This window comes from Coregonus lavaretus (assembly GCF_964263955.1).
Source record: "Coregonus lavaretus genome assembly, chromosome: 4".
Classification (NCBI taxonomy): Eukaryota; Metazoa; Chordata; class Actinopteri; order Salmoniformes; family Salmonidae; genus Coregonus; species Coregonus lavaretus.
Window position 1 is genome coordinate 14,061,066 of NC_139991.1, and position 124,450 is coordinate 14,185,515.

At 41.3% G+C, this 124,450-nt stretch overlaps 1 protein-coding gene across 1 annotated transcript; it reads left to right on the top strand.

The window, feature by feature from the left end:
* Positions 1 to 39,184: 39,184 nt before the first annotated feature.
* LOC311128634 (cadherin-8-like) lies at positions 39,185 to 111,767 on the top strand (the record flags this gene model as incomplete). Its single annotated transcript, XM_084160819.1, has 11 exons — positions 39,185 to 39,439; positions 63,940 to 64,243; positions 82,081 to 82,191; positions 86,229 to 86,396; positions 88,161 to 88,348; positions 91,897 to 92,144; positions 105,196 to 105,332; positions 107,223 to 107,344; positions 107,967 to 108,084; positions 110,901 to 111,152; positions 111,280 to 111,767. The coding sequence occupies 11 exons, from the start codon at positions 39,185 to 39,187 to the stop codon at positions 111,765 to 111,767; spliced, it is 2,391 nt and encodes a 796-aa protein (XP_084016945.1).
* Between the last annotated feature and the right edge of the window lie 12,683 nt (positions 111,768 to 124,450).

Genomic DNA, 124,450 nt, shown 5'->3' on the forward strand with positions numbered 1-124,450 from the left:
GCAAACTGAGCAATACATTTCAAAGTCTGAATGACTGCTGAGGTCCGATCCAGTCTGTTGACAGCTGCAGTTATTGTTTTTAAGTTACAGTAGATTGATCTCAGTAAAGCCATGCCCTAAAACCGCTCATGTGTGATTTAATATACTCTGTGTCTTTGATCTGTCAACCTTCGAGGGCTACAACATTTTACAAAGACCTCAAATGAGAAATTGATCTGACAACCATTCAAGGATAAATTATTTCCACATGTTCATTACATTGAACAATTTACATGCATGAAACTCTGAAGCATCTGTGCAGTGTGGTGGAGCCAGGTTTCTAAAGATCAAAGAGCTCGGTGAGAGTAAATGTTTCTCTATTTACGTCTGTTAAAGTATGGAATCATGTTTCAAACAATCCTCATGTTAACCACATAGTAAAACATAGCTAATATAATTTGGATGACAGAGAGACAAACCAACTAACCAATTATTTTATTTTTTTGTCCAATTCTGCAATCTTGGTGGAACAATTTACAGTCCATTTTTCATTTGATTTGTGTGGTTTAATTACACTGAAGATAAATATGGAAATATCCTGTAAGTGGCTTTAATCTGGTCAGATTTTCAATTTGTGCCATCCTTGAGAATAATACAGAGAGAGGTATGAGTTTTTATGGATAGCTAGTCAATAACATCAGCATGCGCTCCTCTTCTTGGCTGGGATCCAACCTGTTAATACCATTAAAACAATATTGGTAAAAGGCTCTGTGCTGGCAGTGGAGAAAATCTATCAACTCTGTGTGATCAGATTGGATTCCCTGTGTATATGGGAACATGTGTTTCCACACTCCCCTGGAGTAGCTGTCACTTTCCAGACATGATGGTTCTCCCTGGGTGAAGAGCACCCATGGCTGCTTACAAAACATTTATTGTTTTTTAGTGGAAGGCAGTCAGAACCCCCTCCCTCTATCCTCCAACCCCCATTAATCAGTGACAAAGCTTTATTTAAGTGCTTCTAGTTGTGACCTATTCATGACTGACACTGGCATTTAAGAAATACAATGAAATGTGCACAGTATCGTCAGGGTGGACTGGAAGAGTGGCACCTAGCATTTTAGTCTGAGAGTGCCACTAATATTTCCTCCCAGAACATGCTGTCACCCACATGCCATCCCCCATCTCAACGTCATCAGTCGTGGGTGAAATGGTTAATTCATGGTTGATGAGCATGTGGGTGGTCACCTGGTCCAATGAGAGAGACTGATAATGAGAATCAGAGGTCCTATAGCAGAATGCTCCAACAGAGGCTGGCAGAGCAGTGCTGTGATAAAGGTCATCCATTCACGACTTGGCCTCATGACATTTATATCAGTGCACATCAGTCAATGTGGGTCTATCATTAACACATCGCTGCCAGGCCTTTATCAAGGGGTCAAGTCCAATGATGTTGTCGCAAACAAAAGCACAACATCACTCACCAGTTGGTAAGAACAGTGATGGAAAGCAAAATTGAAGCATTGACTCAGAGGAGGGAGAGAGAGAGAGAGAGAGAGAGAGAGAGTGTGAGAGAGAGAGAGAGAGAGAGAGAGAGAGAGAGAGAAAAGAGAGAGAAAAAAGAGAGATAGAGAGTTATACCTAAAGTAAAATACTAGTGTTCTTGTTCATTTTATTAACATTCTTTAGAAAAAAGTTCCAAGTCAACATTCATAGTTGAGAATCATTCCCTGTGAGTGATGAAGCCCACAGGCATTTGTAGGTTTGCGTATCTAACCAATATTCTACTCCCCACGTAAATCCCCTTTTTCTACCCTAAACCAATAATCCCTCCCTTTCCCGCTGGGTTCGCTTCCCCCTCTTTCTCACGGATCAGTACATCCCACATGTTAATATTTGGAAACCTTTTTTGTCATCTAAGACCTATAAGAGCAAGTTGAGTCTTCTAGCAAGAAATTAATATTAAAAAGACATATGCAGGGGAGAAAGTGGAAGAAACAGTCACTGTGCAATGAAAAACACAGGGGAGGGGTGAATAAGGGGAGACAATAGTTGTGTTGATGCTGCTTGTGTCAGATTCAAAGGGGATTTTCACATTATGATTCTACAACAGTGTGTTGCATACTTCAAAGACCTTATTACAGCGCCATATTTACATTCATGTGCCATTCAAAATGTAAGTCCAACACCTGCATGGGTAACAGGACAGAATTTGCAATGAGGGGAGTAGCAGCCGTTCACAAAACAAAGGTAGACTTCTTTGGAAAGGAATTTGGGGCCCCAGAAGACTAGATTATAATTAATACCGCTGAAGCTTTCCACTCGTATGTACCGTCAGTTAAAGAGAGCGTCACAAAAACAAGACTGTGTGTCTGTGTTATAAAATGTTTATTATAAAATGATACAGATTAAGCATACAAATAAGTATTGGAGAAGCTTGGCTCTGATTAGAGATTTTTCTGAACAGATCATGTATCACTACTTGGATGGTGTATGTATTTTATGGTATCCTGTTTTCTTTACTTATTTTTTTGTTATTTCTACTCTTTGACTCATATTCATAGCAGTAGATGTTGTCTATTTTCACCCTCAGGATGTAGTTTGTTCACTTAAGCATGCGGCAGTTTCCGATGGAGGGCTTTGATGCAACTGTGCTTGCCTGGTACGCCCCACAAGCTGTTTGTGGTGCTTCATTAGCTTTTTGTTGAGTTCACAGTTACGAGTTCATATTGTTGCGGGCTGTGCATTCCACCCATCTTCATGTGCTGCCGATGGCTGAACACAGTCAGAGCCAGCTGGCTATGGTGACAAGCACGTACCACTCAACTCTGGATGGTGAAATCGGCAGTCCTGAGCTGTGCATGTCTACTTACCTGCAGCAACTGTCCTCAAAATAAGACAAAATGTCTGTGTCCTTGTGTACATTTGTGTGAGTGAAAAATAAAATGTGTCAGAAAGAGAAAGAGAGAGAGAATCAACTTGCGATGTTAGAGCAAATTACTTCTGTAATTACGATGTACAGTACAGTACATTATGCAGCATGTTATCTGAGGAATTAATGATATACAAACCATGCATTCGGATTTAAAAAACAATCCAGCCACCTTGTAAGGGGTAACCACAGACCTGGATTTCCATAGCAACCAGCACCATCCATCAGTAACATATATTTAGTCTGGCACCAGGAACAAACAGAGGGAGGATGCCGACAGTTGGCTGGATCAATAAGGCAGGTAAGAAGTAGTGGGTATAATACAGATTGCATTCCTAAATGGATGTGAGCTGCTTCTGCTCCAATCCCTTTCAGTGATAGTCAGTTTGGCTGAGATTGGGGCAAGAGTCTCTCATTATGTCATTCATATTAAATCCCACCACTAAGTCTTGGGGGCAAACTATGCAATATAGAGAAAATTGGTCTATTTATCTACAGTTTACTCCATTGATGAACACGCTTGTCTTATTGCAAAATAAGGGCTATTTGTAAAGCTCATTAGTTGTTTAGCGTTACCTTGCCGATAAAGATACAATACGTCCTTAAGACTTTTTTCTGAAATATTGCAGAAAATGTCCTTTAGGCTACTTGAGTGTCATTACACAGTTGAATAACAAACCAGGATAATGTACCACTGCTGTTGTTGAACTGTCTATTCTGAACCCGACAAATACACTGAACAAAAATATAAATGCAAGATTTAATGTTTCGTCCCATGTTTCATGAGCTAAAATAAAAGATCCCAGAAATGTTCCATACACACAAAAAGCTTATGTCTCCACAATGTTGTAAACAAATTTGTTTACATCCCTGTTAGTGAGCATTTCTCCTTTGCCAAGATAATCCATCCACCTGACAGGTGTGGCATATCAGGAAGCTGATTATTAAACAGCATGATCATTACACAGGTGCACCTTGTGTTGGGGACAATAAAAGGCCACTCTAAAATGTGCAGTTTTGTCACACAACACAGTGCCACAGATGTCTCACGTTTTGAGGGAGCATGCAATTGGCATTCTGACTGCAAAAAAGTCCACCAGAGCTGTTGCCAAATAATTGAATGTTCATTTCTCTACCATAAGCCGCCTCCAACGTCATTTTAGAGAATTTGGCAGTACCACGTGTAACCACGCCAGCCCAGGACCTCCACATCCGGCTTCTTCACCTGCAGGATTGTCTGAGACGAGCCACCCGGACAGCTGATGAAACTGTGGGTTTGCAAAACCGAAGAATTTCTGCACAAACTGTCAGAAACCGTCTCAGGGAAGCTCATCTGCGTGCTCGTTGTCCTCACCATGGTCTTGACCTGACTGCAGTTTGAAGTCATAACTGACTCCAGTGGGCAAATGCTCACCTTCAGAGACACTGGCATGCTGGAGAAGTGTGCTTTTCACGGATGAATCCCGGTTTCAACTGTGCCGGGCAGATGGCAGCCAGCGTATGACGTTGTGTGGGTGAGCGGTTTGCTGATGTCAAAGTTGTGAACAGAATGCCCCATGGTGGTGGTGGGGTTATGGTATGGGCAGGCATAAGCTATGGACAACGAACATAATTGCATTTTATCAACGGCAATTTGAATGCACAGAGATACCGTGACGAGATACTGAGGCCCATTTTCGTGCCATTCATCCGGCGCCTTCACCTCATGTTTCAGCATGATAATGCACAGCCCCATGTCACAAGGATCTGTACACAATTCCAGGAAGCTAAAAATGTCCCAGTTCTTCCATGGCCTGCATACTAACCAGACATTTCACCCATTGAGCATGATTGGGATGCTCTGGATCGACGTGTACACCAGTGTGTTCCAGTTCCCGCCAATATCCAGCAACTTCACACAGCCATTGAAGAGGAGTGGGACAACATTCCACAGGCCAAAATCAACAGCCTGATCAACTCTATGCGAAGGAGATGTGTCGCGGTGCATAAGGCAAATGGTGGTCACACCAGATACTGACTGGTTTTCTGATCCATGCCCCTACCTTTTTTTAAAGGTATCTGTGACCAACAGATGCATATCTGTATTCCCAGTCATGTGAAATCTGTAGATTAGGGCCTACTGCATTTATTTCAATTGACTGATTTCCTTATATGAACTGTAACTCAGTAAAATCTTTGAAATTGTTGCATGTTGCGTTTATATTTTATTTAGTGTAAATAATGTCAATAGGAAAATCAAACAGTATTGGTTGTCCTAAAAAACATGGGGCCCCATTTCCCAATACAAAAGTATGGCAAGTGTAGCAAGATAATGTATGTTTTGCCAGTACATGTAGCAGCATTTACTGAAGTGACAAGGTCTGTTTTGTCAGTGTTTAGCAGCTACATTATGCATCAAACAGTGTTTTGTCCTGTCAAGATACAACACATATTGCAAAATGCCACCCATATTGTAACCAGTGGAGGCTCCTCAGAGGAGGAAGGGGAGGACCATCCTCCTCAGTGAATTTCATACAAATAAAAAATAGGACAGATAGTTTTCAATCCTCCTCTGGGTACATTGACTTCTGTACAAAACATAGGTGGCTCCTGGTTCTCACCCCCTTCCATAGACTTACACAGTAATTATGACAACTTCCGGAGGACGTCCTCCAACCTATCAGAGCTCTTGCAGCATGAACTGACATGTTGTCCACCCAATCAAAGGAACAGAGAATTGGTCTAGTACTGAAGGAATAAGCTACAGCTAGCTAGCACTGTAGTGCATAAAGTATGGTGAGTAGTTGACTCAAAGATAAAGAAAGGCAATAGTTGGACAGTTTTGAACAAAGTTAATTTCTTCAAAAATGAAGGAGAAACAAGAGCAGGTGTCACGATCGTCTAATGAGGAGGACCAATGCGCAGCGTTGAAGGTGAACACTGACAGTTTAAATATGGCTCCCAATCAGAGATAACGAGCCGACAGCTGACACTCGTTACCACTGATTGGGAGTCACACGACCAAACAATGAAACACAACCAAATACAACACAACCAAATGAACACACCCTGGCTCAAAATACACAGTCCCGGAGCCAGAGCGTGACAGTACCCCCCCCTAAAGGCGCGGACTCCGACCGCGCCTACACCCCAAATAGGGAAGGGCTGGGTGGGTATTGCTCCTCGGAGGCGGCTCCGGCTCCGGGCTTGACCACCACCCTACTACAATCCCCCCGCAGTGTCCCCAGTCCGATCTGACCCAGTTAGCTGGATCAGGACTGCCGACGCGCACCCCTGGCTTGGCGCGTGAGGCAGGAATGGACCGGACCTGGCAGACGATACGCACCCTTTGCATGGTGCGTGGAGCCGGAACAGGCCTCACCAGGCTGAAGACTCGCATCCCTGGCTTGGTGCGAGTAGCAGGAATGGGCTGAATCCGGCTGACGACTCGCACCCTTGGCTTGGTGCGAGTAGCAGGAATGGGCTGAATCCGGCTGACGACTCGTACCCTTGGCTTGGTGCGAGTAGCAGGAATGGGCTGAATCCGGCTGACGACTCGCACCCTTGGCTTGGTGCGAGTAGCAGGAATGGGCTGAATCCGGCTGACGACTCGCACCCTTGGCTTGGTGCGAGTAGCAGGAATGGGCTGAATCCGGCTGACGACTCGCACCCTTGGCTTGTTGCGAGTAGCAGGAATGGGCCGGACTGGGCTGGCGACGTGCACCACAGACCTGGTGCGGAGAGCAGGAACGGGCAGAGCCGGGCTGACGAGACGCACCCCAGGCTTGATGCGGAGAGCAGGCACGGGCAGAGCCGGGCTGACGACGCACACCACTGGCTTGGTGCGGGAAGCTTGGATGGGCCGGACTGTACTGGGGACACACACCACTGGTCCTACACCGGGATCTGGAACGGGCCGGACCGGACTGGCAACACACGCCAGTACCTCTCGCCGTGCCTCTACTTCCTCCATCCCCTCTTCGACCAGTGGCCCCCGTAACCCGGCGGCCTTCTCCGGCAACCCACTGGGCCGCTCTATCGCGGCCTCCTGCTGGTCCGACGTCGTGAGCCCCCCCCTAAAAAATTTCGGGGCGTCTCTCCTACCCGTGGACCAGGTCTCCATATTGCTCGCCAGCCTCTCGCCCTTCTGCCATAGTGTCAAGCCCTTCTCCTCCTCACTCGGCTTGACCCAGTCCAGGAGGCGAAGGAGATCTGTGAGGGATCTCCCTGGCGACGGCTCCTGGACACGCTGCTTGGTCCCATCTTGGTGGGTTTTTCTGTCACGATCGTCTAATGAGGAGGACCAATGCGCAGCGTTGAAGGTGAACACTGACAGTTTAAATATGGCTCCCAATCAGAGATAACGAGCCGACAGCTGACACTCGTTACCACTGATTGGGAGTCACACGACCAAACAATGAAACACAACCAAATACAACACAACCAAATGAACACACCCTGGCTCAAAATACACAGTCCCGGAGCCAGAGCGTGACAGCAGGAGAGAGAGAGAGAGCTATATTTTGTAGTATTTTTTCACTTTCACTTTCACTTACTTAGCTAGCTTGAATGCAGCTAGCTAGTTTAGCCTACTCAAACACCTGGCTCAAACAGAGAGGGATGCTATGTTAGCTAGCTGGCTCAGACTATGCAACACTGGAACTCTTCCAAGTCACGGTAAGCTTTTGATTTTATTAATTTATTGCCACCGGGGTCAGCCGGTGTAACTGCTAAACTGCTTGCTGCTGACTGTACACTGTACTGCATGATTGTAGGGGGTTTACTAACGTGTTGGTAGTAGCAATGTTGACTATGACGTTAATATGGTGACAACTATGTAGGCTGTGTGTAGTGGTTACAATATGAAGGTTTGACTTGGAAGTTTTTCTTTCACCTGGTCACAGAAAGCTGATGTGTTGTGCACTGAAGTCCACAAACGAAGGAAAAAGGTGAGAGCGGAGAACGTAGATGCGAGAAGTTATACAACAAACAAAGGGATCATGCTTTTTTATGTGGCTGCTATGAAAGTGAACTGTGTTTGCGTGTGATCAGGGGTGTATTCATTCTGCCGATTCTGTTGAAAAAACGTTTCTTAAACGGAAGCAAACGGAACGAAACGGGGATAAACATACCTGAATTTGTCCAATAGATACTCTCATTTGCAACTGTTGGACTAACAATTACACCCTAGATCAGCTAGATGCAGGCAAGACTGTGCAAAGCGGTATTGAATGTGTCAATGTCTATCACCTTGATTACTCAAATTTCTCTCGACCTGTGCACCTATGTTGTAAACTTTCATTCATAGGCTAAGTTGTAGCAAACCTCATGATGGGTATGGGGAAAATTTGAGTATCATGTAGTAGCCTAAACCTATCGATGTTACATTGAGCTGGGTGAATGGAATATGAATGTTACGAATTACAATTCTTATAATATGTTACTAATTTGCAAAATGTACATACCTGTGTGTGTGTAGGGGTGTGTGTGTATGTGTGTGCATGTGCATGTGTGTGTGTGTGTGTATGCCTGTCTGTGCACTTGTGTGTGTGTCGCTCTGGTACCTATTAAAAACAGCTGTAACCAAGGTTCCATGGTTCCTTGAGCTGTAGGCTTTGCCTCAGTCACTCCTTGGCCACATCTACAGTGCACTTCCTGGTCAGTGAAAAAGGGAGTACTGTAGGTGTGTAAGGAAGAGAGAAGCAACCTTTACTGCATGTTTTGGTCAGAAATATATGGTAACTAGGAAATAGTTTATTGTTGAAAAACTTAGTTCTCATTCCATACAAGTTTACATTTTCAAACGTCAACGTTTATTTGTCACATGCACAGGATAAAGTGGGTGTAAAACAGTATAGTGAAATGCTTACTTGCAGCTCTTTCTCTACAATGCAGAATTCAATATCAAGGTGAGAGGAAAAATATAAACAAAATAATATGAAGTAATAATATAAAGTAAGAAAATACAAAAATACAAAGAAAGAAAGCATGCAAATGCAAGCTATATACAGGGTCAGTGCCAGTACCATAATTACAATGTGCAGTGGTACTGGAGTAATTGAAGTAGATTTATAAATGTAAACAGGGATAAAAAGTGACTGGTAGCAGGATAAATAATAATGGTATAATAATCCATTATAATCAATATAGCAGCAGCGGAAGTGGTGAGTGGGTGTGTTAGTATAAAGAAATCTGAGGGATGAGGCTGGAGAAATGTAAACACTCTCAAATTCATAGACAAAGTTATGGATGCAACGACTGACCGTCCTTGATATCAAAAGTTTAGCTCAATCGTGTACAGGCTTAACTGAATGAACAACAGAGACAGAATGCAATATGGAATTTTATTAAATAGTTTGGGGTATGGCCTTGCCTCTGAGGAATACTTCTCGGAGTCAGAAGCCAATGACAGGTAGCCTTTTGATTGGCAGCTGGCATTTATTGTATTGTTAATCAGAAGAAGTTTCCTTTTTTCTCCTAATGCAGGAATGCAGAAATGCCCATGCATTGGATATGTAAAACTTCAAAAGGGAACAGAGCTTAAATGTAGACCATTGTCTCCCAAATCCACAGCTGCTTAGAACGCGTTACATACATCACTAATTTAGACTCCATGGCATGTTTAATGTTTAATCTCCTACTTTGAACTTTAACATAAAACATTGATCTCAAAAAAAGGAAGAGTAATTGCTTTACCTGAGGCAACCCTAGGGTTAATTATTATTGACTATTAGCCATTGTAAGGGGATGTTACCGTCTTAGGTGAGAGTGATACATTTTATATGTTTTGAGTTTTCAGATTTTTCACTTGACACAATTGCAAGGGGGTTAGCAGGAATGTGTTTTATTCTAAGCAATATGGGGTCCATGCAGTAGAATAACCCACCTTCTTTGTTACATTATGTCACGCATTAAGGTTTTAGATTGGGATTGGAAGAGTGAGAAATCAGCATTCGGTTAAAGCATTTAAAGTCACTGTAACAATGTCACATTCTTATTTTGGCAATGGTAAACTGGAGATCAAATTGAATTTCATTAAAGCAGTCTTTGAAAAGAAATCAGTAGACATGCTTTAGTAGTTATTTTTACTGTATGACATTTGAAACAGCTGAATTTATTGTAGACTGAATCTGTCTGTTTGGATGTGATCATTTTTACTCGCTAGTGCTTGATGGAACATGAGTTTCAGAGGGGACAAGCCCTCTGACTTTGATGGACTTTATTTATCAGAGAGCATGTATACTTATAAGCTGTGGTGGAACTGATCGAGGTTGACCAAATAATCTGCCAATTCCCTCCACAGAAATGCGGAGCCAACAAAAAAAGCTAAGTCTCCCAACCTCTCATCCCCAAGAGCTGGATCAGCAGTTAACAGTAAAACTGTTGGAGAGGAAGATGAAAAGTTTAAGAGGTAGCAAGTTAAATGGTTATGGTAGAACACTGAGTTACTGCAAAACCATTCAGAGGTCATTAATTTTAGATAATTTTGTAGCAGGTAGAACTATGGGAGGTCCATCACTGTATGGCAATATTCCATATGCTGTATCCTTTCCATGCCAACCATACAGTATGAACAATTCTGTTGTTAAAAGCATTGGAGTTGTTTCCAGTTCAACTCAATTTATGGATTGCTTTCCTGCTTTGGAAGCAGCCATACTGACAATTGTGGTTGTCTGTCAGGAAAAAAATAGAGTTAATCAATGAGCTCCCCTGGTCATCCAAGTGCAGGACTTGAATGTCAACAACACATTCGTCTCTACTTCACACACAAGCTGTCCTTTCCAACAGTGTGGAAAAATATGCTGCTCATTGCCGCTCTACTCACATCTAAACTCTACACTTCTAATTAGCACAAGCTTTTCCCTTTCCCCCACCTGGCGTCAATGACTCACAGTCATGGCCAATGTGTCGTTCTGGACACTAACAGCACATGGAAGGACATACATCTCTGAACACAGATTTCAGATTATCTCCCCTTTTTATTATTTTCATAGTTTCCCTTCTCTCCACTCTATCGCAACTCCAATGAGACATCACCCATCTAACTTATTTTGAATAGAAGGTGGGGTACTTGGGCTGATCTCTCATCAAGCACAGAGCATTCGTTGGTTTGTGAACGAGGTGTGTGTGTGTGTGTGTGTTGATGTGCATGCAAGCATGTCTGCTACCTTTATTTCCCGATTCTAACCCTCCCCTCATCCTGCTGCCAATTTGACTGAGACACCAAGTGCAGGCTGGGAAGTGTTCCAGGAACCTTTCTAAAGCACCTGAATATTAATCTTCATTAAGGCATCATCACCCCAGCACACTGCTTATTCCTTTTAACACAGAGCAAGTAGTCCAAACGTAGGAGGTCAGACACAGAGAGGACAGGGAGAGGTTAAGGTGCATATTTCCAACCTGGTCTCAGAGCATTTCATTTTATTATGTACGTAAAAACTAAAGAGTAACAGATAGGGTGGTGTGTTATATGGATAATAAGTGTTGTCTCTGTTATAATGAACAACAAAGACCCCACTCTTCTCATTGAGAGAGAGGGGTGGCTGAAGGGTTGATGTAACTTAGTAGGTGAGGAGAAGTAACGGTCAGAGAGAAGAGGGTGAGAGGTCAATATGAACATAGATGTGATCTCATTGTGGCGAGAGCCAGGTTCTCTCTTTTTTAATTCATTGTATTACTGAATGAACAACTTAGAAGATATAATTGGTGTTCAGGACAGAACATATGGAGATCTTGCATGTATCTCTACATGTTGGTTAAGCTTAGATGAGTGAAGAAGAAGGGATGAGGAGGAAGTTAAATATTTATGTGCATGTGTTTGGTCTACCTTTTCCTCTAGATGCCGAATCTAAATGTATTTTCAGTTTACAGGCGCTCGTAGGATGTAAATAAATCATGATCAGGAATTAAATAGACAGCTGAAAACAGTCAGATAATGGCATCTCATCAAATTGAGATGTCAACGATTATTACATTTTTATTAATTTCCACAATCAACACATCTGTAAAAAGGAGAGTGTATAACTAAGTTGAGAACATGTTGGGAGGTGGAAACAGATGGTTTAAGGGGTGAAAACAGTCTATCTTAAGGCATACAGTACATGCACCTATGGGTGAAAATGTTGCATGAGCAAGAGATAATTCTGTGCAATATTTCCTGACTCAAAGCAGGCTATTCTAAAGTTGGCGCCCAATGTGAGCAGTACATTAACAACCTCCACAGAAACAGGGCCTCGGAAGTGAAACACTTACAGCCAATTACAGCATCCATTTCTTCTGTATTATGTCTAGGAGGCATTGGCATGGTGAGCTCAAATTCAGTGATGTCTGTCAGATTGTATGTAGGGTGCTTAATCAAATGTTCTAGCGGGTTATTGTGATTTGTTTACAATTAGTTTTCGCTGTATTTTCCATTATACAGGAATAATAAAATAAAATAAATAATGTTAGGCTAAATATTTTATAATAACTATTATTAGCATAGTGTGCACATTTCATAATGTGTGGGAGTAGCCATCTGCATATGAATATGTGACCGACCGGCTCGAATTTGGTCTTATGTAGCAACATTTTAAATGGTGTTGTTTACATTGGATAAAAGTACAGACTTAGAGATATAAAATTGTATATCATACACTACAGTTGAGGAACAATGGGAAAGTAATTCTGCTTTGAAAGTTGATAAACGTGTAACCCTACTTTTGAGAAAATGGCACTTGAATGTTTTGGAACACCTACTGGAGAGCCCCACGCATATCTTTAGGGATTCACATGTGAGGCCATGTACTAAACAGAGTGAGTACGGTAGTGTACTAAACAATCAAAGATTTCAAGACTAAAGGCTGGTTTATACTACGTCTATCGACATATCTGTAGACAGTTGTCTCAGTGACATCATGAACATTCTATTGTAATCCGACATCACATTTGTCGTTGTCGTTATGAAAAAGTATAAACACAAAAACGGTGGTCCAAAATAGCATAACTGGTATATTTTAACACCAATTAACTCTTTCCTTTATAACTGAAATGTATTATATGTCAATCTAGCAAACCAGGCAACTAAAAGCAACTTTCTAAACAATGTTTTGGTTAGTTTCTAGCTCATTAGCTAGCTAACTAACGATAAGTTAGCTGGCTAGCCAGTTCAAATAATGACCATACCATATAGCTGACAACGTCTTAACTTTTGCTAATTTGTATTCATTATTACAGGAAAATAACAAGATCATTATTTACAAGTTAATGGCGAGCAAATTACAGAAAATAGCTTACGGTTGTGAGTGTGATTAAATAAAAGCAGGGCATTCTACTGGAGAATTTTAGAACTTGGACACTGTCTCATTGGCCTAATGTTATATCCTAATTTGACTTTGGTGCAGGTCATGTTGTTCTTCACATTAATGTCTCTGGCAAACATACACTATATAAAATACAATATACATGTATTTGTCACATGCACAGGATACAGAAGGTGTAAACAATACAGTAAAATGGTTACTTGCATAGTGGGGTCTTTAGCTAGCTAAACAATGAGCCATAATCCCAATTTATAACGTTACTACCCTGCATGAATCTGCAGGTAGCTAAAGCTAACCAACTAGGTTCAACGTTAGTTATCTAGGTAACATTAGGCTATAACTAGCAATGCAAATGGCTCTGAGATACAAATAATATTACTACACAGATCATACACATAACATTAGCAAGCGAGCCAGCCAGCTAATGTTAGCTAGCTAGCAGTGGTGTAAAGTACTTAAGTAAAAATACTTTAAAGTACTACCTATGTAACTTTTTGGGGTATCTGTACTTTACTTTACTATTTATATTTTTGACAACTTTTACTTTTACTTCACTACATTCCTACAGAAAATGGTGTACTCTTTATCCATACATTTTCCCTGACACCCAAAAGTACTCGTTACATTTTGAATGCTTAGCAGGACAGGGAAATGGTCCAATTCACACACTTGCAGTTGAAGTCGGAAGTTTACATACACTTAGGTTGGAGTCATTAAAACTCATTTTTCAAACACTCCACACATTTCTTGATAACAAACTATAGTTTTGGCGAGTCGGTTAGGACATCTACTTTGTGCATGACACAAGTAATTTTTCCAACAATTGTTTACAGACAATTTGTTTCACTTATAATTCACTGTATCACAATTCCAGTGGATCAGAAATGTACATACACTAAGTTGACTGTGCCTTTAAACAGCTTGGAAAATTCCAGAAAATTATGTCATGGCTTTAGAAGCTTCTGATAGGCTAATTGACATCATTTGAGTCAAGTGGAGGTGTACCTGTGGATGTATTTCAAGGCCTACCTTCAAACTCAGTGCCTCTTTGCTTGACATCATGGGAAAATCAAAAGAAATCAGCCAAGACCTCAGAAGAAAATTGTAGACCTGCACAAGTCTGGTTCATCCTTGGGAGCAATTTCCAAATGCTTGAAGGTACCACGTTCATCTGTAAAAACAATAGTACGCAAGTATAAACACCATGGGACCATGCAGCCGTCATACCGCTCAGGAAGGAAACGCATTCTGTCTCCTAGAGATGAACATACTTTGGTGTGAAAAGTGGCAATCAATCCCAGAACAACAGCAAAGGACCTTGTGAGGATGCTGGAGGAAACAGGTACAAAAGTATCTATATCCACAGTAAAACGAGTCCTATATCAACATAACCTGAAAGGCAGCTCAGCAAGGAAGAAGCTACTGCTCCAAAACCGCCATAAAAAAGCCAGACTACGGTTTGCAACTGCACATGGGGACAAAGATCGTACTTTTTGGAGAAATGTCCTCTGGTCTGATGAAACAAAAATAGAACTGTTTGGCCATAATGACCATCATTATGTTTGGAGGAAAAGGAGGGGACTTGCAAGCCGAAGAACACCATCCCAGCCGTGAAGCACGGGGGTGGCAGCATCATGCTGTGGGGGTGCTTTGCTGCAGGAGGGACTGGTGCACTTCTCAAAATTGATGGCATCATGAGGAAGGAAAATTATGTGGATATATTAAAGCAACATCTCAACTCAGGAAGTTAAAGCTTGGTCGCAAATTGGTCTTCCAAATGGACAATGACCCCAAGCATACCTCCAAAGTTGTGGCAAAATGGCTTAAGGACAACAAAGTCAAGGTATTGGAGTGGCCATCACAAAGCCCTGCCCTCAATCCTATAGAACATTTGTGGGCAGAACTGAAAAAGCGTACACGAGCAAGGAGGCCTACAAACCTGACTCAGTTACACCAGCTCTGTCAGGAGGAATGGGCCAAAATTCACCCAACTTATTGTGGGAAGCTTGTGGAAGGCTACCCGAAACATTTGACACAAGTTAAACAATTTGAAGGCAATGCTACCAAATACTAATTGAGTGCATGTCAACGTCTGACCCACTGGGAATGTGATGAAAGAAATCAAAGCTGAAATAAATCATTCTCTCTACTATTATTCTGACATTTCACGTTCTTAAAATAAAGTGGTGATCCTAACTGACCTAAGACAGGGAATCTTTACTAGGATTAAATGTCAAGAATTGTGAAAAACTGAGTTTAAATGTATTTGGCTAAGGTGTATGTAAACTTTCGACTTCAACTGCATCAAGAGAACATCCCTGGTCATCTCTACTGCCACTGATCTGGCGGACTCACTAAACACAAATGCTTCATTTGTAAATAATAAAAACATGAACATGGTGCTGTTTGGTTTGCTTAATATAAAGGTTTTGAAATAATATATACTTTTACCTTTGACAATTAAGTATATTTTAGCAATTACATTTACTTTTGATACTTAAGTATATTTAAAACCAAATTATTTTAGACTTTTACTCAAGTAGTATTTTACTTGAGTCATTTTCTATTAAGGTATCTTTACTTTTACTCAAGTATGACAATTGCGTACTTGTTCCACCACTGCTAGCTAGTGAACAGTACACTTTAACTTGCAATGACAAAATTAGAAACGTATAATATCTGAAAATGTAGGTAGCTAGACACTCTTACCCATATACATGGATGAACGCTTCTCCCTCTCTCTCATGGATGCCATGGTTGCCCTTAGTTTGAAGATGTCATTTCGGAGACAGGTGTTTATACAACAGCCTTCTGTGTGTTCTTTTTTCGACTCCCTCCGCATATTTGCAATCAAACGCCAGAATTTTCTCCATTTCCTTAGCTATCATACTCTGCTTCCACCAAGTATTCCACTGATTTCAAAACTCGGTCCTCCAGAAAGTGGACAGCGTTAGCAACACTTTTGCAGTTCTTCGTGATATATTTCAAAAAAGCCACGTTAGAGAGGATTACCTACACATACTGAGCAGCTCATGTTATAGACAGAAGCGTGCTACATGGCAGACCAATCCGAACTCATCTCACGGCATGTCCAGCCCAGCCATTATCTCAGCCAATCACGGGAAGGTTCCTGTCTTTTTCCGTGGCTAAGCTAACTATGCTCATAATTTAATTTGTATTTACAGATGGCATACGAGTTTGTTATTAAGGTACATGGAATTTCACATGTTCCAGCAGGCATTTCTGCTAAGAAATGCATTTTGATAAAAAATTGATGTTTACTTTCAAATGCCTCTCTTGTGAAGTAGTGATGTGCGACATACGCCTAGTTTCCTGAAACGAGTCACATATGTTAGCTGTGGTTGTATCCTACGTTAAATGTTGTATGTGGGTATCGCAGACTGTCGCACAGTCATGAAACTTTAAATCCCTGACTTTAAATTAACGCAGAAGCAAGGAAGCATGAGGAATATATAAAACAGGATTTTACAATATTAACTTGGTGTGGCAGGAGGAATTAGGAATTATACATCCATATGGATTACAGTTGCTATTCTAAATGTTCCTCCAACAAAAGCATTGTCCCCTCAAAGTATCTTTCTGTTGCTTTTCTTTTTCCTTTTTATTTTTATAAAAGTATGATATAAATTGTCTGTGACAACCGCCACTCAAACTGAGCAGGCCATGAACTTGGACAAAGAGACAAGAGCCAAGTCCAGATTTAACACTATTTATAAACCTCAGAAATGGCCAGATTTGCAGTAAAGTGTGAAGGAATAAGGGAGAGTGGATTTTACCCCAAAGCCTCTTATGACCTCAATGTCCATCCATTCTAAACATAGCCTGACTCCAAATGTAACAACATCCTCCATATCCTAAACAAGCATGTATTTCAATCATTGTCACAAACAATCTCAAGAAACATACATTTGGATGGTAGTATTACCAATTCTTTGAAAACAGTACCCTATGGCACATTTTTACTTTTACGTTTTAGTTATTTAGCAGATGCCCTTATCCAGAGCAACTTACTAATTAGTGCATTCATCTTAAGGTAGCTAAGAGAGACAACCACAAATCACAGTCATAGTAAGCAAAAAATCTTCCTCAATAAGTATCAGCGATGTCAGTGCTAGAAAGACAAGAAAGGCAAGATTTTATTTTAAATTGTGATTATGTGGGTGGTTGAACTAGCCACAAATGTATTTCTCATGGTTGTTTGTACAGTAATTAAAATTCTACAAAATTATTACTACTGTTTGTGGTCTCCATTCTTCAGGTGATGGAATTTGTTCTTCAGAAATGTAACCCCATGCTGTACTGACTATTTGAAGCAAACATTTTAGTTTAAATAGCCCTGTTCTAAAATCCCAAATGATTAACAAGATTATTGAATACAGATAGCTAAATGACAGTTTACTAAAGAAAATGATGCAAGATGTAATAACTGTGCATTATAGTCGGTACGTTGGTCAACAATAATTGCACCATTTACTCTCAAATGACCAGATTGAGGAACAGTTTAACAGCTGTCAAGGATGATCAGCATGACAGTGTGGCCTGCAGTGTGAGCTGTGTTATTATTGGATCTGATATGGCCTTGACACCCAGATAACATGTCATGTAAGGAATCCAATGAATAAATGCCCACATCACAATGCCCATGTCATTCTCCTCCTCTTTCTTTTAAAAAGTTTGATATAAAAAACAAACTAATATTTTTGCTTATCTTACACTGTACCTCACAATTTAAAGGGCTCAATTTAAATTTAAACAGCTCACACTTACCTTAGAAGAATATAGATATAGGAGGAGTATAGATTTGCAGTGATAGTTCTTAGGAGCCTCACTGTACTGTACTTGATCAGCAATGAGTTTTTGACAATTGTAAGACATAAAACTTTGAAACACTTGTTCTTCAAAACTCCTTAGCAACCAGGTGTTAACAGTATAATTAGTAACATCAAAGGGTTTGATTATTAGTTGAATCAGGTGCGACATTGATTTAACAAACAATAACTGCTACAGTGCATTCGGAAAGTATTCAGACCCCTTGACTAATTCCACATTTTGTTACGTTGCAGCCTTATTCTAAAATGGATTAAACTTAAATATTACATTTACATAAGTATTCAGACCCTTTACTCAGTACTTTGTTGAAGCACCTTTGGCAGTGATTACAACCTCGAGTCTTCTTGGGTGTGACGCTTGGCACACCTGTATTTGGGGAATTTCTCCCATTCTTCTCTACAGATCCTCTCAAGCTCTGTCAGGTTGGATGAGAAGCGTCGCTGCACAGCTATTTTCAGGTCTCTCCAGAGAATTTAGATCGGTTTGAAGTCCGGGCTCTGGCTGGGCCACTCAAGGACATTCAGAGAATTGTCCCGAAGCCTCCTGCGTTGTCTTGGCTGTGTGCTTAGGGTCGTTGTCCTGTTGGAAGGTGAACCTTTGCCCCAGTCTGAGGTCCTGAGCTCTCCAGAGCAGGTTTTCATCAAGGATCTCTCTGTACTTTGCTCCGTTCATCTTTCCCTCGATCCTGACTAGTCTCCAAGTCCCTGCCTCTGAAAAACATCCCCACAGCATGATGCTGCCACCACCATGCTTCACCGTAGGGATGGTGCCAGGTTTCCTCCAGACGTGACGCTTGGCATTCAGGCCAAATAGTTCAATCTTGGTTTCATTAGACCAGAGAATCTTGTTTCTTATGGTCAGAGTCCATTGGGTGCCTTTTGGCAAACTCCAAGCGGGCTGTAATGTGCCTTTTACTGAGGAGTGGCTTCCGTCTGGCAACTCTACCATAAAGGCCTGATTGGTTGAGTGCTGCAGAGATGGTTGTCCTTCTGGAAGGACCATTAGGTTCTTGGTCACTTCCCTGACCAAGGCCCTCCTCCCCTGATTGCTCAGTTTGGCCGTAGAGCTCTAGGAAGAGTCTTGGTGGTTCCAAACTTCTTCCATCTAAGAATGATGGAGGCCACTGTGTTATTGGGGACCTTCAATGCTGCAGAAATGTTTTGGTATCCTTCCTCAAATCTGTGCCTCGACACAATCCTGTTTATGAGCTCTACGGATAATCCCTTCGACATCATGGCTTGGTTTTTGCTCTGACATGCACTGTCAACAGTGGGATTTTTATATAGACAGGTGTGTGCCTTTCAAAATCATGTCCAATCAATTGGATTTACCACAGGTGGACTCCAATCAAGTTGTAGAAACATCTCAAGGATGATCAATGTAAACAGGATGCACCTGAGCTCAATTTCGAGTCTCATAGAAAAGGGTCTGAATACTTATGTAAATACGTTTATATAAAAAAAAATATATACATTTACAAAAATGTCTAAAAACCTGTTTTACCTTCGTAATTATGGGGTATTGTGTCTAGATTGATGAGGAAAACATTTAATTTAATCCATTTTAGAATAAGGCTGTAAGGTCACAAAATGTGGAAAAAGTCAAGAGGTCTGAATACATACATGGATCAAGATAAAGGATCACAAAAAAACACTACTAAATATTTGGACAAGATTAAACACATTAACTAGTCATCTAACTACAGTTGAAGTCAGACGTTTACATACACTTAGGTTGGAGTCATTAAAACTTGTTTTCAACCACTCCACAAATTTCTTGTTAACAAATTATAGTTTTGGCAAGTCGGTTAGGAAATCTACTTTATGCATGACACAAGTAATTTTTCCAACAATTGTTTACAGACAGATTATTTCACTTATAATTCACTGTATCACAATTACAGTGGGTCAGAAGTTTACATACACTAAGTTGACGGTGCCTTTAAACAGCTTGGAAACTTCCAGAAAATGATGTCATGGCTTTAGAAGCTTCTGTTAGGCTAATTGACATCATTTGAGTCAATTGGAGGTGTACCTGTGGATGTATTTCAAGGCCTACCTTCAAACTCAGTGCCTCTTTGCTTGACATCATGGGAAAATCAAAAGAAATCAGCCAAGACCTCAGAAAATGTCACGATCGTCTGAAGGATGAGACCAACGCGCAGCGCGTGTACCGATAAACATGCTTACTTTATTAAATGAAAGCAACCACAGAAAACAACAAAATACGATACGTGAAGTTCCACTACTGATACAGACAGCAACACGGAAACAAAAACCCACAAACAAAGGTGAAACCACACAGATTAAATATGGCTCCCAATCAGAGATAACGAGCCGAACAGCTGACACTCGTTACCTCCGATTGGGAGTCATATGCCCAATAAACAACAAAACCAAACATAGAAAATGAACAACCAGATCCCACATAGAAATACACCCAAAAGAAAATGACAACCCTGGCTCACAACAAAGAGTCCCGGAGCCAGAACGTCACAGTACCCCCCCCTAAAGGCGCGGACTGCGACCGCGCCTCACAACCCCACAATAGGGGAGGGCTGGGTGGGTGTTGCTCCCCGGAGGCGGTTCCGGCTCCGGGCTTGACCACCACCCCACTATAGTTCCTACCCGCTTTCTTGACCTCCTCCCAATGACCACCCTCCACTTAAACCCACCTGGATAAATGGGCAGCACCGGACTAAGAGGCAGCACAAGGCTAAGGGACAGCACCGGACTAAGGGGCAGCACAGGACTACGTGGCGGATCCTGGCTGGCTGGCTCTGACGGATCTGGCTGCTCATGGCTGGCTGACGGATCTGGCGGCTCATGGCTGGCTGACGGATCTGGCGGCTCATGGCTGGCTGACGGATCTGGCCACTCATGGCTGGCGGAAGGCTCTGGCTGATCCCGTCTGGCGGAAGGATCTGGCTGCTCCTGTCTGGCGGAAGGCTCTGGCTGATCCGGTCTGACGGAAGGCTCAGGCTGCTCCTGTCTGGCGGAGAGCTCTAGCGGCTCCGGTCTGGCGGACGGCTCTGTAGGCTCATGGCAGACGGGCGGCTTAGCAGGCTCATGGCAGACGGGCAGCTCCTGCGGCGCTTGGCAGACGGACAGTTCAGACGGCGTTGGGCAGACGGGCAGTTCAGGCGCCGTTGGGCAGACGGGCAGTTCAGACGGCGTTGGGCAGACGGACAGTTCAGGCCCCGTTGGGCAGACGGCAGACTCTGGCCGTCTGAGGCGCATCGTAGGCCTGGTGCGTGGTGCCGGAACAGGAGGTACCGGGCTGAGGATACGCATCTCAGGGCTAGTGCGGGGAGAAGCAACAGGGCATGCAGGACCCTGGGGACGCACATAAGTCCTAGTGCGTGGTGCCGGAACTGGTGGTCCCGGGCTGAGGACACGCATCTCAGGGCTAGTGCGGGGAGCAGCAACAGGGCATGCAGGACCCTGGGGACGCACATAAGTCCTAGTGCGTGGTGCCGGAACTGGTGGTCCCGGGCTGAGGACACGCATCTCAGGGCTAGTGCGGGGAGCAGCAACAGGACGCACAGGACTCTGGGAACACACAGGAGGCTCGGTGCGTGGTGTAGGCACTGGTGGTACTGGGCTGGAGCGGGGAGGTGGCGCCGGAAATACCGGACCGTGCAGGCGTACTGGCTCCCTTGAGCACTGAGCCTGCCCAACCCTACCTGGTTGTATGCTCCCCGTCGCCCAACCAGTACGGGAAGGAGGAATAACCCGCACCGGGCTATGTGGGCGAACCGGGGAAACCATACGTAGGGCTGGTGCCATGTAAGCCGGCCCGAGGAGACGCATTGGTGGCCTGCTGCGTGGGGCCGGCCTCATGACATCCGGCTCAACACTCAATCTAGCCCGGCCGATACGAGGAGCTGGAACGTACCGCACCGGGCTATGCCTGCGTACAGGAGACACCATGCGCTCTACTGCGTAACATGGTGTCTGCCCGTACTCCCGCTCTCCACGGTCAGTCCAGGGAGTAGGCGCAGGTCTCCTACCTGCCTTCGCCACACTCCCTTTTAGCCCCCCCCCAAGAAATTTTTGGGGAGTAACCACGGGCTTCCAGCCTCGACTCCGCGCTGCCTCCTCATACCACCTCCTCTCGGCTGCAGCTGCCTCCAGCTCTTCACGAGGGCGGTGGTACTCCTCTGGTTGTGCCCAAGGACCCTTACCAGCCCTTATCTCCTCCCATGTCCAAAAGTCCTTAGGAGGCTCCCATAAATCCTGCGTAGGTAGGTCCTGTTGCCGCTTGTTACGCCGCTTGGTCCTCTTGTGGTGGGTTTTTCTGTCACGATCGTCTGAAGGATGAGACCAACGCGCAGCGCGTGTACCGATAAACATGCTTACTTTATTAAATGAAAGCAACCACAGAAAACAACAAAATACGATACGTGAAGTTCCACTACTGATACAGACAGCAACACGGAAACAAAAACCCACAAACAAAGGTGAAACCACACAGATTAAATATGGCTCCCAATCAGAGATAACGAGCCGAACAGCTGACACTCGTTACCTCCGATTGGGAGTCATATGCCCAATAAACAACAAAACCAAACATAGAAAATGAACAACCAGATCCCACATAGAAATACACCCAAAAGAAAATGACAACCCTGGCTCACAACAAAGAGTCCCGGAGCCAGAACGTCACAGAAAAAACATGGTAGACCTCCACAAGTCTGGTTCATCCTTGGGAGCAATTTCCAAACGCCTGAAGGTACCACGTTCATCTGTATAAAACAATAGTACGCAAGTATAAACACCATGGGACCACGCAGCCGTCATACCGCTCAGGAAAGAGACACGTTCTGTCTCCTAGAGATGAACATACTTTGGTGCGAAAAGTGCAAATCAATCCCAGAACAACAGCAAAGGACCTTGTGAAGATGCTGGAGGAAACAGGTACAAGATTATCTATATCCACAGTAAAACAAGTCCTATATCGACATAACCTGAACGGCAGCTCAGCAAGGAAGAAGCCACTGCTCCAAAACCACCATATAAAAGCCAGACTATGGTTTGCAACTGCACATGGGGACAAAGATCATACTTTTTGGATAAATGTCCTCTGGTCTGATGAAGCAAAAAGAGAACTGTTTGGCCATAATGACCATCATTATGTTTGGAGGAAAAAGGGGGTCGCTTGCAAGCCGAAGACCACCATCCCAACCGTGAAGCACGGGGGTGGCAGCACATGCTGTGGGGGTGCTTTGGTGCAGGAGGGACTGGTGCACTTCACAAAATAGATGGCATCATGAGGAAGTAAAATTATGTGGATATATTGAAGCAACATCTCAATACATCAGTCAGGAAGTTAAAGCTTGGTCGCAAATGGGTCTTCCAAATGAACAATGACCCCAAGCATACTTCCAAAGTTGTGGCAAAATGGCTTAAGGACAACAAAGTCAAGGTATTGGAGTGGCCATCACAAAGCCCTGACCTCAAGCCTATAGAACATTTGTGGGCAGAACTGAAAAAGCATGTGCGAGCAAGGAGGCCTACAAACCATCCTCAGTTACACCAGCTCTGTCAGGAGGAATGGGCCAAAATTCACCCAACTTATTGTGGGAAGCTTGTGGAAGGCTACCCAAGACGTTTGACCCAAGTTAAACAATTTATAGGCAATGCTACCAAATACTAATTGAGTGTATGTAAATGTCTGACCCACTGGGAATGTGATGAAAGAAATAAAAGCTGAAATAAATAATTATCTCTACTATTATTCTGACATTTCACATTCTTAAAATAAAGTGGGGATCCTAACTGACCTAAGACAGGGAATTCTTACTAGGATTAAATGTCAGGAATTGTGAAAAACTGAGTTTAAATGTATTTGGCTAAGGTGTATGTAAACTTCCGACTTCAACTGTAGCGTCCATTCTTCTTTTTGAGCAATACTATGAGTTTCCACTGGCACTGCAGTTAAATCCCTGAATAAAAGAATGATAGAAAATGTAAGAAAATTATTAAGGATAATTTATGTTTGTTATATGTTATGCTCAATCAGTGAAATGCCTCTAGAGTGCATCCCCTTAGTATCACACTTCACCTGAAAACCTGCTGCCTCCTCAATTACTTTATGCCGTTACAATAAAAGATTAATGGATGAAGTAGATTTTGGTTCACAGGGATTAATTATGTCTCATTTTACTGCTCCCCCTAACAGATGAGATATTCACAGCCGTAAACCTGGTGGCAATTTTTGTCAACACACACAGAGGGAAATTAATAGACTTTCAACAAGCATTCTCCCCGGAGAAGATGTCTCTGGACTTCGGAGGAGGAAGGAGATGGTCAGAATCTGGTCTGTTTTAGCTCTGAGATATTCATTGTTTTCCTTTCACATTTTTGTTACTGTGGTGACAGTGTCAGTGTGTATATGGACATATATGCTAGTTGTCTGACACTGCCCCAAAGCAATACATTCCCCCTGATGCCTTATGCATGGTCTACTGTTTATAAAGGAGTTTTCTGAGGAGATGTAGCTACCACAGCTAGCATGTAAATTCATATTAGGCATTAATGTAAATATACATTAGCATGTACTGTATATTCATATTATTCATACTTCCTAGCATAATATAATTAGGTAAATATCATGCTATTTGTATTATTTAACCTTTACATGGTTAGAGAGAACAGGCAGAGAGGTCACTAGATTTGCAATGACAACTTCGCCAAGAGGCAAAAACACAACAAAGATAAAATATACAAAATACAAATCCATGTGCCTCTATCTCAGCAAATATGCTGTACACATGTATGTGAAGTTATTGATATGTTGAATCACAAAATCATGTCGTTTTGAGTGCATGTTTCTCTTTTATAATAAAATGTGTTTTGTGATAAAGCAGTACACTATCAAAGGCACACAAGGTTGAATGGACAGTGTCCTTGGTATAACTCAATCTCGCTCCTGTGAAGGATACCATATTGTGTTGGTTACAGCCTTTGGGTGTAAATCTGCCTGTGCCTGTAGTTGAGACCATCAGGTTCCCACCTCTTTATATGCCCACTACTTGTTCATTAGTGTGGTGGAATGTCAAGGGCCATTTTGAATTTTCAGTGATGGATATTGGCAAACAGCTTGCCTCTGTGAGTAAGGATAACCTTCCATTTGATCAATCTTGCACCCGTCACTAAGACTATACCCCCCAATAAATCAATATCTAGGATGTGTTTGTCCTAGCGCTTTCTATTCTCTCAAGCTATCTGAATGTGTTCACATACTAAACGCCTGTCTCTTCCCATCCATCTGTAGCTATAATTATTAGTTAACGTATCAAACATTGCACAGGCCTAGATGTGATATAATGGCCACAGTAGAGATTATCGCTAGAGCAATTATTTCCATTTGTTTATAAAGGAATATATTACTTGGACACACTGGGATTTCATGTCCAAAATGTATAATGACGGGATGAATACATATTGTTAGTTAAACAGTTATTGTTTTAGCATAAGCTACATGCGTTCCTCAAGGAATTCCATTATATGTATGTGTACTGTGTACAGACACTTATTCATTATATTCCTAAATTATTTCATCAATTTTGGCTGCATGGTTCCTCTTGGAAATGTTTGTGTCTATGATTCTTGCTACTAAAACTACAATGCAAGTTCAGATGTAGGCAAGGATGGATAGCATTTCAAAAGTGAACACTCACAGAAAGCAAAAAGGTGGTACTGATGGCATTTGAGTGAAAGTGAAGACTAGTGGCGTTTTTTCATCAAACAATTTATATAAGGCTCAAAGTAAAGCAGGACTATGAGCTTTATAATGTTGTTCCATTAAGATTATCTCAACTCAAAGAAAAGCTTTTTCCTTTTAATTTCATGTTAGAACCGAATCATTATATTGTAATACTCACAGGAACAAGTTTGTAGATGGTGCAATTACATTTCCAGAACAAAACACTTTTGGTGCGGTTGTGCAATCCCCCTGGACCCTTGGGCTCCTTCATACTAGCTGTATATGAGATGGAGGGGGTATTTTCTAATGACTTTTCAAATAATCTTATGGGGTGTCAGCCACATACACCAATTATTAATTAGAGTGGTGGAATCCCATTGGGATAACTTCTTGGTAAGAATGTAAGATATGCAATCCCCCAGGTACCAAGCAAAATTACGTTTAATCTTCAAATGCAGGATTTGGTTTAAGCACCACCATGAGATCGCCATACAGACATTTTGTGGTTTAATACATCATAAGTATAGTGTGTTGTTGAGTGCAACCTTGACCTATCTTTGAACTTGTCTTTAACTAAATGTTGATTGGAGATCAAGCATGCACTTCTACAGTGTCATAGACATGGATGTTGTCTACCAAGTGCTTATGTTTATTTGAGCTAGTAGGTAGCTAGCTTGTTTAGTTTAGCTGGTAAATAATTTCAATGTTACAGAATTTCAACCAAATTGGATATTATACATTTGAGGTTTTTTTGTTAACATCTGTGTCACATTTTGTCACTGTTCATATTGCTTTGAAAAAAAAGCCTAACCTTTTTCCACACCTTTCATTTTCAGCTTTTGTCCACAAAATCAATTGACAATAATCTCTCATTTTGCCTGAAGACAGATGACACGTCCCATCCTCCATAACCGAGTGACTGTCTCTCTTAATGAGTGCTATTAAAGGTAACGCAAGCCATTATTACAGTACTTCTTCTATTTATTACAACCACCGATGTCTACTTTTAGAACAGATCTCAACACTCAGTGTCACATAAAACTCCATTAACATATAGGAATGTCCAATTACTTCCTTAGTACTAAATCTGACTTCTGTAACTGTAGGCTGTACAGTAGGCTGTCATATTCATCAAAGGCCAGAATTTAATATGGATATGTACCTCTAAGGCCCACTTTAACTAGTCTTTTATCTGATTCAAACCAAAGCACAGCGTGTTTCGGATTTAGGTGTGGTCTAATACAGCTCATACACTGTACCCAGATAGAAACCCTTTGACAGATAACAGTTTGCGTGCATAATAGTATGCAACTACATATTAGTGAATGTGCAACACACTATCACAGATTATCATGAATTAGACACAGAAAAGTCAATTGTTTCATGTCCACCACACAATTTTATTCATAACGCATTCGTGTCCAGTAAACAATTTTTCGTGTCCACCACACAATCTTCTTCTGAACGCATTCGTGTCCAGGACACAATTTTCTTGTTGTGGCTAACGTTAGCTATTTTAGCTAGGTGGCTAACGTTAGCTAGGCTAGGGATTAAGGTTAGAGTTAGGGGTTAGGGGTTATGGTTAGTGTTTGGGGTTAAGGTTAGGTATGAGGGTTAGGGGAAGAGTTTAGGGGTAGGGCTAGGTAAAATGCTAGCTAAATAGTTTAAGGTTTAAGGTTAGGGTTAGCTAACATGCTAGCTAAGTAGTTAAAAAGTAGTAAGTAGTTGCTAATTAGCTAAAATGCTAAAGTTGTCCATCATGTGATTCGAACACATAACGTTTTAATTGCTACACCTTCTCGTTATACACCCACCCGTCATCCCCGACCAACCTACCTCCTATTGTTTCTGTCTTAAGTAACCTACTGCCTTCATTTGTCATTGAAATGCGCTGTATACAAAATCGTGTGGTGGATGTTCATTATTATATTTTTTTGTATGTCTGTCACGAATTTCGCATAAGTAATGTTTCTATTTCATGATAATTTGTGACAGTGGGTTGTTAATGTTATGACAGTGGGTACACATGTCACCTCATTGCCACAATAGTGTACACTCACTGATGAGACAGATAGGAAAGTCAATGTTGGCCACATAATTGGGAAATAAGTGAATAGATATGTGGATATGAATAAATAAGGGACATGTAATTAATATGGGGACCAATCTAAAACCCATGATAATTAAATCTGCTGTGTTTTTCAATTTGCATGATTAAGATGTTAGTTATGTTGTTCATTTACATTACAGGTAGTTCATTCTCAAAATGTCAACTTATCAAAAGTCTCAACACTGCACTTAATTATCTGTGGGCCTTTACAACCATCAACGCAAAAGCAATTAACTTTAATTTGCTATCAATTAAAATGTGACTTTTAAGAATGTTAATATGCCAGGCATTATGCAATACCAATGCAGCTTTTTTAACCACATGTCACCCAAAGCCCTCTGTGTGAGTATGCAGATATGTGTGTAGGAGGGAGGCGCTTCAACTAGCATACATATTACTCTCATGCAGTGTTTCCTTTCTCTATTGTGTTTTTTGTATCTTGTTTTTGGTCAGGTGGAATAGAGAGTACATTTGGCACTATGCACTGGTGGGTTGATGGGTAAAATGATGTGTGTGATTTGAGTGGGACTTGTTGAAAACGTTGTGACATGTTTACTAATAAGAGTTTCAAGAGCGGTTTCACATTTCACACTCAATATTTAAAGTTGCAGTGCTGGGCACTGAAAAGTATGTTGACAACTAAGTAGAAAATATCTAAAGAACCAGGGTAAGGAAGGTAGGAAACATACATGGTTTATCAACAATCTGCAAGCAACATGTTGGAGCAACACATTAGTTAGCACTGCAATGGATAGCAGCCGTTTTACGGGCTGCTTTTTAATCGCTAATCTTAAAGTTTTTTGTACATAATGATTCCAGTGGTGTAAAGTACTTAAGTAAAAATATTTTTTTGGGGTATCTGTACTTTACACCTACACCCAAACGAGGGCATTGCGTTCATCCACCTCTGGCCTGCTGGCTCCCCTTCCTCTGCGGAAGCATAGTTCCCGCTCAGCCCAGTCAAAACTGTTCGCTGCTCTGGCACCCCAATGGTGGAGTAGACAGGTGGTGGTGTACATTGGACGATATCCTGATCTACTCGGCTACGTTCGAGGAGCACGTCAGGGACGTCCGAGCTGTCCTACTCCGCTTCCGGGAACACAGCCTGTTGGTGAAGGGGGAGAAATGCGAATTCCACCAACAGGCGATCTCCTTCCTGGGATACCGGATCAGTCCTCAGAATTGTTCATGTAAGAAGTGAAGACAGACGCCGTCAGGTCATGGCCAGTTCCCACCACCTTCAAGGGCCTACAGAGCTTCCTGGGCTTCGCTAATTTCTACCGGCGTTTCATCAGGTCCTTCAGCTCCATAGCCACCCCGCTCACCTCTCTCCTTAAGGGTGGTCCTCAGAAGCTAGCCTGGAATCCTGAGACTGACGCTGCCTTCAAGAGGCTGAAGGAGAGGTTCACCACAGCGCCGATCCTAAAACACCCAGATTTATCCTGGAGGTGGACGCATCGGAGGGCGTGGGTGCGGTCCTCTCCCAGCGGCACGGTAAGCCAGAGAAAATGTATCACTGTGCCTTTTTCTCGAAAAAGCTTATCCACGTAGAGAGAAACTATCGAGTTGGAGACAGGGAGCTGTTAGCGGTGGTCCTCTTCCTGGAGGAATGGAGACACTGGCTGGAAGGCGCAGTACATCCTTTCCGGATTCTTACTGACCACCGGAATTTGGAGCACATACGGGCAGTGACACGGATGAACTCTCGTTAGGCCAGGTGGGCCCAATTTCTCGCTCGCTTCCAATTCATTCTGTCCTACCGCCCAGGATCCCAGAATGTGAAGGCCGATGCACTCTCCAGGATGCACCATATCGGAGAAAGGACGGATCTGGGGGGTCATATCCTGCCCTCGTCTCTCATCGTTGCTCCTGTCATTTGGGATGTGGACGAAAACATCCGCCTGGCGGCTCAGGAGGACCCAGCGCCTGCCAACGCCACTCCGGGGCGTGTGTATGTACCCACCAGTGTCCGTGACCACCTGCTGATCTGGGCGCACACCACCCTTACGGCAGAGCACTCTGGTATTACGCACACCCTGCATTCTCTAGCCCAAAAATACTGGTGGCCCACCTTGGCTTCTGATGTCTCCCGCTATGTCAACTCCTGTTCCGTATGTGCCCAAACGAAGACACCTCGGAACGACCGGCAGGCAAACTAGTTCCTCTCCCAGTGCCTCAGCAACCTTGGTCACACCTGTCCATAGACTTTGTCACCAACCTTCCACGTTCTGACGTCTTCACCACAGTCATGGTGGTCGTAGATCGGTTCTCCAAATCAATCAATGTTTTTTGGCACTAACTGGTGTTCCTTCTGCTATCCAGGTCGCTGAGGTCCTGTTCCAACAGGTCTTCCGGCATTATGTACTTCCGGAGGACATCGTCTCGGTCCGTGTCCCCCAATTCACCTCCTGAGTGTGGAAGGCTTTCCTGGAGAAGATCGGGGCCACGGCCAGCCTCATTTCCGGGTATAGGCCTCAGTCGAATGGGCAGGTGGAGCTCATGAATCAGGAGCTGGGGAGGTTTCTTTGTTGCCACTGTCAGGACCGGCAGGGTGAGTGGGCGAGGTTTCATCCCTGGGCAGAATATGCCCAGAACTCCCTCGTTCACTCCTCCACGGGGCTCACTCCCTTCCAGTGCATCCTGGGGCACCAGCCGGCCCTGGCCCCTTGGACACCCAGCCAGACCGATGCGCCCGCTGTCGACGAGTGGTTCCACAGGGCCGGACAGGTCTTGGACGCAACCCATGTCCATCTCCAGAAGGCCATTTGTCGGCAGAAGGACCAAGCCGACCTCCACCGCAGTGAGGCCCCTTTATTCCAGCCTGGATATCGTGTCTGGCTGTCGACAAAAAACCTTCCTCTCCACCTGCCCTGCAAGAAACTGAGCCCCCGGTTTGTGGGGTCATTTAAGGTCCTCCGGCGGATAAATTCAAGTTCCTCGGTGTCCCGAGTGGCTCCCGAGTGGCACAGCGGTCTAAGGCACTGCATCTCAGTGCTTGAGGCATCACTACAGACCCCCTTGTTCGATTCCAGGCTGTTTCACAACCGGCCGTGATTGGGAGTCCCATAGGGCGGCGCAGAATTGGCCCAGCGTCGTCCGGGTTTGTCCGTCATTGTAAATAAGAATTTGTATTTAACTGACTTGCCTAGTTAAAAAAGGTTTAAAAAATAATAATTGTCCTGCTGGAAGGTGAACCTCCGTCCCAGTCTCAAATCTCTGGAAGACTGAAACAGATTTCCCTTAAGAATTTCCCTGTATGTAATGCCATCCATCATTCCTTCAATTTTGACCAGTTTCCCAGTCCCTGCTGATGCAAAGCATCCCCACAGCATGATGCTGACACCACCATGCTTCACTGTGGGGATGGTGTTCTCGGGGTGATGAGAGGTGTTGGGTTTGCGCCAGACATAGCGTTTTCCTTGATGGCCAAAAAGCTAAATTTTAGTCTCATCTGATCAGAGTACCTTCTTCCATATGTTTAGGGAGTCTCCCACATGCCTTTTGGCGAACACCAAACGTGTTTGCTTATTTTTTTCTTTAAGCAATGGCTTTTTTGTGGCCACTCTTCCGTAAAGCCCAGCTCTGTGGAGTGTATGGCTTAAAGTGGTCCTATGGACAGATACTCCAATCTCTGCTGTGGAGCTTTGCAGCTCCTTCAGGGTTATCTTTGGGCTCTCTGATTAATGCCCTCCTTGCCTGGTCCGTGAGTTTTGGTGGGCGGCCTTCTCTTGGCAGGTTTGTTGTGGTGTCATATTCTTTAAATGTTTTAATAATGGATTTAATGGTGCTCCGTGGGATGTTCAACGTTTCTGATATGTTTTTATAACCCAACCCTGATCTGTACTTCTCCACTACTTTGTCCCTGACCTGTTTGGAGAGCTCCTTGGTCTTCATGATGCCGCTTGCTTGGTGGTGCCCCTTGCTTAGTGGTTTTGCAGACTCTGGGGCCTTTCAGAACAGGTGTATATATACTGAGATCATGTGACACTTAGATTGCACACAGGTGGTCTTTATTTAACTAATTATGTGACTTCTGAAGGTAATTGGTTGCACCAGATGTTATTTAGGGACTTCATAGCAAAGGGGGTGAATACATATGCACGCACCACTTTTCCGTTATTTATTTTTACATACTTTTTTTAAAAAAATTATTTTTTTAATTTCACTTCACCAATTTTGACTATTTTGTGTATTTCCATTACATGAAATCCAAATAAAAATCTATTTAAATTACAGGTTTTAATGCAACAAAATAGGAAAAACACCAAGGGGTATGAATACTTTTGCAAGGCACAGTATATAGGCAAGTTATCGTTACTAATTGTGTATTTATTATTACTTTATTATTACGTGTTATTACTTTTCTATTATTTCTCCTATTTCTTTCTCTCTGCATTGTTGGGAAGGGCCATGTAAGTAAGCATTTCAATGTTAGTCTACACCTGTAGTTTACAAAGCATGTGACAAATAAAAATTGATTTGATTTCCTGTGTGCTAATGGAGCCTCCCAATTAAGGCCTGCAGTGGTGACATGCGGAAGTCCCAGGCTAGGATGCCAGTAGTACACAGAGCAATGGCTTTGTGATTAATTCCTCTGACAAAGCAGTAACTAATGATCGATTGAGGATTCCCGAGCACTAAATACCATTTCCCCTTCACTTACTTTGCCTTTTTCAAAGCCATCTGATATTTTGATCACCAGTTAGGGCCATGTCAGTGCAATTAATCACATATTTAGAGCCAAGCAAAAGCCTGTCCTCATTTAGATAGTATACAGCATTTTAGTGGTTTCTGAGATCATATTCAATTATTATTAAAAACCATCATGACCTTCACTCAAAGTGTGGAGAAAAATATTGGGTAAATGCCAGTGGTGTAAAGTACTTAAGTAGAAATACTTTAAAATATTACTGAAGTTGTTTTTTGGGGGGTGTATGTACTTTACTTTTCTATTTCTATTTTTGACAACTTTTACTTTTACTTCACTACATTCCTAAAGAAAATATTCTACATGTACTTTTTATTCCATACATTTACCCCAACACCGAAAAGTATTCGTCATATTTTAAATGCTTAGCAGGACAGGAAAATGATCCAATTCACGTGCTTATCAAGAGAACATCCCTGGTCATCCCTACTGCCTCTGATCTGGCGGACTCACTAAACACACATGCTTCATTTGTAAATTATGTCTGAGTGTTGGAGTGTGGCCCTGGCTATCCGTAAATAAAATTTACAAAACAGAAAATGGTGCCGTCTGGTTTGCTTAATATAAGGAATTTGAAATGATTTATACTTTAACTTTTGATACTTAAGTATATTTAAAAACAAATACTTTTAGACTTTTACTCAAGTAGTATTTAACTGGGTGACTTTAACTTTTACTTGGGTCATATTCTATTAAGGTGTCTTTACTTTTACTCAAGTATGACAATTGGGTACTTTTCCCACCACTGGTATATGCACAAACATCCTTATCAAGATTATTTAAGAAGATGGAGTGTAAACACGGAAACTTCATCCTCTCACTGGTCCCAAACAAGTTACATCAGTCTAAAGTTCTGCCAAGTAAGAAAATACAGATGAGATTCCATGAAGTAATAACTTTGGATAAGCATAAAGATGTTTTACTCTTAATTTTAAATAGACACTCCAATGTTAAATTACATACTGTAGCATAAGCAAATGCAAATGGTTTGAGCAAAAATAAGAAAAACTTTCATACATAGCAGAGGCTCTTAAAAATATAATTTTTGAATTCCCATCTGAAATATGTTGCAACATCAAAGTGTGAGTGGGTAGGAAATTAAATGGCTCAGAAAAAATAATAGTAGAGTTGATATCTTTGCTAATTGGGATCTATGGCATCTCAGTCAAAGGCCCTAAGTAGTGAGTCAGGGGAAACATTTTTAGTAGATAAGGAGAAATTATGTAGTGTAAAACATTTTGAGTTTCCCGGAAATTAATATCTGGTAAAATATAGATTGACTTCTACCACTATTACTGCTACTATTACAACTACTATTACTATTAAGTATGAACCAATAATATTGATAAATGGTATTGAATGAGACTGGGAAATAGTGTTAATGTAATCCCAGTCCTGACACGAATATCAGAGGAACAGTAGGGCCTATGCACCATTATTGCATTATGTGGAGCACATATTTCTAATAAGGAGGTCTCACAATTGAAAAACACAGATGTGTCCCTGAGAGTTTATTGAACCTGATCATCCTCTCTGACTAATAAAGCCCATTCCCTGAAGGCCTGAAGGACTGACCAGTCTGTGTCTCTCTGTCAAGGCTGTCGTTTAATAGGCTGCTGAACACTAGAGGGCTCTCGCCTTACCAGCACTGCACTCACTGTTACTGTGTTTCACGGAGACACTACACTGCAGACCTATTCTGCTAGTGCACAGGCCTATATCTCACATTAAACATGGAGCGTTCATATATATTATCATCTACAGAATTACCACCACCAGTAATCATGGAAGTTGTGTTTAAGTTAGCAGTGGTAGTAGTTTATCGGTTGTTTTACCCTTCAGCTATTGTCTCCATGCGACAATAGCTTTGCATGAAACAAGAATGCAATACTATCCCTTGTGTGTTGCATTGTGTGAGTACAGCGGCTACTGTGTATTGCTTCCCATTTCAGACAAACCTTTCTATTTCATCCTTAGTCAAGTAAATAGAGGGCCCTTTCAGTGAAAACATACTCTATGACAATTATGCATATACCTCTTATTATAGCCTGCTCACATGACCTAGATCTAGGTTTTTCAAAGAACACAATTTTTCTTTTGATAATCATTGTTTATGTTATTTTGATGAAGGACTTTTTGCAACACAATACAATAAATCTTGTTTTCTCTCCATAATTTCAGCACCTCTGGCTACAAATAATTGAGTGAGTAACCTCTCTTCTGAAGCAAATAGTGTTTTTAGTCAAAGGAAAGTGTTGCTTAGACATGAATAAGCATTTTAAGGAAATTGTCTGTATAAACACATTTCTATATAGTCAGCTTTAACTGAGGCAAAACAAAGCAGTAAGCCCACATTATGGAACATTCAAATGTGTCCCTGGACATGGTTTCCATTAAATTAAAAAGTATAAGTATTTGGCTAAATGCCTTTCACCATACACGTTGCAAATTTGCCAAGTGCGTTTCTCACAGAGTTTCTCGATGTAATTGTTTGGGTATCAGGTGACCGTGCAGGCCTGCCTGAATGAGTAGCCAGGTTAATTTTTATATTTAATTTCACAAATGACATGGATGGGGGAAGGAAAACCCAACAACAAATGCTTCATGAGCTCATATAACTGGAGTAAAGCAACTAATTGAAGTTCATTTGTTTGTATTAATTTGTTCGACTGAAGACAGTGTATGATACAGATACACTATATATACACAAGTATGTGGACACCCCTTCAAATGAGTGGATTCGGCTATTTCCGCCACACCCGTTGCTGACAGTTGTATAAAAACGAGCACACAGCCATGCAATCTCCATAGACAAACATTGGCAGTAGAATGGCCTTACTGAAGTGCTCAGTGCCTTTCAACGTGGCACCGTCATAGGATGTCACCATTCCAATAAGTCAGTTCGTCAAATCTCTGCCCTGCTAGAGCTGCCCTGGTCAACTGTAAGTGCTGTTATTTTGAAGTGGAAACGTTTAGAAGCAACAATGGCTCAGCTGCGATGTGGTAGGCCACACAAGCTCACAGAAATCGTCTGTCCTCGGTTGCAACACTCACTACCGAATTTCAAACTGCCTCTGGAAGCAAGTCAGCACAAGAACTGTTCGTCGGGAGCTTCATGAAATGGGTTTCCATGGCCAAGCAGCCGCACACAAGCCTAAGATCACCATGCGCAATGCCAAGCTTTGGCTGGAGTTGTGTAAAGCGTGCCGCCATTGGACTCTGGAGCAGTGGAAAACGCGTTCTCTGGAATGATGAATCACGGTTCAACATCTGGCAGTCCCGACGGACGAATCTGGGTTTGGCGGATGCCAGGAGAACGCTACCTGCCCCAATGCATATGCCAACTGTAAAGTTTGGTGGAGGAGGAATAATGGTCTGGGGCTGTTTTTCATGGTTTGGGCTAGGCCCCTTAGTTCCAGTGAAGGGAAATCTAAACCCTACAGCATACAGTGGCATTCTAGACGATTCTGTGCTTCCAACTTTGTGGCAATGAATTGGAACTCTGACTGCGAGCCAGGCATAATCGCCCAACATCAGTGCCCCACCTCACTAATGCTCTTGTGGCTGAATGGAAGCAAGTCCCCACAGCAATGTTTCAACTAGTGGAAAGCCTTCCCAGAAGAGTGGATGCTGTTATAGCAGCAAAGGGGGGGACCAACTCCATATTAATTCCTATGATTTTTAAATTACATTTTCGACGAGCAGGTGTCCACATACTTTTGGTAATGTAGTGTAATCTTTGAAACAATACTCTACCACCGGCCCGACCATTAAAGTTGTGTAGTGTCTGAGCGCATGCATTAATTTCCGAGGCTGTTGACCTGCCTCTTCATCAGTCCAATGAGCGCGGCAAAATGGGAGGCTCTTCCCACTGAACATTTCTCCTCCATCTCCTCACTTTTCTAGTCAGCAAGCCAGCCTGTCGGAGCTACAATAAGTAGTGCCGCTGCGGGGTTACTAAAATGTAAGGATTTCCACCGCGTCTTCACACTTTTTGTTCTATTTTTTCATTTGTAAACGTCTGTCCTCGATTGAAAAGAGAAACTCAATTGCAATGCATTTAATCCATTTTTGAAAGGGTGAAATGGTGCAAGCAAAAGGATGCGAGATACTGTAGTAAGTAACACGGAAATGTATTAACAGGTGCATGAAAATGTTTGGGAGAGAACAGGGCTTTTGTTTGATCTTCTGTTGCATGTTTACATCTCGTTCTGCATATCACAACCACTCAGAGATTAGCTTGTGCACGAGGACTGCACAATGAGTCGAAAGAAAGGTTGCAACTGACCTGGTAACTATCTATGTGAAAACTATTTAGGAAGTGCAGCTTTCCAGTGTCGTAGCCTATTTTCAGCTCCGTGTATTTTTCTCTCGCTTCGATGGATAGAAAAGGAAACTACATTTGTTGAATGCTTAACTTCCTACCAGGCAGTGCAATTGAGACGACGTGCTGTCCATTTTCAGTGAAGCCATAGCATGTAAGTAGTGTAACTTAGCAACTTGTCTTCGTTTTTTTTGTGGTTGCCAACCATTTTAAATGAATGAGAAAATCATACATTGTTGACCAGGCGTTATGTTGTCGCTTTAGACATTTATTCTGAATTGCTTATTGCCTACGTGTTGTAGCCTATTCTGTTTCTCGAAGATGCAAGCTACAAATAGGCTAGTAGTTGTAGCCCAACGATACCTCATGTGGAGCTGTCCACTCCGAGTGGTGCTGAAACCAGCCGGCACCAAGCTAATACGGAACCGGTCTCCATGTAATTCAACGCAGTTTTCAGTCATCATTAAGCATAATTACAATGTTTGGATGTTTCTGATGTTTCTATTCCTTTATTCCTTTATTCCAATAACAGTAAGTGAACGTGATTAGGCAGCAGTCATACAGATGCATTGTTAGGCTTCTCGGGTGAATAATGAACATAGCCATAGCATGTGTCAATGTAGACGACATGGCAAGTTTGTTTATGCAATATATATATATATATATATATATATTCAACTGTATAGGGGGGCCAGTATGAAAAAAAATTAAAACAAATATGTATGCGCTCTGGATAAGAGCGTCTGCTAAATGACTAAAATGTAAAAATGTAAATAACCACGGTTGACTATTTTCAATGATTATTTGGCACTGGGTATGTTGTCATGTTTTGCTTGCCACCAACAGTAGGTATACGAAATCCATCCAGTTCATAGAGCGATTATGTCTGTCTACTGTCTGCTTTTATGCCTGACTTGTTTATCACCGTTTATTTTACTAATATCTAATAGCTTTGTCGTACATAGACATTTATCAAGAAATCCTCATGAACTCCAATGCTGTCACTGCTTTCTTTTTACTTGACCAACTTTGATAAATGGAGAGACCGTTTTTGAGGGTGTGCATTTGCCCGTGGGATTTTTAAAATTATTTTATTAATGAGGAGAACGATTGGTCTTTTCCCATTTCATATAGTTTAATTTCAATTGACATAATGTGGAAGAGTCCCTCATTGGTCTGTATATGCTATTTAAAATCCTATGAATCCTATGATTGCAGGACTAAAATTGCCATCTGTGCCATCCAACATGCCACTATGAATGGTATATTTGTAAAACAGTTTGTGTACCACAATATTAACACTGATTTCTCTCCTTACAGTCAGAATAATAGTTGATTTTCATTCAATCACTGGTTGTATAGAAGTAGTAGTTGAGTTGATAAACAAGTTTATATCATATTACTCCAAGCATGATCTCATCAGGGATATAAGTACTTGCAGCATTGCTGAAATAGAATACCTGGTCTGTGGGATCTTTCCAAGCCTCAATTACAGTGACATGTGGGACATTTGATTCATATGGCTAGGGTATTTGCTGAAAGCATATTAGTAAATACATTTTATTCAAAGTAATATGAAAACAATAATCGTAACCAACATGTAATTGCTCAAAATCTTTCTAGGATAATCTCCAGAACATCAGATTAAAGATAGGCAATCTCATGTATCAGACTTCACCAGATGTATTAGACCAGAGACACAATCATTTACCCAACATTGTAGCAGTCTGATATGAGCACAGGATCACACAGGGTAATGCTTGCTGCTGCTTTATACCATTTGTAATGAAGAGGACTGACTCTTTAGCTCTTCCTGCTCCTGTCAAAATCACATAGAGATGACAGACAGCAATGGATTTGTTTTCCTTGATTGATAAACGGTTGATATCATCGTTATCGTCCATTGATTATCATCAACTAACTCTAGTGATTGTTTGTATGAGTCTCCTTAAATATTGCTTTAAAAGTCAGGTACCACTGATCTAAAGTGAGGACCTTGATTTGCTCACTCATGTTCCTTCCTTTGAATTCTGGAGTTGCCTTGTAATTTATACGATTAAAACAGATCACCTCTGTTTGCTCCCTTTTAGATCTTTCACACTGCTGGAACACCAAATGGATGGTGTATTGAGTACTACATCCCCTCACCATCTGCAATGGAGGCAAATGAAGCCATGTGAGTGACCTTTATCGCACAATGAATGCAAGCTCTGACGCTCAAAGAAGGAAGAAGTAACCTTTGTTTATCATCTAAGGGAGAGCTGTTGATCTTGGGTAAATAAGTGTCATAACAATGCCCAAACGGTCCGAGGAGATGCTGACAGACGTGTGGACTTCCTTGTTGCTTGTGTGGATTACGTGTGTTCCTTATACATCCATGACCCCCATCATCAGCCAGTCCAAAAGTTTACAAACTGGTTCCACTGCGCTCCTACGTGGCCTCGCCGAAGGACAAAGAATACTTAGTCGAGCGAAGAGAGGATGGGTTTGGAATCAAATGTTTGTGTTGGAGGAGTTCTCTGGACCAGATCCAATTCTAGTTGGCAGGGTGAGTACTGTAATTGTCAACTGTATATTAAGCTTGCTTATCGTGTGGAAACATTAATTCAGCCATTTGAATGCTCCACAATTTATTTTTACATTTCTGTGGGATAGTTTTAGTGCTGGAGAGAGAGACAGACACTGGCCTGATCTCATGCAGGGTTTTGGAGAGAAAAAACTAAATCCACAGCAACCAAATTCTGCGCTGAGGCGTTTTGTGTAGTGTCCCTGAAATATGGAATAACAGAGTGAAAATGAATAACTAATGATGCGTTACATTGCAGTGGAATGACCTACAGTACAACCATATACAGTGGGGAGAACAAGTATTTGATACACTGCCGTTTTTGCAGGTTTTCCTACTTACAAAGCATGTAGAGGTCTGTAATTTGTATCATAGGTACACTTCAACTGTGAGAGACGGAATCTAAAACAAAAATCCAGAAAATCACATTGTATGATTTTTAAGTAATTAATTTTCATTTTATTGCATGACATAAGTATTTGATACATCAGAAAAGCAGTACTTAATATTTGGTACAGAAACCTTTGTTTGCAATTACAGAGATCATATGTTTCCTGTAGGTCTTGACTAGGTTTGCACACACTGCAGCAGGGATTTTGGTCCACTCCTCCATACAGACTTTCTCCAGATCCTTCAGGTTTCGGGGCTGTCGCTGGGCAATATGGACTTTCAGCTCCAAAGATTTTCTATTGGGTTCAGGTCTGGAGACTGGCTAGGCCACTCCAGGACCTTGAGATGCTTCTTACGGAGCCACTCCTTAGTTGCCCTGGCTGTGTGTTTCAGGTCGTTGTCATGCTGGAAGACCCAGCCACGACCCATCTTCAATGCTCTTACTGAGGGAAGGAGGTTGTTGGCCAAGATCTCACGATACATGGCCCCATCCATCCTCCCCTCAATACGGTGCAGTCGTTCTTTCCCCTTTGCAGAAAAGCATCCCCAAAGAATTATGTTTCCACCTCCATGCTTCACGGTTGGGATGGTGTTCTTGGGGTTGTACTCATCCTTCTTCTTCCTCCAAACATGGCGAGTGGAGTTTAGACCAAAAAGCTCATCAGACCACATGACCTTCTCCCATTCCTCCTCTGGATCATCCAGATGGTCATTGGCAAACTTCAGATGGGCCTGGACATGCGCTGGCTTGAGCAGGGGGACCTTGCGTGCGCTGCAGGATTTTAATCCATGACGGCCTAGTGTGTTACTAATGGTTTTCTTTGAGACTGTGGTCCCAGCTCTCTTCAGGTCATTGACCAGGTCCTGCCGTGTAGTTCTGGGCTGATCCCTCACCTTCCTCATGATCATTGATGCCCCACGAGGTGAGATCTTGCATGGAGCCCCAGACCGAGGGTGATTGACCGTCATCTTGAACTTCTTCCATTTTCTAATAATTGCGCCAACAGTTGTTGCCTTCTCACCAAGCTGCTTGCCTATTGTCCTGTAGCCCATCCCAGCCTTGTGCAGGTCTACAATTATCCCTGATGTCCTTACACAGCTCTCTGGTCTTGGCCATTGTGGAGAGGTTGGAGTCTGTTTGATTGAGTGTGTGGACAGGTGTCTTTTATAAAGTTAACGAGTTCAAACAGGTGCAGTAAATACAGGTAATGAGTGGAGAACAGGAGGGCTTCTTAAAGAAAAAGTAACAGGTCTGTGAGAGCCGGAATTCTTACTGGTTGGTAGGTGATCAAATACTTATGTCATGCAATAAAATGAAAATTAATTATTTAAAAATCATACAATGTGATTTTCTGGATTTTTGTTTTAGATTCCGTCTCTCACAGTTGAAGTGTACCTATGATAAAAATTACAGACCTCTACATGCTTTGTAAGTAGGAAAACCTGCAAAATCGGCAGTGTATCAAATACTTGTTCTCCCCACTGTATACAGTAGAAATATCTACGCATTGTTTTATTCTATCTTTTTCTTTTCTATTTTTTGTTTTCTTTCTTTTGTTGGCCAGGGTATTGGGTGTGGTTTTCCTTTGAAGTATTTGTCATAGGAACTCAAGGATGAAAAGGGGTATTTTTGCTACGTTTCATTGTTGAGCATTTGATAGAGCCCTATAATCCAAATGATGAGGGACACCTGGTACCTGGCCTGTGTAGACGTGGCAGGGCCAAGGCCCAGAGCCCAGGGCCCAGTGAGGGTTGTTGACGAGGCAGGCCAAAGCAGCTTGTTCACAGCTCATTGCAAGAACGCACCTGGGGAGTCTCAACCTGGCAGCTACCACCTCTGACCATTACCCAACCACTCTGGCACATGCAACAGAATATGCCATCAAGGATAATATTTGACCCCATTGTAGCAGGATTTACACATACCATACAGCAGTTGTTTATCTATTTATTGATGAGGTTATTTCTTGCTGTATATTTTGTAGCTTAATGCTGTCCTGATATTTACTGCTAGTAGTTGGAGGCAAGCTGAAATGACAAGACAGCTATTATATTATTTGAATGATTGTTGCACCTATATCTCAATCCCTATCCCACCATTGCAATATTAGAAACACATCATTTTATGTTCAATCATTGCCAAACATAACAGTGATAAAGAAGGAATTCATGCTGATCTTAATTTATAGCACAATGGTACTATAAAGCAAGGGCTTCATGGTTAGGTAGAAGTCTCTAAATATTCATGAGGTGGAAAATGGAGCCCTACAGTACTGTCTGAAAGCCCAAAGTTTGGCAGGATGTCACCTAATTTAGCACTCTAACTTGATTTCTTTGGGGGATTATTGTCACATTGGTATATCAATAAATCACGTGCTCTCATGCGATGTTTACGCCTGTGTTTTCCAAATCCCATACGAACACAAAAATGTTGTTAAGTGTAGCATTCATATTTCACAAGTCTCAATTAAACAGCCTCTGTCGTATCCTCCAATGGCTCTTCGTCAGAGAGACTAAATAAACAAACACACTGGATCCCTGTAATGATCTCCTAGGTGTATCTTTGAATTAGACTGATGCAGCTTTTGGCATGCATATAGAGTTGGTCTCACTGATGGAGAAAAATTGCCAGGAGGGTTCATAGCAAATAAGGATAGTACTCAAATCTGTTTGGTTTTAGGTGTACATGAAGCCTCTGTTCTTGGTCGGGGATTGCTTTAAGGATATTTAGCCATTGTCACTCAAAATAATTAGCATGTGTAGGTTGAAGGACATTGCAAGGATTGTAGGAGTTAGTTTGGTTGAGGATGGATTTGTCTCGCATTTGAGAGACAGTGTCAATGAGTTGCATTATTATTCACAAGGTTAAGTACTCATGAGCATGTCTGGCAGAGCAAAGATAAATTCAATGTTGCAGTAAAATACAGGTGTAGGATCTTAATTTGATCACCCTGTTGTTGCAGGAAATGTCCTGCATAGCAGGAAATGCCAACTTGTAGTGTATTCAAGGTTTAAAAAGGCTTCTATTTTTATTTTTTTTTTCCAACGAAAAGATGTATGAACCTCCACAAAAATGTCAATTAATTTTAATCCACACAATAATTCACATTAAAACCTGTTGCTGCAGGAATATTTTCCTTCTGTGAGAAACTGGTCAAATTAAGATCCTACACCTGTATGATCTCTCTCTCTCTCTCTCTCTCCCTCTCTCTCTCTCTCTCTCTCTCTCTCTCTCTCTCTCTCTCTCTCTCTCTCTCTCTCTCTCTCTCTCTCTCTCTCTCTCTCTCTCTCTCTCTCTCTCTCTTTCACTCTCACTCTGTCTCTCTCTTTCTCACACTTAATAAAAAAATGAATCAAATGGAAGTGGGAGGTGTGATTCAAATGGGTCATACAGATCTCAGTTTTTCAGTGCAGCCTGTGGTTGTGGGTTGATTATCGAGGAACCTCAGGCCAAGATTAGACTCATTCCATCCTTTAGATTTTATTGTGCGGCACTCTGATGTTTAATTATACATAGATCTCCTGTCTTGTCAGCGACCGAGCTCCCCTTGAGTTCCTGCTGGCATTGGAAGGAGTCTATTAGCATAAATGTAAAAGTGAGAATGGCGGTGTGGGAGTGTGAGATGGTCACAATGCGTGACAACGTCATCCTTGCTGTTCTTTACAGCACCGCCATTCTGACATTGTGATTCACTGAGCTGGATCTGCATCACCCTGTGTAACTCCCATTTGAAGGGAATGCAGTACCTGTAAAACTGAAGCTGACGAGACAGCTGTGAAAGCTTGTTGCTCCAATGTAGAAGTGGTGTGCGGGGGATTTTAAAATTAACCGTGACTGAGCAATGTCTCCAAAATAACGACTCATTAAGAGCAATGTGAGTGCAGGTGTGAGATTAGATTTAGAATTGTAGAACGTCATATTAATGCCATAAAGTGTATATTCTGGCATGACGTTGTATTTATTTAATTTTTGTGTCAAATTCCTGTATCTTCCTCGGACTACTGTGTGAACTTCTCACTAATCCTAGTCTAAGCCAGGATAGTACGTTTTCATGATTACTTCTTCTACTTTTCATCCTTAGCTTTAACTCTCTGTCATTTTAATAATTGAATGTTACAAAGTGCACACTCATTTTCAACCACGAAACAAAACATTACATTGAAAGGAGAGATACATATCAGCAAATCACATTTTTTTCCCAACCAAAGCGAAATTAGATTCTGTTTGTAAAGTGTCAAATTGATTATGGTCTTGTGTCACAGTGTGCTGTATCTCACTTAGCACTGATGCAACTTTCATTTTCCTTTTCTTTTGATCTAATTTATTGTAACGTTTTTAAGAATGGACTCCATTCTTCCCATTGTGGTGCAAATGTATCCAAATGAAACAAATCCTGACTGATCCTGTTTCTTATTGTCCAATGCTTTTATCCCTGATACAATTGTATGTGTTTTGCACAAATAGAATTGATAATAAGCCATTCATATTCAACAATTCAAACTGAACTACAAGATTGTGAGGACTGACAGTAATAAAGAGAGAAATTGGCTTTGATTATTTATGCAGCAAAGAAAATGAAATATATTTTTGTCGGCAGAAAACATTTCCTTTTTCTGTTCCAAACAAGCTATCTGACACCAGAAGATGGATAGCATGCAAGGCCTGCAGTAGTGAGGGCCTGGATATAGATCCTGTTCCTTTCACATCCCTGCTACCCTTTCTTTCGTTAGATGGACACTGATCTTTATCACCAATAAACAATAAAACAACAACTGATTTGATTAATATCACCCATATATTGATGCTAACCGTTTTATCAACAGCTTCTCAGCATCACTTTAATTTTGAAATATTGTCATAGAATATATTTTCACCTAGAGCAACAACTCTTAGTGCTCTGCTCCTCACAGGTGAAAAGACACTCATCAGGTATCCAGTCAAGTCCCACATGTTTGTTTATTCCATAAGAGTACCAAGGAGCTGACTGAAGTTATACTCCTATATGCCTGTCAGTGCTGGGGGATTGGCTCTCTCCTTCTGTATGATATGGTTAGTAAAGTGAGAGGGACTCTTGAGTCCTGGAAAGCTTGTGCTCAGGGGCGATGGAGTGGGGGTGACGGTGTAAAGTTTCGTCGTATTCCACTTCAATAATGCGTGGCGCAAGCTCTCTCTGGGTGTTGGCGCTGCTGCAGACAACCTCATTTTTGGAGCTTCCTGACAAGTGGTTTTTAGTAGATCAAAGGTCCTCCTCCTGATCCCCCCTCGATTTAGCCCTGCCAAAGTGCACTGTGATCTGAGAAGACCTCACGTGTTAATCTGCATTTGCTTAGGTTAGGACGGAGTCAGTGCAGGTTCTAGTGGATATCGAGCTTCGCTCTTGATTGAAGGCTTCGGAGTGGGAGTTAACAAGAGTATTACTCCTCATTAATGAAATATAATGTTGAGACCGAAATGATAGGTATTGGCTGCAGAATCAGTCTAAGTATAACATTTAGAACTAATGTAGGTACAGTGTTTTAAGCATCAAACATTTGAAAATGAGTCACTTGAGGTTAATGGTTTGAGTTCCAATCCACCTCACAGCGTCTCCTGGGCTCTCCCTGGTGTTTTCTCCTTGTATGTCTCTCTACTGTGTGTTATCTTACTCTATTACTGCTAGTGTATATCATGGAGGCCTTTATATCATTGGAACATGAGCACAGTCCGCCATTCCCTTTCTACAGTGACTGTAATAAAACACCAGGCCCAAGCAGTGAGTCTGATTGAGCTGTGGGATCACATTATTGCTTTCTTGGAAGAGGCTGACAGGTTGTCTATTGCTCTGTGTAGTCGTCTTGCTCCCCATTAACACGGTGTATGTGTGGTGTGGAGGGGTACAGGGATAAAACCAAAAATGAGGAGGAAGTATAATCTAAAACACCACGGTCATGATTATGAGTGCAATTGCAAAAGTCCCACTGCAATTGCTTTTGACCAGGTGTTGTATCATTAAAAATGCATACAATGAAGGATTTAAATAAATAAATGCTGGTGTTCTATTTCTCTTTATGCTCTCTCTCTCTCTCTCTCTCTCTCTCTCTCTCTCTCTCTCTCTCTCTCTCTCTCTCTCTCTCTCTCTCTCTCTCTCGCTCTTTGACTGTCTCTCGCTCTCTCTCTTTCTCTCTCTCTCTCTCTCGCTCTCTGTCTCTCTCTGTCTCTCTCTCTCTGTCTGTCTGTCTCTCTCTCTCTCTCTCTCTCTCTCTCTCTCTGTCTGTCTGTCTGTCTGTCTGTCTGTCTGTCTGTCTGTCTGTCTGTCTGTCTGTCTGTCTGTCTGTCTGTCTGTCTGTCTGTCTGTCTGTCTGTCTGTCTGTCTGTCTGTCTCTGTCTGTCTCTCTCTCTCTCTCTCTCTCTCTCTCTCTCTTCTCTCTCTCTCTCTCTCGTCTCTCTCTCTCTCTCTCTCTCTCTCTCTCTCATCTCTCTCTCTCTCTCTCTCTCAGACACACCAGCATGCACACCTACACCTTGTCTTATGACAATAACACTGAGATGGTGCCTGTGTAAATCCTCTATCCTTACATAATGATCAAATTTACATTGAGTATGTGCACATACACACAAATACTCTATTTCCTCTCTCCAGTCATTGTTACCTATTGGCCGACTGTGAGACTGCACAATGAACGGCGTGCATATATCATCAGGCAAGACGTAGGAGGCAGGAGATGGCACAATCCCTCAGACGCAGTGATACAGATGCTTATGATATATACTCTTAAGGTAATGTATTATATAGAGTGAGGCAACTGTTCCCTATACACGCATACAGTATATGCATCCAGTGTCCAAGTCTGTTGCCTCAGAAACCCTGAGGATATGACATGGTTGCCATTGTTCACACCAAGGTGCTGGGTTAGTGAGTGCATGATCAGATTCATACAGCTACTCATGGGTATTTTCAGAGTTTAGTGCAGATTCATAATAAATGGGTATTTGTGATATAACCTTGAAAGGGTTGCAGTGATTAGCGCTCCCATGTCAGTGTTTGCGAGCTGATATGTGGTGTTAACCTCTCCTCTAGCGCCTGCCGGCTCTGCTTCCTGCGTCCTGGCCTTGGCTGGATCTGTAGATGTGGTGCTGGTGCATTGAGCGGCTGAACGGAGTCGGCTGGCAAAGTGCCGTGAACTCTGCTCAAAGTAATAATTGGAATTAAGCAGTTCACCTCTAATGCTTTGCTTGTGCATTGCTTTGGCTAAATCATCAATTTTTGGGGTTGCTCGCTTTTCCCCAACCAAAAAAGCCATTTGTTTAATCCTAACAGGCTTAATGCTTTCAGTCTCACAGTCTTTTATTGACATTCCATCATTCATTGTCTTCTAGATATGCCAGTTAACTAACCCCAATTATTCTGGGGATATTATACAAGCACCGTATGTGTACCACTATAGAGAGCTCATTATGGAGACATGTTGGGATGTGACCTTTATGTCACCCTCTATGGGTGAATGTAATGTAGGCCTATATTCATTCAAGACATGCACCAAACATTGGGCAGACAGGATCAATTTGCCATAATTGAGGTTACAAATTATTCAAATCTGATTATTCAAATCTATGATTATAATTATCTAAAACCTACTAATTGGCCTCTTGCAGTGATCGTGGGCAGCTAAGATACCCTTTGAGCCAGTAGATGTTTGGCTCAGTTCTCCATCCCTCTCCTATGGATGACATCCTCAGCATGAGTAGCTGCAGGCAGCACAGCTTATCCCTGTGCCCCTACTCCCATACATGGCCCAGGAGCAAAACTGGGACTACAAAGTAATCTTGTTAAGAATGGATGTTGTTATTGTGCATTTGGCTTCATGGTTAGCTAGGAGCACACGTGGGCTGCCGGAAGAAGACAATGGGAAGTGGTGGGAGGAAAGCTTATTTCTGGAATTTTTAAAGATGACAGCAACCACCCCCCTCCCCCTCGCACCTCACCCTCATGTACCAAAATAACAACAAAGAGGAAATCAACAATGGCGGTGACATTTGCTATTTCTTTACCAATCTCCACTAGTGAAGATGATGATAATCATAGCAGAGTGAAAGGAAAAGGGTGCTAACCTTAATCACTGTTTTGTAGCTATTATGGTGAGTTGAGCAGGAAAAATTGTGAAAGAAAGTATCCATGGAGAATCAATGGCCCAGGCGTTTCTCAGTGACACTGCCTCAGCCAACAGACTATGCCTCTGACCTTTATCACACATTAATTATTTCTGTTTAATGATCCTTTTGCAAAAATAAAGAAATTGTTGAAATAATTGCTGAAAGAATAAAACTCCTTAAAAGGGCAACCTAGCAGACTTTCTCAACAACCCAGTGCACGCACAAACTCATATCCTCTGAAAATGTGTTTTGCTGTATTAGCATTTCCATGGTGTCCATGATTCAACAAAGCCTTACAAATGAAGATTAAGCCCAACAAATAGAAAGGATATACTGGCAGGTAGTAGTGGCAATGCAGGCTTTATGTGTGAAACCTATGGATATACAATATTTGCAGATATTTGAGTTCTTTCTCGCTTTTCTTTTGGATGGGTGTGGGGGGGGCATGAAAAATTCAGAACGTTGTAATATAAAATCCAGATGAGTCATGAATCCTTAATGGAAATCAAGACTGAACATGTAGGGTATTGGAATTGTGCTGAAACAATGATTACTTTCTTTGTTAGCTGCCAATTGTGTTGGTTATGGGCTTCTGATTTAGACTCAGACACACACGTCGTTATACAGCATCTCTTCTCTGTATTGTGTTGTTCAGACATGTGCCCTTGGCTGATAGTAAGCAAGAGGGATGGGAGGAATAAGAGTAAGCCAAAAATGGTGTGAAAAGCTATGACTTACAGTACAGTGAAATGCATTATTCTTGGGGCGTAGCTATAATGGTATATCATCAGTTTGGTTATGCAACTGAAAAGGACATGTATGATAGTGTTCATAGAGATTCACAAGATAAGTCTGAAAATCTTTTTTTTATTTTTTCTCGCTCTTCATACAATGGACAGTTACTGTATGCATTTTTTGTTTGTTATCAATAGTAAAGAGTCCAATGATAAAATGGACATATGTTTAAAGTCTGTTGACATTATTCTACATCACTGTCCATGTGGACTGATGTTTAACTTGAGCCCCATATCCTGAGCTCATCTGGTTACCCTGGAACTGAGAACAAACATCAAGGAGTTCACCTGCTCCACCACATAGTGAGAAATGGCACAACCTCATGTGCATGATCATTTAAACAGCGCGACCAATGTCAATTACAGATACATATTGTAGATGTATGATGTTTATTGATCATTGACCTATGAGGAACAGGTACCTGGGGATACAGTACCTATATTTACAGTTGCTGTGACAGTTTCATCACTTCATATCTTCATTGATCTTAAAATGTATCACACTCACTCATAGGGGATGACCTAGCAAACCGATTGCAACCTCTGGATCGATGCTAACACACAGCACCATATTTCTCACTATTTGTATATTCCCCTGCCTGGTGATGTTTGCTGAATTACAGTAGCCTGTATCCCCACTGCTAAAATGTGCCATGTTTATCTATGTTTTCTTGCACACAAAAAAGGAATGTCATGTTTCCTTATCTCCCATTTATAGAGATACACAGTGTGTGCTGTGTAAATGCTAATGCTAGTGGGGTATCCATGTTGATGACCTTTTCTTTTTGTTGATGCACAATGTTTTCATAAATAGCATACTGATATCGCAGGCTGTGTAATTACTGCACTACAACACATGGAGCCTCTTTATTAGTTTTCTGACAATGGCCAGCCTCATCACAGCCGGCGGGTAGGAAACTCACTCCTGTTGTCTTGTATATACAAAGATGATTCCCCGTATGCCGTCTTCTCTTCACACAGTTTCTAGGCTTTTGAGTAAGCTAATGTTTAAGATGCATATTCAGTGGAACATATTCAGCCTAAATGAAAGTCCACTTTAAGCCTGTTGAGTTACATATCTTCGTCTTATTTCATTAATAAGGGCACAATACAACATGTGGGTGTTGTAATAATACAGCTCTATCACTACATCTGATTTATATCAAGTAGGATAAAAGCAAAGCCAATTAACACTGAGGTTATGACTAGCTGACAATGGCTGTTGTATTATTCATGTTAGTTTCTGTTCTTTTCATTTAATCATGGCAATGATGTTCAGACATTAAAATATGAACTCAATAACCTTTTCAACAATGTACTTAGTGAGAGATACTAATTTCAAGGTAGCCTGCTCATCAACGGACTGAACAGGTTCATCTCAACACATCTGATGGTTTGGACCTTTGAAGAATCGGAAGGAGTCTTTTGGATTGGATTATCAAACATTTACAATGCAAGAGAAGGGAGATTCCATCCTTTGTTGCATCACTAGTAGCAAGGATGCTGCATTCCAAAAAGGTCTGTGCATATGTAATTGAATCCCACTCTGTCTGCACTAGCTTTGCACTTGTCGATAAGGATCACGCTCTGCAGGTTCGGCTCTTGGGATTAGGGCAGAGGCGTTTGATCTGAGAAAGGAAAGGGAAACGGTTTGCATAAAATCACAACTCCACTGAATCCATTATGAAAAAGGCTTTGTCAGCTGATTGAGGGTATTGTCACATGCCCAGCCCTGGACTTAGCCTAGCTTCTTGTGTCCTCAGGAAACATTTGTCAACAATTAGCTCATACAATGGTGATACAGTGCTAGATCTTTCTTCTTGCTCTATCCATATACACCCCCACACACCTCAGCACACTTTCCCAAACAAAATATACAGTGTTGCTCAAATCAAGTTGGCCCAACCAACACAGCATGTCTCATTGCATCGGAAAGTTAACTTGACTTTTATCATACGAGCTGCGGTCGGCCTGGCAGATTATGGCATGCCCAGAAGTGCCTTGGATCAGCTATCTGTGTCCCCTGTGCCCGCCTGGATCAGCGCGCCTAGTCAACACAGTAAAGGGGCTGGATGTGCCAGTTACGGAACATAATTACTACTAATGACCATTAGGAGTTCAGTTTTCACCCTCCAAGGGTTGGAGAAAGGGCTTTTGTCTTATCAGTTGATTAGAGCAAATAGAGGGGCCGGATCCTGCAAGTTAAGTAAACGGGGGCTAAAATGTGTTGCATTATCTGGGGAAGACTAATGGAGCAGCTAAGAGTCCATCTCCCACTAATGTACACCACACATACGGAACCGCTTACAAGAGTCATCAAATCTGGACACATTTGTTCCCCACTGAAATTACACCCTAACATACGTGTCAGGCTTTTGACATTTCTCCAAATTCACTCCGTGGACCTTTGTTTTTCTCTGTTGTAGCACCTTGGATTTTTAGCACTCGCATCCAAATGTTGATGGCACTGATGTTGGTTTTCCTCCTGCTAGATTAATTAGCATATGTAAATGAACAATTGATATGGATCTTCCCCTCTCAGATGAACATTTTGCATAGCAAATTGCCAAGCAAGTAATTACTTATTGACAGACTCATATTTTGGAGGAAATTATAACATGAGGTGGAAATAGGGCCAAGTTGATAACCTCTGCTTAATCAATAGGTGGACATGAGTTGAGAGAGAGAGCACTGCCAATCAAGATTGAATAATTAACTTTGTGCAGCTTCAGATTCACCTCTTGTTGAGACTCATCATCATTATCAGCATCCCGTCCACCTTCAACTCAGGCCAAAGTTGGTTGGTAACACTGTTTCACTAACGTAAAGTCAAACTTTATCCTGAAGATACTCCACCTCCTAACATGCATACAATATTTATGAACAGTCGAGAATAAAATGTGGGAGAATAAAATGCGCACAAAATAATGTTTATTTTATTCACCAATGTCCTAAGGCATGTTTGCGAGTCCCACATATCCAATCTGGTGATGGCTGGACTCCAAGGCAACTCTAACCAACCAAATGTACCATGTAACCTTGAACACGATGACCCCCTGTAACCTTGAACATTGGGAGTCACAAAAGTCAATAAGCAATTAATATCACTTTGGCCAGGCACTTAGAATTGTGACTGTGAACATTAGATCCGTTGTAATTATCCCATTCATAATCCTCCATCAATAATAATATTTCCTTTGTATGCATCAGCCTTAATTGCGAAATATTTTCAATGTGTTTGCATCAGCCCTATTCCCCCTTTAATATCATCCTTCCAGCAAGAGTGGCACCATGAGGAAAGAAACAGGAAAAATCTGTGCAGCTGCGCTTTCTACCAAGTAATCGAATCCCTCAAAAAGGGTTTCATTTTTCTTCATTTCTCTGGGAGCACAGGACCTTTAAACAGACCTATGCACCAAAAGAAGCCACCATAGAACACAATTATAATTCCAATATAGTGTTGTAGAGAAAATGTAAACAGATAGCTGGCTGCAAAGCTTGCCTTCCTATTTTCCCAAAAGACTGGTAATAAAGTAGAACAGATGTAACAATCGAAAGAGCTTTATACCTCTGTCCTTTTCTTGCTCCAGAAATTGAAAACTGTGGGCCAGCATAGATGCTAGGAGAAGAAGGGATACTCTAGATTTATGGGAGAGGGGAATTTCGCCATGGGCGTTAATGCGGTTTGTAAATATAATATAATGTATGAGTATTGATAAGTATTAATGGTGTTCTACAAAGCTGACATGCCTGCTTTCCCATACAATATGTCTCTGTGTTTTGTCACAGGCTTAATTTCAGAGTGGTTAACTGTCAGACTCTGAGGGGAAAATAAACAAACACAGTCCCCCCAGATATCTGAACAAGTGCAAATTGGTGGCAAACTGATTTGTAGAGTGCTTGTTGTATATTGGCAAATCTGGAATTCTCCAGGCAAGATATTTATATCCCCATCCATATTCTCTGAATATTCTGTTTGTTGCGTTCTGTCTTGGGGCAGCATTTGTTTTATGTCTGGTTTTGTTTTCCTGTTTATACCCCAATCCTTATGATGCACAAACTAGTGAGCTGCTTATCATTATTCTCTGGCTGTGGTTACAACTGTTGTATTAATGACTAGTGGTGAAAGTTATGAAAGGCATACAATTAGTGCCTCAGGACAAATCATTGTTTTTGTCATCGTGTTCAATGACCAGAAAAGCATATCTGAAAACATATATTGCATTTTAGCAAAAAAATTACAATATTGGTAATTATAGTGTCTTTGCACAGTTATAGGTCTTTGCATATTTAATTGGAGCGGAAATGCCTCTGCATTTGTGGAAGGGTTGAATATAGAAGATACAACCTGTCAAATAATTAAAGTATCCTCTTAGGAAGCATTGTGTTATGAGCCATTCGTCACCATGAGCAAAACGTGTCCCTTTATAATATGAATGCCAATTAGCAAAAACAAGTTCCATCCCCCAAACACATTAATTAGTCAATAGTTTTTGTTTATTTCCTTATCGATTCACTTGTCGTTTTGTGGTAGTAATTAAGCAATAGTGTTGAGGAAAACACATTTTGGTATAGCTTCGTTTATCCCGCTACTGATGCCTTGGGATTCATTTCCGGCTCATTCCATGTAGGCCAAATGATCTACTGTCCTGACCTTTAGCTTATGAATCCAATCTTGTGGAGTTAGTCACTTAGCCTGGGAGAAGGCTTCTGCAGGCAGTTAAAGTGACGATCCCAACTGGCCTAGCCCTCTGATGTGTGTAAATCAGGGAGCTGGGTCGGGCCAGGCTATCTGGCAAGCAGCTCTGGGAATGCCAGGCAGTGTGACTTCACTGTCTGAGAGGACTAGCAAGCCACTGAAGAACAAGTCATCCGTCTGCTCTGACACTGACACTGTAAAAGTTGTCCTCAGGCAAGGACTCCCTCTGTACAGCATGAGGAGTAGGTGTTAGCGGGAAAGTGTCATGGGCTCTCTCTTTTCCTCTCTTTTTCTCGCAAACACACTGTCTCTCTCCCACACACACACACACACACACACACACACACACACACACACACTGGTACATAGAGTGGAGGCTACGAAAACGAGGTTAGTCTAGCACCATCTGCCATATACAGTAAGCTCCAAAAATAACAATCAGTTTTCAACAAATCATTGCAGATTTCCTGAGTGGATTTGTTGATTTGTTGTCAGGGGAATTGATATATGGACTTCTGATCTTCTGATTAGGATATGATGAGATCTGCCCCATTGTGACTTCAACTAAATTGACTGTATCTATTGTATATCATGTATTATAGCTGTGCCTCATGTAGGTACCAGAAACCTATTGGTTTCCCATTTGTGACTGAATTTTCTTTCTATCAGCTAGTTTTCTTTCTACCAGCTTGTCCCCTTGGATAGAAGCTGTATTATGTTGTGATCCCTCCAATAACAAGCTGTTTGAGGTCTAGCTGGTGCCCCAGTTAGAGAAGGGCATGAAGTTACTGTAAGTTTGTTTAGTGTCGGGCGCCTGGTAACCGTGCATGGTCATGAACAGGCTGTGTTGAAAAATGGCTAATCAAAGCTCCACAGTGTGAGTGACAGCATCAAAGTGGATCTGCATACTGGGGGAATTCTCCAACTTTCTGATTCTCTGCAATTAAGTCTGTGTGGGAAAAAAAAATGCATGCTGTGATGATTTCTTTCACCAGGCGCAAACAACACGAGCACTTCTCAATTCTGCTGTTGCGCTTGTGTACATTATTCTCAACCCCAGGAGAGTCAGGAGAACAGAGGGAGAGGGAGAAATACAGTATTTTCACACCATTATTGTTGCAGAGCCTTCTTACAGCAGTAACATTGTTAGATAAATTATACATCGTACAAGCAAATGCTGTTCTTCCTCTATTATGACCACAACCGACCCCAAATAAGAACTTGTTTTTTACCTAAAATACTTGGAATTGATCGTTTCTGGCTTTAAAACGTCTTGGAAGAAGTATCTCTATATCTCAATTAATTTGCTCTAAATGTAAGAAAATATGGCAGATAATTCTTGTTATCTCTTCCTCTATATACAACTCCATATTTGTGTTTTATCTACCCATACAGGTATTTCAGGTCAATAGATTTCACCACCCCATTTCTGTGTATGTAAGCATTTTTGTAAGCATCTGGAGCGACTAAATTGATATTGGAACCTGTAATAGAAGCCAGAGGAGCATTGGACAATGGTGAGATTGATGAGTGTTTGGGTGCTTTCCCGATGACCCTTCCGCATCTGGCAGGAACAGAGTCAGGCAGGTGTGACAGCCAGAATCCATCTCCCAGTCAGGGGTAATAGGAAGGTGCGCTCATACAGGGACAACCCCCCCCCCCCCCCCCTTCCTGCTATAGCCACCATTCCAGGAAGGACTCTATTTGCTTCAGTGTCTTCCAGTAGGCTATTGGTCTGCTCTCTTATATGATTAGGATGACTTATGGCATTTTTCTGACACGTTCGCTCTGCACAAGACTGCTGCTTTCAAGTAACTACACTGATTCTATAGTGTAGTAAAATATACACTACATGACCAAAAGTATGTGGACACATGTTCGTCAAACATCTAATTTCAAAATCATGGGCATTAATAGAGTTGCTATAACAGCCTCCACTCTTCTGGGAAGGCTTTCCACTAGATGTTGGAACATTGCTAAGGGGACTTGCTTCCATTCAGCCACAAGAGCGTTAGTGAGATCGGGCACTGTTGTTGGGCGATTAGGCCTGGCTTGCGGTTGCCGTTTCAATTAATGCCAAAGGTGTTCGATGGGGTTTAGGTCAGGGCTCTGTGCAGGCCAGTCAAGTTCTTCCACACGGATCTTGACAAACCATTTCTGTATGGACCTCGCTTTCTGCACGGGGGCATTGTCATGCTGAAACAGGAAAGGGCCTTCCCCAAACTGTTACCACAAAGTTGGAAGCACAGAATCATCTAGAATGTCATTGTATGCTGTAGCGTTAAGATTTCCCTTCACTGGAACTAAGGGGCCTAGCCCAAACCATAAAAAACAGCCCCAGACCATTATTCCTCCACCAAACTGTACAGTTGGCACTATGCATTGGGGCAGATAGCGTTCTCCTGGTATCCGCCAAACCCAGAATCATCCGTCGGACTGCCAGATGGTGAAGTGTGATTCATCACTCCAGAGAACGCGTTTCCACTGCTCCAGAGTCCAATGGTGGCGAGCTTTACACCACTCCAGTCGAAGCTTGACATTGCACATGGTGATCTTAGGCTTGTGTGTGGCTGCTCGGCCATGGAAACCCATTTCACGAAGCTCCCGACGAACAGTTATTGTGCTGACGTTGCTTCCAGAGGCAGTTTGGAACTCGGTAGTGAGTGTTGCAACCGAGGACAGACGATTTTTACGCGCTACACGCTTCAGCACTCGGCGGTCCCATTCTGTGAGCTTGTGTGACTTACGCTGCGCGGCTGAGCCGTTGTTGCTCCTAGACATTTCATAATACAGCACATACAGTTGACCGGGGCAGCTCTAGCAGAGAAAGGTGGCATCCTATGATGGTGCCACATTGAAAGTCACTGAGCTCTTCAGTATGGGACATTCTACTGCCAGTGTTTGTCTATGGCTATCTGCTTGATTTTATACACCTGTCAGCAACGGGTGTGGCTGAAATAGCCGAATCCACTCATTTGAAGGGGTGTCCACATACTTTTGGTGATGTAGTGTATTTGCATGAATAGGTAATACGGTAATGCATGTATATTCTGAAATGTACCGTACTGTACTTTATCCCAAGATAACACTACAAGACAAGCTCTGTTTCATAGGGTATTTTCAGCATATCATATCTAAGTTATTTAATACTGTAGTAGGGAAAGTGACTAAATGCAGTCATGCAGACTCTCTCTCGGTGGTAAAAGCAGCTCTATGCCGTGTGGCCGAGCAGCATTGTTCGAGTGCGCAACTCTGCAGCCCTGGAGTGTAGCCCTGTCACTGGCATGGAAAATCCCTTTGTGGCTCAGCTCTGATGTAAATCACAGGTAAGGGGAATCTGAGTCTGGCTGATGTACCAGCAGTGTGCCATGAAATCTCTGTTGACATTACCGATGGGCAATTCCAGAAAGAGAGGGTAAAACAGACACATGAACAATTCAAAAAGTCAGTTTTGACTCCTGTCTCTTCCACTAGGTAACTGAATTCCACTATGTAACTTTTTCCCCTTTACCAGCTTTCATCTGCACATTTACAGCACTGAAGATACCATCCCTGACACAGAGTAGCTAGTTAAAAAAAATATATATATCCTAATTCACCTGCTCGTTCTTACATTTACAATACCCCAAAGGCCTAACCTGTTTTCTTATTTTTTCTTGGCTAACCTTTAAACAGACTAAGATATTTTCCAGATTTGATAGGGAGAGAAAAGCAGATAACTTTCAAATGAAGTGAGGTAGCTAGGGAGATGAGTTACAGGAAGCAATTTCCATGTTCTTCGGCACCATAGGGAGGAAGAAATTACTCTCTTTCTGTAGCATATAACAATATTTAGTTGAAATTATCTAGACTGAAGTGCTGGACTAAAATGGGAGCACTTTATATGAATGTTCACGACCTTGTCTGTTATTTTGCTACATTATTTTGAGTGGTGCAGTGTGATGTAAAAGGTCAGCCATTTTGCCATGGGATAAAGTTATGTAATTCTGGATAGGTCCTGTGTATTTTGTCTCAAATGACAGAGCATTGTGAACTCAGAGCTACAATAATAATGCACTTAGATGGCTGAGTTTCTAAAGAAAGAAAAAACAGCATCGCTGCTGTCTGTGGGAGGGTATGGTGATGTCTCTCTCCCTAGTTATTGGTTCCTTTTTCTCAGCAGTGTGAAACACATACACACAAGCATGACTCACACAGACAGTGCTTCAGCTTGTAGCTGCCGTCCACTCTGAGGTGATGTGACATCTTCAAACACAGCTTTGTGTAATTCCACATTCAACTAGACTATCTGCGTTGACGGCGCTGCCTAAGTGAGGGACCTTTTCTGTCCCCTAGCTATCTGAAGGGAGCTGCCAACTGCTGCTGTTTAGAGCACTGCTTAATTGTTTTCCTCTACAGCAATGCATATTTTTCTTTTGTTCACCTAGGAACATAAAATGGAGCTGTTATGTGCATATCTAATGACAATCGACAACCCAAGCTTCTTAAGGGGGAAAAAATATAAATCTGACCAATAAAAGCAATGTTTGTAGATTTGTTACATGCCCGCAGATAAATTGCTCTCTGATACCTATACATTAAATCCCCCAATGGAGAGATATGTAAGCCATGTTTCTATATAAATTGCAGCTGTTGCTGTGTGTTTGTTGCTGTATTTTGTCCTTAGTTGAATATGCCTGCTAGCCCACCATAGGGTACAGATACTTGTTTTTAGTGCACTTGTGACATATTTTTCAGTAGGACATACTTACGATTTATTCCTACAGAGAAAACTAAACTGAAGTCGTCCATGACGCCAGCTCAAGCACTCGAAGTCTATTCTTTTGTTATTGAGATGTCGCACAGGGGGGCATCTGCAGTCGCAATGGTCTGCCTCTTTTTTCCGTGGGAGGGAGCCCTAAATAAAGGTTATTGCACTGCATGTCTCTCTTAGTGCTTTGTTATTTATGTCATGACTCATTGTACCGAACATGGGGGTATAGACCCCTAGAAGTGTACTGGTTAAACCTATCCTAGAATAAGATTCTATAATTTTACTGGAATAATTTTCGGATAAATGCATTGTTCGCCTATAGTCACGCCGATAGGTTGATAGGCTGTTCGATAGGCTGTTTGAGAAGGTCTGAATCCTAAGCAACCTGCCTACACATTGTTTGCAGTACAATAGACCAACATAGCTACTGTAGTAGGTCAAAGCTGTGTGCTGGAAAATCTTGGTAGAGCATGGGTGAAGTAAGCGTTGTGGTGCTCATGTGAATTTCCTTTCTTTTTCAGCTTCAGACCAATGCCTACTTCTCACTTAAAACATAGTTTTTGTGTTTAATAGACATATGACTTAATAATAGTGTGTTCGATTGTTGACCATGTTTTGTGAAGAAGTTACAAAACATCCCTCATAATACTCTGTAAATTGGAGTAGGTCACAGCTATGTTTCAACTCAAAAGTTCATCATGAAGAACAGCAGCCCCATTGTCTAAAGCTGCGGATAGTCCAGTGGTCCATTGTGACATATCCATTTGACTTTGCAACCACCATCCGCTGGACGCACAGCCCGACCGCGCACCTCCCCAACATTCCCAACCGACGTGGTGATGGTTGGAGAAATGGCTTGAGGTCCAATATTCTAGAACACTGGTGTGTAGATGCGTACATGTTTTGGACTCTGATAAGCACTTAACACTTAACAATGTGTTGCCTGTAGTGGTGTCATTTACAAGATCACATTGCATGTTTTACTGGAGAATGAGATGCCTATCTTCTCTCTTCTAGCTAATTCATTCAGTTGTTCAATAATTATAAAACAAAAGAATGTTGAAATATGAATTACAAACCCAAGCAGCGCCATCTGGACAACAATAACAATCCATCATAACGAAATGATGTATCAAATTAGACTTGCTACAGGTTCCATCTGTACCTTGCGAAATCAATCTCATTCTGATTTGAATAGGTCAGCTGCGTGAAAAAAGAAAACAATTTGCTCCTTGATTATTGTTGTTTTGTTCGGGCTTCTCCCCCAGCCTGTGGTGTATATATTTAGGCTCATAGGTAGGCTAATCATACTGTGGAGGAGGTTAAAGCTAAAACCTACCCCCGTTTAACACACCGCACGGCATCCATCTCCTAATGAATTTTTACTGCTACAGCTCCTTTGTCTCTGCACTCTACATAATGCAGAGGTTTCTGCCTGGGCTTAGACCTTGTTACACAGATTCTCAGAGAATGCATATGGAATGGCTATACAATGGATAGAGATACTTATTGTGTCAAGTGCCTTGATTATACTTTATAGTTAAATATTTGTATAGCACACTTGTGAAGACGTCAGTAGCAGATTGATTAGCTCAGGTTGGGAAATTGTAAAAAATGTAATGAACAGTGGGAATGACTCTATAGGGATAGTTTATTGCATACCAAAGGTTATTCCTTCACTATAGCCCGTAAGGCCTTTAAAGTGTACTGCAAAATCATTTTCCATTTCCAAGCTTCTCTCAACAGGCAGGCAGCCTGAAATACACCCTCCTCACACACACAGGCACGCACGCACACACGCAATCACACACACACACACACACACACACACACACACACACACACACACACTCACAAACAACTTATTTTCATGGATGAGTACATCTAATTGCATTGGCCTCTTAGACTAAAGGTAGCCGAGTCATTTGCTCTGTGATCCTATTGCCTTTGAATGAATCTTGTGAAGCAATAGTCTGGCCCAACAATAACACAATGGCCGCCACTTCTTCCTCTTCTCTCCCTCTGGAGGGTTCTGCATTGAGAGGTTGCACCATTCAAGACAGTGGATCTGACTGTAATTATTGTACCTCTCATTGGTGGAGTAGTGTGGTTCTCACTGAGGACATTTTTGTCAGATTTGATTAAAATGGTACTTTCATGGGATGGACTGCAGGGAAAATTGTCCCCAAGAATAGCTAAGTGTATCATATATCATGCATCGAGCCATCTGTTCCTTAAATTCCAAATGTTATTGCAATATTTAGAATTACAGATTATTAATGTAGGTGTAATTAACAAATTAAATCTTCCTAATGAAAAAGTGTCTGTATAAATTGCTAGACTTCTTGCTCAGAATCAAGTAACTACAGTAAATAATTCCTTAGTGTAGCCTTAAGGTAAAGTGGAATATACTTTATATATATATATATATGATGCCATGTTTTTAGTGCAACACCCCTATGATGGTAACTGTGACCTCATACAGTGAGATATGATTACAGTGACCAATGTGGACATCATATCTGACCCTTTATCTGATCGTTATCCGATCATATGAGAACGTATAGGAAATAGTAATTCTCATTATCATACCAGCTGTAAACAAGGTTTCAGGCTGATCACACTTGCTCATATGTTGCGTTGTATATCAGTTGGCTACCCACACACAGATAGCCCACATCCTCATTATTAGGATGTAAAAAGCAAGTCCTTTTGGATGAATTTCACCACACAAATCAGCATATAAGGATTTAAGCTTCCAGGGCGAACAGCGCAAAGAAACCCTGGCTAATTGAGCCTTGCGATGGGATTCAGATGAGGAACTGCTCTGACATGCTAGACGCCAGCTAACACCTAGCCTTACAGGGTGACAGGGCCCCCTCTCCCTCACACTCCCTCTCCCTGCAGAGAGGAGCAGCACACGCCCTCTCCATCACTTGCCCTGACAAGGAGCAAAATCATTAATTTGCCATGTAGGGCTTAACGCTACACTTAAGTGTGGAGCCTGAGGCTGACGGGAATGAAATGCTCCTCATTAGGATGCACTATTGTTCCTCCAATTGCTATAAAAGCTCATCTGGAGTATGGAGTGACATATTTTCTCCTGAGCTTGTCAGTAAAAGCAGCCCCATGTGGCAGTGATTGTGGGTACAGTGGGAAGAGGGTCTGATTCCCGTCATTGTGCATTGAGATTCATAAAGAAGCAGTGAACTATAATGCAGGCCAATAAGCGTGATGTCTAAGTTCTTACATGTAGAGGGTTTGCTAATAAACATAGATAAATAGATGCATGATGGGAAGTCCGGATATGTGAGCAGTTTTCATTATCATGCAAGGCTGCTGTTGTGACATTGCTATTGGGTTATTTTCCACTCATGAATCTACTTATGCTTATTTAGTGCAGACTTGGTCTTAAGTGCAGTTTGAGGGTTTGAGTGGTTGAGTGTCTGTACCATATAACGTTATCGTTCCGAAATGTGGACAGAATAGTTTTAATGAACACAAAACGGTTAAGGTTAAGTGTTCCCAGAATGTCATTGTTTGCCGGTGCAGTTTTGTTGCCTTGCTAACTTGGATAATGATAGACAGCTGTGTCAGCCCCTTTTCTTTCATTCTCCTCTCTGATGATCACTTGTGCATTGTGGTGTAAAGATCATCCTACGAGAGGGGAAGAGGTACCATTTACACTGGACAGTATGCACTGTATCTAGAAACATTCTGGTGAGAGTGGATATCTCACAGCTTACATTTATTAATATGATGGGGGAGTGGGGTGTGGTGGCCTGATATTTATTTTTCTTCCATGATTAGAATAATTGATACAATTATGCTAGGAAGACTTCATACCGTGTATGATGTTTCTTTGCCAGCTTTGTATTTTAACACACACAAACACACACGCACGCACACGCGCGCGCACACACACACGCACACACACACGCACACGCGTACACGCACACGCACACACTCACGCACACGCACACACACACACACACACACACACACACACACACACACACACACACACACACACACACACACACACACACACACACACACACACACACACACACACACACACACACACACACACACACACACACAGAGAGAGAGCCTCCAAGTAAACTGACATACATTAATTTGGGCTCATTTAAGGGGTTTCGTAGTGTGTGGAATGTTGTGAAGCTGTTGTGTTAATGAGCCACATCTTTCATGTGAAATGATGGCACAATTAGGAAAACAAAAGTGCAAGGTGTGACAATTTAAGTGAATGTGCTTTGTCAGTGTCTGTGAACAGCACCTTTGAGACAGTATATGCATAAAACGGGTTTATAAAACAATCGTGGAGGCTTCATAGAGGTCTGGATTTTTGTACACACATTTTACCTTGTTACTCTGTCCCCAAACATGGTCTCAAAGGAATACCTCTGGCAAATTTCAGGGCAGAAAATTAAATGGAAGTTGCTGAATAGGATGTTCTGGTGCAAGATCTTTACAAAAATACAAATTAGAAAGAGGACCACTTCTGGCCATGTTTCAGACCGATGCTGAACATTGTTCAATTTGCAAATGTTCTACTTAATAATCCCATCCCCCCCTGCAATCCTTAGTCACTTACCTTTGGGATCAAGTTCCTAGCCATATCCGCTCCTCATTTGTAAAAAAAAAAAAAAAAAAAACATGAAAAGGGTTGTCTGTACTTGAATCCACTAATGTTCACACAATGTGTGCTCGCTTGCCAGACGGCAGTGTCAAAGACATTGACAGGTGACTCTATACATAGGCAGTGGTGGAAAAAGTATTCAATTCTCATACTTGAGTAAAAGTAAAAATACCTTAAAAGAAAAAGACTCAAGACCCAGTAAAATACTACTTGAGTAAAAGTCTGAAAGTATTTGGTTTTAAATATACTTAAGTATCAAAGTAAATGTAACTGCTGAAATATACTTATGTATTAAAAGTAAAAGTACAAGTAAATTCCTTATATTAATCAAACCAGACGACACGATTTTCTTGTTTTTTAAATGTACGGATAGCCAGGGGCACACTCCAATACTCAGACATAATTTACAAACAAAGCATTTGTGTTTAGTGAGTCCGCCAGATCAAATGCAGTAGGGATGGCCAGAGATTTTCTCTTGATAAGCGCGTGAATTAGGCAATTTTCCTGTCCTGCTAAGCATTCAAAATATAAATAGTACTTTTGGGTGTCAGGTAAAATGTATGGAGTAAAAAGTACTTATTTTCTTTAGGAATGTAGTGAAGTAAAAGTAAAAGGTTTAAAAAATATAAATAGTAAAGTAAAGTACAGATACCCCCAAAAATGAATTAAGTAGTACTTTAAAGTATTTTTTACTTAAGTACTTTACACCACTGTACATAGGCAATGAAAGTGTTTGAGGTTGGTTAGAACAAAAACCTCTGGCCATAGTGCATTATTCACACTAATGTGTGCTGGAATTATTATTTGTATACCCTGCTTCATGATAACATAATAAGGTAGACATGACCCACTTTCTATAGTGTATCAGTTGACCATATGCTTTGTTCGTAGTGGGCCTCAGTTGTCAATATGGACGAAGAAAAATGTTAATGACTACATCAGTTGTGCCAACATTGGTCAACATTAATAAAACTCTTATCGTTTAACTTAAAGATAATACCAATGATATAAGAATAAACGGTGAAACTCATCAATTCATTCCTTTTTTTCAGCTACACACAGATTTGGATGTTGGCAGCACACCAATAAAGTATGTCTTGGCTGGCGAGGGGGCGGGTACCATCTTTGCCATCAACGAGATTACGGGAGATATTCACGCCATGAAGAGACTGGACAGAGAGGAGAAGGCAGAGTACACACTAACAGCACAAGTCGTTAACAGAGACACCGATCAACCCCTGGAACCGCCCTCGGAGTTCATCATAAAGGTGCAGGATATCAACGACAATCCGCCACAGTTCGTTGAAGGCCCCTACAGGGCCTCTGTCCCAGAGATGTCTCAAGTTGGTAAGTCAAGTGAAGGCCTTCACTTCTCTTTCTGCAGGCATACAAACTCATCTCTACATAATTTCAGAATATCATCTTTATTTATGTGTAATTGCAGGGTATTTGGGTAACTATCGTGATATCTAATACCCCCCCCAAAAAAAATTTGTGTATTGTGATGATAACATTGGTCATCATTATAATACAAACACTTTTCAATTACATGTTACCATCATGATTTCCATGTTGTCATATTAAAAATGGTCCTCAGCGTTGAGTAGTAACAATTCCTGCAAGCGGATACCATATATACTTTGAAAACAATGTTTGATATATTCCTTAACAATATGGTATATAACCACTACAAAACCTTTTGTATGTAACAGTATGTTCATATATTCATATATTCAAGCATTCAAATTAGCAGTGCCTGATCACATATTTCAAATGTAGCACACAAAGTTAGCAGAACCTGAAAATGAATCGGCTCATGTTTCAAGGGTCTCAAAACTGACCTTGGAATGGGTACCTTACTGTGAGTATCTTGTAGAAAATGTTTGTCAGAAACAAGTGGGAGAGCAGGATGCATCTCTTCACCTTTTTGACATGCTGCCTTCAGAAAGAGACATATAGTGGTGTGGTTATTTGGTGTGGTACTGTTGTTCCCTATCATGAAGCTGACATAAGTCAGATATGATTTTACTATGACAGCAAACACATATTGCAGCCACCAACATTGCAGTTTTCTCTTACAGTGCATTCAGAAAGTATTCAGACCCCTTGACTTTTTCCACATTTTGTTACGTTACAGCCTTATTCTAAAATGCATTAAATTGTTTTTTCTCCTCATTAATCTACATACTATAACCCATAATGACAAAGCAAAAACAGTTTTGTAGAAATTTGAGCAGATGTATAAAAAAAACAAAAACAGAACTATCACATTTACATAAGTATTCAGACCCTTTACTCAGTACTTTGTTGAAGCACCTTTGGCAGTGATTACAGCGTCGAGTCTTCTTGGGTATGACGCTACAAGCTTGGCACACCTGTATTTGGGGAGTTTCTCCCATTCTTCTCTGCAGATCCTCTCAAGCTCTGTCAGGTTGGATGAGGAGCATCGCTGCACAGCTTTTTTCAGGTCTCTACAGAGATGTTAGATCAGGTTCAAGTCCGGGCTCTGACTGGGCCACTCAAGGACATTCAGAGACTTGTCCCGAAGCCAGTCCTGCGTTGTCTTGGCTGTGTGCTTAGGGCCGTTGACCTTGTTGGAAGGTGAGCCTTCGCCCCAGTCTGAGATCCTGAGCACTCTGGAGCAGGTTTTCATGAAGGATCTCTCTATACTTTGCACTGTTCATATTTCCCTCGATCCTGACTAGTCTCCCAGTCACTGCCGCTGAAAAACTTCCCCACAACATGATGCTGCCACCACAATGCTTCACCATAGGGATGGTGCCAGGTTTCCTCCAGACATGACACTTGGCATTCAGGCCAAAGAGTTCAATCTTGGTTTCATCAGACCAGAGAATCTTGTTTCTCATGGTCTGAGAGTCTTTAGGTGCCTTTTGGCAAACTCCAAGCGGGCTGTCATTTGCCTTTTACTGAGGAGTGGCTTCCGTCTGGCCACTCTACCATAAAGGCCTGATTGGTGGGGTGCTGCAGAGATGGTTGTCCTTCTGGAAGGTTCTCCCATCTCCACTGAGGAACTCTGGAGCTCTCTGAGAGTGACCATCGGGTTCTTGGTCATCTGCTTGACCAAGGCCCTTCTCCCCAGATTGCTCAGTTTGGCCAGGCGGCCAGCTCTAGGAAGAGTCTTGGTGGTTCCAAACTTCTTCCATTTAAGAATGATGGAAGCCACTGTGTTCTTGGGGACCTTCAATGCTGCAGACATTTTTTGATACCCTTCCTTTGATCTGTGCCTTGATACAATCTTGTCTCGGAGCGCTACGGACAATTCCATCGACCTCATGGCTTGGTTTTTGCTCTGACATGCACTGTCAACTGTGGGACCTTATATAGACAGGTGTGTGCCTTTCCAAATCATGTCAAATCAATTGAATTTACCACAGATGGACTCCAATCAAGTTGTAGAAACATCTCAAGGATGATCAATGGAAACAGCACCTGAGCTCAATTCCGAGTCTCATAGCAAAGGGTCTGAATACTTATGTAAATAAGGTATTTCTGATTTTAATAAATTTGCAAAACTTTCGAAAAACCTGTTTTCGTTTTGTCATCATGGGGTATTGTGTGTAGATTGATGAGGGATTTTATAATAAGGCTGTAACGTAACAAAATGTTGAAAAAATCTTGGGGTCTGAATACTTTCCGAATGCGCTGTAGTGTGTTGTTCTCAATTGAAATGCTTATTGTATTTATCCAAGGGTTTTGACAGTGAATTGAGGGGTATTGCTAGTAGTGGGATGAAAAGCAAAGTGCTAGTTGACTGCAGAGACTGGGATTTGCCAATGGGAATGCAGTATAAAAATGGAAATTGGTGGCTTTTGTGATTGTTTTGCTTTATCACTGCTGATTAATTAAACATTCACCAATGTTCTCTTGTTAGCTTGAAAGGCTTTTTGAAACTACTTGTTTCCGTGTTGATAAGTTTTTATGTGTTGTGGCGTTATGGAAAGAATCAAAAGCTCTGGACATGAAGACACAAACAAACATTCAGTCTTTTTTCATCTTCCGTCTCATATTCATAAATCCTTTGTGTTTAATTTCTATCACTCTAAAATGAGATTTTTTGTAGAACTCGCTGATGCTCTATTTTCAAGTTGTGCTTTAAAATTCCAATAAAGGCTACTGCAGAAACAGAGGAAAATAAACTCTTATTAACATAGAGACTGTTGGATTACTGACAAAAACATGTAACTCAAAAGTATTAAAAAGTGCTTGAGGTCAATTCCAAAACTGTAAGCTGTTTTATGGAGCTTTATCAAATAAAGGTTAGCTTTTTAAATGTTTGGGCTGACATGCCTCTCATAGTACACATTCAAACAAAGGCTATACAATGCCCCAGTGTTTCATCACAACCTTGGCAGGCAGTTACCACTAGAAGAAAATATATGTGACATGTGCTGGTAAGGTCTTAATGTTTCCAGTGTGCAGGTGAGCACAAAGGTTAATAGAACATGCAGGAGAATGCCTTGTTCTTTCTGAAGGTGAGCTGGAGAAGAAACTTGGCTTTTTCGCTTCATTTCATGTTATTTATTGAATAACAAATAAAATAAAACCATTTTACGGTTTTGGTTTTGTTATTGGTGTACTAACATTCTCCATTTAAAGACCAAAGAGTGCAGAGTACTACTTCATTGGTGATGTGCATTCAACCTATAAGAGATTCTCCTGTTAGCTTACTCTGATCTGGTTCCCTGATAGTAACACTTAATGATCTCATTCTAAGAGGACATTAGAGCACTAAACATGTTTTTGATTGATTTCTTTTTTACACTTGACTGCATGTTTTCAACATTATCTCAAAAGGGAAGGTATTAGGGTGTCTGTCGTATTAATATTCCTATCAGCCTTTGAGTGTGGGCAAATAAACAACCGAACAAGCACCAAATATCCTGTTAAAGGTTTTATAATATTATACATTAATATTTAATACACTATACTCATCCATTCATTGTTTGATACTGGAAGGCTGAAACTGCTGTATCTATATTCCTGATATTTATATATTTCAATTTGTCTTAAATTCAAAATGAGTTTGTTACTTAATGGTATACTGTAGGTCTTCTCACAAGGGGAATTATGCATCATTTGCATGGATTGGACAAATCTCATTGGATTATTGGATCTCTTTTCTTGTTAATGGGGTCTTTGACTTTAAGGCCAAGACAAGCAAGAAAATTCCCCCACTAGGTTCTAGAACCATATGCTGGAATTATAGAGCTCCCTGCCTTCTGGAGCTAACAAGGGGATTGTGATGTAGTTTAAATTACAGTCTGCTTGAAGTGACGATTCAGGTAATTAGAATCAGGTCGTCCGACCCTCCTCTCTACCAAAGAAAGGGTGTGAATGACAATAATTGCTACACAGAGAAATAAACTCGGAAAGTTGTTTTGCCATCTCAAACTCCAACGTGAGGCCTCGGGAGCCTTGCTTGTGCCTGCTTCATTATCAAGGCGATTAATAAACTGGTGGAGAGACAGATGGCATGTCGCTCCTCAGCCCTCCTCTCCTCGCAGCGCAGCCGCTCTCAACCCCCTGTAAAATGAGCCTGTGTACAGAAGCACCATGCGTGCGAATGTGTCAGGATCTGCTAAATTGGAGCACAGACATAAAATTGAAGTGACATTAATAGATTACCTGGAGTTCATTTGCATTTTGAGAGTTATTATGAACATCGGTAACAGGACTAACAGGCACAGGTCTGTGGCTCTAATTATATTTCTGATTATGCATTGATCGATGATGGCAGCTTGGAAAATAAGTAAAGAGTTGTCATCATTGATTTTGACTTGATCAAGGAGAGACGTATGGAAATGAGTGCTACATGCAGACTTCTGTTGGGCACATTATTATACAGTATACGTACATTAGATCCCTCATTTTAATATTAACACAACTTCATAAATGAAACATATACAGAGTGAAACATAACACATTTTTATATCAAAGCATGTGACGAGAGGCATCGATCACAAGTGAAAAAAGCAAAGGGACATACAGTTGAAGTCGGAAGTTTACATACACCTTAGCCAAATACATTCAAACTCAGTTTTTCACAATTCCTGACATTTAATCCTAGTAAAGATTCCCTGTTTTAGGTCAGTTAGGATCACCAATTTATTTTAAGAATGTGAAATGTCAGAATAATATTAGAGATAATTATTTATTTCAGCTTTTATTTATTTCATCACATTCCCAGTGGGTCAGAAGTTTACATACACTCAATTAGTATTTGGTAGCATTACCTTTAAATTGTTTAACGTGGGTCAAACATTTCGGGTAGCCTTCCACAACCTTCCCACAATAAGTTGGGCGAATTTTGGCCCATTCCTCCTGACAGAGCTGGTGTAACTGAGTCAGGTTTGTAGGCCTCCTTGCTAGCACACGCTTTTTCAATTCTGCCCACACATTTTCTATAGGATTGAGGTCAGGGCTTTGTGATGGCCACTCCAATACCTTGACTTTGTTGTCCTTAAGCCATTTTGCCACAACTTTGGAAGTATGCTTGGGGTCATTATCCATTTGGAAGACACATTTGCGACCAAGCTTTAACTTCGTGACTTGAGATGTTGCTTTAATATATCCACATAATTTTCCTTCCTCATGATGCCATCTATTTTGTGAAGTGCACCAGTCCTTCCAGCAGCAAAGCACCCCCACAGCATGATGCTGCCACCCCCGTGCTTCACCGTTGGGATGGTGTTCTTCGGCTTGCAAGCAACCCCCTTTTTCCTCCAAACATAACGATGGTCATTATGGCCAAACAGTTATATTTTTGTTTCATCAGATCAGAGGACATTTCTCCAAAAAGTACGATCTTTGTCCCCATGTGCAGTTGCAATCCGTAGTCTGGCTTTTTTAGGGCGGTTTTGGAGCAGTGGCTTCTTCCTTGCTGAGCGGCCTTTCAGTTTATGTCGATATAGGACTCGTTTTACTGTGGATATAGATACTTTTGTACCTGTTTCCTCCAGCATCTTCACAAGGTCCTTTGCTGTTGTTCTGGGATTGATTTGCACTTTTCGCACCAAAGTACGTTCATCTCTAGGAGACAGAACGCGTCTCCTTCCTGAGCGATATGACAGCTGCGTGGTCCCATGGTGTTTATACTTGCGTACTATTGTTTGTACAGATGAACGTGGTACCTTCAGTCATTTAGAAATTGCTCCCAAGGATGAACCAGACTTGTGGTCTACACATTTTTTTCTGAGGTCTTGGCTGATTTCTTTTGATTTTCCCATGATATCAAGCAAAGATGCACTGAGTTTGAAGGTAGGCCTTGAAATACATCCACAGGTACACCTCCAATTGACTCAAATGATGTCAATTAGCCTATCAGAAGCTTCTAAAGCCATGACATCATTTTCTGGAATTTTCCAAGCTGTTTAAAGGCACAGTCAACTTAGTGTATGTAAACTTCTGCCCCACTGGAATTGTGATACAGTGAATTATAAGTGAAATGATCTGTCTGTAAAAAATTGTTGGAAAAATTACTTGTGTCATGCACAAAGTAGATGTCCTAACCGACTTGCCAAAACTATAGTTTGTTAACAAGAAATTTGTGGAGTGGTTGAAAAAATAGTTTAAATGACTCCAACATAAGTTTATGTAAACTTCCGACTTCAACTGTATGTGAAGACTGAGATATGGGCCACATTAGTCAACTGTGAGATGCTCTTAAACACAATATTTCAACACATTACAGATATCAGATTAATATCAGGACGGCTGGGTTATTTTGATACCATTCCACGCTCCATTTAGGCAGGATGTGCAATACATTTTACTTCCTTGATATCATCATTTACAACTGCCAGGTCGCATTTGTAAATGAGAACCTGTTCTCAACTGGCTTACCTGGTTAAATAAAGGTGGAAAAAAATTTAAAAATAAAAAATAAAAAATTCAACCTATGCTCAGATCTTTGTAATATAACGCTGATCTTGCTGTCAATTCTGAACAAAACCGTGGCTTTAGAGCAGTGGCAAAGGGACACATGGTAATTACCATGGAACATTGTAGCTTAATTGGAGGGTCATAGTCTTACCTTTGAAAACATTTATTTTTAGACCATGGTCTTCAACTGTAACAACTTGGTGGAGGGCTTTTGTCTGGTGTGACTCGCTTCTCTGATTCAGGACTGTAGGTTCTGGCAGATGGGCAGGGAGGCAGGAGGTTGTGGGCCTTTAACACTGTGTGCAGCTGGGCCATAGCAGAGTCACATCTGCCGTGGATGCCAGGCACAGTGCTGTAGAAGGCCCATGGTCTCAGCTGGGGCAGGGGTCAGGCCAGTGAACCTGGAGTGACTCTCTCAGCCCAGCCAGCCCATTTGGTGCTGCTAAATAGGGATAGGACAGGAGAGGGTACTTCACAGACAAGCTGGGCCTAGCTGTAAATAACTTGCTCCTTCTATTTCACCTCATTCTGCATTTGGCGTGTCCTCTCTCTCTCTCTCTCTCTCTCTCTCTCTCTCTCTCTCTCTCTCTCTCTCTCTCTCTCTCTCTCTCTCTCTCTCTCTCTCTCTCTCTCTCTCTCTCTCTCTCTCCATATGGGTGCCTATGCTTAAATACAAATCTATATTCATCTTTTGATATAGCCTTTTGATATGGCTTGTTGGATGATGGAGAACTATTTCAATGTTTGGGAATTTGTTGTTTTGTCAGACAAACAGTGTGAATATGCAGAGACAACTGGCATGTCTGGACTGGTTCTGCCACCATTCAATTTAATCAATCACCTAGCTGACGCATCTGTCGGGTTGTACCAAAATAATGAAAGAGCACACACACACACACACACACGCACACATGCACACACACACTGACTCACACATTACTTATTCATCACATGTTATTTATTATCCAGCGTAACTCTGAATTATGCATGTAATATGATCAGTCTCTGGTCCTTCAAAGCCTCCTGAGGCATTTGTTCTTTGTAGCATACAGTATGTAGACTTTCTATGTAGCATGTACTTTGTGGCACACCTAACACACCTAGCTGTACATTAACAAGACTGTACCCTGCAGTTCCAAAGTTGCTGGTATTTGCGTGTCATTTGTCCTGCTCCACTGTGTGGCTGAGCCTGATTTCTCCCTCTCTAATACCTCATCTTGGTCTTCCTTGGAGGGAGAACAAAAACTACAGGCTCCCAGGTAATGTAGCCCTTCAATATGTTCTGCATAAGATTGGCTCTGTGGATGAATGGTAAAGAGCTCAATGAAACGAAGGACAAAACACCCGACTGGCGCTTTTCAAAAGACCCCCTTTTCGTGGAGCAGTGAAGCCCAAAAAAATGAAGAAAAGATAAGAGACAACGTGATAAAAGAGAGGTAAATGAATGAGCTGAAGTGTGTTTTTGTCTGAGCAGCTCTTGTGGTGAGAGGAAGGTACATAAACACCCAAGGCCAGTGCTAATGGGTCTGGGCAGCATCGTGTCGGCTGGAGTGATGCGACTGATCCCCTGTGACAGGGTAATCAGTACTATGCTGGACACTGACATTATCCCTCTGAGAGCATGCTGAGAATGGAACATGCTATATGTGAAACTACAGGCCTTATCAAGGCCCAGTGTATAGCTGCCTTCATATGATTTACATTGATATTACCTTTATGTTGAATAGCTTTTTACATACTTAATTTAGGTGGCAAGTGGAGTGCAGTTCTCACATCTGAAGGTGCTCATGTCACCTTCCTATCATATATTTTGATGTGTTAATTTACATTATGGACATTTGCATGGAAGAGATGACTATGTAAGAATGCAGTTTTACATGAACAAAGTTTTATCAAGCATATTATGAATTAGGCTTGGGTGATATACCGTTTGTACCGTATACCGGCCGGGGTATTTTGAAATACTGATGGTATGATTTTAAACATATTTATTTTGTTATTTTTTCAGGGTTGGGAGCACGCCATTGCTTATAACTTTAAGTTAAGTATAACTGTAAGAAACCTAAGATGTGTCAAATAAATGATATCCAGCTCACGGCTCCAGCTATGCATTTGGTTTGCTAACTTGCTAGCTAAGTGTCTAGATGTCAAGATCCAGTTTCTTGGTTACAGCAGAGACATTCAATCCCCTACTGGATAAAGATCCCTGTTGCCTAAATTGTTTTGTGTTTTGAGTTTTTTATAGCGCCCCTTGTGTGCACATTCAGTAATACCGTATACCCCCGTATATTGCAGAAACGGTATGACGGTATAAAAATCTGGATACTGCCCAACCCTATTATGAATTGATTAGAGGTGAACAGGGAAGCCCAAAGGCTGCATGATGAGTGGGAGGTCTCTAGATGAGCACAGAGTGAGGCGGGGAGTGTTTGCTGAATGCTGAAGTATTCTAATTCGCACCCCAGCATTGGCAACACTTATTCATATCTGATAGGATGCCAGGTTGCTTTCTCACAGACATTCTTCAGTTCAAGATCTTGCTCCAACCATTAATTATGCAGGAGGAGAGCTGCGGATATGTAATGTTGTGTTGAGGCTTTTTCTCTACCCCTCTCCCTCTCTCTCTTGCTCTGCAAGCCTCCCTCTTTTTGCTCCCTGCCTCTCTTCCCCACTATCTCTGTGTATCTCTCTCACTATATTTCACTTATTTTCACCCCCAAACTCTTTCCTATGTGTGTGTGTGTGTGTGTGTTTGAAGGAATATAGTGTGTGAGAGTGCGTTGGGGGAACAGTTGTCTATGCCCATGCTATTCTTGCTCCTGGTGTTTGTTGAGTACTCTGCAGTGAGTGCAGGATGCTATGCCCTCCCATCCTACTCTGTCTGCATTATTAATTGTCAGAGGTACAAACCATAGTTGTTTGGTCCCCACAGGCGTTCAACCGTGCTCTCCCAAATGATAAGCACTGATTGCATCCTGTGGATAAAAACCATTATCTTTATAGTCATTTTAAAAGGTTTTATTACTAAAGGCAGTACATAAAGTAAACACTTACAGTGAGGTAAAAAATATTTGATCCCCTGCTGATTTTGTACGTTTGCCCACTGACAAAGAAATGATCAGTCTATAATTTTAATGGTAGGTTTATTTGAACAGTGAGAGACAGAACAACAACAAAAAAATCCAGAAAAACGCATGTCAAAAATGTTATAAATTGATTTGCATTTTAATGAGGGAAATAAGTATTTGACCCCCTCTCAATCAGAAAGATTTCTGGCTCCCAGGTGTCTTTTATACAGGTAACGAGCTGAGATTAGGAGCACACTCTTAAAGGGAGTGCTCCTAATATCAGTTTGTTACCTGTATAAAAGACACTTGTCCACAGAAGCAATCAATCAGATTCCAAACTCTCCACCATGGCCAAGACCAAAGAGCTCTCCAAGGATGTCAGGAACAAGATTGTAGTCCTACACAAGGCTGGAATGGGCTACAAGACCATCGCCAAGCAGCTTGGTGAGAAGGTGACAACAGTTGGTGCGATTATTCGCAAATGGAAGAAACACAAAAGAACTGTCAATCTCCCTCGGCCTGGGGCTCCATGCAAGATCTCACCTCGTGGAGTTGCAATGATCATGAAAACGGTGAGGAATCAGCCCAGAACTACACGGGAGGATCTTGTCAATGAGCTCAAGGCAGCTGGGACCATAGTCACCAACAAAACAATTGGTAACACACTACGCCGTGAAGGACTGAAATCCTGCACCGCCAGCAAGGTCCCCCTGCTCAAGAAAGCACATATACAGGCCCGTCTGAAGTTTGCCAATGAACATCTGAATGATTCAAAGGAGAACTGGGTGAAAGTGTTGTGGTCAGATGAGACCAAAATCGAGCTCTTTTGCATCAACTCAACTCGCCATGTTTGGAGGAGGAGGAATGCTGCCTATGACCCCAAGAACACCATCCCCACCGTCAAACATGGAGGTGGAAACATTATGCTTTGGGGGTGTTTTTCTGCTAAGGGGACAGGACAACTTCACCACATCAAAGGGACGATGGACGGCGCCATTTACCGTCAAATCTTGGGTGAGAACCTCCTTCCCTCAGCCAGGGCATTGAAAATGGGTCGTGGATGGGTATTCCAGCATGACAATGACCCAAAACACATGGCCAAGGCAACAAAGGAGTGGCTCAAGAAGAAGCACATTAAGGTCCTGGAGTGGCCTAGCCAGTCTCCAGACCTTAATCTCATAGAAAATCTGTGGAGGGAGCTGAAGGTTCGAGTTGCCAAACGTCAGGCTCGAAACCTTAATGACTTGGAGAAGATCTGCAAAGAGGAGTGGGACAAACTCCCTCCTGAGATGTGTGCAAACCTGGTGGCCAACTACAAGAAACGTCTGACCTCTGTGATTGCCAACAAGGGTTTTGCCACCAAGTACTAAGTTATGTTTTGCAGAGGGGTCAAATACTTATTTCCCTCATTAAAATGCAAATCAATTTATAACATTTTTGACATGCGTTTTTCTGGATTTTGTTGTTGTTATTCTGTCTCTCACTGTTCAAATAAACCTACCATTAAAATTATAGACTGATCATGTCTTTGTCAGTGGGAAAACGTACAAAATCAGCAGGGGATCAAATACTTTTTTCCCTCACTGTACTAGAGAAGACAAAGGTCCATGATTAAACCCACAGTAACTTAAGTATGCATCTCCTTAGTGGAGAACACACACAAAAGTAAAGAGCTTTCTGAGTATCACTTCAGTAAACACACAGAGATGAGGATTGTTTTGTGCGTGAGAGTGTCACTGCTCTGCTAACACTTCCTGCAGGGGCCCAGCAGAAGATTCATGTGGCATGGCTGGTGGAGGGGATTGCACACAGACACATAAATGGGAGGGAAACACATTCATCAAGGTGGCAGAGACTTGAGCAAAGAGGCCCATCCAATCACAGCAGAGAATAAAGGGAAGGCATAAAAGTCCATGCAGCAAGGTCATTTGAAAAAGAAACAGATAGGAACGTGAGATCAAGTGGTACATCTCCTGTATGTGGAGCCTTTGTGATCCTCACAGATGCCTGTCCCATTAACGGAAGCCAATGCTCTGTTACACTGCCTCTGCTCATGCTTTCTCCACCACTTCTCTAACCTGTGTGTGGAAACCTTTAAACAGCACTCAGCCTGTTATATGTTGTGTAGATGATGATTATTCTTTGAGGAGTGTTATTTTCCTCTTCACTTCTCTGCTCATGTTGGTATTTGGCTTGTTTTGTTGCAGCACAGTGCCTTATTCCGGTTTCACTGTTAGTGAAATATTGACAGTTGCATTGTTCCTTACGCCGGAGTATGGATTTAACCAGTCTGTGGTTTCTCCACAGTCATAGGCTGGTGTCCACAGTAGTCAATCCAGCACCAGTCAGTGAACAGGTTGACTATGTTACATCAGGGCTTCTGGGTAATTGGCTGAATCTGCTCTGCAAGACAGTGCAGAGATGGCCCTTTAAAAGTTCACCTCACTTCAGGGAGTGTAAACAAAGCAGGAGATGACTTGGAGTTTGGAGGCACTCTCCATTGTATTTGCTCTCTGCTTCTTTGTGAGAACCATCTGTTGTGTGTGTGTTTGTTTGCATTTTATAGGGACATAGTGCAAGTGCCCACAAGCTTCTGTGTGTTCCCAATGATGGATTGCTTGTCAGGAGGCAGTAGGAATAGTCTGTATGCCTGACTGATGCATTGAGCCACAAGTCACGTACAGTGCTGTTGGTCTTACCTTTCCGATTCCTCCGGGAAACATGTTAACCCTTTTGACTCAACAATCTTGTATCTGATGGCAGTGCAGCTAAGTTCTCTGGTGTTCCCTCTTACCCTCACATTCCCTCTGAGTATGTGGTGCATGTTTTGATACAGTTCTCTAGTAGGTGTCAGACCCATGCTATTCAAAAGTCCTAGGCTCTCCTTCAGGCTGCTGCCCACTGGTTATGGGACCTTTGACTACGGCCTTGTAGTGTGACATATGGGTCATTTGAATACATTTGACAATGCAAATACTATTTACAATGCAAATCTAGGTATGTAAAACATTGTGCTACAGTGTATTTGTCTGTGTCAGTGTAGTGCATTGGATCATTATTGCAACACAGTCATTCTTGGTTTCAAGTCTCTGTTGACCATGGCCAGTTTCAGTCTATTGAATAAACCTTAACCACACTATCATTTTCCAGAACTGTTCCTACAGCATATTGTAACTTGTTTTTCGAAAACATAATTTGTGCTAAATATTTACACCCCTTGCTGTTAGAGTTTTGGAAAGAACACCATTATGGTCACTTGCTCAGGATTCATATATTCATTAGAACATATACCATGACTTTTCATTTGTTATTGTCCAGCCATTATAACTGTCCTGGGAGCAATTACCTATGTGTAGTGTCCCATTCTGTCTCTAACTTACTTCCCGGTACTATCTGCATGTTGCACACATTTCCTGAGAACTAATTAAAGTGAATCAATGACACAACACTTTAAAATGGCGGCATATGTCACAGCCATCAGCGGTGAACAAAGGACACTCTTAATTGTTTTGTTCCTGTGGTTCCTGTAAACGGCTTGTCACAGCTCACACTCCACAGCCTGCTTGTTATGTAAGGTTTCCTTGTCACTCCCCCTACAACACACACACACGCATGCACGCACACAGGCACGCATGCAGGCACAGACACACACACACACATTCCCTTCCAGTTTCTCAGTGAAGGCTTCCTCTGTGTCTTAGAAAAATACCATTAATTGTACTGCGAAAATGACAATGTAAGTGGTTATGTGTGACAGACCCTTACACTTCACAAGCCTGACGTCCCCTATCCATCACTGGCTCAGAGGAGCAATTTTTGTGATACTGACAACCATTTCTTCTGGATATTCTCTAGTTTCCTGTCTGGGCCTATACAGTATCTCTCTGATATTCAACACTTCTTTGATGTAAACATATGCAGATTCAGACTGCCCTGACCGTACTGTCTTTCATTTCTTCCTCATATCTATTAAAGTAGCCCTACTTGCACACAATGTTAAGCATGAGTATGCATTACCTGGGTTATGAAGCGTGATCTGTTGAGGGAGAGAACGTTTTACTGACTGATTATTATTTATTGTCAGACTTTTACACCATGCTCATGACTCCTCATGAGCAATATGGGATGTAACACCATTTTCAATGACAGTGCTAGTTGTAAATCATACTGTGGATTGAACATTGGGTGGGAAATTGGACTTCCTTGTTGAATGGCAGATGACAAAGTTCACACTTTCAAGTTGTTTCCATACTGATTTGTTTCAGAATTTCCATCAGATCCATCTGCCTCATCAAAGTTAAAGTTAATATGTTACCCGTATGAACCTGGTTGACAACTCTGGTAATACATTGGCAGCATTCCAAGTATGGCATTGCACCTACAGTAGATGGTTGTTTACTGAACCTTGTTTATCCTATTTCTATATCAAGAGCTTTGGCATGCTATTTTCATTGGACAACAGGCCTGACAGTGCTTAATGTGTTTCCCAGTCTATGCATTTCAATCAACTGGGTCATACAGCAGCAGCATTCACTACAGCAAGCTAGCCAATCCACATGACATCTTAGTCTGACTATGAGCTATTTTCCTATCGCGGTATAGCCAGAAAAGATAACAGTGCCAATATCTATCTGATGATAATCAATACATGGTCATTCTCTTGTCACAAGGTTAGTGCATTCATAGACCATTCACTACTGGTCAGCCAGTTGAGGAATGTCACTCACTGTATTTGACCTAAAAACCAGAGGAGATGATTGACCTGAGGAACATCCATTCATCAATATGATGAGTTACTGGAACTTAATTCACATACAGTATTATTTAATACATTTTCGTATAAAAATGTAAAGATAGAAAATAGTAATTATTTCAAGAACATTATTTTCATAATATTTATTTAATATTATTTGCAATCTCAGATAGAATGTATGGTATATTTTGATGAGGCTATATATAAATAATACTGCCATTCTAACCACTGAGCATAGTGTGCTTGGAGACAGACACCTTAGTCTGTGTGCACCCCACAGTGCAGACAGTGTACCCAAGGTTGTAGAGTTGGATACTACTTTCCTTATGTCTCAGTGACTGCATACATATACATATGTCAGTGGCGAGCTAACCAGGATAGCCCGTCTGAGGTCCTGTTAGCTCCATGGGCCCCTAGCAACACTGGAGCATCAGCCGGAGACAATTATGGCACTGGGAAACAAAAGCCATGGAACTAACCAAGAGCTCCCACTCCCACTCCCACTCCCACTGCCAGCGTGCCACAACTGACATCACTAAGCCTCTGGATTTATCCCCTCTCCAGTTTTCAAGGAAGATTCCTATTGATGTTCTATCACTGTAGCAGTGTACACAGTAAATGGGAAGTGCCCTCTTATTTGTTTATCTGATGAGACAAAAGGATATACCCCAACATCTTTATCCCGCCCTTGCTATTGAAACACTAGCGTTCACATCATAAAGACCATGACCATAACTCTTAATTGCCTAATAGTTTCATAACCTGTGGGCATAACATTAGTTTTTATAATTTGTGTAGCAATAAGTCCTCAGGACTCTAGGTAATATTAATGAGATGACATTAGGTTTACCACATTAACACAACCTGTAGCATCTCTGGGTGTTTGTGGACTACTGAAAGAAAGTGCATGACATATGTCTTTACACAGGGGAATAGCATGGATTCATTCATCCATCGCAAAGTTAGTTCAGATACTACCACATACTGTAAGTGACATTTGTTTGAGAATTAACGTCAGTAGTGTGACTGCACACATCAGTCGATTTAGGCCTCAAACCTGCAGAGGTTTTGTCACAGACCCAAATCAGCTTTGGAATTTCATTTTTTTATAAGCGATTGTTATTTTTCATCTCCTAAAGTTTATAGGTATTACATCTTTGTAATTGCACTGGTGGGCTACAGGCATCAAATCAAACCAGAGACAATATTCCCACAATTGAGTTTCCTCGACCAAGGGTCCAGAGGTGCGTTCAACTCTGCAGTCATGAGTGTCCCCAAATTCTCGGTACAATATCCAGGAAGGACAAGCTAATCTGTAATGATTTGAAACAGTGCCAAACAGAAGCTTTTCTAATCTCTCATTATTTTATTTTTTATCAGAGGAGTGGAGAATGTACCCCTCTGTAAGAAAAAAGGAAGTGGGGGCTATTTCAAGGCCCACTGGTTCCACTGTTTTGTTCCGCACTTCAATCCCTATGGATTGTCACATAGTTTGGATTTGCTATTTGCTGCAGACACACCTTTCAAGCAATCAAGAAGTATGAAGGTGCTTTCATAATTAAATGCAAATATGGCTCCATTTTCCCACTGCCATTGTAGTATTTGCAATTTAACTTTTAGGCAGATAAGACTGAAAAGTGGAGCAATTTCCTGTCCTGTCTTAATTTAATTTGACAATTGGCAAATACCTATAGCAGATACAATATACAGGAATAGACTAATTTGTATTGTTGCATACATCAATAGTACTTCAATTTTAATTAGTTAGTATTATTTCCCTACAAACCCTGCCCATTTGATTTAAACAAACACTTTGTGACATTTTCAGTTAATCTAGGTTTACTACAGTTCTGGTATTGTAACAGTACCTGAAGCTGTTCTGTGATTTTCTGACCACAGGGAAAACAGTGTATATGATACTGCATAAAATGTCATGAAAGGGTCTGATACTAAGTAGCTCATCTCCAGCACGCATACACGTACACACTCACTCATTCACTCACACACCACATACCACATACCACGCACACACACGCACGCACGCACACACACACACACACACACACACACACACACACACACACACACACACACACACACACACACACACACACACACACACACACACACACACACACACACACACACACACACACACACACACACACACACACACACACACACACACACACAAACACAAACACAAACACACACAGCCTCAGCAATAATAAGCAGTATGAAATGTAAAGGTAAGCCCTGGCAACAGTAAGGGTCATCACAGCACATGAATTACTAACAAACACGTCTCAAAGGGCCACTTGAGGCTCTCTATGTGAAATAATTGGGTAGCAATAGCAAAGCAGGTTTTTGAGTCTGAGTGCAATGGTGGTCTATATGCTTTGTTTTGTTGTTGTAAAAGGGAGGACAAGGTTACTATTAATCATTGTTTGACATGTTGTGGCTGTTTAAACAGGAAATGCATTTCCTACGTGTACAATATTTAATGACCCTCTCTCATGAAACAATCTTGAAATTCTGCTGGAGTGGGTCTTTATTGTGGAACATGTCATATGAACAGGCTCATGAAAGTATTATTCAGTGTACCTGTAAAACAGATGATCACCACATATTCTGAACTGCAGAATGTCTGTATCTACAAAGGCACATCTCATGCTCTTGGCCTCAAAAACATTTGCCAAGCCCCAAAGCCAGGTGATACAAGGCACAACAGAGGAGTTTAGGCCAACAGACTGTGTTCCTTGCCAGCAGCTGCATGAGGGAAACATCTCCACCTGTATTCCACAAATTTTCTTTCAATGGTCCTAACAACAATCAGCAGAGAAATCAACTAGAATAGAAACGAGTTAGCATCCTTATATTAAAACTGAGAAGCACCATGTTAAACTGGCCTGGTGTAATTTACTTTGTTTGTGCCAGATTAATGGCACAGCCTAATGGCATGCACAGAGGTGGCCTTAACTAGTGTTGTCCCCCACTATGACCCATTCTGTCTCCTGCAGTCAACAGGCCTGGATACCTGTGGCTAGGCCTGATGCCTTTTGTAACCATTAACACTTACCGATGTTGTCAGAACACATGAGAACATATTTTACAAAATAAATTACCATACCATCTGTACTGTCAAGTTGCTGCCTACGAACAGCTTTCCCCCTTTTATTCTGTTTCCACCTGAGCCACAGACTAATGAAGAGTTGGGCATCAGCATCAGCCCTGCTCTTTCTTGTTCATTTTTCAAAGCCTTCACTGTAAGATAGTTGTAGCACAGTATGCTGTGTCATTCATGTGTCTGGCAATAATGTTGTCTTTGACCTTACCAATAAGTACCTCTGGCTTTATAGTGGAACCAGGAAGATTACAGGGGGAGAAGCTAGCTGTAAGGAGTGATTATGGGTGTCAGACGTCCACTCTCTTTTTAATAATGTGCTGTTTCTCATATAAAGGTACCTCAGTCACTAGGGTGACGGCAACAGACGCAGATGACCCAGTCTATGGAAACAGTGCTAAACTTGTGTACAGCATACTGGACGGACAGCCTTACTTCTCCATAGACCCCAACACTGGTGAGTGGATTGCCATGGTGAAATACTAAATCAAAACAAAGTTTATTCGTCACATGCACAGGATACAGTGGGTGTAAACAGTACAGTGAAATGCTTACTTGCAGCTTTTTCTTCAACAGCGCAAAATAAATGTAAACTTCAGGGTCATGACATGTAACCTTGTTGACCCTGAACAGATACAATCCTTTCTCCACGGTTTGATGGCAGTCAAAACATCACAAGTGTTGTTTCAGCTAAATGTACAGATTGAATACATATTATCCATACATGGACAATTACTCAGCATACAGATTATAGTTGCATTTTGAGGATATAACTCCCAACAAGATATTCAAGGACTGTTACATTTAAATGACAGTGCTATCTTTTTTAATTCCATCTGCCGTCTGCTTATTCTTCAACCTTGACTCTGTTGTTTTCCTAATTGCATTTTCAGCCGACTTGTTAACAGTGTGTCTGTAAGCAACATGATTAAATAATGGTGAAATTACATTAATAAGCAATGCGATGGAAATCAACTGCTCACAATTTGGAAAAACAACATACAATAAACAAGCTCTAAAAACGTCAAAACCGTATGTACATAATACATATGAAGACGTAGCTTTACATATAAAAACCCTGTTTCCTTCTCAACAACATTATGGATTTTAATCACTCACCTCTACCATAATAAAATGGAGAAGCTATAGTGAATCTATGAAAGGACCATTTGAGGATCAGCGTGTACGCTTTGCATGATTACTGAGCACATGCAGATGGCTCATTCAAGTGAGCCAGATGTGTTAATGAATGTTAATGACAAGTAAAAGGTAAGGGAAAAACAAACATTATAATCCATTTGACACTTCCAACACCAGGAAGGAAATGAAATGCATTTGATAAATAAATAAACACCATGCCCCAATCCATCACTTGGTTAATGGATGGTAGAAAATATCTTAGCAAATATCTATGGAAATGAGTGTTTGTCTTTCCACCCTTTTCAGTGATTAGGAATTAATTTGAATAGCTAACGATGATCAACAGAGATGACAGTAGAGTGAGTAACAGAGGATGACTGAAGTGTGTGTGCATGTGTGTTTGTGGGTGTGGTGCGTGCGTGTGTGTGTTTGTGTGTGTGTATGTGTGTCTGCGTGCACTTTTTTTAGGGAGAGTTGTTTTTACCTGCTTCAAAGTCATATGCATAGTGTAAAAAACATTTTTCAAGACAGTGTAGCATACATGTTATTACTCTGATAATACAGTCTAAATCACCCCCCCCCCCCCCCCCTCTCCCCCAACAATAGTGAAAAAATATATTTTTTAAAGTGGTGCAGTGAGAATATGTGAATTAATCTCTTAGCTGAGAGTGCATTGTCTCAGGCATAATATGACCAAAGCTGTCAGGCCAAAAAATACCTTCATTTATTTGATTATCCTGCAGGCCTCTGTTTTCTGAGTGGATTATCCTTGCACTGAGCTCTTCTTATTCTGCACTGTGCCACTGCAGCCAATAAGGTCCATTCTGCATACAATATATTTTTTTATACAGTATATACAGTGGGGAGAACAAGTATTTCATACACTGCCGATTTTGCAGGTTTTCCTACTTACAAAGCATGTAGAGGTCTGTAACTTTTATCATAGGTACACTTCAACTGTGAGAGATGGAATCTAAAACAAAAATCCAGAAAATCACATTGTATGACTTTTAAGTAATTAATTTGCATTTTATTGCATGACATAAGTATTTGATCACCTACCAACCAGTAAGAATTCCGGCTATCACAGACCTGTTAGTTTTTCTTTAAGAAGCCCTCCTGTTCTCCACTCATTACCTGTATTAACTGCACCTGTTTGAACTCGTTACCTGTATAAAAGACACCTGTCCACACACTCAATCAAACAGACTCCAACCTCTCCACAATGGCCAAGACCAGAGAGCTGTGTAAGGACATCAGGGATAAAATTGTAGACCTGCACAAGGCTGGGATGGGCTACAGGACAATAAGCAAGCAGCTTGGTGAGAAGGCAACAACTGTTGGCGCAATTATTAGAAAATGGAAGAAGTTCAAGATGACGGTCAATCACCCTCGGTCTGGGGCTCCATGCAAGATCTCACCTCGTGGGCCATCAATGATCATGAGGAAGGTGAGGGATCAGCCCAGAACTACACGGCAGGACCTGGTCAATGACCTGAAGAGAGCTGGGACCACAGTCTCAAAGGAAACCATTAGTAACACACTACGCCGTCATGGATTAAAATCCTGCAGCGCACGCAAGGTCCCCCTGCTCAAGCCAGCACATGTCCAGGCCCGTCTGAAGTTTGCCAATGACCATCTGGATGATCCAGAGGAGGAATGGGAGAAGGTCTAAACTCCACTAAACTCCACTTGCCGTGTTTGGAGGAAGAAAAAGGATGAGTACAACCCCAAGAACACCATCCCAACTGTGAAGCATGGAGGTGGAAACATCATTCTTTGGGGATGCTTTTCTGCAAAGGGGACAGGACGACTGCACTGTATTGAGGGGAGGATGGATGGGGCCATGTATTGCGAGATCTTGGCCAACAACCTCCTTCCCTCAGTAAGAGTATTGAAGATGGGTCGTGGCTGGGTCTTCCAGCATGACAACGACCCGAAACACACAGCCAGGGCAACTAAGGAGTGGCTCCGTAAGAAGCATCTCAAGGTCCTGGAGTGGCCTAGCCAGTCTCCAGACCTGAACCCAATAGAAACACACAGCCAGGGCAACTAAGGAGTGGCTCCGTAAGAAGCATCTCAACGTCCTGGAGTGGCCTAGCCAGTCTCCAGACCTGAACCCAATAGAAAATCTTTGGAGGGAGCTGAAAGTCCGTATTGCCCAGCGACAGCCCCGAAACCTGAAGGATCTGGAGAAGGTATGGAGGAGTGGGCCAAAATCCCTGCTGCAGTGTGTGCAAACCTGGTCAAGACCTACAGGAAACGTATGATCTCTGTAATTGCAAACAAAGGTTTCTGTACCAAATATTAAGTTCTGCTTTTCTGATGTATCAAATACTTATGTCATGCAATAAAATGCAAATTAATTACTTAAAAATCATACAATGTGATTTTCTGGATTTTTGTTTTAGATTCCGTCTCTCACAGTTGAAGTGTACCTATGATAAAAAATTACAGACCTCTACATGCTTTGTAAGTAGGAAAACCTGCAAAATCGGCAGTGTATCAAATACCTGTTCCCCCCACTGTATATTTTATTCTCTGTAATACTACTAGCCACCTAACAATTTTATGAAGTTGGCTTTAGCTTGTCCAGATACGTTCCCAATCTCCCAACCTCATAACTAGCTACCAAGAAGCCATTTCAGGCTATCAATCAAGTTACAGCAGCTAGCTTGTCTAACTATCTTAGCTGGCATGCCTGCTGGCAAGGTTGGTAGACTTAAGAAAAGCAAGCAAAATACTAAATGCACTGAGTAAGACTCACATTCCATTCAGTCTTTTACCCAGATTTTAGCAGAGATGCAGAGAATCATGTTTAGCTTCTTTAAAAAAATAACCACCAGTCAGGAGGATATAGACAGCTCAATAGGTATGCTTAGATATGCAGAAAAATATACATATTTTTTCACATAAAATTAAGCATAATAATTAAGGCTCTAGATTGCAGGTGTTTGAAAAAAATGCTCCACCCCTCAGCCATCCTCACGTACTTTGTGTCCCCTCAGATTTCTGGGGTGCATGATGCACCTGGACAGCATAATTCCCATTCAATCAGAATACAAATTACTTGCAGACAGCAGTACAACACTCCAGCAAACAAACACATTGATTTGCAATGCCATCCACAGGATCAGAGCTTCTCTCCAGGTGTTCTGTCAGAAATTCCACTGCTGTTTAATAAAATAAGTGCTTAAAAGGTTGTTATGAAGGATACTGCAACACTCTTAAATGTGCAATAAAACGATCATGTAAAGCATTATGAATGCCTTTGTATACCCCATTCTATTTATTTATGTGTATGTTCATTTTTTGCAATAACAATATATTTGATGTAAAACATTTTGCTTTCAGCGATCATTAAAATTGCTTTACATGGGATGGATCGAGAGATGCGAGAGGAGTACCTAGTCGTCATTCAAGCAAAAGACATGGGTGGTCATATGGGAGGGTTGTCAGGGACAACAACAGTTACTGTCACACTAACAGATGTCAATGATAATCCGCCAAAGTTCTCAAAAAGTAAGCTAAATGTCAAATTCTTTCTTCATATACTATATTGTTAAAACCCATTATTGATAAATCTGAATGTACAGTGAGGGCAAAAAGTATTTGTTCCCCTGCTGATTTTGTACGTTTTCCCACTGACAAAGAAATGATCAGTCTATAATTTTAATGGTAGGTTAATTTGAACAGTGAGAGACAGAATATCAACAAAAAAATCCAGAAAAACGCATGTCAAAAATGTTATAAATTGAATTGCATTTTAATGAGTGAAATAAGTATTTGACCCCCTCTCAATCAGAAAGATTTCTGGCTCCCAGGTGTCTTTTATACAGGTAACGAGCTGAGATTAGGAGCACACTCTTAAAGGAAGTGCTCCTAATCTCAGTTTGTTACCTGTATAAAAGACACCTGTCCACAGAAGCGATCAATCAATCAGATTCCAAACTCTCCACCATGGCCAAGACCAAAGAGCTCTCCAAGGATGTCAGGGACAAGATTGTAGACCTACACAAGGCTGGAATGGGCTACAAGACCATCGCCAAGCAGCTTGGTGAGAAGGTGACAACAGTTGGTGCGATTATTCGCAAATGGAAGAAACACAAAATAACTGTCAATCTCCCTCGGCCTGGGGCTCCATGCAAGATCTCACCTCGTGGAGTTGCAATGATCATGAGAACGGTGAGGAATCAGCCCAGAACTACACGGGAGGATCTTGTCAATGATCTCAAGGCAGCTGGGACCATAGTCACCAAGAAAACAATTGGTAACACACTACGCCGTGAAGGACTGAAATCCTGCAGCGACCGCAAGGTCCCCCTGCTCAAGAAAGCACATATACAGGCCCGTCTGAAGTTTGCCAATGAACATCTGAATGATTCAGAGGAGAACTGGGTGAAAGTGTTGTGGTCAGATGAGACCAAAATGGAGCTCTTTGGCATCAACTCAACTCTGTGTATTTGGAGGAGGAGGAATGCTGCCTATGACCCCAAGAACACCATCCCCACTGTCAAACATGGAGGTGGAAACATTATGCTTTGGGGGTGTTTTTCTGCTAAGGGGACAGGGCAACTTCACCGCATCAAAGGGACGATGGACGGGGCCATGTACCGTCAAATCTTGGGTGAGAACCTCCTTCCCTCAGCCAGGGCATTGAAAATGGGTCGTGGATGGGTATTCCAGCATGACAATGACCCATAACACACGGCCAAGGCAACAAAGGTGTGGCTCAAGAAGAAGCACATTAAGGTCCTGGAGTGGCCTAGTCAGTCTCCAGACCTTAATCCCATAGAAAATCTGTGGAGGGAGCTGAAGGTTCAAGTTGCCAAACGTCAGCCTCAAAACCTTAATGACTTGGAGAAGATCTGCAAAGAGGAGTGGGACAAAATCCCTCCTGAGATGTGTGCAAAGCTGGTGGCCAACTACAAGAAACATCTGACCTCTGTGATTGCCAAAAAGGGTTTTGCCACCAAGTACTAAGTCATGTTTTGCAGAGGGGTCAAATACTTATTTCCCTCATTTTTTTGTTGTTATTCTGTCTCCCACTGTCCAAATAAACCTACCATTAAAATTATAGACTGATCATGTCTTTGTCAGTGGGCAAACGTACAAAATCAGCAGGGGATCAAATACTTTTTTCCCTCACTGTATTTGATGTTCTTTTGCTGCGTAATGTTTTTTCATGAATTTCCACAATAATCAGAATTGTACTAGTTATATAGATGCATAGATAAGGATACATCTACTGTTAGGGTGAAATAATCATTATGTCCTATTCTTCAGGTCTGTACGAGTTTGTGATCCCAGAGGACCTTGGCATTGGTAAACCTGGTGGCAAGGTAAAGGCAAATGATAGAGATATTGGCGAGAACGCCAAATCAACGTACAACATCATCGACGGTGATGAGAAGGACGTCTTCGAGATCACTACAGATGCCCAGACTCAAGAGGGGATCCTTCGGCTAAAGAAGGTAAGAACCTGACGCAAACTCCTCTGTCCTAAGGTTCCACCAACAACCACATATCCTTAACAGCTTGAACTTAAACAAGGTCCAAATAGTAGGTTGCAAGACGTGGTATCAAAGGAGGTAGGTCGTTCATACAAGCTACAGGTCAGAGCTATATATCTAGACTGATTTAATTTAAATTGACCATGAAAAAAAAAAATGCTATAGTACTACATATACTGTATACTGCAAAACAGTTTCAATGGCAAAGATGCATAAAGATTGCGGCCCCGTGTACTTACCACAAACGCTTCATTTGCTAAGTTCGCCTTGTTGTACAGTGCTCTCCGTTACAATTTTTTGTATTGGCATTAGCACAGTATACATGATCCCAATTCTAGCTCCAATACGGCGGCAATTTGAAAAAAATGGAAAAGTAGATTGTGCTGTTTTATAGGCACACTGACGTAGTTAAAAAAGTATGTGGGTAGCACGCAAACAAAAACATCATATCTGAATTCCTCCATCTTAATTCACCTTCACCATTGAATTGATCTATATATATCAAAAACAGCTACCAAATTAACACTGATTAAATGTACGAAAGGGAAAACAAATTATATGGCATGTTTGCCTCCAGCAATCTAAATATTTACTCTTACACCACAATATACAGTATAACAATTTTTCCGTAGAACTGCGATGATAGAAGAAGGAGGTACTTCAGGCCTGAAGTATTCAAGTGTATACATGAGTGATGGATGTGTGCTCACGTCTTGACTCATGGTTAGTTTAATGTCTCGAGTTAGAGCTATAGATCATTCAAGCGTGATAGTATGTCATTGCATTTGGATGCTAAATGACATTACATTAGGACGTCCACTGTGACTTCCTGTAACTATGAACAAACTATTGGATGAAATTAAATAATATTTTTTTGATGATCTGCCTGGAATAGATTATACTCTACTAAACAAAACAGACGGCTTGAGAACAAACTAGACATGATCAATAATACCTTTGAGATACTTCCCTCTAGTATTGCACAGTGACAGCAGTGCTGTGGCTCTGCCTCATCACTTTATTCTGGTATACTTGGCCTGGAATCTCCTGCCTGCATTGCTAATAGCATGATGGATGAGATTGCATGTGAAAAACAGGAAATCAACTGCCTACTCTCTTCTCACCTCTACATCTCCAGATGGTGAAGTTCAGATTACTTTAGCAGAACTGGTATTTCTGCATCCGTTCTGCACTCTGAACAACATTTTCTTGGTTTCAGAGCCCTGTTGCACCAGCTTGTGGATGTTTTCTTAGCCGATGTGGAAGAACAAAGGATTAAATGGAGCAATAGCACCACGACACCCCAACAACAAAAATAGCTCTATAAACTGCTGTCAAATACCAAGTGCAAATTATGAAAGATTCTTTGCGGCAAGGTTAAAAAATATTGATCTAAACACGACTGCAGAAGCACAAACTAGGAAGTGGCTTTGTTGTTTTGGGTTTAAGCTTTTTATCTCCCACCCCTCAGGCCAATCGGGGGGTGTTAGTGGGAAGTTCTGCTTCCTCCACCAGCCAGCACTGAACTTTGATGTCTCTAAATGGCCTGTGTGTATACATACAGATCCTATGCTGAGGCTCATGGGAATTTGAAGCATGGCACAGGAGGGCTCTGAGGTGGGGACATCAACAAGGGACAAGCATGGGGAAAATGGAGTGAAAAAGCAGCCCCATCTTCATATGCACATACTGTAGCAACACAAGCCGGTCTGACACGTCCACTAAGCATATGTTCCATCAATATGGAAACTAAAGTGCTGCTCTCTGGATTACAGCGAGTCAAGTGCTGCATGAATTGAACTCCCCCAAAACAATGAGTAATGGCAGAGTGTTATAGAGGGCCAATTCAAATATGGCTGACTCAGTGGAGAGGTCATATGTCATTGAGGATCATTTGAGAGGATAAGAATATTAATACTATCTTCAAAGTTCTATTCTGAGGTAAAACTGTGGAGGTAGAGTCGCTTGTTGAAACTACCATACAGTGATAAGAGACAAACAATATGAACATACTGCTTTGTTATAAGATATGGTCAACTATGCATTACACTTTAAAAGTACAACTATAACTGCAATACAGTAAGGAGTCTGACTTGTTAATTGTTCATGTAAAACAAATACAAAAACAGAATAGAGGTGATCAGGAAATAGTGCTGAATAGTTAGTTTAACTATTGTGGTATTCCATTCTTTAACTGCGGCATAATCATTCTGACAATTGACCCCTGTCCACTTTTAGCCCTGGGCTCCTTTACACTTGGTATTAGGCTGGAATCCTTAGAAACCAATGTTTGCTCTTGGTCCAGCTGTTCACTCCTCTCAACATAGAGGAGGAGGAGAAGAAGGTGGGGAGGAGGAGAGAGAGGAAGGGCGGTTAATAATGAAAATGCTCCAAATAGCTTCTTAGACCGCGGCAGACTGGGCTGCAGGGCCCTCTCCATACGGGTGCCCTGACGCCAGACGTGTGGACTTCAAAGCCCCCTGTCAGTCCCCGTCCCCAGCTGCTTTTCTCTCACAGCTGGGCCTGCTGCCGGCACTGCCCCAGCACTGGCCCGACCCAGCCTAGGGGACCACTGGATTATTTTTCTTTTTTTGTGAAAAGCTGGAATAAATTTGTTGATCCCTCTGCTAACCCCTCTCATTCCCAAAGCCAACTCACATCCCCTCAAGCGGCAAGGCCCAGTTTTGATTTCCCTATAAATCCTGGTTTTGGAGCGTGGAAGTGACTTGATCCCATTATTCTAGTATTATAAGAGCGGACAGAGGTGATTCAAAATACAATTGTGACAGTCTGGGATGGCTGCAGAGATGCCAGAGAGTTAAATTGTGATGTTTTTACATGTTGCAAATATTCAATAATGAGCTGTGTAAAAAAGTAGTGGACATTGTTTCTCAATGTCCTTGTGAAATAGGAATGAGCCCAACTGTTATTTCAGGTGTATGTTTCTTCTCACTGAAGTACACATAGGTATGCAATTCTCCCTAGGAAATTGCATTATTTTGTTAGAATTCCTGAAAACACATCCACTTCTATTCATGTGATGATAATGCCTCAAAAATTGCTATCCTTCAAATGATTGCCGGCAATAATTTTGTAACAGTGTTATCGTCATGGTAATGCAGGGCCACAAAATTATATTTTCAGGTAGCACAAACATACAAATAACATTATTTTCATTATTGCCTGACACATTTGAACCAGATCTGTGTGATACCAGATTAGATTAACTTTATTTACAGCCTTATTCTTTCCTAGAGCCGATGCCATGTCACTATACAAATTGCTAACACATGGATTACTTGAGGTGAGATTGTGGTTATTGCTAATAATACAAAATGTTGTTCCACCATGTGCTTGGATTATTTTCCTACATGTTTTGAGAGGATCAGAGATCACACTATTGCATTTCAACTCAGAAAGGCTCCAAACTCTTCTCCATGCACATCAGGTGCATTCTTTCCTGCTGCTTTGGACATCAGTGAGGCATTTGTTTCTGTCATTTTCCACAGCTCCTGAACTTTGAGACTAAAAAGTCATATACACTGAAGGTGGAGGCGGCCAACATTCGATTTGATCCCAACAGCGGCGTCCCCTTCAAGGATACAGCCACAGTGAAGATTGCAGTGGAAGATTCAGATGAACCCCCTGTCTTCTCCAAGCCCACATTTGTCCTGCAGGTGGATGAGAATGCCCCCATCAACACGGTTATAGGAACGGTCACAGCCCGCGATCCTGATGTCACTGGCAGTCTGGTCAGGTAAGAAACAAGATGTTATTCACAACCTCATTTCACCAAACACTTATTTACCTTATTGTTTACCCACCCATATAATGAGTGTGGTGTGCCATAGAATCATATTTATTTAAAAAAACATGGTCTTGCCACTTCCTCTGTGCATGTTCCTTTGGAGGTGATATGTCAGCCGACGGCTGTCCTTGTTTCCTTAGGACCACAATGTAGTAAACGTGAAGGCACAGCACAGGGAGACATCTCTTAGTGGTGACTGCGTTTCAGTTGTATGACTTATTCTTGGAAATACAACAAGGGCACCTTGTATAGGTTATACAGGCAATTTCTCTCCATCCACCCCGGCATTTCATTAATTCTCCAGTGACTTGCCGCGTTCCCCGGACAACACTCAACTGGTTGTGTAATTTCAGGGTGAACAGAGTGCGAGCTGGGAATCATTTATTGGCTATTGCCAGAGCAGAGGAGTTCAACCTGGTTCCATCTTCATAAAAAAATAAAAATAGTAGACATACCAAGATAATGTAACCTGTTCTTATGTTTGTGTGTTCTTTGCTTTTCCCTCTGTGACTCCAATACTCTTTAATGTTTCACTTTCTCATTATGCTGTGCATGCATATGTATTGATATTTAAATTTTTAGTCATTTAGCAGACACTCTTATCCAGAGCGACTTACAGGAGCAATTAGGGTTAAGTGCCTTGCTCAAGGGCACATCGACAGATTTTTCACCTAGTTGGCTACGGGGATTAGAACCAGCGACCTTTTGGTTACTGGCACAACGCTCTTAACCACTAAGCTACCTGCCGCCCATGTGGTATATTTTATGCTGCTGATCAATGTGTGATAAGCACTGCCCTATTTCATTTTGTCTGTCCAATTGATCGAAATAATTGTCAGAAACGGTACAATATTGTACTATATTGAGATGTCAGACTGGCAATTGGCATTCACATTTTTCTGTGTAATGATGTATTATGTTGTTTTTTCACTCAGGACTTTCTCATTGAAAATATACTTTTTGATGTTTATTTCTAATTCCTTGTTTTCTGTTTTGAATGAAAGAGCACTTTATGTATTTACTATTTTGTGGATAAGATTACACATTTCGATAAGTGAATTGAGGCTGTAGGATATTATGCCAGTGTTTGCATGGCTGTCCGAAAGCTTTCAAACTATCAGAGTTAGAGGAAGCTTTACGGAACCTACTTAGAGACTGTAAGAGTTTGGAGCCTGAAAAAAGTAGTGATTTTCTGCACTTAAGTGGTTAATGTCACATTGCTTCCCATGTCTGCCAATGTCAATGAAGGCATTCAACAGTCAAAGCCATTCTGTTAAGGGGCAGGAAGGGAATGGCTCTTACACAGCTTGACTTGTTCCTGCCATCTTGTGTTGTTTCCCAATACTGATAAATTGGTCCACAGCAAGATGGAATTTACCTTTAAAGCTCCCATGCAGTCTTTTTATTGTATTTTTAATTCATCACTGTATGTCTAATAAATCACTGTGTGTGTTTATTTCATGAACATAACTCCAAGAATATTTCTTATAATTTAGTTCCCTGAGCCTCCATCGAAATGCTCAGTCTGATCGTGTTGTGTTGACACAAATGTTAATATATGTACATACACAGCACTGATTGGTGGATAGGATCGTCTAGACCAGGGGCCTCCAACCTTTTCTAGCATGAGAGCTACTTTTAAATTATGAAACATGTCGCAAGCTACTCATAATTTTTTTCCTAGCTTTCAAATAGGCACTCTGTATTTTCTCGAATTCAATTTTCTCGCTTTACAGTTTTTCAAAAAGAAAATTAGAATTATTCATAGAGAAACAATGAAATTGGATGTTGTGAGTCCATGTCAATGCTTAAATCACATCAGAAGAGCATTTTTGAGTGTAATACCGCTTTAGAGAGAGGAATGTGCTGGTCTAGCGATGTTTTTGCTGCTGCATTATGTCATGACACGCGATTGATACAAATAATCATGATATACAGTGGCTTGCGAAAGTATTCACCCCCTTGGCATTTTTCCTATTTTGTTGCCTTACAACGGGAATTAAAATGGATTTTTGGGGGGTTTGTCTAATTTGACTTACACAACATGCCTACCACTTTGAAGATGCAAAATATTTTCTGTTGTGAAACAAACAAGAAATAAGACAAAAAAACAGAAAACTTGAGCGTGCATAACTATTCACCCCCCCCAAAGTCAATACTTTGTAGAGCCACCTTTTGCAGCAATTCCAGCTGCAAGTCTCTTGGGGTATGTCTCTATAAGCTTGGCACATCTAGCCACTGGGATTTTTGCCCATTCTTCAAGGCAAAACTGTTCCAGCTCCTTCAAGTTGGATGGGTTCCGCTGGTGTACAGCAATCTTTAAGTCATACCACATATTCTCAATTGGATTGAAGTCTGGGCTTTGACTAGGCCATTCCAAGACATGTAAATGTTTCCCCTTAAACCAATCGAGTGTTGTTTTAGCAGTATGCTTAGGGTAATTGTCCTGCTGGAAGGTGAACCTCCGTCCCAGTCTCAAATCTCTGGAAGAAAGAAACAGGTTTCCCTCAAGAATTTCCCTGTATATAGCGCCATCCATCATTCCTTCAATTCTGACCAGTTTCCCAGTCCCTGCTGATGAAAAACATCCCCACAGCATGATGCTGCCACCACCATGCTTAACTGTGGGGATGGTGTTCTCGGGGTGATGAGAGGTGTTGGGTTTGCGCCAGACATAGCGTTTTCCTTGATGGCCAAAAAGCTCAATTTTAGTCTCATCTGACCAGAGTACCTTCTTCCATATGTCTGGGGAGTCTCGCACATGCCTTTTGGCGAACACCAAACGTGTTTGCTTATTTTTTTCTTTAAGCAATGGCTTTTTTCTGGCCACTCTTCCATAAAGCCCAGCTCTGTGGAGTGTACGGCTTAAAGTGGTCATATGAACAGATACTCCAATCTCCGCTGTGGAGCTTTGCAGCACCTTCAGGGTTATCTTTGGTCTCTTTGTTTCCTATCTGATTAATGCCCTCCTTGCCTGGTCCGTGAGTTTTGGTGGGCGGCCCTCTCTTGACAGGTTTGTTGTGGTGCCATATTATTTCCATTTTTTAATAATGGATTTAATGGTGCTCTGTGGGATGTTCAAAGTTTCGGATATATTTTATAACCCAACCCTGATCTGTACTTCTCCACAACTTTGTCCCTGACCTGTTTGGAGAGCTCCTTGGTCTTCATGGTGCCGCTTTCTTGGTGGTGCCCCTTGCTTAGTGGTGTTGCAGACTCTGGGGCCTTTCAGAGCAGGTGTATATATACTGAGATCATGTGACAGATCATGTGACACTTAGATTGCACACAGGTGGACTTTATTTAACTAATTATGTGACTTCTGAAGGTAATTGGTTGCACCAGATCTTATTTAGGGTCTTCATAGCAAAGGGGGTGAATACATATGCACGCACCACTTTTCCGTTATTTTTTTCATTTCACTTCACCAATTTGGACTATTTCATGTCCATTACATGAAATCCAAATAAAAATCTATTTAAATTACAGGTTGTAATGCAACAAAATAGGAAAAACACCAAGGGGGATTAATACTTTTGCAAGGCACTGAAATTCTGTCAGGTAAGCCTACTTTGTAGTTAACATTTAATTGATAAGGTTTTGGGGAAATTATTTATTTCTACCCAGAAGACAGATATCATTATGGCTAACAGACATACAGGGGCAATATTGATGGAAATAAATAGGCAGATATTGTGTTACATTTGGCATTTTAAGCCAATTGCGGCTACAGTGCCTTTAGAAAGTATTCACAACCCTTGACTTTTTCTACATTTTGTTGTTTTACAGCCTGAATTAAAAATGCATTAAATTGAGATTTTGTGTCACTTGCCTACAGACAATACATAATACATACATAATACATAATGTCAAAGTGGAATTATGTTTTTAGAAATGTTTGCAAATTAATTAAAAATGAAAGCTGAAATGTCTTGAGTCAATAAGTATTCAACCCCTTTGTTATGGCAAGACCAAATAAGTTCAGGAGTAAAAATGTGTCACATAATAAGTTGCATGGACTCACTCTGTGTGCAGTAGTCATTTTTGAATGACTACCTCATCTCTGTACCCCACACATACAATTATCTGTATGGTCCCTCAGTCGAGCAGTGAATTTCAAACCCAGATTCAACCACAAAGACCAGGGAGGTTTACCAATGCCTCCCTCGCAAGGACGGGCACCTATTGGTAGATGGGTAAAAAGAAAAGCAGACATTGAATATCCCTTTGAGCATGGTGAAGGTGTGAATTACACTTTGGATGGTGTATCAATACACCCAGTCACTACAAAGATACAGGCACCCTTCCTAACTCAGTTGCCAGAGAGAAAGGAGTCCTCTCAGGGATTTCACCATGAGGCCAATGGTGACTTTAAAACCATTACATAGTTTAATGGCTGTGATAGGAGGAAACTGAGGATGGCTCAACAACATTGTAGTTACTCCACAATGCTAATCTAAATGAAAGAGTGAAAAGAAGGAAGCCTGCATATAATATAATATTCCAAAACATGCATCCTGTTTGCACTAAAGTAAAACTGTATAAAATGTGGCAAAAGGAAAATTACTTTATGTCCTGAATACAAAGCATTATGTTTGGGGTAAATCCAACACAACACATTACTGAGTACTGCTCTTCATATTTTCAAGCGTGGTGGTGGCTGCATCATGTTATAGGGATGCGTGTCATCGGCAAGGACTAGGGAGTTTATTTTTTATTTTTATAAAAATAAATGGAATAGCTCTAAGCACAGGCAAAATCCTAGAGGAAAACCTGGTTCAGTCTGCTTTCCAACAGACACTGGGAGACAAATTCACCTTTCAGCAGGACAATAATCTAAACCACAAGCCAAATATACACGGTAGTTGCTTACCAAGACGACATTGAATGTTCTTGAATGGCATAGCTACAGTTTTGACTGAAATCAGCTTGAAAATCTATGGCAATACTTGAAAATGGCTGTCTAGCAATAATAAACACCCAACTTGACAGAGCTTGAAGAATTGTTAAAAGAATATTGTACAATCCAGGTGTGCAAAGCTCTTAGAGACTTACCCAGAAGCCTCACAGCTGTACTCGCTGCCAAAGGTGATTCTAACATTGTGTGAATACTTATGTAAATGATATATTTCATTTTCAATAAATATGCTATATTTTCTAAAAATATGTTTTAACTTTGTCATTATGGGGTTTTGTGTGTAAAAATCTATTTAATTTCACTAGGGTTGGGACAATGTCAACGTGGAATGTATTGGTTAGTAGCCGGGAGCTTGAGTTGTCTGATACTTGTGAGATTTGTTTATGACAGTTTGCGGTGGAACACGTGAAAAAGACATGCACTTTCAGAATTGTTTGGCGAGCTACTCATAGGTGGGCTATATGAGCTACTGGTAGCTTGTGATAAACCTGTTGGAGACCCATTGTCTAGACTCTAGAGCAGGGCCTTTTGTAGGAATTCAGTCGGGGTCTTATTAAAGTCCAATGCAGCCGTTTTTATCTCAATATCAAATTCTTTATTGGTAACGATTAAGTACCTTACTGTGACTGTTTTAAATTGGTCAAAAAGAAACAAAAATAGCTTCTTAGCCACAAGTAATTTCTCAAGCAAGACATTTGCCAGGACTGTCTGGGAGTGGTTTGAGTGGGGAGGGGAACACTGAAAACTAGCTTTTATTGGCAGAGAGGTTTGGAACTCTCTTTCTTATTGGTCTATTAACTGATTTCCTGCTTGGTGATGTCACCAGGCAGGTCAAAATTGCATCCGACCAAAATAGGCTGGAGTTTCAGGCGGTCTTTTCAAACAGCTCTTACACTAGGGCATTATCATCATTGTCAAAAATAAATAAAAAAATTTGTGGCCCCAACCCCCATCAATGTTGCCCATCCCTGCTCTAGAGCCTACCCCACTTACCCCTTCAAAGTAGAGGATACATATGCAAATACAATTGTAGGCATTTTTGTTTTTACACTAAAAGGGCATTATCATCATTTTCACAATTTGTGTGTTATTTCGACAATCATAGTGTGGAAACTGCACTGAGTCTTTAAATCAAGACATTTTCCCTGTATGTTTTCACAATGTGTCAGATCTATAATGTAATGCTTTTCACCACACATGACATGACATATAATATTGCCATTGACAGTGTGCAAAGCTGTCATCAAAGCAAAGGGTGGCTATTTGAAGAATCTAAAATATAAAATAGATTTTGATTAGTTTAACACTTTTTTGGTTACTACATGATTCCATATGTGTTATTTCATAGTTTTGATGTCTTCACTATTATTATATAGTGTAGAAAATAGTAAAAATAAAGAAAAACCCTTGAATGAGTAGAGCTTCAAGTTCCTTGATGTCCACATCACCAACAAACTAACATGGGCCAAGCACACCATGACAGTCATAAAAGAGGGCACAACAAAACCTATTCCCCCTAAGGAGACTGAAAAGATTTGGCATGGGTCCTCAGATCCTCAAAAGGTTCTACAGCTGCACCATCGAGAGCATCCTGACTGGTTGCATCACTACCTGGTATGGCAACTGCTCGGCCTCCGACCGCAAGGCACTACAGAGGGTAGTGCGTATGGCCCAGTACATCACTGGGGCCAAGCTTCCTGACATCCAGGACCTCTATACCAGGCGGTGTCAGAGGAAGGTCCAAAAAATTGTGAACCACTCCAGCCACCCTAGTCATAGACTGTTCTCTCTGCTACTGCACGGCAAGTGGTACCGCAGACTATTTGCATTCCCCCCCTCTATGCATAGTCACTTTAATAACTCTACCTACATGTGCATATTACCTCAATTACCTCGACTAACTGGTGCCCCCGCACATTGGCTCGGTACCGGTACCCCCTGTATATAGCCTTGCTATTGTTATTTTACCGCTGCTCTTTAATTATTTGTTACTTTTATTTCTTTTTTTTTAGGTATTCTTTCTTAAAACTGCATTGTTGGTTAAGGTATGTAAGCATTTCACTGTAAGGTCTACACATGTATTCGGCGCATGTGACAAATCAGATTTGATTTGAATTGAATTGTTCTAAAAATTTTGACCAGTAGTGTATGATAATTTCTGACAATTTAAGGTATCTATTTACATTATTTGTGTGTAATTTTGAATGTGTGGTAATGTGTCATCATAGTATGTCTCTCAGAGATCCAATGAAGTGACAACCAATGGAAGTGTCATCTTGTTTTTAAGCATATTGTCTTTGTAGGTTGCCACAAAGTGTTACATTCTCATTGTAAGGTGCCACCAGGCAGAGTATGCCTAGACAAACGTTATCCTTGACATACAATGCTTTTGGGTAGAGTGCATCTCTATGGAGTGATAATAAGCAGTGTTGTGATGATCGCAGAGGTAATAGGCTGAACATTGTTAGGATTATCAGCCTGTGTAACAGCCTGGTCTCAAAGACTAGACGTAACCAGGTAAATGCGAACGTCTAGCAACCTTAAGGTTGCGTGTTTGAATCTCATCACGGACAACTTTAGCATTTTAGCTATTTAGCAACTTTGCAACTACTTACTACTTTTTAGCTACTTTGCAACTACTAGCATGTTAGCTAACCATTCCCCTAATCATAACCTTAACCCTTTAACCTAATTTCTAACTTTAACCCTAATCTTAACCCCAACCCCTAGCCTAGCTAACATTAGCCTCCAAGATAATGTTAGCGTTAACAACCTAGCCACCTAGCAAACGTTAGCCACAACAAATTAGAATTGGTAACATATCATAATGTGTTCGTAACATGTCATACAAATTGTAATTTGGAATCTATCATATGAAATTTTATTTATTTATTTATTTTTATTTCACCTTTATTTAACCAGGTAAACCAGTTGAGAACAAGTTCTCATTTACAACTGCGACCTGGCCAAGATAAAGCAAAGCAGTGCGATAAAAACAACAACACAGAGTTACATATGGGGTAAAACAAAACAAAGTAAAAAAAATACAACAGAAATACATATATATACAGTGTGTGCAAATTTAGCAAGTTATGGAGGTAAGGCAATAAAATGGGCTATAGTGCAAAATAATTACAATTAGTATTAACACTGGAATGATAGATGTGCAAGAGATGATGTGCAAATAGAGATACTGGGGTACAAATGAGCAAAATAAATAACAATATAGGGATGAGGTAGTTGGGCGGGCTAATTTCAGATGGGCTGTGTACAGGTGCAGTGATCGGTAAGGTGCTCTGACAACTGATGCTTAAAGTTAGTGAGGGAGATAAGTGTCTCCAGCTTCAGAGATTTTTGCAATTTGTTCCAGTCATTGGCAGCAGAGAACTGGAAGGAATTGCGGCCAAAGGAGGTGTTGGCTTTGGGGATGACCAGTGAGATATACCCGCTGGAGCGCAGACTACGGGTGGGTGTTGCTATGGTGACCAATGAGCTAAGATAAGGCGGGGATTTGCCTAGCAGTGATTTATAGATGGCCTGGAGCCAATGGGTTTGGCGACGAATATGTAGTGAGGACCAGCCAACAAGAGCGTACAGGTCACAGTGGTGGGTATTATATGGGGCTTTGGAGACAAAACGGATGGCACTGTGATAGACTACATCCAATTTGCTGAGTAGAGTGTTGGAGGCTATTTTGTAAATGACATCGCCGAAGTCAAGGATCGGTAGGATAGTCAGTTTTACGAGGGCATGTTTGGCAGCATGAGTGAAGGAGGCTTTGTTGCGAAATAGGAAACCGATTCTAGATTTAACTTTGGATTGGAGATTCTTAATGTGAGTCTGGAAGGAGAGTTTACAGTCTAACCAGACACCTAGATATTTGTAGTTGTCCACATACTCTAGGTCAGACCCGTCGAGTGTAGTGATTCTAGTCGGGTGGGCGGGTGCAAGCAGCGTTCGGTTGAAGAGCATGCATTTACTTTTACTAGTGTTTAAGAGCAGTTGGAGGCTACTGAAGGAGTGTTGTATGGAATTGAAGCTCGTTTGGAGGTTTGTTAACACAGTGTCCAATGAAGGGCCAGATGTATACAAAATGGTGTCGTCTGCGTAGAGGTGGATCTGAGAGTCACCAGCAGCAAGAGCGACGTCATTGATATACACAGAGAAAAGAGTCGGCCCAAGAATTGAACCCTGTGGCACCCCCATAGAGACTGCCATAGGTCCAGACAACAGGCCCTCCGATTTGACAGATTGAACTCTATCTGAGAAGTAGTTGGTGAACCAGGCGAGGCAGTCATTTGAGAAACCAAGGCTATTTAGTCTGCCAATAAGAATGCGGTGGTTGACAGAGTCGAAAGCCTTGGCCAGGTCAATGAAAACGGCTGCACAGTACTGTCTATTATCGATCGCGGTTATAATATCGTTTAGGACCTTGAGCGTGGCTGAAGTGCACCCATGACCAGCTCGGAAACCGGATTGCATAGCGGAGAAGGTACGGTGGGATTCGAAATGGTCGGTGATCTGTTTGTTGACTTGCCTTTCAAAAACTTTTGAAAGGCAGGGCAGGATGGATATGGGTCTGTAACAGTTTGGATCTAGAGTGTCACCCCCTTTGAAGAGGGGGATGACCGCGGCAGCTTTCCAATCTCTGGGGATCTCAGACGTTACGAAAGAGAGGTTGAACAGGCTAGTAATAGGGGTTGCGACAATTTCGGCGGCTAGTTTTAGAAAGAAAGGGTCCAGATTGTCTAGCCCAGATGATTTGTAGGGGTCCAGATTTTGCAGCTCTTTTAGAACATCAGCTGTCTGGATTTGTGTGAAGGAGAAGCGGGGGGGGGCATGGGCAAGTTGCAGCAGAGGGTGCAGAGTTGGTGGCCGGGGTAGTGGTAGCCAGGTGGAAAGCATTGCCAGCCGTAGCAAAATGCTTGTTGAAATTCTCGATTATTGTAGATTTATCGGTGGTGATAGTGTTTCCTAGCCTCAGTGCAGTGGGCAGCTGGGAGGAAGTGCTCTTATTTTCCATGGACTTTACAGTGTCTCAAAACTTTTTGGAGTTAGTGCTACAGGATGCAAATTTCTGTTTGAAAAAGTTAGCCTTTGCTTTCCTAACTGCTTGTGTATATTGGTTCCTAACTTCCCTGAAAAGTTGCATATCGCAATGGATGATGGACATCCACAAATGTATACATACCATCTGAAATGTAACATATCATACTGAATGGAGGGAGACAAAACTACGTTTACTATGTTACGTCTAGCCCTGAGTCCAGGTTGTGAGTAAACACCATCACACCGAAATGACTCACTGTCTCTCAGTCTGACCAGGATGACTCAAGGGCTTAGGGCTGGTTCCTCACTTAGACCTCAACCCTCAAGATATACTTTATGCATTCAACCAAGGTTTCAGGTGGACTTCATAAAATGCAACACAATTCCTTCAGCGTCCTCCCATACTCTGTGAATATGATTTTATTCTTGAATCATCATTATGCTCAAGACTTTGGGTGTTACATGGACAGTATTGCATTGAAGGCTAGAGTAAGAGCCAATCAAGGGTCTCATTACAGTACCTGGTATTGATGATGCCTTTTAGTAATAATTTATGGCTAACCTAGGAAGTTTCCCAAAACACCATGTAGAGAAACATTTGTACATTGTTGGAGTTGAGTGGGACATGCACACAGCACTGCACCTGGTGAGGGTTTAGAAGAGGATCATATGACTACAAAGGTTATGGGTAATGAGAGCCAGGTCTGTCAAGTGACTGTGTAAGCTTGTCTGCCGTTCTTCAGTCCCCGCTACATCATTTACTTACCTTGACAGCTGACATGTTGCAAATGTTAATACAAGGAGTCATGTAAAAGAGATTATGTAAAATGAATGTAAATTTAATGTCAAGTATACTTTCTTGTAGAAAACAGGTTCAGTACATGTTCAGGGAAAACAGGAATAAATGTGTCCTTACAAAGAGCTGGTTAGCATGCGGAGGACAGCAAAATTAGTTCTACATCTGTGATCCTCCCAATAGAATTACTGACCTTATATAAGACAGAAATGTCATGAATGCATTTGTTCTCTGTCTCACACTCATATTACTGGCTGCATGGTTTACAACCAACACATTTTAACTATCACTTCTAACATCCCTGTTTGTGACCCAGATAACAGCTTAGTAAATTTAGCTTACAAAGTGTTCATACCTAAAATGATATTAAGACAGTTTGTAAAAGTTATAAATGTCATATGATCGAATTAGAAAAACGTGTTTAGGGGATGGCTGCCCAATGTAATTTGAGTCATGTATTGAAAGAGCGGAAAGTATGAGGTGCTAATTTGTATCGTCCTTTCCCGGCATTGAATTATTCACATTCAATGGTCTGGTCCCAAACACATCCTCACACCTTTGACAGTCAGCACCCATCTCTTGCGTAGAACATCTGATAATTGTATTTGCTTTAATTCTTTTCACATCACATTGTCAGCTTGATTGACACGTGGCAGAACATTTCAGGGTCGGTCTCCCTCCACGTGAAGCTGTCAAAGCCTGACTGGAATCCACTCTGTCTCCTGGAGACTTCTCCCAGGTGGTTTGGGCTGTCGGCCTGTCTTGAAAGTGCTCTGCGTCTGTAGAGGAGTCCTCCTGGACCTCCTGCCCGTCGTCTGAGGATTTACACCATTTCATCAAAAAAATGGAAATGTCATGGCTCAATACGTCTCCTACAGTTGGAATCTAGGGCAATGGCTTATTTATTTCATTTCCTGTAAGCTCTTTGTTTTCACTATTGTTATTTTGTCATTGTTGTTTTTTTCTCCCCTATTTCTCATGCAGAAAATACATGGGTCTGTCAACAGGTCTGTGCTGATAGGGATGAGCGGTTCCAAAGTGAAATAGGTTGAGACCCAAGGTCATGTGTGAAGGGAGATGGGGTTGCGAGGGTGGGTGGGTGTCGGAGGGTTGAAAATAACATTGGGGAATTGGATTGGTGAAATATCAAGGCATTGGCAAAACTTTGACTTGCTTTGAGAGAGGGAGGGGCATATAGTTTAAAGGAATATCCATGTATGTTCTGTGTGACACTGAATGCATTCAAATATTGAATGTATGCATTCACATGCATATAAAATACCTTTAAGACCTTGTTGCTCTTGGTGACTTTGATGTTTCTGACTGGCAGCCTTAATTAAGGGCAATTCACATTTGTTGATAACATGTTTTTCACACGCCAAGTGTGCCATTGAGTGCATTCAAATATTGAATGTATGCATTCAAATAAACATTCAAAAAACACACTTTTCACGTCAATAACATGTTTTTCACATGCCAAGTGTGCACGTGTGTCCTTTCTGAAAGCGTTTGAGGGATTGGCACCACACAATGCATTGTGACAAAGACAGTTCTACAGTTACAATGATTTTGGAAATCCACATAAATATTAGCTTAAGAGGCTTTCATGGTCAATGTGTCATCATGTTGTTGCTATTGGGGAGGTTGTTGAATTATATATAAGGTTATTGCCCTTGAAATGCTACTTCTGTCTTGCTTCAATTCACAGTACAGGGACATCAGAGTAAACGAGGATGGTCGATGTGGATTTGAATTTAAACGCAACTTTACATTGGATCCCTTCTACCGTGTGACTTTCCCACCCCTCCTTAGTTTGACCCCTGTGATTTTTTTCAAACGAGATCAAGGTAAAGTCACAAGGAATGGAAGGAGAGAATGTAAAGGTGAATGATAGTGTTGATGCTGCTGGGCCCTGCAGACTTCACTAATTACCTATTTGTAGGGAGGGGGACATTAAGGAGCCACTGTTTCGAGACTAAATATGACTCACGTTCACTTCAGTTTTTAAAGAACCTGCTAAACCGTGTTGTGCTTTAATGTCCTCTCCTGCTAATCTGAGGCCTGTAATTAATCCTTAGATGATAATGATTGACTTCCTACTGCTTTTCACATACATTAATCCACAGGAACCTCTTGATGGATACGGCTCCATTGGTTGGTGCACCCAAGGGATTGTTGAGAACGGTTAGTTATGTGCTGCATGTAGAACTTCTGATGATTTTCTCTATTTTTTTTAGGTACTTTATTGATCGCCACACTGATCTGGAGAGGCAGTTCAATATTAACGTAGATGATGGGAAGATCACGTTGGCCAAACCGCTGGACCGAGAGACAGATATGTGGCACAACATCACAGTAACAGCCACTGAAATCAGTAAGTAACATTTCCAATAGAAATTGTTACGCTGTTTGTGGTCTACTACATAATTAACTAAACGCAATTTCCTTTTCAAATCAATCCAATGATGAAGGACGAGTGTAGACTCAGGGGGAAGACAGCTGCTTGTGAACATTCAGATCTGTTTACTAACACAGTTTGAACAACTTCATTGCTGCCTCCAACAAAGGAGTGACTGGCCTTCATAATCCTCTATAAAATAGTCTCGCACTTGTAACCTATCTCATGTTAATGGCCGTAGAGTGTGGTACAAATAATTAGTGTTTGAATTCACAGGGGCGGAAAATATGTTAAACTGCAGAATTTTGATTGAATTAAATAGCTCAGTAGTCAATTTGTGGAAGTGCAAGTACATTAAGACATATCAAATAAACAGTTGTAAACACAAACACGAACGTTGTATGCACCAATGCCAGCTTCCATTACAGATACAGGAACATCTGTGATCCAGGAAACTGACTGATTATACAACATCTTCGAGGCAGAACTACAAACAACTCAAACCATATGTAAACCTTTATTTGAATACAGATTGTATGTTGCTATAAAACGTAATGTACGCCTTGAAGCTATTGAATGAGAAATGTACAATACTTGTAACTTTCTCTCCCTTTCTTAATCAAAGGGAAACACACTAATTTTCACAACAATAAAAATACATTTAAAAATGCTTTATTATATCAAAGCTATGCTATAGAGCATACATTCATGGCATGTTATTGTAAATGCAATGTCTCTGTTGATATTCATGTTAGCTTTGTCATGTCGGGAGCTACACATTTCACTGTGCCTTTCATGACTTTTGCTAAATTGACTGTGACTCAAGACAGCAGCATCACTGAACAAACTTAATAGAAATTTACCAAAATAAATATGTCTGTTTACTATTCTTTGTGGATTGGAGCCAAACAGGAAGAGGAAGAATTGTGTTCCCAGTCCAATTCCATTGCCATTTGCCACCCAAAGGGTGTACTGTTCTGCTGCTTGCACCAGTTGACATCTGACTAATCAGATTGCAATGCTTGCTGCGGTGGAGTGAAAGTCACTTCAACAGAGCACAAGGAAAATGTGGACACTTCTCTTTTTCCCACTCTGTCCATCTATCACCTTCTAGCAAACTGTCTATTTTAGTTTCTCTCTGTTTCCTACTCTTTCTCTCCTCTCTTATGCTCACCTCTGGGTATTTTGTCCTGAAGCATTCTTAAGTGTAAAATCCTCCACTTGCTGCAGTGTTATGTGAGTGAGCTAAGGGGTGCTTATATCACAACCTTATATCACAACCATATATCAAAACCATTTTCAGTTTTGTGACAACATGGATCATGTACATCATTGTTTTGAATGTTAGCTATCTGTATGGTCTCAAAAACATACAAACAGAGGAAAGGTGTCAACATCCATTTGCTCTATGGACCAAATTAATAGATACAAGTTAGTGGTTGCAACACTTCTTAAATACAATAAGTTACCTCAAAAGGGACTGTCAATTACGTGCGATGAATAATCACAATAAAAATGGAATCTAATTAAATTGCCCTTTATTATCTTTTTAGACTTCTGCTACCGTTGATTCATTAATATGAATTTTTTTAACCTTCATGCATAAAACATGAGCGTGTTCAGGGGATTTCAAAAGCACTTTGAATGTGATTTTTTTTCTCACCAATCCTGTTTTGCATTCTTGATATCAGCTAAAACTCAGATTGATGTGGCTTCTCATCTGTCTTTCTATCAGACTAGGGAATTAAAGAAAATAACAGAAGAAAAAAAAATCTGGGTCATGGAATTTACCTGGGATTTAATTTCCCGCTGTACAGTATCCAATGTTATTGTATTCATTGTCTGTTTTATGGTTTTGTTTATCAGGAAACCACAGCCAGATATCACGGGCTATCGTGGCCATCCGAGTGCTGGACATCAATGACAACGCCCCAGAGTTTGCGACGGAATACGAGGCTTTCCTCTGTGAAAATGGCAAACCTGGCCAGGTAGGGGGCATTCATCAAGGCTGCCATTGTCGTCTTCCCCTGTATCTCCTCAGTAATGATCAGCCATGGTGAATTATAGCCTATTTATTTCACTGGGAAAGTACAGAGGCAGGAGTGTGGCCTTTCTCTGAGACACTCCTCCCCTGACACAACACACAGAGACTGAGAGACAATGAAAGCAGTCGGAATTGATCAGAGTGAATCATAATTCAGAGTTGTCTTTCATGTCCTCCTCCAGATGACACAATGGATCTCTAGCCAAAATTCTGGACAAATGCTTTGCATTTTCCTTCACATCAATCCTATTCATTCAGACGACTACAGTAATAAATAAAAAAAGACCGATGATAGCTGAATTCTCATTTCTAATCAGTCACAGACATACAGCTTGATAAGAACTATGATAGCAGATAAATAGATGTACCCAGAAACCAAAAGTGTGCCAGATGAGACAGCACCACATTGATAACAATCTCAAATTCCTGGAATGAATGGAGGATATTTTTCATTTTCTCTGAGCCAATGTCACGGTCAGGCTTTTTGTGATGGCAAAAACAAAGTAATGGATGACCTATCTCTCTAATGGCATTGGGCTCCTCTCTTTCTGTCTGTGTTTCCACAGGTGATACAGACGGTCAGTGCTGTCGACAAGGATGACCCAATACAGGGACACTACTTTGAATACCGCCTCATCCCAGAGATGTTAAACAATCCTAATTTCACGATAAAAAACAATGGAGGTAAGGACAGAACATGAGAGAGAGAATGACAAAACATGTCTTCTATCCTGCAACCTATTAGTCCAATCGAATATATCAAAGTCAAATATATTATAATATATTAGCATATTAACATATTAGTAAAATATTAAATCTGGTTGGATTACCGTACCCAGTAGTTAGCAGATGCCTAATAGCCTGGTCATCAGCTACTCTTTACTCCCCAGTGCATTTTAAAAGAAAGTATATTAGTTGAATCCAAATTGTCTGTCACGATCGTTATAAGAAGTGACGGACCAAGGCGCAGCGTGATAAGCGTACATTATTTTAATGAGTACACATACGAACAAAACAATAAACGGTACGTGAAGTCCTAGGGTTAACCACAAACCTTACGGATCAAGATCCCACAATACAAAAGTGCCAACAGGCTGCCTAAGTATGGTTCCCAATCAGAGACAACGAGAATCAGCTGCCTCTGATTGGGAACCACCCTGGCCAACATAGAAATACAACGATCTAGAACAGAAACCTTGAAAACTACAACATAGAAACTAACACCCTGGCTCAACATAAAATAGTCCCCAGAGCCAGGGCGTGACATTGTCTGCGGGTAGTCTTGCAGCTCAATGTAGGGTGACTTTCTGAGAGCTGTTGCCGCATGGCAGATGGCACTACATTTGTTTGCTAAATACGGTGATTGGTTTAGCTGGCTTTCTGGTCTCCTTTCTCCCCATCCCCTGCTCTTTTCCATTACTCTCACTGAAGAGCCCACTCTCATCCTGATGTTGTTGCGTAATGTTTTCAAAGTGCTTGGGGCGAAGAATCTTCATCTGGTTCTGTCCGTCTGTTTTGATGCGAAGCCTGCAGGCAAGAGGAACTGCTGTGTCTAGTTGTTAGTAAAAGGAAAATATAAAATCTGGACATTAAATGGAAACCTGCCACCATGGAAACAGGTGTATTAAGAGAAAAATCTGATACGTTTCTGAATCTAGAGGAATTTTTAAAGAAGAAACCACAGGCAACATTGAAGCAATATTTTCACATGTAGATATCATTAAGATATTCATTCAACTGCCCAGAGACTAATACAAATATAACCTTATCACTAACAGTAGAGACAGGTTTTTACATTTTGATGTTCACATTTTCTCAGCAAAAATTGGATTGTGATAAATGTAATACTGCTGTATTGATAGGAACTAGCATTTTACCAGACAATCTTATCCAAAGCGACTTACAGTAGTGAGTGCAAACATTTGTATATTTTTCGTACTGGTCTCCCGTGGGAATCGAACCCACAACCCTGGCATTGCAAGTGCCATGCTCTACCAACAGAGACATACACTGATTGTACAAAACATGACATAGACTGACCAGGTGAATCCAGGTGAAAGCTATGATCCCTTATTGATGTCACCTGTTAAATCCACTTCAATCAGTGTAGATGAAGGGGAGAAGACAGGTTAAAGAAGGATTTATTTTTTAAAGCCTTGAGACAATTGAGACATGGATTGTGTATGTGTGCCATTCAGAGGGTGAATGGGCAAGACAAAAGATTGAAGTGCCTTTGAAAGGGGGGTATGGTAGTAGGTACCAGGTGCACTGGTTTGAGTGTGTCAAGAACTGCTGCGCTGCTGGGTATTTCATGCTCAACAGTTTCCCATGTGTACCATGAATGGCCCACCACCCAAAGGACATCCAGCCAACTTGACACGACTGTGGGAAGCATTGGAGTCAACATGGGCCAGTATCCCTGTGGAATGTTTTTGACACCTTGTAGTCCATACCCCGAGAAATTGAGGCTGTTCTGAGGGAAAAAGGGGGTGCAACTCAATATTAGGAAGGTGTTCTTCATGTTTTGTACACTCAGTGTATACTGACGTACTGTATACTGGATTTTTTAAATTTATTATTATGATGGAGACACTTTTGGGATGAAGTTGCTACAATGTGATGGACAACATGTTTCCTTTAGGCTTTATTGCTAATGTTTCACGTCTCTCTGCCACACATGCTCAGAGAGAGGGTAGACAATTGAACTGCCCTAATGGAAAAAGCACATTAATTTCACATGTGAACACGTGAAGTGTTCCAAAAACACGTTTTCATGTGATTACATGTCATCTCATGTGAAGTTAATGTGATAACATGTGACAACATGTAAAGCAACATGTGATAACATGAAACTACAAATGTTTTCTTCTTTAAAATGTGTTCCAAAAACACGCTTTCACATTATTTCAAATGTGAAATTTCATGTGAAATCATGTGATTTCCCACATGTGAAATCATGTGGCTTTTTTGTAAAGGTGAGACTATCATAAACATATTTTCTGTTACACCAGCTTGAGTAGAGTCTTACAGGAATAAGAGTGTTTGACAATATGTGGGTGAGTGGATATGCTTAGCTGGATAATGAACACAGAGCTCACAGAAGTGTCATCAAAGAGCCCCTGGCATCTCTCTGAGTTGCCTTGTACCATCTTCTAAGTCAGTGTCGCACTCACGTCTCTTCATTTCCACATCTTAGTAAGGGTATGACAAAATAGGGTTCAATCTCTTACAGAGTTCTGCTATTGGAATATGGTGAGGAGGAAGGTGACTGAAAGCAATTAACAGAATATAAATGTGAGACCACAAACCACTTGGCAGGGCAATGCAACTGCTGTTTTTCTAGTGTCATCACCTCACCCTCATTTGGAATTGCCCCCAACATTTTTTTTTTACTCGATTGCAAAACATTTTGGTTTGTCACTCTACAAATAAACATGCTCTTACTCAACAGAAGCTAGTTTGCTACATGTTTTTTTTACAGCTACTTTCTCTCCCCACAGACAACTCCATCAGTGTTTTAGCCAAGCATGACACCTTCCGGCGCCAGAAACAGGAGATGTATTTCCTGCCCATAATTGTGACTGACAATGGAAGTCCTCCAATGAGCAGCACTAACACGTTGACCATCCGGGTGTGCGGATGCAGCAGGGAGGGAATAGTCCAGTCATGCAACGTGGAGGCCTATGTCCTACCCATTGGCCTCAGCATGGGAGCTTTGATTGCCATTCTGGCCTGCATAATACTACTTTTAGGTAAGATAATACTGATACTTAATGCAATTTGATTACATCTGAAAAATACAGACATGTAACATTGGTAAACTTCTACAAACATTGTCTTTGTGAGCACATGACTTTGACATGTCCTCTTGTTCGGCAGTTATAGTGGTGCTGTTTGTGACGCTGAGAAGACACAAGAACAAGCCACTTATCATCAAAGATGACGAAGATGTGAGGGAGAACATAATCCGCTATGACGATGAGGGGGGTGGAGAAGAAGACACTGAGGCCTTCGACATTGCCACACTGCAGAACCCTGATGGTATCAATGGCTACCTGCCCCGCAAGGATATCAAGCCAGACCTGCAGTTCATGCCAAGGCAGAGTGGTGGGCCTAACGGTGTGGACGTGGATGAGTTCATCAACGTCAGACTCCACGAGGCAGACAACGACCCCACAGCCCCTCCCTACGACTCCATTCAGATCTATGGCTATGAGGGCCGGGGCTCAATTGCTGGGTCTCTGAGCTCCCTCGAGACTGCGTCCTCAGACTCAGACCAGAACTATGACTACCTCAGAGAGTGGGGTCCGCGTTTCAGAAGACTTGGGGAGCTCTACTCAGTGGGTGAAAGTGATAAGGAGACTTGACCTTTGATCAGCAGAGACCCTTTGATTTTGTCCACATACTTGTGTATTATGCTAGGGTTTGCCGGCTTTTAGAAACAGCTGTTTACAAAAGGGGGCCACCTTTTGGACTCTTAGAGTGAAGTATAGTGTTCATCATCTATCACATCAAGCGCTTTGTATTGTTGAGCCAAACTTAACAATGTCTATATTAGGAAGTCTATGATTCTTGTGGAGTGTAACTTAGATTCCGTCGTGGAGTGTCTAGCAGTATTTTGGGTATTTTTCATTCGCTGTGACTGCCAGAAGCATAAAGACCTGGATTCTTGGTAGTTGCCTGATGAAAGAAGAGAAAGGGATTGTATGACGTCGGAGAACGTGGAGGTTCAACCACAGAACAATGGTACTACTGAGTGGCCCTCGTCTCAGATCTCTACCCACCACCCAGATAATCAGAGATAAAATAGGAAACTAAAAGAAAAAGCAATATTTGGTCTACATTACAATGTTGAATGTATGTATGATTTGAAAAAGCAAAAATGAGAACCACTACAATATTGGCTTTAAAATGAATTTGTTGAGATATCATTTGATACCAGGTGGCCACATTTATAAACTGTCTGAGCCAGACGGCTTGCTTTGTACAACTATTTGTATTTACACGCTCCAAGTGTGGTTTGCAAATATTATTAGCCTATAAAAGACTAAAGCGAAAGACAAAAAAAGAGAAATGTAGAAACTTTGAGGCCTTCTTTTTACAGAAGCAAGCATTAAATACAATTGTATTCAAATGTTTTTTGAAAATAATCGTGTTGATTCCTCATTATCGTTGTATGATTTGTTTTTTTATATATCTGTTCTTATTTGCGTTTTTTTCTGTGCTACAGGTTATAAGTGAGTGCGAGTTTAGAATGATCCCTTTTCTCAACTGTTCTTTCCACCACTGAAACTATTTCATCACAGCTGAACTTGTTGTTTGGATATTGCTGTTAATATAGTATACAGAGAACAGGAATTACTCTATAGTAAAATATTGGATGGAAAGGGAACTTTTACACACACAATTCATGTATACTGTTTAGCATTATTCTGTATACAGAGTTACCAGTGACCATTTAAGCACAATAGCTGGGATAATTTAATTGATGTGAATATTCGACCCCTCAATTTTCAATTTCATTTAGGAATCACTGGTAACATAAACCCATAAAAATAAAATACAGACTCTTGCATATTGTGGTACACTGTATGATATTAGACAAAAAAGACATGTACATAGAGTTACTGCTAATATCCTTAGCTTTCATTGAGGTGGTAGGTTTTGTCTATGCACGTTAGCTCTTGCACATGAGAATCTAAAATGGCGCTACAGCTGCGTGCATACTCAATTTGTACTGATACAGTATATAGCAGTTCTCAGTAGACTTAACGATATATATGAAATAGTCTTACATGCAGATCATATTTTCTACTGTGCTTTAATGTTTATAAATGTGTATGTTGAATTATTTACTCCCTGTAATGTAATCTAAGATACCCTGTATTGTTTCCTACTTTGTGAAATATATTTTTATAAATATTGCTGAATGGGTTTGGCTTTCTTTAGCAGCTAAGATGGTTGGAATAAGAGAGCTTTGCACAGTTCCTACTTGAATTATCGATGTACATAATTGTGCATCAGGAAGTACAAATATCAAAATGTCAACATGTCACATATCTTGTAATTAGGAAGAATTTATTTGGCAGTTGATGCACTGACTGGTTTTAAAACCTACAGTCAGGCCGGAAATTATTGGCACCCTTGATAAAGATGAGTACGGAAGCATCTTGTTCTAGTATCTTGTTCAAACAAGTTAGTATCTCATTTGAACGACTTAGTTGTTATTGTCTAATTATGACTCATTTGTTATGCAGTTGTGCTTGTCAGACCTTTGCTGCAGCCATTCATTTACTGATTCCATCCATTGATATGATTATTCATTGACAGTTCTTTGAATGCCAGAGCATGTAAGTGTGCAAACAAAATCTCACTGTTTTCCCCAATTTGACTTCAGATTCTGAAGTTGATCCACTTTTCTCCAAATGTTTTGAAGTTGCTCCAAACATCACATTTCTAAGTGTTTTTGATACCATGGGTTGCTCTTCCTGCTCAGCATCATCTTTCATTAATTATGAATGCTTAAGTTAAGGTTTAAAGTTTTGGATAGGGTTAAAACAAAAACAACTACACTGTTAAGTTTAGGCATTCATTCTGAATGGTTAACGTAAGAGTTAAGGTTTGGGATAGGGTTACTGGGATTGAACATGCGACCCTCGGAAGGATGAATTTAGTATCTCGAATGACTTAGTATCTTGTTTGAATGACTAAGTAATTTAAAAAATAAATAATTAGCTTCAGGGCTTCCGTAGATAAGCAAAAAATATTGTAAAAAATAAATAATACAAATACTAAGCTTTATTGTATGCTATTTTTTTTTAGAAAATCAGATTTTCATTTCATTTTATTTTATATACTAATACAGTTGCTCAGGGAAAGAGATTTTGTTTTACCTTTAAATACCTCACCTTGCGAGGATAATGGCACTGAGGCTCTTTCTAAAATGTTGAATGAGCTTGGAGAACACATTGGGAGGGATCTTAGACCATTCCTCTATACATAATCTGTCCAGATCATTGATATCCTTTGTCTGCGCTTATGGAATGGACAGCTACAGGTTTTTAATTGGGTTCAAGTCCGGAGACTGAGATGGCCATTGCAAAATGTTGATTTTGTGGTCAATTAACCATTTCTTTGTGGAAATTTGATGTGTGCTTAGGGTTATTGTCTTGCTGGAAGATTCACTTGCGGCCAAGTTTCCGCCTCCTGGAGAGGCAACCAGGATATTGCCTAAAATGTCCTGGTACTGGGTAAAGTTCATGATGCCGTTGGCCTTAACAAGGGCCCCAGGAGCAGTGGAAGTAAAATAGCCCCATAACATCAAAGATCCACCATCATATTTTACAGTAGGTATGAGGTTATTTTCTTCATATGCATCTTTCTTTTGATGCCAAAGAGCTCTATTTTCATGTCATCTGACCATAGCACAGGTTCCAGTCTAAGTGCCAATGCCATTTAGCAATCTCCAGGTGTTTACATTTGTTGGATGACATGAAAATATAGCTTTTTGGCCGTGCATGCAGAATCTCTTTCTCTGAGCAACTGTATTATTATAAAATAAAATAATAATAAAAAAAGAAATTGCATACAATATAGATCAATATTTGTATTATTTATTTTATGCTTTTTTGCTTATCTTTATCAAGGGTGCCAATAATGTTGGGCCTGACTGTATTTCCTCAAGAATTCTGTATTTTTTGTTGGCATGGAAAGCAAAAAAAAACATTGACATTTGAGCCAGTAAAGTAAAAAGTATGTTACAATCAAGGTCACTGACTGTGAACCTAAATGTTAAACGGCAGGCAGAAAAAAATCAGGAAATGTCAACTGCTTATCATTTGTTTCTCCTAGTAGCTTTTCTTTTCTTGAAAAAGTACTGTGGTGATGAAGGCATGCCTTTATCCACATAAAATGCTGGGATTGTTCTCAACCTATGCTGTCTTAAAGAAATACATTATCAGTTTAACATTATGGAATTAAGTAAATTTAACTTTACACATCACATACATTGTCTAAATTGCTTGTGTATTGAATGTGGGGGACTTATACTTGTCTGTTCAGCAGAAGCAAAAGTAAACTTCACAGCTTTTGTTTGATCAGACTGGGTAGCTCAGCTCTGAACAACATGAAACTGTCCATAACAAAGATCCCTCCAAGGGCTTGAGATATTGTATTCCATTTCTAGGGCATAACGTAGAAAAGCGACTAATGGATTTCTGTACAACATGTTCTCAACTATTTACAAAGAACAAAATGGCTCATGTCCCATTACAATATGTAGAGGACTATGCAGGTATGCAAGGTTGTTACCATCAGTGACAGAGGGTGGAAAAAGTTTAGCGTGAGCTCACTTGGTCACTGAACTTATTTCCTTTTATGAGTAAGTGCCCCTCTTCATGTGTCTCATTTCGGTCAATTGAATATGTATTCATTTTTATTTTAAATGAAAATTACAGTTTCAAAAAGCTATTTTTGTGAACATGCAATGCCATTAGACCATTTTCTTCAATTTGATATCTGCCAAAGCCCGTCAACCTGCAAATAAATATTGTGAAGTCTGTTAAACACATATGTTTTTCAATTAGATTGAACAGATGTTCTTTATGTATACCCTCTCACCTCTAATTTCTCTTCAAAGAAAGTAAACCCAACAACATTCCATCTTGGAAAGTTACCTACTCATGTAAAAAGGTTTCTCATGGAATGAATATTAATTCAATTGAATTCCATTGTATGGCTCTGTGTTATATAGTAATAATAATCTGTCCCTCATTGTGTTATCAAACAAAAGAGAGGCTTAGAGGCATTGCAATTTTCGCTTTTTTACTCACATTTTCTTAAAAAGATAGATTTATTTTGAGCATCAGCTTCTCTCATGGTTAATCCTGCTGAAAGATTAGAGTTCAATTTTATCTGATATTGTAACGACTCTTTATGAATAACAAAATAACTTGATCTTGTCAATTACTGACTGTGCTTGAATTAATTTATATTGTGTTACACAGAAAGAGAGTGGGGGGATCATTTATTTCTGTCTTTGTTTATTTGAATCCCATATACTTCATAGGCAGTTAGAAATGTGGATATGCTGTAGTAAATCACCATAAAATATAGTCATATGAAGCTAACTCATCCCACCTAAATACTGCAATACTAGTATACTTTACTGCAAATTATACTGAACAAAAATATAAATGCAACATGTAAAGTGTTGGTACCATGTTTCATGAGCTGAAATAAAAGATCCCAGAAATTTTCCATACACACAAAAAACTTATTTCTCTAGAATTGTATGCACAAATTTGTTTACATCCCAAAAAGCTGATTAAATAACATGATCATTACACAGGTGCACCTTATGCTGGGGACCATGAAAGACCACTCTAAAATGTGCAGTTTTGTCACACAACACAATTATTTTGAGAGAGCATGCAATTAGCATGCTGACTTCAGGAACGTCCACCAGAACTTTTGCCAGATAATTGAATGTTCATTTATCGACCATAAGCCGCTTCTAACGTCATTATAGAGAATTTGGCAGAATGTGCAACCGGCTTCACAACCGCAGATCACATGTAACCTCACCAGCCCAGGACCTCCACATCCGGCTTCTTCACCTGCAGGATCGTCTGAGACCAGCCACCCGGACAGCTGATGAAACTGAGGAGTATTTCTGTCTAATAAAGCCCTTTTGTGGGGAAAAACTCATTATGATTCGCATGTCCTGGCTCCCCAGTGGGTGGGTCTGGCTCCCAAGTGGGTGGGCCTATGCCCTCCCAGGCCCACCCATGGCTGCGCCCCTGCCCAGTCATGTGAAATCCATAGATTAGGGTCTAATGAATTTATTTCAATTGACTGATTTCCTTATATGAACTGTAACTCAGTAAAATTGTTGAAAATGTTGCATGTTGTGTTTATAGTTTTGTTCAGTATATTTAGAGCAAGGTTTCACTCCTTGATTCATTTTCTTTTTAAATTGACGTACTCCATAGAAAAGTGAATCCAACCTGTGTGACCCCGGCAGACCAACTGGCTCATTTGCAGTCACAGTTCCTGCAGTCACAGTTGTGTTTTGTCTGCAGGTCTGACAGAGACTGCTTAACTAAACAGCAAATCTAATTATCTTCCCACTTTTGTCACGTAATGGAAGTGCCCCTCTGGTGACAACCTTGTACATGTTCTCTACTGAGTTGAAATACTGTCTGGTGGCTCCTGATGGTGTGGGGCAACTGTAATTATGTTGTCTAAAGTGCTGCCTCCATCACAAAAACATCAGCACATGCATATGTAAGAATATGTTGGACTGCAGCTTAAATTAGATAGTGTGTTTTGCATGTTTAAATATCCCAATCCATCTGTCTATCATGACCCTTGTCATGACACTTCTGTCTGACTGTCCATAGACCACATTTATTGGCCATAGACCACTGATATTATCACTACCATCACTACCATTCTGTTTTTCCCCGGTTTCTTTACACTTGGCAATATATGACCAGAATGCCTCCTAGCCCAAATCGGGAAGGTGGTATTACTAGATCCTGCCTACTGTGACCAGATTTCACCGGATGTGGGCACAGATCCAATCACAGGACGGATGTTATTGCTAGATTTGAAAAGGCTCATTCATAGTCAGTGTAGTCACAGCTGACACCTAGGCCAGAGCGGTAATGTGGTTCCATGTTTAGCCAATTAATGATTACTGTATATCAACATGTCTCACAACATCAAAAAATAATGTCTGTAGTAGATGGTGGCTATGTACACATCTTCAAATGCCAAGACTAAGTTTAAATTGAACACATTATAATTGTGCCATTCATTATATGCTTAAGAGTATTTTACCTTTGGTCACAGTCTCATTTAATGTATTATTTATTTTGAATGTTTTGATTGAATCTATTTTTAGGAGCAGGGTTGTGGTGATTGGTAATGCCGTAACACAGTGGTGCTGATCATGCACTGTGGAGTGCATAATTGACCCACTCGTGTAATTAGCATTAATTAGCACCTCTGTTGGCGGATAGCACGGCTGAACCGGGATGTCCTGCAGTTTGGACCGTGCACCGCTGTCACTGCTGCAGTGAGCTGCTTGAAAACAATCTGGCTACTTTGGCTGCAGTGGCTTTTCTCTGCGAGAACCCGTATCAGTGACCGTAAGAATGATGGGATCTGGGTTGCACACACTTTCTGGTTTAATTGAAAAGATACCCGTAAATACAACAAATGTAAGTTTGCATCACAGTTTCTTAAAACCTCTTCGCTCTTTGTGCCCTTTCGTCAATGTAAATTACCCCAAGTCTTAAGTCCTGACAGTTCACTTTACACTTGAGTACAAATAAGTTAGCTGAACTTGAAGATATTCAAACATTTCATTTCTGTAATACATGTTCTGTACAGTCATATTCTAAGACTGTCCATTTACTTGGGTAGCATTGCCAAAAACACTCTAAATTGGATACGTACAGTATCTAAACTTTACAACCTTGGAAGCTGATCAGCGTAATACCTACAACTGGAATATCATCATAGTTGGCCGTAAGTTAATAATATTGGCACAACATAAGGAAACAATATCAGCAGATATTTGCAATATCCATGACCTTGTATCTAGCAGTACCAATGCTATAGAACAACAAACTGGCTATTTCAGGTCAAGACGTTTGGGTTGATGGTATGTCTATATTGGGTATATTGGCTTAACATTTATTTTCTATCGCAGACAACTGGATCAGTAAAACTGTACAGCCAATATGAGTGTATATACAGTACCAGTCAAAAGTTTGGACACACCTACTCATTCAAGGGTTTTTCTTTATTTTTTACTATTTTTTACATTGTAGAATAATAGTGAAGACATCAAAACTATGAAATAACACATATGGAATCATGTAGTAACCAATTTTTTTTTAAACAAATCAAAATTTATTTTATATTTGAGATTCTTCAAATAGCCATCCTTTGCCTTGATGACAACTTTGCACACTCTTGGCATTCTCTCAACCAGCTTCATGAGATAGTCACCTGGAATGCATTTCAATTAACAGGTGTGCCTTGATCAAAGTTAATTTCTGGAATTTCTTTCCTTATTAATGCGTTTGAGCCAATCAGTTGTGTTGTGACAAGGTATACAGATGATAGCCCTATTTGGTAAAAGTACATATTATGACAAGAACAGCTCAAATAAGCAAAGAGAAACAACAGTCCATCATTATTTTAAGACATGAATGTCAGTCAATATGGAAAATTACAAGAACTTTGAAAGTTTCTTCAAGTGCAGTCGCAAAAACCATCAAGCGGTATGATGAAACTGGCTCTCATGAGGACCGCCACAGGAATCGAAGACCCAGAGTTACCTCTGCTGCAGAGGATAAGTTCATTAGAGTTACCAGCCTGTCACGCCCTGGCTCTGGGGACTTTTTAATGTTGAGCCAGGGTGTTAGTTTCTATGTTTAGTTTTCTAGGTTTATGTTCTAGATCGTGCGGATCACCAAGCCTGTGAGGCGCGTAGCCAGCCCGGCCCGGCCGTTCCTGCTCCCCGCAACAAGCCAGTGGTGCGTGTCGTCAGCCCGGTCCGGCCCGTTCCTGCTCCCCGCACCAAGCCAGTGGTGCGCGTCGTCAGCCCAGTCCGGCCCGTTCCTGCTCCCCGCACCAAACCAGTGGTGCGCGTCGTCAGCCCGGTCCGGCCCGTTCCTGCTCCCCGCACCAAACCAGTGGTGCGTGTCGTCAGCCCGGTCCGGCCCGTTCCTGCTCCCCGCACCAAGCCAGTGGTGCGCGTCGTCAGCCCGGTCCGGCCCGTTCCCGCTCCCCGCACCAAGCCAGTGGTGCGCGTCGTCAGTCCGGCACGGTCCGTGCCTGTTCCACCTGTGCCTGGTCTGGCACCGGTCAGCTGCTCCACGCCGGAGCCAGAGCAATCCGCTCCACCCGTGTTCAGTCCAGCTCCGTTCAGCAGGGCCAGACCACGAGGGCGAGAGAGAGAGGGGTGGTCACGCCCGGAGCCGAATCCGCCTCCGAGGCGGAATGCCCACCCGGCCCCTCCCCTGTGGTGTTTGGTTGGCGCGGTCACAGTCCGCGCCTTTGGGGGGGGGGGGGGGGGGGGGGGTACTGTCACGCCCTGGCTCTGGGGACTCTTTAATGTTGAGCCAGGGTGTTAGTTTCTATGTTTAGTTTTCTAGGTTTATGTTCTAGATCGTGCGGATCTATGTTGGACAGGGTGGTTCCCAATCAGAGGCAGCTGATTCTCGTTGTCTCTGATTGGGAACCTTACTTAGGCAGCCTGTTTGGCACAGTTAATTGTGGGATCTTGATCCGTAAGGTTTGTGTTTAACCCTAGGACTTCACGTATCGTTTATTGTTTTGTTCGTGTTAGTACTCAATAAAAGATGTACGCATATCACGCTGCGCCTTGGTCCACTTATTACGACGATCGTGACACAGCCTCAGAAATTGCAGCCCAAATAAATGCTTCACAGAGTTCAAGTAACAGACACACCTCAACATCAACTGTTCAGAGGAGACTGTGTGAATCAGGCCTTCATGATCGAATAGCTGCAAAGAAACCACTACTAAAGGACATCAATAAGAAGAAGAGACTTGCTTGGGCCAAGAAAAACAAGCAATGGACATTTTTGGTTCCAACCGCCGTGGCTTTGTGAGACGCGGTGTGCATGAACGGATGATCTCCGCATGTGTATTTCCCACCGTAAACCATGGAGGAGGAGGTGTTATGGTGTGGGGGTGCTTTGCTGGTGACACTGTCTGTGATTTATTTAGAATTCAAGGCACACTTAACCAGCATTGCTACCACAGCATTCTGCAGCGATAGGCCAGCCCATCTGGTTTGGGCTTAGTGGGTCTATCATTTGTTTTTCAACAGGACAATGAACCAACACACCTCCAGGCTGTGTAAGGGCTATTTTACCAGGAAGGAGAGTGATGGAGTGCTGCATCAGATGACCTGGCCTCTACAATCCCCTGACCTCAACCCAATTGAGATGGTTTGGGATGAGTCGGACCGCAGAGTGAAGGAAAAGCAGCCAACAAGTGCTCAGTATATGTGGGAACTCATTTGAGACTGTTTGAAAAGCATTCCAGGTGAAGCTGGTTGAGAAGTGTGTGCAAAGCTGTCATCTAGGCAAAGGATGGCTATTTGAAGAATCTCAAATATGAAATACTTTTTGATTTGTTTAACACTTTTTTGGTTTCTACATGATTCCATATGTGTTATTTCATAGTTTTGATGTCTTCACTATTATTCTACAATGTAGAAAATAGTAAAAACGATGAAAAACCTTTGAATGAGTAGGTATTCTAAAACTTTGACTGGTAGTGTATATATATGTTTTTTACACACAGTGTGTATATATATATATATATATATATATATATATATACACTGTGTGTAAAAAAACATTAGAAACACCTGCTCTTTCCATGACATAGACTGACCAGGTGTATCCAGTTGAAAGCTATGATCCCTGATTGATTTCACTTCAATAAGTGTAGATGAAGGGGAGGACACAGGTTAAAGAAGGATTTTTAAGCCTTGAAACAATTGAATGGGCAAGACAAAATATTTAATTGCCTTTCAACGGGGTATGGTAGAAGGTGCCAGGTGCACCAGTTTGAGTGTGTCAAGAACTGCAACTCTGCTGGGTTTTTCACACTTAACAGTTTCCCGTGTGTTTCAAGAATGGTCCACCACCCAAAGGACATCCAGCCAACTTGAGACAACTGTGGGAAGCATTGGCGTCAACATGGGCCAACATCCCTGTGGAACGCTTTCGAACACCTTGTAGAGTCCATGCCTCAATTAATTGAGGAGGTTCTCAGGGTAAAAGTGGGTGGGGGGGGTGGGAGGGTGCAACACAATATTAGGCCGAGGGAGATTAACAGTTCTTTTGTGTTTCTTCCATTTGTGAATAATCACACCAACTGTTGTCACCTTCTCACCAAGCTGCTTGGCGATGGTCTTGTAGCCCATTCCAACCTTGTGTAGGTCTACAATCTTGTCCCTGACATCATTGGAGAGCTCTTTGGTCTTGGCCATAGTGGAGAGTTTGGAATCTGATTGATTGATTGCTTCTGTGGACAGGTGTCTTTTATACAGGTAACAAGCTGAGATTAGGAGCACTCCCTTTAAGAGTGTGCTCCTAATCTCAGCTCGTTACCTGTATAAAAGACACCTGGGAGCCATAAATCTTTCTGATTGAGAGGGGGTCAAATACTTATTTCCCTCATTAAAATGCAAAATAATTTATAAAATTTTTGACATGCGTTTTTCTGTATTTTGTTGTTGTTATTCTGTCTCTCACTGTTCAAATAAACCTACCATTAAAATTATAGACTGATCATGTCTTTGTCAGTGGGCAAACGTACAAAATCAGCAGGGGATCAAATACTTTTTTCCCTCACTGTATACAGTATATAACAATTGGGATAATGGGGAATACTGGAAAGAAGCCTATACCAAATCGTCATTGGTAAGGGGAACTCATTAGCTCAAACATGGGAAGGTTCTTAACAAACAACGAACTGATCGAATCTACAAGAGATGGGGAGAAATATAAAGCAAGCAGTCTCGGTTCTTGCTGAGAGTCAGATATATAGCTCGACCACTTCACAAGAGCAGTATGCTGGAAATCAATAGTGTCTGGTCAGAGCCCTTCCACCGCAGCACTTACTCCAGTTCAAGAGCTCCATAAATGACAGAGGGTGGCCGTGGCCCAAACCGCAGAACATTTCACTACTTTGCATTTACAGAACTTGGTTCATCTTGGTGTTACTATATTTTATCATCTTGATGAAGATAAGATGCCTCACACCATCCGTGATTAAATTGAGACATTGATCCAACTCTATCAGTTGAATACTACACTCTCTTTGATTGTACCTTTCATTATTTTATCTCTGGAAAGATCATACAAAGCCCCACTGGAGAGCTCCAACTTGTTGGTCAGGTTGACAAGGAATTATGTCATTTTTATGGGATTCCAGGTAGCACTAGGGGCGCTAGTCTAATTACAGTGGTAGAGTGTTCCGGATATACAGTGAGTTTCAAAAGTATTGGGACAGTGACACATTTTTTGTTGTTTTTGCTTTTTACTCCAGCACTTTGGATTTGAAATGATACAATTAAAGTGCAGACTGTCAGCTTTAATTTGAAGGTATTCCCTTTTTGTACACAATCTTCCCGTTTTAGGAGACCATTACGGATAATCCTGAATGAATCGTGAATAATGATGAGTGAGAAAGTTACAGACACAGAAATATCATACCCCCAAGACATGCTAACCTCTAACCTTACAATAACAGGGGTTGTTAGCATTTTGGGGGGATATGATATTTGTGCGTCTGTAACTTTCTCACTCATCATTATTCACAATTCATTCAGGATTATCCGTAATCATGGTAGCATCCACATTAATGTAGAAGTGTACAGCCACTAGAAACATATTATATTGTTATTTACAGTAAAAGGGACTCCAAAATGACAAAATACATTATTTACCGTTCATTTCTATTGTGCACAAAATAATTTGAAACACTACCAAAACAAACAGCAAATGCATCCAACAAAGTTGTAGAGTCACAATCTTGATGTAGTCATTCTGTGCTATGAATATGGGACCAAATACTTAGCTTTTTACTACTTTAATACACATATAAGTGAATTTGTTCCAATACTTTTGGTCCTTCTAAAATTTGGGGACTATATACAAGAAGTGCTGGAATTTCTAAGCGGTTCACCCGATACGGAAGAAAATACTCCAAAATAAATTCATGACAGTCTCCACTTCAACCTCATAGTCATTGTAGTACAGAGCTCACTTTAAAAAGTACAGAGCTCACTGTAAAAAGCACATACCGTGCCTTCAGAAAGTATTCACACATGACTTTTTCCACATTTTGTTGTGTTACAAAGTGCAATTAAAATGGATTTGATTGTAATTTTTTTGTCAACAATCTACACAAAATACTCTGTAATGTCAAAGTGGAAGAATATATCTTTACTAGATACGTTTTCAAACCCCCAGAGTCAATACATGTT